At 39.2% G+C, this 144,179-nt stretch overlaps 1 protein-coding gene across 5 annotated transcripts; it reads left to right on the top strand.

Moving 5' to 3' along the window:
* The first annotated feature begins 25,882 nt into the window (after nucleotides 1-25,882).
* Nucleotides 25,883-129,740, top strand: nfasca (neurofascin homolog (chicken) a). Of its 5 annotated transcripts, XM_040115840.1 has the most exons (34): nucleotides 25,883-26,130; nucleotides 50,589-50,652; nucleotides 58,438-58,609; nucleotides 64,632-64,649; nucleotides 68,273-68,378; nucleotides 76,827-77,023; nucleotides 77,523-77,645; nucleotides 81,294-81,464; nucleotides 82,085-82,132; nucleotides 87,745-87,856; nucleotides 88,398-88,582; nucleotides 88,675-88,806; nucleotides 89,446-89,589; nucleotides 89,994-90,105; nucleotides 90,212-90,378; nucleotides 91,181-91,328; nucleotides 92,772-92,896; nucleotides 94,226-94,270; nucleotides 94,899-95,000; nucleotides 96,292-96,489; nucleotides 96,926-96,996; nucleotides 99,895-100,117; nucleotides 100,406-100,521; nucleotides 100,700-100,910; nucleotides 101,458-101,580; nucleotides 103,240-103,413; nucleotides 106,002-106,028; nucleotides 110,018-110,140; nucleotides 114,736-114,885; nucleotides 116,383-116,511; nucleotides 118,811-118,846; nucleotides 119,476-119,545; nucleotides 121,542-121,583; nucleotides 129,051-129,740. In XM_040115840.1, the coding sequence occupies exons 3-34, from the start codon at nucleotides 58,519-58,521 to the stop codon at nucleotides 129,277-129,279; spliced, it is 3,948 nt and encodes a 1,315-aa protein (XP_039971774.1). In that variant the 5' UTR covers nucleotides 25,883-26,130; nucleotides 50,589-50,652; nucleotides 58,438-58,518; the 3' UTR covers nucleotides 129,280-129,740. The 5 variants fall into 5 exon arrangements, with proteins under 5 accessions (XP_039971774.1, XP_039971770.1, XP_039971771.1 ...); XM_040115836.1 differs by lacking the exons at nucleotides 118,811-118,846; nucleotides 121,542-121,583; nucleotides 129,051-129,740 and adding an exon at nucleotides 120,656-121,292; XM_040115837.1 differs by lacking the exons at nucleotides 106,002-106,028; nucleotides 118,811-118,846; nucleotides 121,542-121,583; nucleotides 129,051-129,740 and adding an exon at nucleotides 120,656-121,292.
* The last annotated feature ends 14,439 nt before the right edge of the window (nucleotides 129,741-144,179 follow it).

Genomic DNA, 144,179 nt, shown 5'->3' with positions numbered 1-144,179 from the left:
TGCACACACATCTCTGCAGTCCTCATTAGCTGTTAGCGTGTTTTTGAGGCTGAATGCCTTTTCACCACAGACCTGATATGTCTGCCTGATTTCCCTTTCATTTAACTCTAGCACCACTGTGAATATATAAGTGTGTGTGTGTGTGTGTGTGTGTGTGTGTGTCTGTGTATCCCGTGCCCTAGTTTTGTTCAGGCTGTATGATACAACACTTAACCAAACCAAATGACACCTCTGTCTGCTTTGATTTGAAGTGTAAATTACCCATTATTGTAGAGTCAGTGTAATTTCTGGTCAGAAAATGACATCCATTGGTTTGTCTAATAGTCTTTTGCATTTTTGTCAACCTGCTTTTCAGCTGTTCCACGACTAATGTCAAGGTTGGTTTATAGAAAAGGGGCTTCACTGCTGCTCACATTACTTTGTGCTCAACTGTGGAGTTTCATACTAGAGTATCTTTTAAAATAGGTGTGTGTGAAAATTGTATTGATTTTCTGGTTAGTGTTGAACTGTTACAAGCTGTTCACTCTCAGCAACATTTCTCATTTTAAAATAACAAAACAAAACAAATGATAAAAAGGCAACTGATGAAGGGTGATGTTGTTAAGTGCTAACACTGGAGCCATAGGTTTAGTTCTTTCCTCTCAAAGAGGGTAATAATTTCCCACACAGGATTTTTTTTTTTTGTAGAAAATAAGACTGGGGAAGACTGTAGTAGTTTACTTTGCCCCAACAAATCCAAACATCCCTCTAATGTAATGTTCAATTGTCATGGAATTTGTTGTAGTAGTTGGTAGCAGTTAACTTAATGTGACTATGGCACAGCGTTTTGTTCTTTGAAATTTTTTTTTTGTATGAAACTCAATTCCAACTTCCACTGAAAAATTGCTAAAAGTGGGGGACAATGGGGCATTAACCTAACCCCTGACATTTAGGAAAAACAGAGGATTATCCAACATGACACCACAAATATTTAATTTTAATCATTCAATACAATGCTGGAAACAGTGAACAGAAATATCTTTAAATACAGTTTGAGCCAAACTTTTGAAATTCTGCTTCATTTCTACTTGGTAAAGTAGCTAGCTCATTGGAATTGGCAAGTAATGATGAACGATACATACTAGGGATGCACCAATCCGATTTTTTAGTCCCGATACCGATACTGACACCTGGGCTTTGGGAAAAACGTCCGATACCAAATACCGATCCCATACCAATGTATATATACATACATTTACTGAAGTTTTATGTATCATTAATATAATAAATAATCGTGCATCAGCAACTTTGAAATTGGTCAGGAATTAAACATAGAATAACACTGAATTGAATTAAATAGATCGGCCCCATAGATTGGCCCTATTGTCACCGATACCCACTATACCCGGCCCAGCCATTTGAGGCAGTATTGGACCAATGTCCGATATCAGTATCGAATCAGTGCATCCGTAATACATACTACTGCTACTACTAATTCTACTACATACATACTGATACGCGTCATCTTTTACCAGTAGATAACTATTTTGTACTATCAAAAAAAGAACTGCACGACTGATACTGGATTGTTAAGGCTGATATCAATATTTAAGAGTTTGAAAACTCATCACAAAAGATATATTTTTGCTGAAACACATAAACACATAACATATGCAAAAAGATTTGATAAAGATCCCTCCGATTTGGTTATTGAAGAACTGCGACAAGGTATGTGACATTTTACAGTTTGCATTTACAAAAATAAGTAATGGGAACATTACTTCTAAACTACCTCAAACCGATCTTTGGCATTTCTGCACTGCAACTTCTTTTTACCTTACCTTGTGATGAGCAGAAAACATCACATCTGCCCACCCAATGTGTCTGACGGGCTCTAATGAATGCATTTCTCATTAGTTTTCGTTGCTATGGCTAGACTCCTCTTAGTCCAAGCCTAAAAGGTTTTTCTATGGAGAACTTAGTTTACGGTTCAGCGGAGAACTGTGGCGCTGGGCTGTTATTTTGATTACTGCTACTGAACACACCTTTACCAGAAAGCCTTAATCTAGGTCTGCATGGAGTCCAACAAATAAATCTATGATTAATTAAGGTCTTAATCCTGGTTTAAGCTTTGTGCATAATTACTGAAGTGCCTCATACACAGTAAAGAGGTCATCGAGCTAATTTGGAGTGTAGTTGATTCATTCTCTCAGCAACTAATCTGATGACTAATCTGTACCCTACTCTATCAGTGGTGATTTGTTGTCAGTCACAAGGGACTGCAGTGGGTGTGCGTGTGCCTGTGAATCCATTTAGTTGGGATTCACGTAGTCTTCATTATCTATTCATATGTGCACAGGGAGTGTATCAGTGCTGTGAGTGACAGACGTTCAGTCTGGCCTCAGGCAGTGAGTTGTCATGGCAGTCTGTGTGAATGGACTCTGGGTTACATGCTCAAATTGGAAACCTTCGTGTTCCTCTGATTTGATTTGATCTCCTTTACTGCTAAATGGTTGTTGGATTGTGTTGTATATATATTTTTATCTCAAATTTATGTGGTAAACATTGTTTTGTTGCGCTGTATTAGTACACTTTCTGGGGATTACTGAATTTTTTGCATGTGACACTCTATCTGTTTAGGCATGGTGACTATTGCTGCTCAGACTATCTTTATTTTTCCCCTAACAAAACTAAGAATTAGGACATTTAAAACTATTAGAATGATTTTTAACTTATATTGGCAAGCCTACATAAAAATGCAAACGCAAGACTGGTGGTGTAGCAGATGTTAGTCCCATAAGCGATTCTGACAAGAGAAATTAGTTTCAACAATACTGTTTTTTTAGTTGCTATCTGTACCCACTTGATGGGAGGGAAATTTATCTAGACTCTGAAATACCATTAATCTTGTGTAATAGAGTTAATTATATGAAACGGAAATATAAACACATCTCCAGTTTGCTCAAAATCAACTACAACAATCTATAAATATCAGACTAATCTGTAAAACTTGATCAAGTCTTTGTATCACTGTAACAATTTTCTACAAATGCCAAAAGGAGGCTTTGAGAGTTTGGCTTAAATTTAATGAAAATTTTCATTTCAGAGTCAGTACAGCTGCTAGAAGTTAAAGGGGTGTGTGCCAGTTTTACACATCAAAATCTCTTTATCCATTTTGGGGAGTAATACTTTATATGTGAAAAAAGTTGTATAAATTCTTTCGTGTCTCCAGACAGAGCAGTGTGAAGTCTGTGATGTTGCTTCAGGTGGATTTTTCAGGACAAAATTGCTCTTAGAGAAACTGTTCAAAATGAAAAAATCAATCATAATCCACTTTTCCCTAGGCTGACCATCAGGGTGAATCAGAGCCACGTGGTGAGTCCTCATCCTTTACTGTTTTCCAGAAAGCATTCAGAAAACCAATTGCTAGGTCTGAACTTCCTCTGTTGGACAATACTTGATGGTAAGCAGTCTAATTGCTCTCCCTTCTCTAGTCCCATCTCCCAAAAAACTGGCATAAGTGGAGTCTGGCCAAAATGCATAAAAAGGCCTTGCCTTTCTCCTACAAGGTTTGTTCAGCATACAAAATTTTTGCACCCAGGTAATTACACATTAAATCCAAAAAGCAGAAGTGGAACTTTTTAGGCTGTATGAACATTTCTACTTTTCATGGATTAAAGGGTGGTTGATATGGACAGAATTTTTATTTGTGATGGAAAGTCCGTAAATTTGTTTGAAAAAAGCATTTAAATTTTCTTCAAAGGTATTTAACTTTTAGTCACCCTGTACTACCCAAAAATCAATCTACCGTATGCTAAATGCTCACATTCCTATTTCTTTTTACTCTTTCAATGTACAGAGACAAGCTGAAAATGTAATGTGACAAATGAATGGCAGAATAAAGTGATAGATAGAGGGAAGACAAGAGAAGACAGTGGAAGATGAATGTAGGAAGAGATGAGAGATGAAAGCAGATGAGTTTTCCAGAGGTCATCTGTCTGTTCCCGTGGTCCTTGCCCACCAATTATCCCATGGACCTTGTTATCTCAATGCGCTTAATTAGACCAGCCCAGGACATCAACTAATTTGATTGGACAGGGCCCCAGCCTTAGTCAGAGTGGATGGCCAATCAGGTCGAAGTTCGTACCCCTGAGGAAAATGGGTACCCCAAATTGTTTTTGGTTGAATGATGATTGGGATGTTAGAACACATAGACAGGAATGGAAATAAGATGAGCTGAGGTGATAGCATGCACGAACTCACATACTAATTGATGTGTGATTGTAGCTGTTTATAAGAGCTTGGTGGAGAGTCGTATCATTGTAAACCCTGCTAAAATTCATGCCATACTGACGTTGAAGGTCAGTGGCTCTAGATTAAAGATTAATATTGCAGTGTCCCACAGGTTAAGAGTGGTTCCAGCTAGTACAATTAGTCACCAGTTTGCATATACTATACAGTACTTTTCAGTATAGAATCAATGTAGTGATTCTGACCAGTAGGTCCAATATGAATACCAATTATTAGGAATTCAAATTTCACATAATTGATATACAAAAAGGTGGTGAATTACAGGAAAAAACAGAATACATGAGTGCAGAAACATTACAAATGTAGACTGAATGCTTTAATGAGTTTGAAAGTGAATCATATGCTATGGCTGTCACAGTCACCATATCTCAACCCAACTGAATGGTTTGAAAAATGGGAAATTTTTCAGCAACGTGTTCAACAGCACTCTCCACCAGTTCCACGCACTTGGAGAATCTATGACAAGGAATCAGGTCTGGAGGCTCTTGTCGGAACAACACCTTACTGAGATGTTTGTAATCAAAATTTTACTTTTTTGTGGTTATGAAATTACCTTGAGCAAGTCAATGAACCCCAATTGCTCCAAATGGTTAGACCAGTGCCTTAGATGGTACTGGCCTTGGTGTGTTAGTGTGAATGAGAGGCAAACTTTACAGTGCTATGAAAACATCCATTTAATATATTGTTGATTTACTAAAGAATGTTCATCAGGAAAAAAGAAAAAAAAAATTTAAATGTATAAAATATAAAATGTACAAATATATATATAAAAATACCCCCCCCCAAAACAAACAAACAAACAAACAAACAAACAAACAAACAAACAAACAGCAAACAAAAAACTATGACATTTAGACTCTTTGTCTTCATCAGGTAATACTCAAATACTCAGAATTTGATCCAGCAGCTCTGGATCAAATTTATTTACCTAAGCAAGTTATCTCTTTAGTCAGAGTGCATATGAAATTTGTATCTAAAACTGATTGAAGAAATTGTATTTTCTGTCTCTGACTACATTGACAACATTTCTCTCTACTGTACACACACTGCTTGCTAAGGAAAGTAAGATACATGCATACAGTATACACTTGACTACACTTTTAATATATGGACAAGGTAATCTGTTTCAAACTTCACAGAATGTGTGTATGTGTGTGCGCTCACAGTGCTGTGGGCCTGTGTGCAGAGTAATCTGAAGCCAATGGAGCATGGCAGGTCATACTTGAATGCCGAGGTAGGGATTAGAGAGGAGTTATGGACATTAAACCATACAACTTCAGCTTGTGACCTTCAACACACATACACAGCCATGGCTCGGTGTTGACATGTTAACAGTGTGTGAGTGATGGAGGTCAGCCCTAATAGACTGATCTTTCACCTAATGCCATTCAGAGCAATACATGTAATAGAATTCTGTGTTGTGCTGTCTTCTGGTGACCACAGTTCATTCGAGTGTGCAGAAGGAACATTTGATTGGATCTCAAATGTGTCGTCATTGCGTCTTGGTGCATTCACACCTATACTTAGAGCTGTCCACTTGTGATTAGTTCACCTTAGATGTATGTAAATGCCAGGTATGAACAGGGTGAAGGACAATCGATGACATCTTGGAGGAAGCAGATGATAAAACCGGATTAACAAGTAACTGCTAATGGCCCTGGAGAACTGTGGCTGTAGAAGTCACACAGGTTCTGCGAGCAACAAGGGGCTGCACCCTGCTGTGGCCCTTGGTTAACCTCTACAATATTCCTTTAGCCTCCGTATAGAAGAATGGATTATCCTTCAAGATGGGATTTAAAAGAAAAGGAAACCCAACTTCGCTTTTGGACCAACAGACCAGATTATGGAACTACCACACTGAAGTGTGGGTCTGAACACAAAACTTTACAGCCACTCAACAGACACTTCCCCCGGACATTTCAAAGGCCCCCTTCTTTCTGATTGTCTCTCACATGTCTCTCACCTGTGCTCCTAAAATGCTATACTTTATTGCTTTTCTTATTGTTTGAATGTGCACATTTGTATTCTCACTTAAATTAGAGATTTACTACCATTTATAGCCAAATTCTGCAGGTAGTATGTCTGTTAAACTCATATATTAATATTTCTATAACCATCAGAGATAAACGTGATGTTTGATTTTTATTCAGTATAGTGCAAATACAGTTATTTAGGAAATTGTCTTAAAATTAAGACAAGTAGGCATGTGACATCTATACTCTACTGGACAACATGCCCAGAGGGGGTTTGAAAAATTGACACTGACTCTGGGAGGGATGAGTGCATCTGGGGATTGGTCAGTTGCCTCTCTGAATCTCTGTCCCCAACTTTCCCTACAAAAGATCGTCACTAGAATGCAACATTGGATTTCCTTTCTTACCGATACTATAGGTGTCACTTCAACAGCAAGAACTCTTAATCTCCACACTGGCAGCTGCATCATTGTCTTCCTCACTCCTGATGCGGCCACACCGAGCTGCTACTATCCTACAGGCACGCAAGTAACACTTCTTTTCTGCTAGTCGGCTGAACTGAGAAAGTACATTTGGCTTCTCTATCCTGAACTAAATGTGATTCTAAATTTACCACTATTTTACTAGCTGCTTCCAGTGACGATAATATTTTGGTTTATACACCTGTTGCATATTTTCCCTGCCAAGCTCTGGTATTAAATTCTTCTTAAATTCTTCTATTCTTTCATTGTATGTGTATGTTAACATTTGTTGTGTATGTTGTGTGATCCTTTGTTAGTAGTGGTTAGTAATAAATGTTTTAAGTATATACTTTTTGCCTTTGTTTTCTTGCCTTTGTTAACTTACTTTCAGTCACTTTACATATCCGATTCCTTTGATGCTAAGTTCAAGTTAAATCTCTCTTAAAGTTAATTTGTGCGATATAGATACTCTTAACTGATCACCAAGAGAAACGGTTATTAGTTTTATTTCTGATTAATAATTTCCACAAATTTAGCTAATTTTCCCTACATTCACCACAGGTATAGATTGACCGGTGTTGCTGTTGATGGACAGGATATTACTGGTTAACCAACTTTGCAGCTGTCCTGGTTTGAAAGGTACCGTGAATACAATGTATGTGTATTCCCAGCTACAGTTCAAAAGTTGATGGAAAATGACACCTACAGGGGACTGCTGAACAACACCAAGGAAGCTGGATCTAGGAATGGACAATATTTAAGCTCATAGTTAAAACTTTGCTTTGACACTCCACATTCCTAGTATATATAAAATAGTAACAATGTTACTATTCCTGTGATACAGTCAACATGATTTTGTGGTGAGTGATTACGATTATTAATGGGTTTCCATGGTTGTAGATAGTAAAGTAAGGCATTATTCTTTAAACATGTAGTCTTCCTCCTTTCTATATTTGATAAGTTAAATTTAGTGGAGGGCTAACCAGTATAAATTCCTAGACCCGATTTCCAGAACAACTGCAGTGTTTTTAAAATTTGAAGATCTGAAGTAAAGACGAATGACTGGGGACCATGTCTTTGTTCTGTCAGGCACAGGAAGGGTCCACCTTGCTGTTAACGAGAATTCTGCAAGTCATTTCTTATAGATAGGGTTCTCATGTGTCCTTCAAAACACATGAAAAATGAGATCAATAGTACAATGTTCTGAAAAACACTGTATCGTCTTGGAAAATAATTTCGACATTCTTGTCTCGTTCTTTTGCTAGAACTACATGTCAGATCTCTGGACCTGCTGTCAGCTGAAGTTTGGTCTATGTTCAGCGAGCAAGAAGTTACATCTTAAATTGTTACTCATTTGGCAGACACTTGTATCCAAAGCAACTTACATGTGAGGCAAGTTACGGTTCAGTGTCGTGCCCAAGAACACTTCGGCACACAGACAGGAGGAGCTGGGTTTCAAACTACCAACCCTGTGATCAGTGGACAACCCACTGTGCCACCTGAGCCACATCTGCTTTCTGTGTTAGAATGGTAAGGGTGAGAGTATATGAGGTGCGCTTTGCTCTTTGATAATTTTTTGAAACAATCTGAACGCCCCACAAAGTTTTGGGCTTTTGAATCCACCTCAAATCACATCAGGTTGGTGAAGACAGCTTGCGCTTTGTGAATTAAAAAAAAAAAGTTGGATAAAATCACTATTGAATTGTAGCCAGACAACCAAGAAATGTTAGTGAACTGATCCTTCAAATGCAAACATTAGTAACTGTTGGCGGGTTACTTCTAAACACATTTATAATGTAACTTTGCCACTTGCAGGACTGTTTGTCTCACAACTAATGCTAATTGTCTAAAAAAAAAACGTACTGATAATTTTAAGTTGGCGAGGTAGCTAATTTTATGGGTTTGGTTAGGATGATATGCATGTTAGCTTGTTTTGCGTCCATATGATTGAGATTTGAACAGTTTGTGTGTGCTGCGCATTGTTACTGAGAGTTGGAGCTAGCTATTAGTTTCTGGTAATCCCCTGACCTCAACCCTAAGGCACCATCCTAACTAGAATTATGTTTTTTTTTGAAGAGATCATTAAGCTCCCAATTTTGCTATTGTCGTTCTACTACAGCTTGATGATAAAAATTACTTAATAATATAATTCATGCTAAATCACAGGATTATAGTCATGTTTAACATCACCATGCATTTCACATGTCAAAAGTATTTTCCAAAAACCAGCTGTATTGCTTCTTAAATGTTTTTCTGTGCCTCTCAGCTGCCTCGTGTCGATCTGTTAATTAAATCCTGATGAATAGAGTGAGACTCGGGACCTGAGGTTCAGACGCATGTGGTTTTGTTTAAGTAGATAAGAAGTATCTAAGGAGGTTTGTGTGTGTGTGTGTGTGTGTGTGTGTGTGTGTGTGTGTGTGTGTGTGTGTGTGTGTGTGTGTGTGTGTGTGTGTGTGTGTGTGTGTGCGTGTTTGGGCGCGCGCACGTGTGTGTGTGTGTGAACAGTCTCTAGTCTAAGTGGTTAGGGGATGTGTGAACTGTGTTCAAGCACATGTGGTCCTTTCCCCATAATTACAAGCATGGCTGCAGGTGTTTCCCAGAAGTGGGGGATGTGTGTGTGTGTGTGTAATCCAGTTCCTCTTCATCAAATCCTGATGTCTTTATAAGCAGCAGCACACTTACAGATAACTTCCCTGAGTGTGTGATTGCTGATCATATGTGTAGTTCTACCATATTTGTTGATTTCAATGTAACAATGACAAGACAATGTGAGGAAATGAAAATTATTTACAGTATATTCACAGTGTTTTTTATAAAGTCAGGCTTCTACCGCATTAAACTGTAATGCAAGATCTGCCAGAGGAAATATGACTAGCATTTTCTTTAAAGACAGATATTGTATGCATTTGTTTTACTGGTGATAGGTTGTTACTGTCACTATGCCATACTAATACTCTTAAAATGTTTGTAATCCTGCTGTACTTGAGTCTTATCATAACTGACTTTAGTACAAAAATATTTTTAATAAAAAATATTTTTTTTATTATTAATCCTTTGACAAATGTTAAGTGGCAAAGATAATAAAGTGTTGTTAAAGGAGCAAAATCTTGAATATATCCAAGTCTCCATTGAAAATCAAAAAATAAATACAGATTAAATACAGTCCAAGGGGTTCATTTAGATAGCCTGACTAATGGTTTCTTTGCGAATCCACCCTTTGTGCGTTAATGTATGTTGATCAGCCATTCTTATCAATTTCACATCTACATTTAGTGCATCCTGGTCATACCTGACCACCTCACCTTGACTACTTCTCTCTGCGACGCATCTGATGTGTGTATAAGTTGTTGCACGTCAAATGGCATGACTCTGTGTGACACAGCCAATGTACAGTGTGTCCTATGTAAGGCTATGCAGTGGTATCTGTGCGGGCAACCGATTGCTGTCAAAGCTTGCTTAGACAGTGTTCATTGCAGCATCACAACTATATGGAAAAGTGTCAAGGGGCATTTGATAACCTAAAGACATTGATATAAAGGAATGTATTTAATATTTTTAGACAGCTCAGAACCAAATCACATCTGCTTGCCTGCTGCTAAAACTTGCTAAATGACCAGGGTAGACACTACAATCTGTACATTAAGTTCTGTTCCTTTTTTTATGATAAACTGACATTCATTTGTGAGCCTGAATAACCAATCTATTTGCAAAAATGAAAAAAAAAAAACTGAAAAAAAACCCCAAAATGAAAATGTTATATTTTATTCCACCTTCTTCACCCATTTAAATTAAACTGGGAATAGATGCACAAATAATTCTGCAAAGCACTTTATTTTTCTTTTAAGGACAGTAAACCTAGCAAATTCACCATTTTTATGTGTCAGTAGTAGTTTTGAGTACACATAGAGTAGACTTACAGTATATTCCTTTGTGAATATACATACATGCCTGGTTAACATGTTTACTTAGGCATGCTTCTGTGTGTAAATGTGTGTGAGAGTGAGGGTGTTATTCATTTGCGCAGATGTTCCACATGGCCTTCATGCCACAGATGGCTAGCCAAGTCGTCTTCTCTTGTTCTTATGTCATCTTGGCACGTCATTAGACATGCAGGGGCTTGTACATGTTGCATGTTTGCATGTGTGTGTGTGTGTGTGTTTGTGTGTGTGTGTGTGTGTGTGTGTGTGTGCGTGTGTGTATGTGACTCCTCTGGCTACTGCTGACCAGCTGCTACCAGAAGCTATTGTGTCACCAGACGCCAGGACTATATGGCCATGTGTATGTGTATGTGTGTGTATGAGTGTGTGTGTGTGTGTGTGTGTGTGTGTGTGTGTGTGTGTGTGTGTGTGTGTGTGTGTGTGTGTGTGTGCGTATATGCATTTTTGTGGATGCGTGGATGTTTGTTTGTGTGCATGAAGACAGAGTTCTAGCTCAAGTGTGTGTTTTGTTTTCAGAAAGTGAAATGTGAGAAATGTGTTTTTCATTTGTAAATTATAAATTTTGTGTGTTTTCACCTTTACAGCAATATTACTGTATCCCTATGCTATGGTGTATGTAATTTGTGTGTGTGTGCAAGGGGGAAGTGGGCTAAGGAGGCTTAAAGGGCTAAATGAATGAATGACCCGTGCCTCTGCTTGGACCTTGTAGCCCCGCCAACTCATTAACTGTAGAAAAACGACCACACCTCCTGTTGCTGGAGACAGAGACGTGGGGGATTGAAGCTTGTGTGCGTGTGTGTGTGTGTGTGTGTGTGTGTGTGTGTGTGTGTGTGTTTGTGTGTGTGTGTGTGTGTGTGTGGGGGTCAGAGCATGGACAATGGGCTTGGCGCGCGACAACCTTTATTTGACTTGACAATAAGGGAAGAAGTGCTTTACGCCTGCTGGAGACACACACACACACACACACACACACACACACACACACACACACACACACACTCACCACTGCTGCCATGTCCTGCTGTCACTGTGTCTAGTTGACTGCGGGCTCAGTTGTCTCCCTGCCCCCTCATCATTTTACTTCTCAGCCCTTTTCATGATTTTCTACGTTGTGTGGATTCAAACTCTCTGATACTTTTCACCTATTTTATTTGATACGATACACACAGCAGAGAGATAGCCTCTATTACTTTTATTTTATTAACAAAATAAGAGGGCCTGCAGCCTTCAGGCATTGTACAAAAGAGCATTCTTTCTATCATTTTATCATATCATTTCCAGATCTGTTTTTATTATACATAATATTTAGAAATGTGTAATTTGCCTCTGAATTTAGACACTACATGCATCTTGGGTTGACTGGATGATCTGAGCTGTTTTCAAGTGTTCATGAATCTAAGAATAATTCAAAATGAACTGGATCTCCTAGAAATTCCATTTCTGTGTAACTAAACTGCAACAGCAAATGCGTTTTGTAGGAAACTAAATTGCAATCAGATTCAATTTTCTATTAACGTAATGAGGTTTTTAATTTATGTATTTGACAAGTCATGAATGTGTTGATACTGAACAAATCAGAAAAATGTTCACATATCTTTTACTTGTTATATTTGTTTATATTTGTTTTCCACCAAAATATCTGATTTTGCAGTGACTACAGCATTACCCATTTTTTTACGGTTCAGTTTAGGCACTCACGGCACAGCAGCAATATCAACGTATTTGTGACTTGCCAAATATCGAAATTAACATTTCCTCGTTAACAGAAAATGTAATTTGGTCAAAATTATGTTTCTTACAAAAGATATTTGTTGTTGCAATTTAGTCGTATAGAAACATCATTTCCAAGAGATGGGATTGACAAAATGGATTGAAATCTGATTGCTCACACCTACTCCAGAGGTTGACAGAGGTGCACCCTGTATTGCTCAAGGTGCACTGAGCTGCTGTAGTGTTTATCTGATCCCTGATCAGTCCAACCACTGAATGATCTGTGCAGGTGAAAGAGCATTGCTCTGTATGGGTGATGGAGCACTATGCATTAGAGCCACAATGATAATAAAACTTTTATCTTACATGTAGTTCATAAATATGATTCATCATTTACTTGTGTTAGCTTATGGACAGTTGCTAGCTAACACAAGTGAAACTGTTACTGTTGTAACTAAACTGCTAAGTGCTTAAGTTTTTTTTCTTCTGGTGTTTTTGTCAGCTACTAAAAAGCTTCAGGTGCATTATCTTCTTCTTGTGTGCTGGAGAGCTGACCCTGATTTGCATGTAGCTGGGAAAACACAGATTTGTGATCTGACCGACACAGACACTTACAGTACTGTGCAAAAGTTTTACGTGCTTTAGATGTTTAGATTCTTCTCCATCACACAGTTCGATCTGGAGGTGTCTGATCATCCCAGGTTCATTCTGCAGCAGGACAAAGAGCCCAAACACACAGCCAGAGTCCTAAAGAACTGTCTTCAGAGACAAGAAGAGCAAGGAGTCCTGCAACAGATGGTCTGTCCCCCACAGATCCCTGATCTCGACCTCATGGAGCCAGTCTGGGATTACATGAAGAGACAGAAGACACTGAGACAGCCTAAATATACAGAAGAACTGCGGCAGGTTCTCCGAGATGCTTGGAACAAAAGGTTACGTGCCAAGTACCTGAATAACTGTGTGCATGTGTACTGAGGAGAACTGGTGCTTCTTTAAAAGCAAAGGGGGGTTGCACAGTACTGTATACGTGGCAAAGTGCAAATGAAAGTATCTTATTACAAGGTAGGTTTGATTTTCGTAGTGGTGACCATCATTTCTATTGGTCCTGTTAAAATGGTGCTCACCAAAGTATCTTCTGAGATCTGGGAACATGGCGACATCCCCACAACAAAGTCAGACAGGGCAAGAAACATGAGCAGCCAGTTGATCAGACAAGTTCTGAGCAAACCCCTGGGTTAGTCAACCTTATCCAAAAGAGAAAAAATCATTACCCAAACTGTCCAGTTTACAGACCAGCTTCCCCCTTCGCTTTCACCTACTGTGCTTACTGTAGTTCTGTCAACGGTTTCATGTGCAGAGGTATTATTATTGTTATACAGATAATACACTAATTAATACAAAATTTTGCAAAGCATGTTAACAATTTACATAATACTTGTATGTAGAAATAACATTCAGACTCCAGCTACATTGCCTCTAAGAAGATTCAAGCCACCAGGTATGAAGTTGAATACCTCTGTTTATTAGCATTAATTAGTATTCATTAGAATGTTTTGAATTATTCATGGCTGTGAAAGTGTGTCGCTCAGCCATTGCAGAATATTCAAATCATCTTACAAGGAGTGATGAGATAAATCTTCAATAGAACTTCTGTAAATGTAATGGATTTGTAGATAGAAATCATCTCTTTGTTGGCTTTCATACGCAGTCATTTTGCTGCAGTATCACTAGATTGCTTAGCTTAAAATTCTTTTCAATGCTCTATTCATAAACAGTTTCTTCTGCCTCTTCTTCTTCCCCTGTATGTTGGAGACTGTTCTGTCCTGATGGTTACTGTACTTGTTCAGAGTCTTGGTGAGATAACTGAATAGATTAGTATTTTAAATGAAAAGGAAATGCTCATATGAGGGCTGTTTTCAGTGCTAAGACCTTTCTACCACTGAGTTGTTTTTACTTGTGTCCCCCTTCTGTTAAAGTGCAGGATTAACCTAAATGTTGCTGTTGCGTGTGTGCGTGTGTCTGTGTGTGTCTGTGTCTGTGTGTGTGTGTGTGTGTGTGTGTGTGTGTGTGTGTGTGTGTGTGTGTGTGTGTGTGTTTGGTTGTGTTTTGGTGTGTAGGGTTGGATATAGGCTGATATTCATTATCAGTGTAGCCATGGCAACGGTTGCTCAATTACCGGTGTGTGGCTTGTTTATCTCCAGACAAGCGAGCCTCTCTCTCTTCCTTACTGTCTGGAACAGCTGCGTCCTCACCACTCCCTTTCTCTCACTCTTTCCCCTCTCACTGCCTTTTCTAACTATTTTTTATCCCTATTTACCTTGTTCTATCAGAATCTGTTTTTCTGGTCCTAATTTTGTATCTGACAAAACACCAAACGCATTCAAGATTTAGTCAGTCTGCAGATCAGGAACAGATTCATATGTCAAATATTTAATTTTTTTTTGTTCGTTTGTCTGTTTGTTTTCCAGTTAGCCTTTATGTGATATTTTAAGCACTTGATAATGTGTGAGGCCATTTAGCAACTACTTGGCTGAATTGTTTGAGCAGAACACACCAATATCTTGCTGGTGGCATCATGCCTTATTCACAGTTTTGTTATGCAAGTGAGAGGGCTGACTGCTCAGTTGATAGCACATTGCTGGCAAGAAGCCATATATTACTTACAAAGTTTAATCTACTGCTACTTTTCCACCAGATAGTTGCAGGAATTAAGGAGATACAGGAACTAAACTCAGATACCCAACTAGGAACTTTTAAGCATTCCTGTTTTCATAGCCTCTGAAGAACTATAAAAATTCAACCCTGTCTCCTTAGAAATTCTGTTTCTCAATAACTAAACTGCATAAGTATGACTGTCACATCAGAAAGGGTCCGGTCTATGGTTTTGGCAACAAAAGCACTTTGGTTAAGGATCAAGAAAAATGGTTGTTTTGGTTAAATATAATTAAACAGGTGGTGTCTGAAGTCACTGTGAAATTTTTCTGAATTAAACCAGAGACCATTTTCCTATGGGGTCACAGGAGCTGTGACAGCTGTCAACCTGTTAACGTTCAGACCCATGAGTACTCAGTGGTCAGTACTGCATTATAACATAAGTACTAAGTAGTCATTACTACATCGTTACATTAGTACTCAGTAGTCACTACTACATTATTATATGAGTACTCAGTAATCAGTACTGCATTATTACATGAGTACTCAGTAGTCGTTACTACATTATTACATGAGTACTCAGTAGTAAGTACTGCATTATTACATGAGTACTAAGTAGTCATTTCTACATTATTACATGAGTACTCAGTACTCATTACTACATTATTACATGAGTACTCAGTAGTCACTACTACATTATTACATGAGTACTCAGTAGTGATTACTACATTAATACATGGGTACTCAGTACTCATGGGTCGGACCACACCCATCTTTGAACTCAGCCTTCTTTCTGATCTCAACTACACACCTGTAAAGTTTTGTGACTGTATCTTGCAAAGTTGTGACCCTGTCACAGTGACAAAATCTATCCAGAGACAGACAAACAGACAGACAGACAGACACCTGTAAAAGTACTCAAAATCACCTCGTTCCCGTTACAGTACTTATCTCTAGCACCACATTTTGCCACGATGACACACACACACACACACACACACACACACACACACACACACACACACACACACACACACACACACACACACACACACACACACACACACACACACACACACACACACACACACAGACTCACAAGATGAAAACAATACCAGCCACGCTGTCACGGCTGGTAACTAGAGTACCATCTTTCCCTGACCTTAACCAAGTGCTGTGTAATGATGATGTTGTCACTACTAGTCCGTATTGTTCTAATCGGATATTTTGGCAGCAAACAAATATGTTTTCTATGAACATTCAGTATCGATATATTTACAGCTTGCCAAATACCTAAATTAACAACATTTCCTTGTTAACAGGAAATGTAATCTGGTCGCAATTCTGTTTCCAGCAAAGCGTTTATGCTGGTGCAGTTTAGTTGGATAGAAACCTAAATTTTAGGAGATGGGGTTGGAATATTAGACGAATTATTGCGATAACAGATTAAAGAACCACAGCTGTGTTTGAGATGTCATTTTGACACATGAAGAAATAACACGGAGCCATGCTGTTCTTCGTATCTACTGTGGCACAATCCTAATGGATGAATGGGTGTCAGCAGAGGGAGATTGAAAAGACTAGAGTGCTTGTCTCCAAAGTGGAGAATCTGGTGTGATTTATGGTTATTTTTTTCTCCCTTAGTATGTTACCAGGATGAAACAAATAGAAAATTAAAATACATTTCTCTCATTTATGAATGACTTTGCTTTTAATGTCAATATACATGACAATAAAAGTCTGTCCTTGGTCCTAAACAGTAACTCTACTGGCAGTAACTAATGTTTACTGTGTGAGAGAAGCTATAAACAGGTTGTAGCAGACCTAAGTTTTACATTTCATGATGAAGCATACAATGAGCAACACTGTAAAATGCTATCCATGAAGCAATGATTTTTGTGGCCCCAGGAACAATGGCTGAAACCAGGTAAGGCTCCTGAGTTCCCCAAAATGGCTGCTGGGTTTTTTCTAAAGCGCTGCTGCGCTGCGGTGTAAACAAGCTTTACGAGGGTAATGCTTAATTCCTACATTAAATCCATGCAAAGGATACAAACTGACAAAAGTAAGAGCCAGCAACTATAAAGATAAAAAGCAAATGAAGCTCTTCTGCTTGCTCAAATTTAGAGACACATTCCCTCTGGATGTTCAAAGCATCGATCACACGCACGTGCATACAGACACACACACACAATCAACACACATACATCAAAAAACATTTTTTGCTCCCATCCTAAACTCTGTGTTTGTTCTAATGAAGCAGCTCTCTGGCTACTTGATTTGAGTGAAATAAACAACGGAGAATTGTGGGGAAGGTTCAGGGTGTCCTCACTCCAGGGAACAGTACAGCATTTGGTTAAAGAACTCTCTGTTTTCATTTTCTCTCAGTAGTCAACGTGTGTGTTTATGTCTATGAATATTAAAGCGACCCCTCTGACGAGTATTTTTAAGCTCATGCCCCCGTTGTCCTTCTTCTCCCACCCTCTCTCCCTTTATCTCTGTCACTGTAAATTTTTAAACAGCTCAATGAGTTGGGCTACCTGATACTGGTGAAGGGGGCTGTTCATGTGTGACCATGCATTTGTGTGTGTGTTTGTGTGTGTGTCTAGGAGGTATTGTCATTCTGGTTTAAATATCTGTACCGCCACATCTGGTGGCCTTTTAAATGTCAAAAATGATGATACTTCAGACAAAAACAGGCTTTACAGGTACTGCATATAAGTAAACAACAATTAAACTGAATAAATAAATGTCCCTCTTGCCTCTTTGAAACTCTGAACCCCACTGATGCAATTTGCATCAAAAAACACATACCTTCTTTTCCGAGTCATAACTCAGTCAAATTGAAACACACACATATCGTGCACAAACTTCTGGAATCAGTGCATCTAACTCTTTTCAGCGATAATGCTGATGTCCTTTTTGGATAAATGGCCATACATCCACTTACAAATAAAATTAAAAATCTTCCTTATAACTACAGATTCTTACAGCACCCTTTTGCTGCCACCATGACAAAATACAATTGCTGTTATTTCTTGTAATTACAGATTTTTTTGTTTTAATGAGATCATTTTCATGTTATACTAAAACATTTGTTGCATTACTAAATTCCAAATTATTCAGTTTTAACAAGGAAACTTTCGTGTCATAACATCTTATCACCTTATCTTGTCATTACACAAAACTGATGAATCTTATTTAAAGAACAAATGTTTCTTTTTAAAACAACACCAATTCATCTCATTAAAGCAAGAAACTTATAACATGATAAGCTGGTATGCTGTTATATATAGTATCTTCACGTTATAACGTGAAAGTGATCTTGTAAAAAATAATGGTTTTTATATCTCTCGAACACTGACAATCTCCTCTATCCATTCATATTCTGATATAGTATTTGTGGTGCGCTGAAAACCTGTGGACATACAGGCAAAAAACCCAAATTAAGTAAAACTTTTTCAAAAAGAAACTTGCCAACAACAGCTATTTCATAGTACTACTCATATGCCAATTGATGGCATTTATGAACAGTCTAACTCATTCTGAAAATAAGAAATATACAATATTCCTAGCTAAGACAGGTACTGATTATGCTATAAGCCTGTAAATAAAATGAGTGAAAACAGCTGAGGGTTCAAAGGGATAATTGTGCTGAAATACCTTTGTGTGGAAACAGGATGTTCTTGGCAGAGATGTATTGTCTAAAGTCTGAAATGTTGTTTGAAGCAGGAGTTTATGTATATAAGAGCTTGTTAGGGAAGCTATTTGTTTTTCCAGTTTTCCAGGAAAGAGATTGGATTTTTTTGCATCTATCGTTGAATATGGGCTTGAGACCGAGTTTCACCACACCTAGTGGAAGGATGGGCACAGTGGGTCTGACTGATGTGGAGAATAACCCCACTGAGGCTAGCATTCACGCTAGTAGGATTAGCAACAGAACCACTTCTCATGCTCATATTGGGCCATTGCAGACAGCGGCAACAGTGATCTAGGCGCGAGAAGCCCAACAGATCAATCCTGTACAACTTTCCTGCACGCCTTTTCTCAGGCAACAAAAGATGATGCAACAGCTCCTGGTATGGAAGCTGAGATTGAATACTTGATTCAGGCAGATGCTGCATCTTGCTATCCATGCAGCACGTTCCGAGTAGTCGGACCCTCATCTGATACAGACACGGTCTTCACCATTGCCAGATTTCATGCCTGGAAGCATGCGGTGGAAACTGGTAAAGGACTTAATGAATGTTCGGCCTCAAAGGAACACCCGCCTTGTGAAGTTATGTGGAGGGACAAGGAGACACACATTCAGATGGGTAAAGAAATCTCAACATTAATCAATACAGAGCAGATGCAACGCAATTGATATTACCTGTCATCAATCACTGATGTTGTTGAGTTCCTTGTGGTGAACCAAGTGCCTCTTAGAGGTGACCAGGATGCTTTCAATTGTATGGCTGAAGATTCCATGATCAACACTAGTGAAGCGAAAGTTACATTGAAAAATCATTTTGCCCCCCTCAGGAAAATTTAATGCCCATCCACAAATTTGTTTCTCCCAAGGGTCTGAGTTTCCCCCAAATCGAGTCCTGCCTGCTGTTTATCCACTATTCAGATCTTAACTTTAAAATAAGTTCATTTCACTTGTTGGAGTCATTCCAGTCTGTAAAATTCATGTCTGGTGGCAATGTAACATGCCCTAATATAAGAACACCCTCTTGTGATGCACCGGAGGATTTCTCGTGGGCCTCGTCCTTTGTGCTACCGTGTGGTGTTACTATGTGTTATTTGAAAAGGGAAGGAGAGGGACACTGTTTGTACAATAGTTGCAGTCTGTTCCTCCTGTTTGACTCAGTCTACAATCCTCCATCCACTAGACAAAGCCTCATTTATAGTAGCCCACATACTGTATCTGCTTAGCATGGACCAGCCCTGGACAAATACACACTCACACACATATACACAAAAATCCTGACGTGAGAATGGGATGTATCAGAATTTTTTTGTATATGTGGGAAAAGAAAACACAGTCGACATTCGGACACCCATACAGACCTAACAAAGAGTGTATTTGTGTGTTTAGATTTGTCACATTTCATTTTGAAAGTAAGGTTATTGTTATGAGTTTGTTGTGTGCATGCACAGGACACGCACACATTAAACACACACTCTGACACTAATTTTAGATAGTCTACTGACTAAAGAGTGTTTCTCCATCTACATGACTTGTGTGACCCTGCAACCACTGGTATTAACAGAGTGATACAGCAGTGTGTTCTACAGTTAGTTACTGTTTGCGTGTGTGTGTGTGTGTGCATGTGTGTGTGTGTGTCTGCTCTATTTTGTTGTCATTTGATTAGAAAACCAAACTTTGTCATCTGCCCAAGGTCAGATCTGTCCCACACCCGGTTCAATACCCACAGGACATGGCTGTACTCTGTGTGTGTGTGTGTGTGTGTGTGTGTGTGTGTGTGTGTGTGTGTGTGTGTGTGTGTGTGTGTGTGTGTGTGTGTGCAGGGGTCAATGACAGAGTTAATTAATGCATGTAGCCTACGCTGTAACGAGTCCAGTTATCGTCTAGTTGTCTTCACTTCTTTTATTTTTACTTTCTCTTTTTCCACTTCCCTTAGTTCCTCATTCACCACTCTGTATTGTTTATTTTACAATATGAGTTCCAATATGATACCAAATAGTTTTCAGATATCTTTCTTGAACATATTTTCCCACTAAACATTTTTTTTTTCATTTAAGATCCCCATATGCTAAGATAGGAAAACATTTGATAAGTAAATACAATTTTTTAGATGAATTAATCTAGGTCATTTCAGCGCATATGAGTAATACTTAAATATTCCAGGTTTGTGGCCATGTAAGGCTTGCCCTTTGCTCGTTCCATGATTTTACTAGGTCAAAACTTGGGATTGAATATTTTTACATGTTGGAGTTCCTTTACACAGTATGTTACTAGTATTTAAAAGGGTAGTGTTTACTATTATTATATTACTGTATTTGCTGCAACACACATCCTTGTATAGAGCTTTGGTCACGTGATAATAAGGGTCATATATCGGGACAGGTGGAGGGTCCTCACCACTGAACCTTTAGGTTGTAAGTAGCTGTTGGAGTTAACATTGTGATCATCTCAGGTCAAATCAGTTCCAACAGCAGTCAAGGCCAAGTCAGGTGTCCAGTCGTCAGTTTTGTGACTTCAGTCTGACTCAAACTGAATTGTCACGTATCAGGTCTACAACTCTGTTAGCTTCTAAATAAAGACCCTTGTTCATCAAAATATCAAAACTCTTTGATCTGAATGAACTATGTTCTTATCCAAAAAAAAAATAAAGGGGAAATTGAGTGTTTTTAGCTCATGTCCTAGTTTTGTCTTTTCATTTCTGGAGTCAATATATGATTGACATATGTATAACCCCTTATGATAACTTGTATGTTGACCTCAGTCTTTATCATTTAAATTCAGTATGAATCATAGTAAACGATATTAAACTGGTGGAAGTTATTTCACACAAATCCAAGCAAGCTTTAGGCCTGAGGTAGGAGCTATTTTCCTTGTGTTTGTTTGTGTGTGTGTGTGTGTGTGTGTGTGTGGTGTGTGAGGGGGGCTCAAGTGCACTTCTCTCGATGTCTGTTTGCCTGTTTCCTTGTCTGTTGCAGATCTGAGCAGAGGTCAACTGACTGGACTCCATCTGGGCACGAACTGATGTTGTCTTTTCTTTCATTTGTGTACTCTTTGTGTGTGAGTGTGTGTGTGTGAGTGGATGTCTTGCTTGGCGCATGTCTTAAGGGGATGTTGGGGGGGGGTGTTGAGTGTATCCTATTGTTGTCAGGGCATATGTTTTAATGATATGCATCGGTCATTTGCATGTCACAGCTAGCGGCAGTGGGTGGGGGGCAGGTGGGTGGTTAGGTTATTGATTGTTTGGGGGTGTGGCTGGAGAGAGAAGGGATTTGCTGGCCGAGGTCAACCCTAGATACACTCACACACACACACACACACACACACACACAAACACACACACACACACACACAAACACATGCACAGTGAGCAGTGCACAGTACACATACACTGATCGCCATTGGCTGAATGGTTTATATATATATATATATATATATATATATAAATCATACCCTGAAGGCCCCAAATCCTCCTCCTCCAATCCCCTTTCTCCTACTGACCTTCTCTATCCTCCTCTGCAGATTTCTTGCTCTGTCTTGCTCTTTTTGCACATTCTCTCCCATTAGGTAAATTCCAACAGTTTTCTTTCATAATTTAATGTTTGACTGGGATGTAAAAGTTGGCGTACTGACAAAGAGATTGTGCTTGATTGACAACCCCCCTCTTCACCTGTTAGTTTGTTGGACCTGTTTGTGCAGGAAGGCTTACACCTTATCATCATTATTATGCATGGTGTTTAGGGACCTCACATAACTCCCAGTATTGCTCCACCCAGTTTTCAACCCTGTGTAGAGGTGCGATGCGACATTCATGTCATGTGTGATGAAAGGTAGAGAAAGGAAAGATTCCACTGTCAACAACAACTGACGTTGGTTGTGTGAGGGTTAAAAGTAATGTGCATTGAAAATATATGATTGTAACCATTGAATCTGAGTTTAATAACCTTGAATGATGGACTTTGGCTGACAGGAGGCATTCGTATTGGTTTTCAAATTAATCACCACTGATGTTAACAACATCAATGGAAATGTGCTGGGGCCAGCTCAACAGCTGATTTAGACCCATAGCGCAAATTACTAAAAATGACAAATGATAAAATGCATTTTCCACACAGGAAAGTTAAAATGAAAGAGAGAGATAAGAAAACAGAGAAATGTAACACAACACTTTGTCTTAAAAATACAATAAAACACAACAAGCAAGTTAATCTATCAAAAACATCAGGTCATTCATTAGAACATATATGAGTTGGCAGAGTATTCCAAAGTCTTGCTGATCTCGCAGAAGAGGCTGACTGTCCAATTTTGCTGCAATAACTAAGGTGTGAGAGACTCAATGCCTTATAAGTCCAAAGTTAGACAGGGAAAACGTAACCATTTTAGTAGACCTTTTAATTTGTCTCTCAAAGGTCAAATTTGAATCTAAAGCAACTTCAAGATATATAGAATGATCAACTATTTTAAGTTTTATTCTATTTACTTATAAATGTTCTTGTAAAGGAAATAATGAAGTTATTAAGCACTATCAATAGTGTTGAACTAGCGGTTACTTTAAAGGAACACTCGAACATTGTGATAAGTATATTTATTTGCTGTCTTACTCATAGTTAGACAAGAAAATTACTATTAATTTAATTTCTAAGTAATAGCTCCATAAAGTGTTTAGTCTAATTCTGCACAAATGCAGTTTATAATATTATACAGTTCTTTTTTCTTAATATGTGTATTTATTTTTGGAATTACTAGCTAGGAACTATTTCTTTGTTTTCATGATCATTCTTTACTCAGTAATACGGTCAAGAGGCAGGCATGTAATGTGCAACCAAGGTCCACTGCCAGATTCAAACTGGGGATGTTGCTGTTTAAGATGTTCACATTAGCCCCTAGGCCACCGTCTTGATCAGCAGCTGGATGCAGTGACATAGGTCCTGTCCTCATAGTGGGGTTGCCAGACTTGCACTCCGCCCCAAATCTAGACAAAACCCAACTGACTTCAGACTTGAACTGACTGATGACCAGTTTGGTATCTAACAAGATATAAATCTTCTCATCTGTCTCTGGGTAAGACAGCAAATAACAGTATTCAGCAACATGTTGGAGTGTTCCTTTACACAGTATGTTACTAGTATTTAAAAGGGTAGTGTTTACTATTATTATATTACTGTATTTGTTGGTTTTTGCCCCCCCCCACAGACACACACACACACACATCCTTGTTTTAGGATGGGGACCCGTCATTGACAAAATGCATTCCCTAGCTCCTTACCCTAAACTGAACCATTACAACTAAGTTTAGGCAGATTTCCTTTTTTAGAACATTGCATTGACTTCAACTGTGGGCAGCTTAACCCTGACCATAACCTAAGCTCAATTCAAACCTTCCCCCTACCTCAGAGATGATGTTTTACCTCATTAGGACCAGGCTTTGGTCCTGATGAGGACTACTGGTCCCGACAAGGTTGGTGTTAATGCCTGAAAAGGTCCTAAAGAGGTAACAAAAATACATACACACACACACACAGACACACAAACACACAGACACATGCACACACACACACACACACACACACACACACACACACACACACACACACACACACACACACACACACACACAGAGTCTTTTCTGATTGACCTTCCTTCCAGCCACATCTCGTCCATGAGAAAGCTCAGATACCCTCGAGCTGAAGGGGAGCTTCCTTTTCTGCACTACATGCATGGGCAACTCTGTGTTTGTGTGTGTGTGACAATTTTGTGTGTGTGCAAATACACTCTGCATTCATGCACGATCGGCCCTGTCTCCTCTGTGACCTGTGTGTTTTTTGCGTGTGAATGTGTTCATGCATGGCTGACGTGTATGTTTGAGCTTTTATGTGTTACATGTACATGTGAGGAGAATGTGGGAGGAATGCATGTTTTTATTTCATTGGACAGACTCACTGAGAACTGTATCGTGAGTGTGTCTGAGTCTTAAATACAGTAAATCAAAGACAACACAAAAAACTGTGCAATTCTGGCCACAAGGGAAGACAGTCTGCACCGCATTTACTGTATCATATAACAGAGAAAGGCTTTAGAACTCTCATGTTTGTGAAGCTGTATGTGACTTTTGGTGATCAATGACATCGTTTCTGAAATTATCACTGATTCATTTTCTGTTGCTTGCTCCACTACTACATATTGTACTTCACTATACTATTCCTAGTATAACATGCTGTCCACACTCAATTTTCTGCTATCAGGAATTGATGCAAATGATACAGCACTGGACACTGAGCACTGACATTGGAATATTTCTAACTACTTTACATTTGGCCAAATAACTACAAAAGAATGAATAACAATGAAATGTTCAAAATTTTTAGCTGTCATTTGAGCTGCTTGAAACTGAGACTGAAATTGACATTTTTATCAGTCTGTAAACAATTACACAAACAATTTGGGAAAAAAAATACAAACAACAAGAATGAAAATTACTCCCAACAAGTCAAGTCAAGTCAAATTTATTTATAAGGCACATAAAAACAACAGTTGACCAAAGTGCTGTACAATCAAAATAGAAAAAAAACATAGAACAATACAGTAAAAACACAAACACCACCTTAATAGACAAGAAGACAATGAAATAATAAAAGCATCTTTGTGACAATAATCTAAAATACTATCAGAAAAATATGTTGTCTTTTCAGCTTTGACAATTTTCTGATATCTGCACCAGCTTTCCTTTAAAATGTCAAAATACACCTGCAACTTGTTTTTTTTTCCCACTTTACAAGAGAAAAACATCCTCGTTGAGCCTAAAAAAATAGCAATGAAGTTCTTCTCAGATCAAGCAGAAACCTTCCTCTGTGATCTCTTACAGACTTAACAGTAGATTGTGCAGTGCTTTTCCATAGTGTTTAACTTGCATTTGTGTGTGGGACAGTTGTGCATAGCTTGTAATTTGTGTACGTGAGTGTGTTTGACAGCAGTGGAGCCGGCAGTGTGTGTGTGTGTGTGTGTGTGTGTGTGTGTGTGTGTGTGTGTGTGTGTGAGGCTCATTAATAATGTATGAGGTGGGAGGGGTGAAGGAGAGGGGGTGGTGACAGATGGAGAATCAGTGTATGTGTGAGAGACAGAGAGAGTGTACGCTCTGAGAAACAGCCAGAGAACACAGAGAGAGAAAGGGACAGAGAGTGAGGAGGAAAAAATTCAATTGAATGAAAGAGAAGGGTAGAGGGTAGTGTTTTCTTACATTTTGAAAGTTGTGTCATTTGTTGTCTTTGTGTCTCTGGTGGATTTGACTGACAGTTGCTCAGTCTTTGTGTTTGCTATTTACTCTTTGGTTTCTTGGATGCTGAAGGATTGATGGAGATGGAGATACAACAAAGTCACCCAGCACTGCTGCACACCTGGACACGAGAGCTACACTGACAGAGGTACCGATATACATATGGCTGTACAATTATGTGTGTGTGTTTGTGTTTGTGTAGGGGAGAATAAATCAACCTCCTTTCAGATTTCCACTTTCAGTTTCTGTACAGGAGTACAGTTGAGAGTTCTCATTTTTTCAAGCCTAAGAGAATGACACAAGACATGAGAATGTCACATCCACAGCAAATACCATTTTTTAAATAGCACTGAGATCTAGTAGCTGTGATATATTTTCTTTAATTTCTCAAATACAGTATAAGTGATTTTAAGCCTTTTTGTTCAGATCTGTAATTCAGTTTCAAAGACAGCATTGTACTGTCCACATGGATCAAACAGAATCAATGTACTGTACTTTACCATAGGTTTGAATCCCTCACAAATTCACAGCCTTTGTCCCTCGTTTTGTCCACATATTTCTGTCAATGCTCTCATCTCTTCACTAATTGAAAAGGGAAACCACTGCAAAATGTACTAAAAATGTGTAATTCAGGCTAGCACTGCTTCCTGCATGTGAGTGAACACAAACACATACACAGAGAGAGAAAGAGAGAGTGAGAGAGAGAGAGAAAGAGTGAGAGATTAGTCTGTCTGCCACAGTTGATTGGACAAATATCTTTTATGTCTTGTGTGCATGTCACCTCATTGGCCACCAATACTCTCAAGCTGCCTGCTGCTTTGGGCCCTTTCTGTCTTTGTTTTTGAATGTTATCCTTTATTTATTTACATATCTAGCTACACAAAATATAATGTGATGCGGCTGCTGTCGGCTATACTGGAAGTGCCCAGTTCTCATCACAGTGGCTCTGTGGCTGATAATAGTTCATTGTTTCTCAAGCTACAACTTTGCTGTACAGACTGGAGGAAGCAACTAGAGCCTGGAGTTTTCTGTGTCATCTCTCTATGCTATGTGGCAGACCATTTACGTTTGATTTACCGTACCTTAACTGAAAGACTTTCATTCAGACATGAACACACATTCTCCCTACATTTGGTTGAACACACTACTCACTGGGCTGTAATTTTCAGACTGGAAAAACGTGCCAGCTATTCTGCACATGTTGTCAAATTTCTCCTAAACTGGTCCCCAAAACTGTAAAATGGGCTGGTTCAGGAGCTATGTGGGTTGATGAGTCATGTCGCCCAAACGCTCTCCATAGCTCTTTGATTGATCTGATACTGACTGGTATGGACTCAGTCAGATCTCAGATCATGTTTATATGATCTATAAACTTGTATCCAAGACCAAACTTACAAGTTGTAATCATGCTTTGTAAATTTCAGCATTCTGATCTACTCTGAATGTTATTTATTATCTATGTTACATGATATTTTTTGTGCACTGCCAAAATATTATTTATATCTATTAAAGACTTTCCCACTTAACTAATTTCCACAAAAATAAATGAGAATCAAACGATTGATACACCACTGTTTGAACATTTCCACTTCTTGACATCCAGTGGAAACCAATAAGATGATCAAGCACAGAACATGTACATTTTCTGAAGAATAAATGGTAATTCTATTGCTGTGAAGATTTGATTTGCATTAGTGCATATCAACAAAGAACCTCTTGGAATGTGTCCTTCAGCATCATTCAGTGTCAAGTCTGTGCTTATAGTTAAAAACAAGCATTAAAAAGTCAAACATCATTCATTCGTATCTGCTGTGGACATTAGAAAATGTATGGAGAGTAAACTGTGTCACTTTCTTGTATGAACGTCTAATTCTTGTTATCAGTGGTTAGCTGTAATAGAATGACACTATTTACCTTGCTCTTCTCCAACAGTGGCACTAGGAGAGCATTTCTTTGAACTTTGACTTTTTCTGAGGTCAAAGTCACATCAAAAAGAATGGTTTTGTTCTATTTATTGGAAACGATTCAGTTCATGTTACGCTGTTGATCTCCAGTATAACTTTTCTTTACTTCATGGTCTGATTATAACCATACTACGTGCACTGTGTGTAACTGTGTGTGTGCGAGTGTGAGTACGTGTGTGTGTGTGTTACTGAGGCCTAAATGGCGGTGGTGACGCAGGGCTGTTTGAACATGCTGTGTGTTTGTCACGTAGGATGATTTGGACACTGAACACATTACACACATTCACCAGACAGCTCTCTCACAGATCTTTATTTTGTATGGGGGTGTGTTTTTGTGCAAATGGGAAGATTATTTCATTAATATATTTAAAGTGTTTTTTTGTATGTGCAGGTGTGTGTCTGTTTTATGTGAATAAGTGTTTGTTAAGGGATGCAAGAGGGTGGACAGTAGTGGGGGTGCCAGAACACACACACACACACACACACACACACACACACACACACACACACACACACACACACACACACACACACACACACTCGATGCACAGACACACACACACACACACACACAGACCGACACACAGGCATGCGTGCGCACACACACACACACACACACACACACACACACACACACACACACACACACACACACACACACACACACACAAAGACACACACACGTTGGCATACACAAATACAGTCCCTCCTTTGTTTGGAAGCATTGTGAAGAAAAGGTTAATGCAGCCAGAAAACAGCACTGGAGAGAAAGAGAAAGCGAGAGACCCTAATGGACAACGACGGGCCTTTCACTGCAAATATTTGGTCAAGAGGTCTCATACTAACCATCCCATCCCCCTTTCTCTCTCTCCTCCCCCTCTCTCATGGCCAAAGGGAAAAGATCAGAACAAATTGTCACTATGTGATCTGCCCATGTTAAAATGGCTTTTTTTTCTCCCAGAATGAACAATGCTCAAGGCTATGTATCTGATGCCAATCATGTTGTTGTTAGGAAGCAAATATGGGAAGACATGCAGCTTCCACCAGAAGTCTCAACTGCATGGTTCAGGTTTCATACTACATTCAGTGCCAAAGAAGTTTAGTAGTGTTACCTTCATTTAGTGAAGGGCAGAGTCAGGGTGGTTGATAGGCGCATAAGCATTTCACTTTCTTACACTAGTGCATAGATGTTTAGAAGTTTAGTGTACCATGACATACCACATAAATTTCACACGCACGTATATATGTGTATAAGTACCGGTTCCCATACCTTGACTTTGATACTGGCTCCTGAACGATACTTTTTTTCGATACTAATTTTATAAAATCCGGTAAAAATCTTTAGTTTTATTTTTCAGCTCATTGGCAGTTTTACACACTCAAAGCAGTTTTGCAACATAAAAAATAAATCTATTTGTTGTCTGTTAACATAATATCAATGAATAGAAATGGAATCGAAATGGGAACCAATTCAAACCTTCTGAATCGAACTGGGAACCTTCTGATTACCAGACAACTGCTGTACCTCATGGGCTGCAGAGGTTCAGCAGGTACAGGTAAATTTATTTTAAAAACCATATACAAGTTAGCCCATTTTTTATGTTTGCTAAATTTTACCTGCTAAAGTCAAGTCATAGCGCCGTCCTCAGTAATCTCGGTTGAGGGGGAATCCCTTGGTGGAGATTTTGAAGGAGGCTCTGTAACAATAGGCAGACTTGAATGCTGAGAGGAAGATGGCTCGGTCTGGTCTTCTTGCTGTCGAACACAGAGCAACTTTCTGCTCTTAAATTTATTTCATGCATGTTCAAGTGTTTCATTCAATTCGTTGTGTTGCAAGTTTTGGCAGCAGACCTTTCTGCATATATCGCATCGAACGCAATTGGTATCAAGCCTGAGAAAATGGAGCTATGCTTTTGATTTCTTAGACACAGTGATGAGTTTTTTCCTTCCAAATTAGGTACTGAATGACAAGGCATTTTTTGATACTTGATAGTATATTTTATTAGTATATTAGAATATTTTTATACATAGAATAATATAATAGTATATCTATATATACAGTATAGAATAACATCTTACAAGACTTATACTTGGAATATAGTTTTACAGATTTGCTCGATACATTTATCTAGAAATCCTTGTTTTTTCTGGTTTTTCAGTTTTTCTTTTTTTTTAGCATAAAATAAGATATATATTAGATAAAATCACTGACGTATGAAACCTAAGAAAGTTGAATATAAATAAGCATAAGATTACAAAAGCAGATTTTTTCATCAGTCCTCAGTCCATTCCTCCTCTGTTATTCTTCTCCATTGCTGCTGCTTGGACTGTTATATTTTATGTAATCATAGAGATTTAGCTCTGATGACTCCTCTTCTGCCATGTCCACTTAATCTGTCGGCTCAAAGTGTGTGTGTGTGTGTGTGTGTGTGTGTGTGTGTGTGTGTGTGTGTGTGTGTGTGTGTGTGTGTGTGTGTGTGTGTGTTTGTGTGTGTGTGTGTGTATCCCACACGTGTGTGGAGCCAGATAGCACCGAATAAGCCCTCATCAGCAGAGTACTCAAATAAAAACAACATTGCATGCAGCAGAAACCAAGTTCCTGTCATGAAACACTCCATCTGAAAGCTGTGTTAAGTTTAACAGGAACCAGAGAGCTGAGGTTTATCTTCGCTGCTGACGCTCCTTCTCACATGAACAGAACAGAAGATGCTTTGGATTACATACATGTTTTACCCATTGCAAGTACATGTACATTTCAAGTAAGGCTGGGCGAAATGGCCTATAAATAATAGTACTATATTTTTAGTTTATATCACGATACATGATATATTGTATATCTTGTTTTTTTTAAATCTCCTCTAAAGCAGTTCATAAATGCTTGATTTAACCCTTTGATGCATACAATCACACCAGTATGATGATTCTATTAGTCCCCGCAACATGGAGTACGTCTGCATTCAAACATTCTTGTTTATATTCGTTAGTGGTTTCTATCAGAACAATTTTAAACTTGCATGCAAAAAAGGGGCAAATCACAGCCAAGTTAAATTTAATAAAACAGTATTTATTCAACCCAGGCAACTACACACAACCAGCTTAACAGCTGTTATATGAAAATAAGTATATGCATGATGTAGGCCTACATACTGTAACCTAGTTCTATAAAGCTCAAGCTCAACATATATATATATATATATATATATATATATATATATATATATATATATATATATACACTATATATACACTATGGTTTTCTTCCTCTCACAGATACCAAAAAAGGAAAACTCATCTACATACAGTACGTCACACACTCTTGCCCCGGAGAATGGTGGATGAGAGAGAAAGAGAAGCAAAATGCCAAAGCGAGTCTCATGCCGATGGCTTAAAAAAAAAAAACTTGTGAAGATTGCCACTCGATGTTTGCGATGCAGTCATTTATTACATCCCATGCAGAACAAGCTGCAATACATCAAATATTTTTGGCACATCACCCGCCTCACAAGATTTGTTTTCCTGTGATCACCATCAAAACAGAGCTCGTTACGTCATGATAAGGAAATCAATATACAGCCAACAGGAGAAAACCATGCAAAAATGTACTGCTCCCTCGAGATGGAAGTGAGAAATGTGAAACACAATTTGTGTGATTTGATGATCAGAATGGTAATATCTCTGACATACAAGTTGCGCCAGATCTTCATTGTCATGGTAACAATAATAAACACTTGGTTACGGTTGTGGACCGGTCATAGTTTGGTTAGGGTTAAGCACAAAAACTACTTGGTGAGGTTTAGGTTGAGATCATGGTTTGGGTTGAAATATCTACTTCCTTAAGGCTAGAAACCTTTGTCATCATGGGAACATTAACAAAGACAGGTTGTGGAACGCTGATGGATAAAACAAAAACAACGCTGATTATTGATCCACCCCAACCTCCTCCTAATTTAATAATAAGCTGCTGCACAGACGACCTATGGGCATGTTTTTTTTTTTTTACAGGAGGACAGTCTATTTCTGGCAATGCGACACTTCTCTTGTGTTGCATTGACTGTCTCATGAAATGTGTTTTAACAAATCTGCATTTCGCCGTGAGGAAAGTCTGCACGCTAATATGCAGCGAAATCTAGTCAGTGACTGTAAAAAAAAAAGAGAGGGGAAATAGGGGGGTTAAATGAGTGAGAAGTGTGATGAGGAGAATGAAGGTAAAGAAGGTCAAGACCCAGACTTGCCTGATTCCAGGTGGGAATACAGATGTTGCGCCCGTGAGCCAGGAACTTAACCTACATTTCTGCACAGGCATCCATCTGTGTGTGTGTGTGTGTGTGTGTGTATAACCCTATCTCCTTGGAATTATGTTCATATACAACTAAACTTCTTTCCCAATTACTTTGTGATGGAAACATAATCTCTTGCTGGATTGTGTCCAGAGGCAACGTATTTTTGAATGAATGAAGTGACACCTTTATTAACAGCAGCTGAGTCACTAGGAGGTGGTTCGGGTGGATGGAGGACATATAAAGGACAGAACTGTGACATCGGAGACCAGGTTCACATCCAGAGTCCCGTCTGTGGTTCAGACAACAAAAGACAGTAGTTTTAGTTCAATGTAAATAAACAGGCTGTGTCTGAGGTCACTGTGAGCTTTCTCTGTATTAAACCGGACCAGGATCTTTCCCGAACCTGAACCAAGTGCTGTGAGAGTCTGAACAGAACCATAAAACAGTTTAATCATGCTGGAGTCACTACTTGTTGTCTGTGAACATTTTACTGATACTATCAGTATCAACATATTTGCAACTCGCTAAATATGTAAATTATCAATACTTCCTCATTATGTTATGTTTGCCACAAAACATATTTGCTTTTGTAAATTAGTTGTGCATAAATGTAATTTATAGGATACAGGGTTGGTGAGTGTGTAAGTCCACCATGGTAATGAGATTGTTTTGGAGTGTGTGTCCTGTCAGGTCAGAGCTGTGTGCTACTTTTTCTGTTTCACAGCAACATTGGAGTCCTCAGTATTTCTTCCTGTCTTCTCCATATTTTAGCCATTTCCTCTCATCTCTTCAATTATTTGTGAAAGACAAGTGACATTCTGCAAAGTTTAATTATTAAGCTGAATTTCATGGATTTAGATATTAGTGAATGTGTTTTGACTATATTAATCAAACCCATTATTTATGCAAATGAGTAGAGGGCAGTTGCCTCAGGAACTAAAGGATAATTAGAATGCCAGTTCTGATTACAGCTGAGAAGCTACATGAATAAATACCTTTATATACATGAATTAATGAAAAAATGTGATAGTTTTGGAAAGATAGGCTGTTTATATCAGTGATCAAAGGCAGTACCATGAAGATAATCTTAACTGTCTGCTCCGAACTTGACAGGTATGCATCCAGTCATACAAACTGAATGGACACACACAGGCCTGAATGGTTATCATGAGCCGTTATAGTCACCATGACTAAAAAGACACACTGACAGCTGATCTCAGCCACATGATAGAAAACCAGTCTGGTAGAGAGAGCTAGCAACCAAAGATTGAAACACAGTGATAATAAGGAACTTGAAGATCACCACTGTAAATAATGAAACACAGTTAATGAGCTCTGTCTACAAGTGTATGTGCCTCTTTTTAAAATGTGTCATAAATCCAGAATAGTAAATGGGGTGATGGCTGCCCTCAATCTGAACACTCAGATTGAGGGCAGCCATCAGCTATGTGGGGGTGACTTGTTCTCATGTATTTTTCCACACACACTCTCTTGATTGGTCAGGACTTGGGGCTCAGCTTGCCATTGGCCATTGCTCCACTCACTCGTGAAATGGTTCCTTTAATTTGTGACCAATGCTGCTGCTGGAGAAGGCTGTATTTTTTCCTCTAACATTTGAATTTACCCAGTTAACGAGATATGACATATGGATCAGGATTATATACACTATGCATCAGCATTAGATTATTTATCCATGTGTTCGTCATCTTGATGTCAGCTTTTCATTTTTGTTGTTACACAGAGAATACCTAAGATAACAAAGCAGATTAGTAAGAGTAAGAGTGTATGTACGAGTGCTGGCCCTATAAACGCAAATGTCCGTGACTGACTGATTGACTGACTGAGCGTGTGATAAAGTTACACCATTGATCAGCTGAATGCCTTATGACCGAGTGCTGACATTAAATCGACTTTTTGGACAAACCTTAGCTACTTTCTGTAGAAGAGAGTCGCCAGTACTGCGCAAGGCCAGGCTTTCCCTCTGCAGGCACACCTCTCTATGCGTCTCATTCAATTGACCACACGGCAGCTGACACAGACGTGAATGAGCTTCTAACTTTCTCTCTGAGTGACCATTTTACAGGTAAATAGAGCTAAAATCACAGCACAGGTGTTGTCTTTAGGTTATATATATATGCTGATTCTGTCAGACTACGTCGTGGTTATATAACCATGATTTTAGCATTAGAGCAGCAGCTTGGAAATGGCTTGGCAGTGACTGCTGGTTAACATGTAGCCTTAATGGGCCTCGTTTCAGTCACTATTTCATACTTTTTCTGTTGTCTGACAACAGAAACAGAAAAGCATGTGAATGAACAGCTTTATTGGGAATTCAGCTGCATTAAATTACTGTATATGTGAGCACAGGGAGTGGGAGAAAAGCAAAAAGATAAAGGTCGATATACTCGGTTTTTACCTAGCCTCATTGAACTTCATTTGAAGTAACAGGCTCAGTGTAGCTTGATAATCAAATAAACATCACAATAATCAGACCTTTACTTTAATCTTAGGTTTTGGGTAAGGTTACCCATGCTTTATGTCATAACAAATAACATAACAGCTTAGCTCCACCTGGTCAAGAATCTAAAGGAGAGAAATGTAATGAAAAACAAGAAAGAGACCACACACTACTTACATCTCAGTTTTAGACATCCACATTGGCCAAAAAACACAGGAGATTTTTATACCCCAAAACAGAGCTTTTCAAAAAAATCTTCAGCAGAGTTAATAAATCCGGTCACCAGTTGGATGTACATTTTAGTGTGATGAGGAGAAGGAAAACTCATGTAAATCTGGTCAGACACCATCAGGGTTGTGGGGTGGTTCAGATGGTGGCTCTCTGCTCTTGCACTAACCCGCTGCTGATTCTTCAGTATAGCTGTTGTCAATAACCTTTATTTATGTTTGTTTTGTCAGACAATGTTAACATCATAATATAGAGATTTGACTGACATCTCACTGATGCACAATTTTCTAGTTTGCCCACCTAAAACGGCATTTTCCTGTTCGTTTGATGTTTCAGTCATGATGTAGATCTGGCCAGACATCAGTTTGGATGTAGTCTTAGCCTCTTTTCACTGACCTGTTCTTAAATTTAGGATTGGCTTAAAACTGATATTCTTGCTTCTTGATTTTTGAACAGCCTTTCTCAAAATCTCAGACATAAAATCAGGGTATTTTTGAAAACCACCTTTTTATCTCTATATTATAATTTCATTGTGTCAGTCTTTCTTTTTTTCCTGTTTGTTGAATGCTTTGTAACTATAAATGTAGTTATTTATTTAATGAATTCTGTATTTAATAGAGAATTCATTAATATGCTTTGTTTATAAAATGCATTCTGTGCAACAGCCCAGTGTCTCCTCTAAAGGAGGGATGTGTGTGTGTGTGTGTGTGTGTGTGTGTGTGTGTGTGTGTGTGTGTGTGTGTGTAGATTTTTCAGCAGCACTAAACACTCAGCCAGCACTCATGCTATTTTATAAGCACACACCAACACTTACTCTCACAGACTCAACAAAAAACCCCAAAACACCCACTCTTAAAAAGACATGTACCCACACGCGCGTACAGACACATACACTATCATCCTGCCTAATCCCCTTCAAAGTGTGTCCAGACGCAAACACCCTCACTGACATAGAGAGACACACTTTATCACACTTTTTAATGGTGAGTGAGTGCAGTGATTAGCCATGTCCAAAGCAGTTCTTTTCAGTGTACTGAATCAATACAATCAGGTCGTTAAAATGATTTGTTCGGAGCTCCAACTGTAGAGTCCCATTCACTGAACTGAAAGACGTCTGAACGGTGTGTATTACTCATGATCCCCAGCTTCCAGAACCGGAAGTGCTGTTGCGTTCGACAAACACGCCGAACTCCATTTATAATTCTTGATCATTTAAAAGGTCCTTCACTGGATTTTGGAGATGAACGCTGGTCTTTAATGACTTTACGTTTCTTTAACTGATCTACGGGTCGTCCTTACTCTTGAACTTGCTGGGCCCGATTCTGGCAGTTTGAGCCGCTGACCATCACTCAGAACTCACCTTCACTGTGTAGTACGTTCAGTGAAAGAACCACTGAACATGCACCACTGAATCACTCACTCAGTGAGTGTGTGTATCACTGCACTTTCTTTTGCAGCTGACTGAGATCTTAACTGAACTAAGAAATGAACGGATCCTTTAGTTCATTCACCCAAAAATTTGTTCTGTTGAAAGAATCATTTGCAAAAGACATAAGACTAGTATTGATCACTACACACACACTCGCACTTTTACATGTCAGTCATTTCAACAACATGGTCCCTGTGGGAGGGAGGTGAGCTTTCCTCACAATACTCACTTGTGTATACGCACACATACACTTCATCTCATAACACACGCAGTTGTCCTTACCAGTTTCTCAGCAATAATTACACTATTACCAGATTCCATATTCTCAGATTGCTCTTTGTCTCCAGTCTTTTTCTCCTCCTTTTTCTTGTAGGAAATGGATCTCAGACTTTTTGACCCGACTGTACGATCTGTAAAATGACATTAAGTCCATTATCAAGTGTGAGTGTCCACCTATAGACACAGCGAAACTTCCCCTTCCTCCATCTCTTTTTCTATTCATTCATTATGTAGGATGATATTACATCTATCCCTCCCACCTCTTGTTCATCACATGTCCTCTTTGTTTCAGTCCCTCTCAGCTCCTCATGTCCTTGTCTGGCGTTTTCTTGACACAACAACTGTTCAGTTTGTGAGTATCTGTGTGTGTGTCTGTGTGTGTGTGTGTGTTTGTGTGTGTGTGTATATGTGTATGTGTTGGCGTTTGTGTGTGTGTGTGTGTGTGTGTGTGTGTGTGTGTGTGTGTGTGTGTGTGTGTGTGTGTGTGTGTGTGTCTGCTGTTTTGGAAGCATGGCTACCAGGCCTAATTTGCCATCATGGCCCCATCTGCCTTGAGGTTACCACTGTGATTAAAGTCATTCTGCCACTGGCTGGTCTGTTCTGCAGTCTCACACCAAACTAACACACACACACACACACACACACACACACACACACACACACACACACACACACACACACACACACACACACACACAGTTGTCATTTCCAATTTCTCTGGAATAATTACACAATAAGCAAATTTCATTTCCTTGGAACTCTCACTCTTTCACCAGTCTTTTCCTCCTTGTTTCTCTTGCACACACAATCTGTAAAATGATATTAAGTCCATTATCAAGTGTATGTGTCCACCTATAGGGACCCAGTGAAACCTCCCTGTCCTCCATCTCCTTCTCTATTCATTCATTATGTAGGATGATATGTAGGTGTGTCTCACACAGACATGTGAGGAAGAGGCAGATTTAAGGGACTATTTCAGTGTGATTCAAGCTCTTGCTTATTATTATTTTTTTACAGTCTCACCTCCTATGTTAATATACAGCTCTGAAGATAACTCAATCCCACGTGCACTGGTATAAAATAATGACACTTAAGTAAAATCTGAATTCTTAAGATCAAACAATACAAAAAATGCCGTACAGTAAAAGTAACAGTAAATCCGAAGGGCTTGATGACCAATATCATGATGCATTGTATTGTGGGTACAGTTATCAAAAGCAAAATATAAAACAAAGCAATACAAAATTCCGACTGACAGGGTGCAAAATGAGCCTCATCTTAGTATGGTCACATTCAAAAGCACTTAACACTAATCAATAGGACACAGTCAATAAATACCTTACTGCTGAAAAGACAATATCCGACATACAGTACAAAGACCTCTGGAATTGTTTAATTCAACCCCTTCATTCAGAATGAGACATTTATGCGAAGTTGCATTACACTAAATTGTATAATTATATAAACAAAAACAGTCACAAAAAAACAAATTTATCATTGCTGGTGCAATGACAACTGTCGTTTAGACATTTCAGTTTTTGAATGGATTCAAAAAGGTGTTAATTTGCAAGCTTTAGAGCTGCCGGTAGGTGGATTTTGTTTCCTTTGAACAGAACCGGACTAGCTGTTTCCACTTGTTTACAGTCTCAAGCTAAGCTAAACTAAGCGGCTGTGGCCTTATATTAAACTGACAGAAATGAGAATCTCATCAGGATTGTCATCTAACTGTCATCAAAAGAGTGAGTCAGCATATTTCCTAAAAATGTATTCCCTAAATTTGGCATGAGAGATATTGTAGGTTAATGAAATTCTTAAGTTATCCATCTTTGTCTTTACAGAAACCAGAAAAACGTAATTTGGACAAAGGGAGAGGAGCCTGGGTGTGGCTGAGGTGGGATAAAAAGCAGAACCTGCTAAGGCTGTTTCTGATAGGCTGAGACAACTGTCTGTAAGCCTTAATATTGCTGTAATAAAACAATTCCATCCATCCGTCCATTTTCTGCTTATCTGAGACTGGGTCCTGGTGAGACAATTCAAATTGCCAAATCTCAGATACTTGAGTTACGTATTTGAGGCTCCCATCCAAAATGACTTATTGTGAATATCTAACATGAATCTTTCCTTTGTTAACTTCTCCAATCTGAGTGAAAGGCTTAGGTCAGTAAAAGGACCTACTTATATCACACGCCTGTTATGAGTGTCTGTCCTAAACAACACGATGCTAGATTCATGTTTATTCATTCACTATCTCAATATGTCACTTGGGAGCTTACAACGCAGTCTGCTTGTTTTTCATACGCATCCCTGACTTTGCTATTAGGCTGTTTTTCTTCTTTGAATTAGTCTGAATATAAAGTAGAAACACTGGCTATTTATTGAGAAGGGTGTTGTTTTTGTGTGTACAGAGAGATGAAGACAGAGAGTGTTAGCCAGGCGATGATTTATGACTATGGGGTATTATTATTGGGTGCACCTTGTTCCTTAAATCATGTCTAGGATCCGTGCATACACACACACACACACACACACACACACACACACACACACACACACACACACACACACACACACACACACACACACACACACTATCCATCTGGTGGCCAGACTTTGAAATGATGCCTTCTGGATTATATATATACTGTACAGCCTTTTCGTCCTGTGAATTCAGCTTTTGTTGCATTCAAACACACACACACACACACACACACACACACACACACACACACACACGCACGTAGGCACACACACACACACACACACACACTGAGATAAAACACAGTGATTGCACTTTTGCTCCATCCATATCAGGTCTGTATGTTCTTCCTCTCTCTCTTCCACACACACAAACACTCACACGCTTGTACACAGACACACACACTCCTCAGATGCAAGGCTTTGATAATGGCAAACACACCTACAGCCTCACACTCCCGCTGAGGCTGGTCTCCCCATTCACCTCCTCCTCCTTCTCTCCCCCCTAATCATATCTCCTTCCTAGTTCCTCCCCCCACCTCCATCCCTCCTTCCCTTGCGGGGCTGTTGCTAAGGAGCCCTGGTGACCAGGGAGTTTTCTCATTGGATGAGGACCAATGGAGGTGAAAGAGAGGAGAAAAGAGGAGGGATGGAGGAAAGGGGGAGTTTGGGTGGGAATATGGGGGGGGGGTCCAGATGTATTAATGAGGTGGCAGGCTGGACTGACATCACCACAGGCATAGAGGAAAAGAAGACAGGATTGATGGATGAATGGATAGAAAAATCAGGAGAGATAACAGGTTAGAAGTGAAATGAGTGAAAGAAGGGAAGGAGTGATAAGCTGAGTAGAAAGGACGTAGACCAGAGTGATGGAAATGATTAATAAGATGGCTTGATGAAATGAATTAAAAAGAGAAAGTGAAGTGAACAAGTTTTGCTTTAGAAGAGAAACAACAATCAAATACGATGAGGTCATGTTAGCAAAGAAAACAAACGGTTGACAGAGATGAGTATAAAGGACAGGAGGAGGAGGATAAAGGAAGAGAGAGGGAGAGGTAATTTAAAACAAGATGGGGAGTGTGAGTGCTGGTGTGGGGCGAGAGAGATAGATAAGAAGAGATAGCTGGAGAGAGAGAGGGGGCCAGACTGCACCCTTTTATTTATTTTTACTGGCACAAAGGAACATTACCCTGGACACAAATGCGCACACACACATTCTTGTATTACTATACAAGTGAGGGCTTGCCATTGATGGCTCATTTCTTACATTTAAACTAAGAATAACCTTGAACCTAGAAAACCATACATCTGTTTCTCAGTGTTTATTCCCGTTCCTGTTTCACATTTCACAGATGCTTTCGTCTAAAGCAACGTACCTTTTTCCCATACACATACACTGGCAGCACCTGCTCTAACTGGCCAACCTGCTCTACAGGCTCTATTTTTTCACCTTAAGAAAATCTTTCCCTTAACGAAGTATCAGTTTCCCAATCTTAGTCATAGAATAACCATACCTAGAGCAGAGTCTGTTTGCTATAACCACGGTCTTTTCCTAGCGTTATATCAACCATAGTTGCTATGCATGAATTTTTGAACGAATGCACACACATTCACACACACACACACACACACACACACACACACACACACACACACACACACACACACACACACACACACACACACACACACACACACACACACACACACACAGAAACCCACATATACAGGTAGGCAAGCTGGAGTCAGGATTCAGCCTTAATAAGCCATTTCCAGTGGAGCCGAGCTGCAGTAGTCTGGTCATTAGCCTCTGGCTGAGCCCTCAGAACCGACCTTACATTAATTTAACCTCCAGCTGGCCGCAGCGCTCTCATCTGTTACTGTGCACGCTCACTGAGTCACTAGTACTGCTGTCCGATGGTCTGGTCATGTGGATTCCAAGCTAAATACTTGAGAGTGTAATGAACATTATTTCATGTCGACAAAATATGGTAATGGTCACACTGAAATAACACAAAATACGACTTTGATGACTGGAGAACCATTAATAGATTTGAAAATATTTGGGTGGTTGCCAGCTCCCAGTGGGTGGGTGTGGTTTTTGACTGTGAACAGTGTGCCTGCAGGGATCACTAAATGGCCTCTTTGTATGTCATGAATTCATGATGTCATGATGGAGGTGAGAGGGGATGTCTCTAGTGTGATTTGAGTCTCAGTAGGAGGTCTTCAATATTTCAAATGAAGAACATTGAAGGGTTGTTTGTTACAAAACAAGAAAACTGTCAGGAAACATTACTGCAAAAAAAGGTCCAGATTGTTTTTGGGTTTTTTTGTATTGCTTTTGAGTTGCTAATATGCAGAAAGTCTTACATGAATAGATATTACTCTGTTAAATATTGTAAGAATTTCTATATAGCATGTCCTGGGTTATCAGGAGGAAAATCACTGATACCAGTTAATTGGGGGAAATCAAATATTGGTGAAACTCCAAAGGTAAACCAACTGCTCCTACATTTGAGATTCTATACTGATGTGAACTTAATTCATTTTCATGACTGTTGACTTATACCTTATTCAGCAGGGGTTGGAGAGAGAGTCAGCGGGAAAAGATGAAGATCCAGTACATACATATCTTGACTTTTGTCAATGCTCGTACAGCCAATGTGGTATGAACAAAACATTCATTTATTTTGTAGAAATAATTTCAGGGCTCAACCACTCTTTCTCTATACTTGATATACAATAAGCCCGGTCTGATAAATTGGCCTATAGAGAAATTGTGTCAGGGATCTCCATTCACATATGTATTCATCTGTCTTAACACATGGCTGTGTATGTATAAGTGTATCAGGCATTTTATGCCCCTCCTGCCTTCTTTCCACTTTTTCTTTTCTTTTCTTTTTTTTCTTTCAATCCAATCTATTTATGTTCAACCCCTTTACTCTCTCTTTACTGCTGTTTCACTCCTCATTCTGCCTGGCTGTCACTGGTATTTCCAAATTCACAAATCCAATTTTTTTCACTTTTCCTCAGTTCAAATGGAAAAGCCAATATTAGGAACCTTTTAAAAATACCCTAAATGCACCTGGAAGATGACCCTTATGTTGTTTTAATTGTTGATTCACTGGTATTCAACTACTGCAATAAATGATCACCAGTCAGGACCACATCTTTTTATTTCTTTCTCTTTCAACTCTCCTCTTCCTCTCCTCCCTAAAACCACACTGTCTCTTTCTCTGTCTCTTGTTTTTGTATTCTCTGGTCTTGTCCGCTGATAGCTTTCTTTCTGCATCTGTAACTGCTTTCCCTCTTGCCTCTCCTCCCCCAGCCTCCCTCTCTGTCTGCCTGCCTCCATCCTTTCCCTGTGGGTTTGATGGCTAGAAAAACTGACAGTGGGTAACGAACTGATCGGGGTTCCCCCACCTCTTGAATTTCCTGTTCAGACAATATGGACTCACTTTGGTTCAAAGTTCTGGAAGAGCTGCAGAGGATTTGGATGGCTTGATGTGATGTGGTCTTGTTTTCTGCTCTGCTTGTTTTTCTTGTGTGAGGTGCTTTTGTGGACATGGTCAGTCCAGTTAGCATTGTAGGAAATACATATTGCTGATAACGGTTAGCTTGATACAGAGTTCATGGCTGATACTGGTCTTTTATTAATAACTGGAATCTGATACGATGGATATGATGTAGTTTGACTGATTTGATATTTATCATTCCAACAGTTATGTTGGTTCATTTCCTGCTGTTCTTTAATGCCTGGAATCATCACTTACAAAGTGTGATAGACCATTTTAATGGGGGACATTTTGACTTGTCATTGCATGGTAAGCAAAGGTATAACTAATAACATTAATGACAGCCCTGTCTGATGTAGGTGTACCAGTAAGCAGTGAAAGTGCCCCAGTATACCACACCTACATGTGAAACACCTGACTCGAATGCAGCTTTGATAAAGGTTAATAATTACACCTGTGTTTAACAGGTGAAAATGTCTGCTGTGAGAGAGATTGCTTGTTGCTAGTTGTTTTTCCCAATTCATTTTACAGACTGTAACTGGAGTTTTGTCTGCTGCTGTTTCTGACTGTTACAGTTGGATTTGTCTTCTGTTTTCTTTGAGAATAAAGATTTTTGAAAAGTATAAAAAAGGATAAATTGTGGCTTAAAGGTATACTATGCAGGATTTGTTGGATGCTGTTTGTAAACACACCCTTTTAAAGTTGGCCCCTCCTCTCCAGCTCAAGAAGCACGAGCAAGAGGGAGTGAGTGAGAGAGAGCAGCAGCGGTTGAGGGAGCTAGAGAGTGAAAGAAGAGAGGGAGTGGCAGCGAGGACAAAGCAGGTAATCAGATAATTAAAACGTTATTTTCTGACAGTTTCTTCTAAATGCCAAAATACACACACCCACACCCTTGCACAAGCTGCGGGAGGGTGCCGCATTGCTGATTTTGTGTGAATGCAGCCAAAGTGCATGCTTCTTCCTGTCCTTCCCGTGTGGCCTCTCTGCTCTGCCTGTGTGTCTGTGTGGCTCAGCCACACCCTTGGTCAAAACAGACACACAGCTCTTTATACATCCATGACACATAATGAGAGCAGTGGAGAGAGACGGAGACAGCGATGTAACCTGGTCGCTACGTTTTTCCAGAATTCCGCCCTCTCACCCCGCGTGCTGTTATTGGCTGGGGGCTACACACCCACGGCCCAAAAGTTGACGCCAGAAACGTCCCGTACACCAAAAAATAAAAATAAAATAAGAAAATACAGGCAGAGGGCAAGATCTCTGCAGATAAAGACACTGCCACACACTTCTAGTGGGTCATAAGTGATCACTGAGAGGAATTACTTTTTTATGAGGAAGATTCTACATAATATACTCTTAAAGAAAATTAAAAGTGCAGCAATTGTAGTGGTAACAATAGAACTGTCTGTAATAACACTCAATAAGCGAGGTAATAGCTGTAGTATTAGTAGTAGAAGTAGTCACTGCTTGAATTACAGCCCTCCAAATTAAACAACAAAGTACATCATTTGTAACTGCAACAGTCAGTCAAGCCGGGCTGATGACACGTCTTACAGGCAGCGCTGCAGGTGTGTTTTCTATGTGTGTGTGTGTGTGTGTGTGTGTGTGTGTGTGTGTGTATTCCCATTGCTGCAGGTGGCAGTCATCATTCATTAAGAAGTCTCGTAAAAGAGGCTGTGTGGAAAAAGGAAATGTTTCAACTCACATCACTCCGGGAACTCTGGGATTGATTTATCTGGAATTGAGCTGAAGGGCACTTCCCCTCAGGGCTGTGAACACTCACACACAATCACGCACACTCAGACACACGCAGACACACGCACACACACACACACACACACACACTCACACACACACACACACACACACACACACACACACACACACACACACACACACACACTCAGACACGCGCACACACACAAACACACACACACACACACCTCTTTCCTGTTTCTTTTTTCATCCCTCTCCTCCTTCCATCTCTTTTTATCTTTTTATGAAATGAAACCTGCTCTTCTCCCCACTGCATCCCTACTTTGTTTTCTGTCCTCTCCCACTCTCTCTTTCCATTCGCTCTTTCTCACTCTTTAGATTAAAAGTAGGTCATTCTGCAACATTGAGCCGCAGCTCCTGCCAAACATGACATACACATACACACATGTATTGCCTAGCAACCATGCGTTCACCCTGCACCCTCTTCATCCTCAATCCTTGTTCTCTCCATCTTACCTTCCCTGGAGGTAGGTGCAGAGGACTGGGTTTGCAATCTGACACTGCTTTGTTTTATCCCTGCTCTTCTGCCATAGAGGGGCTGAGGGCTTTGTTGAGGAGAGGAGGGTTTATTTCACCCATACGTATATAATGTCTGCAGATGTACAATTCTGCATCTAATCTAAACATTGGTGCTGCAAAGGTATTAAGCTATTTGTATTATGGGTGAGATGCAAAAATTAGGCCTTGACTGATATGATTGTATGGCTGATATTGACACCTTTTGCAAAATTACAATAACACTAAGATTATTGTGCCAACAAATTCTAAAAAGTACAAAACATATTTAGAATTTAGTGTTGTACACAGACTTTTAATCTTCTCAAGGTGGTAAAGCCGCAGTAGCAGTATTTAGACTAAGTGTGAAACGAAACAAAAGAAAAGAAAACAACAAACAAAAGAAAACAAAAGAAAACAAAACAAGCTCAATCTAATTAGCTTCTGCTAAGCACCTCATGATCTTCCTCAGCAGGTGTAGATTGATGGTGAATTTTACTTCTGTGGTCTGCCTCAGTCTCTTCCTTAGTAGATGGATATTTTATCTCTATTCACCGAGGAAGACAATGAGAGGCATCTGAAAGCTCCAGAAAAAGTTAGTTGGGGGAACTTGAGTTATTTTTTCAATTTGTTGTCAATTATTTAGAAATGACCTTGGCTGTACTACTAACAACTACCAACTAAGCAACTACTAAAAACAAATTGTTATATTATTACTTCCATTCATTGGCCAATTTATTAGGTACACCTGTACAATCTACTGCAATCCAATACAACAGCTGTACCTGAAAACTGAACTGTCAGAGTGCATGTTTGCTTATTGTGTGTGTTCTTGATTTGATTTGCCCTCCTGAACACAGAGCTGTTCAGCAGATAACTCTTATATCTCAGATTTCAGAGCTCCTCACCAGCACACAAATGCATCACAAGACAAGTCATAGTTCATGCTTTTAGCTGCATTACCACGCTAGGATAATGTTGTCACAGATGTCTTCCATATTCACCGTGATGGATTATCTAGCATAAGCAAGTTGTACGTTACTGTTTGTGGATTTTCACAAATGAACTGAAGTGAATGGCTGCTATTAAGGTGGGAGAGACAGATTTGACAATCTATAGCACTGCTGTACTGTATGCTTTAGAAAATCTTGGATAATAAAGAAAAGTTATCGTTAAAACATAAAAAACAAGACAAACAAAAAAAACCCCAAAACAATCTGGTGAGGGAACTGAAAGCTAATTACTTCTTGGTTATGGTTTGACAAATTCTCGGGATACAAATAATTACAATACAATTACTAAATACAAATTTAGAAAAAGCATAGTCACAATGCTGTAATTCTGTGCTTTACTGAAATCACAAATACTTATTATGTCATTAGACACAAACATGAACCTAACACCTCCCACACACCTTCCCAATTATCCCATCAGTTTCTGAGAGTAGTTGTCATGATGTCATTTATACCAAGGAAATGATGTCACTGTTATTTAGGCATTTCCCCCACAACATCTTCAGCATGTGACCTGTGACCTTTATGAGCCATTGATTGCCATGTCCTCTCAGTCTGTGTGTGTGTTTGTGTGTGTGTGTGTGTTTGGGGGGGGCACAGTAATGCACAGGGTTCAAAGGCCATAGCTGGAGGATGAAAAGGAGGAAGTGGATGTATGGGGTTGTGAGGTAATACGCATATATGGAGATGCACACACACACACACACACACACACACACACACACACACACACACACACACACACACACACACACACACACACACACACACACACACACACACACACACACACACACACACACCTCAGGGACAGTCATTAGTGCATTGTAGCATGCTAGACCCGTGATAAATCAGCAGGGCATAGCAGGTGATAGACTGGACATCTAAGTGCCCAAACACACACACACACACACACACACACACACACACACACACACACACACACACACACACACACACACACACACACACACACACACACACATTTTAGCTTATGTGTCCGTGATGTGCTTAAAAACATTTCTCCACTTTTCTTTACATTTTCTTAATTCAAACATTTACATAAAAAAAGCAGAATCAGCAGGCAAACATTAGAAAATTAATTTCTCATTGTATCAATAACTACACATTTAACCTTCAAAGTATGTGAAATATTCAACCACACATATATATTATTGCATATATTTTTGAACACTTTTTTATTCTTTCACTGTCCAATATATCACTTATGGAAATGTGAAAATCATGGACCCACTATTAAAAAGAGTGCCAGTGGTAGTTTTAGGCAAAAGTGTGTACAGAAAATGCTGGGATATTACAAATATAATAAAATGTTGTAATACCAAAAATTTTCCAAAAATCTTTTCTTGGAAAACTGACTGGAAAATAAATTTACCAGGGCACAATTTAAAAAAAGTATTCCTTAATGAGTAGAGATGACTAAGTAGAGTAGAAAACACAATCCAGAATGTCAGTATTTCACTTGTGTTATTCAGCATTGTGCAAGTCAATACATGCAGTACTAAATGCATTTAATAGCATTCTAATGTTAAGCTGGCAATCTGTATAGTAAATTTAGGTTGTAGTAAGATCATCTCTAATTCTGCAGGCTAATTTGAGACCTGGGGATAAACTTACAGAGCATGACTAATGTGCTGTAAGCATATTAAGACCAAATGTTATTCAGTACTTTCAGCTTCAGTGCACCAGATTCACTGTGAGTCACTGTTTCACAGTTAAAACTTTCCTCATGATGATTGTGTCTACTCTATGTTTATCAGAAAATACAGTTAGTTAAATCAGCTGACTGATTGCAGAAGTGAATTGTTTTCCGAGAACTACTTACATTTATTTAACAAACTCCATGATGACACTGTAGCATAGGCTTTGTTGAGTGAAAGCAGTGATGGCTCCATGCTAACATTTTACTGATATAGCAGGTTGACAATCAAAAAGCATCTCACACATCATAGATAACATAAAAAACATGGTAGGTGAAAACAGTTCACTGCTAAAACGATAGATAGTACAAAATGGAGACACTCAACCAAAACTCAAAGTAAAGAACTAAAAGTAGAAGTAGACTATCTGAAATTTTATCTAATACCTACTTTCCACTTCTGGTATGAACCTTGCTTTTATGTGAGAAGCCACATGGTGAGCTCATTAGTGACCCTATCATACCAAACCATACCATTGGGAGAAACTGAATCAACAGATTCAGACACGCATACAAACACAAACAGTGGTTTTAGAACATTGCACATGAATTCCTTGGAGCTTTCAAGCCTAATTCATGATTGGCATATGGCACCATTTCTGGCCAACCATGACATGATCATTATGGTACGAATTTGAATGAGACCATTTACACAGGCTATAATCAAAATGTGGAACACGCAGACGCTGACGTTGTAGTAAGATGGATTGTACACTAAATGGAGATTTTAACCATAACCACTGCATGCCTTACCCAGTCATTCCTCTAACTAATCTACAGTAGCCTTAAACCACTGGGCCAAAACATCCTTTTTGAAATATTTGCAATTTTTGGATGGTGTGCTGCTGCACGGGTTAGGTACGTTTGGGTTTAAAGACTTTGTTTTTGGGATGAAGCTGGGTCAGTTTCAGAACTTCAGGCCTGATTCTTTGGTACCTAGCACAGCTAAGACTGAGCTGCGTCTAACCAAGAAGGCAAGGAGAGACTGCATATACAGCACTGCAGCCTTACTCACATAAACATTCCCCTCAAGTAGGGCACACTACTAACATGCCCTTTGGCAAAGCACTTAACCTAGTTAAATAATTCTCCCCCAGATGTTCAATATGTTCCATTCTATATTCAGGGGGGGGTATACTGTATAGCTTCAACACATATTGGATGAACGCTTTAGTCATCAGATTGTGTTAAAGTTACCGTATGCAAGTTCTGGTAATCAAATGTCTTCTAGCAGCTAATAATAGCTTGAAGCCTGGGTGCGACAGCAGGAGTAGATCAGAAGCACGTTCACATATTGACTGACATCTGACTTTGACCTTCTCTGATTGGTTAGAAGGGCAAGGCTACCTCAAAAACTTTAGCAGGGAAAATCTCTGCACTGCTGCCGAGCTCACAGAAGCCTCTGATAACATCTCTCCTCATTAAGATATGTTTTGGAGGATGTTTCAACTAAAGCAGGAACAGAAACTAGGACAATATGTTGCACTGGATTTCACCATGGACAACTGAAGTTGTTGTTGGATTTTGGTGCAGAGGAAGCCAATCAGCAAAGAGTCTGTGATGCAGTTAAATCAATTAGTCTGAAAGTGTATCAAAACAAGCTGAAAATCTTTTTCACAGGAATTATTAGGGACATTTACAGAAGTTAGTAAAGAACACAATTTTCTAAAGTGTGTTTGCTAAATGTATGTATAATTTTTATATCCAGTGGATGTGCAGTGTAGTTGAATTTTCTCTTATCTGTCATGTGTTCATTTTCACTTTGGTCTTATATTCTGCTTTCGTGGCACAAAACAGAGAATAATGTATTAGGGTATACCAAGGAAAAAAAAGATTAAACCATAATGGTTGGCCAACTACAAATACCTCATTAGCTGAGATTTACAAAAAACTGTCATTTAAAAAAGAATGAAAAGCCTGAATGAAAAATTTGCTTCTCTGGAAATATTCTGGATTCAGTGTTTAAAAATACCCCCAACTGCTTATTAGCTTATCCGGCAATGCCTTGTTTTCAAAAAATACCAGTATTGATGATGTTTCAAATCTAAACCATGAACTGTGTTAAGTTTGAGTTTGCTGTGATAAAATCAGGAAGTGTTGCTTTAGTGACTTTGGACATTAGCCATTATTTTTTCCAAATGGTAGATTTTTCATTTTTGAGCAAATCCTTAAGAACAAGCCTCTAACAATATGTAACATACAACAGATGATCAATACCGTGTGTGCTGAAACTGACTTCGATGAGTATGTGCGTAAAGGGGCAGTTGTGTGTATAGTTTGCACAGTATGGATGGTTTTATTGTACTGACTGAAGCATTTTGTCACTGTAGCTGCAGCTGTATTGGAGATACAGATTGTGTTTGTGTGGGTTTTATATTTCCATAGATCTTCCGGATTCCTCCAGGCAGACTGTGCGTTAGTGTGTACATGAGTGTGCAGCAGCAGAGGCAACACAGGCAAGAAGTACACAAAGAAAGAGGGAAAGAGCATCCTGTGATCCTAAGGGCAGTGGCTGGCGCACAGACAAGCTCTTTGAAAGCACAAACACACAGTTGTAGAAACAACACTGATGCAGACAGTCCTGAGGCGTGTGTGTGTGCTGCTGTCTGCTCGACTGTATCTTCTGCCACTTCCTGCACTCAGGCTAACAAAGACTAATGAGCATTCGGCACATCTGACTAAAGTCTTCCCTTCAGACTTATTTTATTGCATTGTCTCTCTGAAACCATTTAGCTATAAATATATTCATTATTTACCATGGCCTGTAAAGTGTTCCAGCCTGCGTAACCTACAACCTCTGATACACGTAGTGCTTGTTTGGAATAATGTAATCGTGGGAGGTGATTCCAGATCTGTTGAACTCTGGTGTCAAGCTTTCTGTTTAAACTGATAATTGAACTGTACTATGTTATTTATTTACTAAACACAATTCAAGAGGTTATATCATTTATTTCTTCTCTTTGTGTCTCATCAGGTCTGCCAAGTGGTCACGAGAGAGTGGGTGGACAGAGAGAATATAGGTGTCCACATCAGTGTACGTAAGTCAGTTTAATGTACATTTACAGCAATCTCCCCTACCCCCTAATTGTTCACCTATTCTTCAAGCTTATGTCTATGGGAAAACAGATTTCAATATCATTCTGTAAAAGTTGCTTCACTGGTGATCCACCTCAGTAATTCAGTCATAAAAATAAGATTGAAGTTCTGGAAATGTTTCTGACATTTAACTGGGGAAATGTTCTGTTCCACTAGAAACATGTTGTCACAAGCAACAGGTTACCTGAGAACAGTTGTGAATATCAGAATTCAGGCCATCTTAACAACTCGCTTGTCTGTCAGTGCTGCTTAGTTCTCTTGTGCGTACATTGTTGACACAGCTCTAGGAGAAACTAGGTGACTGATTGAGCCTTTTACCTTCCAGATTTCCTGAGTATAAAAACCTCAGAAAGGCTCTATCGCTGCAACATTGCCGCTTTATTGAGGTGGGGGGATTAGGGGTTGCTCTAATCAAAAGGCTTACATGTGTCTTCAGTGTTTTTTTCGTTGGAGCGTATCCATGTTTTTGGTTTTGGTGAAAGTGATTGCAGTAGCTGCAGATGCTGGCTCACTTGTACCTGCAGTATTTTTTTATGTGTGTGTGTGTGTGTGTTCAGTACTCTTGGTAGCCATGCCTTTACCGTGGTGGAGTGCTAGAGGTAATTGTGTATGATGGATGGAGGACTATTTTTGGGATGTTAGATGAAGGTTTGGGTATATATAGAAGTCATATGAATGGTTGAGGGGGCAGTTAATGTGTTAGGGCCTGCAATTCCACTGACTCAGAGAGATGAAAAAAAATGTCCAGAGAAATGACCAGGGTTTGTATTTAAAAGAAGCAGTGAGAGAATTCGATTCTTCACAGACTATTGTTGCCCACTGGAAGTATTTTATATATACATTTTTCAGATAATGGATGTATAAAATGCTAAGAGGAATTAAGAAATGAAAAACAAATGGTTAATTATGACTTTTCTCCAAACCTGCAGTTTCCATCTGGTTTGCACTGTCTGCTGCTTATCCTCTGAGAATGGTTTTCTGATAAAACATCTGAACAAAACACAATACACAATAAAACACTGTCTAGCTCTCGACTTCACAGTTAAACCTTCCCACCAGCGGATGCATGTTTCATAACATTTATTGAGAGAAAACTAAAATCGTGTGTCCAGTGGTGAGAATCTTAGGTCCAAATCACCAGAAAAAATGAACTGATCCTAGAGCCAAGTATTCAGCCTTGACAGAGAAAGTTTTTATAACAGTATAGCATTCTTTTAGAGATGAATGAGGGTCCTGTGGGAGTAAAATAACACATCATCTGCATAAAGACTGATTTTGTGGATATCTGTATACCCTTAATGTTCACAGTTTGCTGAATTGCCGCTAATAGCAGTTTCAATGAATATAGCAGAGAGTAAAGGAGAGATAGGACATCCTTGTCTGGTTCCCCAGTGTAAAGTAAAGCAATCCATATACTGGTGATGATCGTGGCCATTGGTGACATAGGTGATGTGTAAAGTGCTCTCATTCAATAAATAAATGATTCACAAAACCCACAGTTTTGTTGGTGAGGTTACAAATACGAATTTTGTAATTGACTCTGTTGAATGTTTTGTCTGCATTAAGTGAAAGAATCAAGGCATTTCATTTTTGGAGAGTTGAGAGCGTCATTTGAGACATAGAGGTGGCAAAGCTGAAGCTTTAGCTAATACAAAGCAGAACAAGTCGAGGCAAAAAAACTTAAGCATCCATGCACACACAAGGACATTAAAATTCATTTGTACTCTACATGTGAAATGAGAGATTTTCTAGTTTTGGGACATGTTTACACACACATAGACACACTAAAAACGCACAATCAAAATCTACATGAAAAATAGTGTCATTTCACCTCTGACTCTGGGACTCTGCACTGTCCCCTCTGTGTTTGTCCCACAGGTGCACCATTAGCACTCAGCACCATCCAGAGAGACTCTAGTGGAATCTCCCAGTGCTGGGAACAATGAATTAGTTGCAGCTTGTACAAATACTGTGTGAGTGTGCACTGTGTTGGGGATGGGCACAACTGAATATGAAAGTGCTTTCTGCAAGGACAAAGAAGGAGGCACAACAATGAACTTTGTGTAATTGCAAAAAGATGAAGAAAAAGATGACAATAATAGTCAAAAATAAGACAAAAAAACAAGACCCATCTTTACAATTGTTTTCGAGGAAATTCTTCATATTGTATTGTAGTGTCTGCAATATGCAATCTCCTGTCAAAAACCAGATCCTTTTTGGCCAAATCTAATTTTAAAACCAGTTATTATAAATGGTTAATTCCTTGTGAGTCTTTGAAACCATGAAAATAATCCTAAAATAAGCCCAAATGAAAACCTTCAGCAGCTGATTAGGCATTGTGTTTGCAGCTGTAATAATGATGCTTCAATCATACTGTTCATTCGTGCCTTAACAGTTCATTTGACGGTGAGGAATTTTTCAAGCTTTTGCATTTTAAGTGGCCTCTCTTAAGAAATATGAAACCTTTGAGAGGCTCTCCAGATTAATGGATTTATTCTACATTTGGCCTGACAAGACTGGGAAATGTAATTGACTCCAATACACTTTAGGGTGCCAAGATATTAGTTATAAAAATATCTGTAGTCTATAAGTGCCTTTTAATGACGGGGTTTTCTTATAGAAAATATTCTCATCTTAAGTAATGGAAGAAAGCACATGATATTTAAAGACCAGTTTTCCTAACAGTCTCATTTAGCAAATATATGCAAATTCCCTGCAGTTTCTAGAAGTAGGTTAACATTTTTATCTTTCTGTGTGCATGTTTGTGTGTGTGTGATGATAATGTGTGCCTAAGGTTGTGAACCTTAGGCTAAACTAAGATAACTCTGACCTAGCTATGTTTTGGCAAGTCTATTACGTCACTTTGTGTTCCAGCAGAAGTAAACTAAAGTATGTAAGCTAGGTCAACTAGAACTGTGAAACAACATACAGTTGAGTACACTACCACAGTGTTAGAGGAGCCAGCTAAACCAAACCTGCCAACTCGGTGTGACTACCCAGACACTGAGCACAACAATTTGTCATTTTATCCTGTGAAGATTGTCATAGAAAAAGACAACTGATTTTGAGTTTAGGATGCCTTTTGAGACCCTAATGGAAAGACTAGGATGCAAGAGTTTGCCAATTCTTACCTAGTTTGACAACATTTTGACATGCTCTGTGAAGCTTTGGATTTTATGTATTTGATGTCCCTGATCCTTTTGGTGAGCTGGTTGGTTGCACCCAAAGAACTTGAAATCCCTGTTTCAACAGTTCGTAATGTCATCAACAAGTTTCACAGTCATTAAACTGTTGAGATGCTTCCAGGATATGATGCTAAGAAGAAAGTCAGTGAGAGAAATCTGTAAAGGTTGATGTGGATTGTAGAGAAAACACCACGCATCTAAGACATCTAAAGAGCTTCAGGCTGACCTGGATCAGTCTGGAGTGGAGGTTTCTGCCCGTACCATACAACGTACACTAAACAAGGTAGGGCTCCATAGGTGAAGGCCAGGGAGGACACCACTACTGAAGAAAGGCACAAAAAGGCAAGACTGATATTTGCAAAAAGTTTCACAGATAAGCCCCATTCTTTCTGGGATAATGTTCTATGGACAGATGAAACCAAAGTAGAGTTCTTTGGGAATGCAGTGCATTTTAGGCGACAAAACTAAGCCCATAAGGAAAAGACAACCCTACCTGCAGTAAAACATGGCGGAAATAAAAATGGTTGAAAAGGAAAAGATGAACTGTTTTAAACTGGCCAGCAGTGAGTCCTGATCTAAATCTTATTGAAAACCTTTGGAGAGGGCTGAAGTCTGCCATTGCAAAAAATGACTCCTGCAAACTTAAAAGAGCTTGAACACATAGCAATGGAAGAGTGGCAGAAACTACCAGTAGACAAGTGCAAGAAGTTTCTAGATGGCTACAAGAAACGTTTAGAGGCTGTCATTGTTTCCAAAGGTTCTGCAACCGAAAAATAATCAAGGGTGCCAATAACCATGCCTGGGGTATACTTTGTGTGTGTATTATTTCCCTATTATGCAAGCTTTTTAAAAATTTTCTTTTGTTCAGTAACCTTGGACATTTTATTAAATATTCTAATTATACAGAATTGGATAATTTTCATTTATTTCTAAAGATATTCTAAATTCTGTACTTAAAATTCAGTGGTGCCAATAATTTCAATCAGAAATGTACGTTTCAAATGATAAGCCATGTTTGAGGTTGATGAATGATAAGCGAATGTTTGCCTGCAGAGTTTGCATGTCACCTTCTTTACTCTCTCAAAAATGGTGCCACAACTTGGATTTTCTGCCCGACGTATATAATTACTATACAATAACCGCCGGTACCAGCTGTGTGAATCATGTCTGTCCATGACTGACTGAGAGACTAAGTCTCGCCACTTCCCCTGGAGTGATTATTTTTTCTTACCAATCAAAACTTGGTCAACCAAGACTCTTCTCATCAACTAACGTTTGGTCGACTATTAGGTGGGAGCCCTAATAACATTAGAATATCCTCTCAAATCTTAATTTAATCCATTAGAAAAACCATAAATAATTTCAGCTTTAAAAATGACCAGAGTTGAGCTAAACCTCTATAGCAAACCATCAACAACTACTGATCATTTTATCCATTTTATCCACCATATTTGTTGCAGGGCTGCTGTATTTTTGTTGCATTAGATTGTGAAATTGTACCTAACAAATCAGTTACTCAGTGTAAATGTACCTCATATACCATTACTTCCCTTTATAGATGAACAGAACTTTTCCCCAGGCTTCCAATCACTGTCTGCTCCATATGCTGGGATGTCTTTAGCATGACTCCTTGACATCCTTGTAAGTCTCTGTCATTTCTAGTGCTGGGTAAAAATCTTTTGACACTAGTGCTGATGTGATACTTGAGTTTCATATTTGGGGAAATACAATTATACGCTTTCTTGCGGAGAGTTAGATGAGACAGCTGATGCCACTCTTATATACCATTCTCTAAAGATTCTAAATGTTCTGAAACTAAATGACAAGTTGAGGTTTTACAGAGAGGTTTTGTGGGGGACTGTTTCTTTCAATGACCTACCTGAGTCTCTGCTGGTTGCTTGGCAACCTCATGGTGACAACAAGACACCACAAAATCCCTGCTCCTGGGAAGAAATAGTCCCTCTCTTAAGGACCCCAAAGTGAGTAAGTGTATTTCCCAAATTATCAAACTATTCCTTTAAGACAAATGTGTAAGCATGTAAGACCGAGCTAGGGCTTGAAAATGTATCTGCAGTTTTCATGTGATAAACATTTGTGGGAGGACTCTGCCCACATTTGTGAACAGACTGTAAAAACAGTTGGAGATCAGTTTTGTAAAATTGGCCCCAGGTTGGTACAAACAGCTGTGTACCTACTTTTCACCGCCATGTGCGGTAATTTGTGATACGTAGCATGTGACGTTCACTGACCCTTTTTCTCCCCTACCGGTGCTCCCAGCCTTAGTGTATCACTGTGTGCTATAATGCACTGCAGGGTGTAGAGAGGGTTTCACATGAGGAGAGAAGCACTGACCTATTTCAGAGCTTTCACTGCTTTCACTCTTCTCTGCTGATCTCTATCTATGTTTCCTCCCTATCTTGATTTCTCTTTGTCTCTCTGATCTGCAAGTTAAAGCAGATTTCTCTCTTAAGGCTATTATTGGACTGTGTGGCCTCTATTGTTCCTCTCTGTTGTGTGTGTATGTGTGTGTACTGACAAGAACTCAGTAATTAACAGAGGTAGGGCGAAACCGGACATGTTTCACAACAGCTGGGCTGTAGAGATATGTGTGGATTTATGTGCGTATGTGTTTTTGCTGAGTGGGATGAGGGTGTGTCGGGATGTGTCTCCATCCATGTGTAACCATTTACTGTACCTCCCTGTACATCTGCATCCATGCATGTTGTGGGTGTGTGTATGTATGTGCGTGTGCGTGTGTGTGTGTGTGTGTGTGTGTGTGTGTGTGTGTGTGTGTGTGTGTGTGTGTGTGTGTGTGTGAATAATTGGCTCCAATTGCTATCCCATGCTGAGGTCTTAGCTCCCCAGGGGCAGATTAGCTTTTTAGTTGAATACTGTAGGATTGACATACCGCCAGATGGTTTATGCATAACGTGTTTGTGTGGTAGGTGTTTGCAGGTTTTTGGGAAAAATCTGACAACCGCCCCCAGGCCAAAAGGCTGTTGTGTTCCGTCCGTTGTGAAATCAGTCTGTTAGTTCACTGCTCATAGTTTAAAGAGATCCAGGATATTAAACAGTGTGTTTTTGGTTCATTTGTTTCAATGCTTGCTGGTACAATGTGAGCGAAAACATTTCGCATCATCGGGAAATAGCATTGTAAACGTTATCCTAATAGAATTCCATAATGCCAATATGCTTCGTGTCATTCATTATAGAGTACAGTGTTAGTAAATAGTAATACTCAAAACATTTTTTGTTGAGAAAGGTTTATTGTTTACTTCTTAATCTTTTTAATCTTTTTTTTTTCTTTTTTAAGGGAGCCTATGTAATGTTTGCTGAACAGCAGAAAGTTGGATTGGTTTATTTTATTTATTTTTTCAGAAAAAAAAATATTGTAAATGAGCCAGTTATTTTAAAAGACCATTCTTTATATTTCTGGCCAGATGTTAAAAGGACCACCCAAAAATGCCATAAAAATGGCAAATGCTAAAACTGTCCAAAACACAGTGTAGGAGTAGCACCAGTAGAGAAAAGTCACAGTCATTTGTAAGAGGAAGAATGTATTGTTTTCTTCTCCCAAAAGTTGCATAGTCTTGCTTTAATTAATAATAAGTTAATAATATGAATATATTATTTTTGGAATCATACATAAAATAACAGCTGTGGTAATTGTTACCACATTTAACATTTTGAAAGATTAAAAACATTGAAGAATATGAGTCCAGTTTTCACTCGAAAGAATTATTTTATTTATTTTATCTGTAATACAACTGTGAAATTCTTCAGTCATTTTAAATGACAAATATCAGAGTATCATCTTGATAATCACAACATGACTATATTAAATCAAGTATTCAACAGTAAATGATGAAAACTCTTTTATGGTTATTACATTTGTTCAATGATGATTTTGTTTTTGGAGAATTACATCTACCTATATTTAAAAAAAAAACTAACTCTATACTCCAATTTATTAATTTACATGGAGATGAGACCTGTGAGCCAGAATTTTGTCACTATGTTAAGATGATAATTGGTAATATAAAATTATTTGCCAGACCTATAAAGTCTCATAGTTCTATAAAAAGAACCAAATGGTTTTAAATAGAAAACATTCATTTGTAACTTCAAGTGTAAGAAATGTGAAAAATACATTGTTGCAAAGACATTGGTGAGATGACAATGATGAACTGATCCCAATAATAAATTCTCCATCACAGTTTCTGCGCAAATAATTTAAAGGGTTCTACCTTTTGCTTTGAAAGTCTCTCTTTTCCTTTAAAGCAGCCTGTGATTGGAGCCTGATCCCACTTTAAGAATCAATGCCACAGAGCTACTCCTCGGCTTTGTTTCTAGGCTGCTCTCTCTAGGGAGCCACACAGGGACTCAGCTGTGAATGTAGGCCAGAGTCGAAACACTCTCGGGCCAGAATACATATACAAAGCTACACACTCACGCTCACAAGCAAACAGTTTATACTGTATACTGTACGTTCTACTATGCTGTCTTCATCCTAACCATCTGTCTCTGTCTCTGTACTCACAGGTCCTTGGTGCGGCTGTCAGGAGAACCTTCTGGCCAATCAGGAGAGGTGAGACGCGAGGCGACCCGATCGTAGAGGGAGAGATGTTGGGGCAGGGCGGGCATGCAGCCCTGGCTCTCATGTCATTACTGCTGCTGTGGCGTGAAGCAACACCCATCGAAGTCCCACAAGACCGTAAGTTACACAGCAATCATCAGATCCGCTTTAACTCAGTATGTTTTCATTTTTAATACACAAATGCCTTTTAGTCAGAGGGCAGAAAACTTTAGAATTCATCACAAGTGAGACATGTTTTGCAAGTCCATTAGATCATTATTGTTGGCATTGTGAGCTTACAGTGAATGTACAGACAGGAAACATTGTGGAGAGAGTGTTGTGTGACATACAACAAAGGTCCCTTGCCTGACTGGAGCAGGGGACCATGACGGTGTAGTGTCCAGGGTGTCCTGGACTGCTAGACCGTCAGCATACCCTGACGTTCACAACTTGTTAGCATTTCTGCAAATTTTTTTGAACATTGGTCTTGACCTCTATTTTTACAAGGCCAAGTGGTGAATGAATCCTCGTTCTGTAGCAGCTTTTTCTGCCTGCGTAAAGTTAAGCAACTGTAATCCTTTAAAATGTGGGCTAAAAATGGTTTGATGAATCCGACACCATGTGAAATAAAGAGAATTTGCAACACAGTAAACAGTGGAGGTCCACAGAAACGACAGAAAACCCAAACCACAACCAGTATCTGTACTCTCAATTTATAAAATGTCCGTCACCTGATCATCAGCTCTGCAAATGATTGAAGTGTATATATTGTGCACATTGTATTTATTCTATCACAGTGGACATGAGCATTGACAATCTATATTTTCGACTACAGCTCTTATGTTAAACAGGGACAGCATTACCAAGAGCAGATGTGCACTAGATTTTCCTGGAAGCTCAGTTTCTTTCTTTTTAGTGGGGGTGGAGGAAGTGAAGACTGGATGGAGTGTTTGAGCTTTTTGGAAGTAATGTTTTAAAACTGAAAAGTTTTCATCCATCACCTCCTGTGTCAACCTTATCAACACCAACACTAACCAACCCGAAGCTTTGCGGTTAAGGACAGTGGAAGCCTTTAAAGGGGCATGAGGAGTACCACTCAGCATGTCTTCTGTGGCTCTGAAGAGAGCTTTGCCAACTCTGAGAAAATTACCCTGATGACATCACCATCACAAACCTCATCATCTCAGTTTGACACATACTAGGGGCTAAAAGTCAAGATATCTCGATGTCTCCTTCAACAATGTTGACAATTCTTTTTTAAATCTGTCTTTTGCAAGCCTCCAACTTTTTGCCAGGGCAATACTAAATGGCTGGAGCAACTGTTAAAGATCCGTTAAGTTTCAAATTACACATTTAGGTAAATGTGTCCTTAACCTTAGAATCCGAATCTTAACATTCCAACCTATCGGCTGTTAAATATTGTTTGCGTTGGCTCTTTTGAAAATGAACCGTAGGTAGGACCTCATTCAGAGGCTAAACATTTCTCATTTCAATTTAAAGTAAATAAAAAATAAATTTAATTTTAAACCACTTTTAAACTTCTTTTTGCACAGCAAAAAGCCAATGCACAGGTTTCAAAGCAATTTAAGCTTTTATTTTTAATAATGGAACCATAAGTGTGTTGCTGGAACTGTAGTGGTGATCACACTGGTGTCACATTTATCCATGGGAATAAACAGCTTCATATCTCTGGATAATACTGTGTCACTTTGGGTGGCTCCCTCTCTGCAAAATCAAAGATGATAGATCCTCATTGATTCATGCACATATTAATAAATGATATAGCTATATAGCCCCAACACGCACACACACACACACACACACAACACACACTTGCAACAGTCAGCTGTCAGCTGCTCTGTCCTCTGTCTCTCTGCCCCCCATGGCGCCGTCTCTCTTGCTCTGTCTTTTTATAAGCCTGACCTTTCAACCCTGGACCTATGATGCTCTATTGATCTAAAACACACACACACACACACATACACACACCCTGCCTAGCAGAGACCATTTGGAGGATACCCTTGTAACCCAGTGACCTCTCCTTGACGTATTCGCCACACAGATTCTATTCTATTCTATTCTATTCTATTCTAGTTTGGTCACTTCTATAAAGATCGACTCATAGTTCGGTAGGACACACAGACCAGTATATGGTTCACCTTTGCTGCATGATTGAATGTATGATATTACATGCAAGAATTTGACCAAACCTTAGAAATAAACACACTCAGTCAAAGCTGAAATAAATTAGAGAATCTCTTAAATGAAAACACAGAATAAACAGAGGAATTCCCCATCAGCTCAGATACCAAATTTTTGAATCTGGAGGGATGATGTCTGGAGCACAAGGTCATAACAAAAGCTTTTAGTAGCATGCTGCACCTAATATATTTTACAAACTGCATGTTTTCAGTGCTGTTGTTCCAAATGTAAGTTGCCGTACCTTATTAAAAGTTTTATTTATAATGTTCTGCTCCATATCCCATCTCTTTGTCCTGTCTGTAAAGGCAGCAGTTCTAATCTCCAAATTAGTTGATGAATCAATGATTCAATCAATCAATCAAGGTTTATTTGTATAGCACCTTTTGTACAGGTTAGTGCAATTCAAAGTCCTTTACTGATGAATGACAGAGACCGTCTTTCCATAAAAAAACCCCCTGCAGGTCACTTGTGCAGCAGCTTAGTTACATTTTATTGTTAGGTGACCACTAGTGGTTGTAGTAATTATGATTGGAGTAAGAGAGGAGGTCCATTGATGTTGTATATAGAGCGACAAAGTCTGCTTGGAGCAGGGGTCAGGGTGTACGGGTGGGTTGACAAGATATTGGATTTTGATGGACCATGAGGTGGAAGGTCCTATAATCTTAACAAAGACATTAATTTGAGCTTTCCCTAAACCTTGTTGTGCCTCAACCTAACCAACTGTGACTGTTCAGTAACGTCAACCATGACGATGACCGTACGACTGCTGCCGGTACGCACCTATTATCGTATCAGAGGGCAGAGATAAACAGCCTATATGGTTTTTTAGGTTTGAGGACTTGTTGGATTTAATAGCTGAAAATAAGACCAATAAAACAACTTGAGAGTAATGCACACAAGACATGATGAAAATATTAATAAAAGTAATATATAATACAGTGATAATAGATCAATAAAATAGATTAAAAAAATTAGACAAATAAAAAAAATAAAATGGGTGGAAATTCCCTTGCCAAAATCTTTGAAATTGATTGGAGTAACATTTTCCAAAATACTTCAGTTCAAAGTTTATTTAGGAAATGGATTTTAAATTTCTGGTCAACATTTTCAAGCATCAAAATCACAATCACAATCAGACCAAATATTTTAAAAAATTACAAGGCATTTGACTCCGGTTTCCAGGAGTTTTCAACGTACTTGCACCCAGTTCCAAGAACAATGTTAATTTATGTTTTTTAATTGCACCGTTTGGTAAAAAGTGCATATTGAGAAGACACCAGTGCTCTTTTGGTAGAGGAATAAATCTTATTTAGTTGATAATGATCCATTCCTCGGTTTTGCAATGCACATTATCACATTTTTGTGTCACAAAATTATGCTATATGACATGTTAAACCCCTAAAGACTCCTCCCCCCTTGTAGCCCTGCTAACAAAGGCACCACATTCTCCACAGCTGATCGTTTATTTCAGTAGACAGAAAGAGAAACCCCATCCCCCTCTTTTCCTTGTGTCTACTTTTCTGCTTAACAGCAAACTGCACTCTTGACCTTTATCGATGAGTGCTTTCCACACATCCCCAAAGAATACACTCACCCCCCACACACACACACACACACACACACACACTCACACACTCACACACACTCCATCTCTAAATAATAATATCTAAAGGGCACATGGTGAATACTATTTAAATGCCGTAGTATGCAATAGGTCTATGGAGTTGTAACGGACAAAACACAATCAGCCTTACTGGATATGCATGGATGTAAGCGTGCATACATGTGCACACACAGCACACGCCTTTTATCAAGGCTAACCAGTAACTGCCACACAAGCACAAGGTCTAGCTCCTGACACAGGGTAGCTTCATAATGCATGTGTGTGTTCTTGTGTGTCAGTAGGGAGGGGTTTTAAATCACAAACAGTGTGGCAGGTCCAAATTACTTCTAAATATATATGCATACACTGATCAGCCACCACATTAAAACCCGTAATTGGTTTTAATGTGCGGCTGATCAGAGTACAGGTACAGTATTCAGTACATTTACAGGGCAGAATTTGTAAGGTAGGACAAGAAATAAAGAACAAGAAATAAATGAGAGTGGTTACTAGTACTTGAATTTCAGTACAGTAAACTACTAAACAGTAAAACCAACAATTTGGTTTGGTCAGATGTTCTTTTCAAATTACAATAAAGTTGTATAATTTTTTGTTAGTGTTGCATACATCCAACTGAAAAAATGTGTCACCTTACACACTTCATTGCCAGATCCCCGTCTTTTTATTCAGGCCGTTGTTGTCGGTCAGCACAACACTTGATTTCAGATTGTGATGTAAAACAATAAAAGCCTGTCTAATCATATGGAGCATGCATTAAAGGATGACTGGGCAAATATAGACAAGGACTATTCAGTAATCATGTGTGTCCCAAATGGGACCAGAAGTCTTTTCTGACACACATTTAATCAACTCACTATACGACAGTTGCCATCTCAGACTATACTGTACTCCTCACTTAAAAATGCCCCCACAATCGTATTTCCTTTGGCATTGCTGAAAGCAAAAAACACATCTGAATGGATTGCAGAATCTGGCTGCCAAAGAAAACTGTGAGACAACCAAACCTACTGAGATGAAAAAAAATAAAGTCTAGTTAATCTCAACAATGATCTGAAATACTGTCCACATGGGAAGGAAATATAAACTCCTCTCCAGCAGTGAGCTTCACTCCATCCAGAAAGGCTGAACTCATCAACACTGGATCTTTAGTCTGTCTTGTATCTTTTATTTTGTGAGGGATGTCATGGGTTGGCCAGGTCCGTAAACACTACGTACAGTATGCAGGCCTTTGGAAACTTCATGTGCTGGCCTCCCAAACACAGCCATGCATGGGAAGCTTTAAAAGCAATTATGGTTATGCTTCCCCTCTGTTACTAATTGATTATTTTCAAAAAAAATAAACAGTGTGATGTTGTAATACAGTCTTTGATGTACAATTTAATGCATAACTTTCGTTGTCTTTCTCTGCTCTCACTGTTCATCATTTGCTGATATGGGAACTCCTTATAGGTGAGTCCTCAGTCATTGTTTCTCTGTTTCATTCTATAGATCACAGCTGTCCCTTTCATTTCTATAACAACTAACATAGACATTTTATCACATAAACTCTATACAACATAACTGTAAGCTACAACAGTGGTCCCCAACTGGTCCAGCCTCAGAGTCCAGATTTCCCTTACACATCAAGTCAAGGTCGACACAAAGACCAACATAATACCCATTCAGTTGTTTTTCCATTCATCCATTCTGAATGTAGGAATGTTAGGAGACACTGTAACCACTGTGCTGCCCCTTCAGTTTGATTTCACAAAATGAAAACTAAAATGACCTAAGCACAATTGGGGCTTAAACTCAATGAAATAGGAAACACTGCAGCAGGAGAGTGCAATCAAAGCTTAAAACTAGCATTTAGAGAAACATTAGAAACATTGCAATTGTACTTATGACTAATTCATGGCTATTAAGAGCACTAAAACTGTTTTTACAATATAACGTGAATAGGTCTAATAAAGTAAGAGCGCAATACTGCTGCAGTGCTGTAAATGATAATGAGAAGAACAGTTGTTTTCAAGTCAGGTTTCAACCCAGGCCAGTTGAATGTACTTCTCCAGGAAGACAGAGAAACGGGACCTCAACAGCAGTGCTCTAGAAATTAATTACGTTTCAAAAGAGGTGGGGGGTTTTTTGGACAAAGTTGGACAACGTGCCTGCGACCCATTCAAAATGGACCCCACCAGTTGTGAAACGCTGAGCTATAACATGATAACTTGATGAATAGGCAAAGTTCTAATATAGTGCTATAAATGTTTTTATGTCTTTAATATAATTAACAATCACATTACAATTTGTCCATCTGTCTCTTTGTCTCTCTTTGGCTTAACGTTGGACTAACAGCAAAGATCCAGCAAGACCGTAAGTGTTTCTTTTTAACATGTCACTGCTAATGTTTCTGTCCCACCTACTCGTTTTATATCTTATAGCTCATAGCTTGTAATGCTGCAGTAACACAGGCTAATCTGACTGAAAAGGACCAGACATTACACACTTCACAACTGGTATTTACAGTTTAATTCTCCTTTGCGCCACAGAGGTTAAACCCGCTCTTACAACAGATTTAGGAAACATTCTGCTGAGGACCAGATGACTGTGTGGGGCACACATTACCTCACCAGTTTGTTTTAGGCAACACACACTTTGCAATCTGTGAATTTTTGAAACATAACCTTGTATAAAATCGCCAACATTCATTAATGAATGACAGTTTCAATGATAGATTGTTTTATTATGCTCTTACGGATTGTTGGTTCTAAGAAACCGTAATTAATGTGTATATGTCAAGAATATCACAGATGCATTCATAACTCAGAGGAGGGTTAAAGAATGTCAGTCTTTGAGGATGTGCTATAAGCTGAAATGTTAGAGTATTTTCCATAGCATATCTCTCATAGCCTGGCTTTTGTCACAACCAAGCATACTATAAAAATACTCCTATGGTTGCCATAGCAACATGAGGGATATGTATAATACAGTTCTATTTCAGTTGGGGATAAGATTAGCTGGAAGAGCTTCAATTACAGAGGGAAAATGCTCTTTCATCTCTGTCCTCTCTGTTAGACTGGAATTCATTCTCACAGTCCGGACACAGAGCTTTCATTTAGAGCACAGACTTTCTCCTTTATTCTAGCATGCGGCTGGTCCACTGAAGCGCTTGTTATCTTGTGTTTTGTGTAAAGTATGTGTGGGCTCAGTGAGCTAGAAATGCAAAAGGGGCAGAGAAATGTGTTCTGTGTGCTGCGTCTTGCTGTGTTGAGGGGGTTTGGCTTAAGTGAGCAATTAAATATGTATAGTAGACTGAGCACAGCTGGGGAGTTGGAAATTATGATCTATTTATTTCTTTCATCAGGATGCAAGGCAGGTTTAGGCTAATATATAAAGCTGACTTTCCCCTTCCATTTAAACAAAAGACAAAAGCAGGATAAATCATTGGAAATGGTTTAAAGAATATCTCTGGTGATATGTTACATTTTCTTATTATTGACAAATCCCAAGAGAAGGCAAAAACCAACAATGAATGTATCTAACTAACAAGTAGTATGTGTGTAACAAAAGCCTGATATATCTTATGTCTCTGGGCCATAGAGCTCAACTGTAATCCAAAAATTATGAACAAGGCTAGATCCAAACCTAGTCTATGACTGGACCGCCCTTTATCTGTCTGCTTCTCTCCTACTGTCTGTGCTCACATATACAGTAATTTAATGCAGCTGAATTCCCAACAAAGCTGTTCTCATTTACTGTACATGTTTTCTGTGTCTGTTGTCAGACAATGGAACAAGTATGAAAAACCGACTGAAACGTGGCCCATTAAGGCTACATGTTAACCAGCAGTCACTGTCAAGCCATTTCCAAGCTGCTGCTCTGTAATGCTAAAATCCTGATTTTAAAATCACCAGTCACAGATGTTAAAGACAACACCTGTGCTGTGATTTCAGCTTTATTTACCTGTAAAATGATCAATCAGAGAGAAAGTTAGAAGCTCATTCATGTCTGTGTCAGCTGCCATGTGGTGGATTGAATGAGATGCATAGAGAGGTGTGCCTGCAGAGGGAAAGCCTGGCCTTGTTCTCATGGGGCAACACTGGTGACTCTCTTCTATGGAAAATAGCCAAGGTTTGTCCAAAAAGTCGAATTGTTGCTAGTTGCTTTGGTGAAGAAAGGTCGCTAAAGGGTCTGAAAACTTGGTTAATCTAGTGACGAAGTCACTAAGTTGGCAAAACTGCCTGTAAACGCCCCTGATGACGTAATAGAAACTGTCTGTGCCAATTCATTTTGAAAGAGCAATGACCAATGCTGTAACTTTATCACTCAGTCAGTCAGTCAGTCACTCAGTCACTCATTCAGTCAATCACGGACATTCGCGCTTATAGGGCTGGCCCTGTTGCGGTCCAGCCAAAAACACATCCGTGAGCCACACTGTTGCACTGGGTGACATGTTCCTTCTTTATCATGAAGACACACACACTGTAGTTTATTTTGACTTAATCCCGCACACACCATCCTGCTGCCCCAAATACACACTAGAGAATTAAATGTGGATTAATCCACTGCTGAAAAGAAAATAGTCCCTAAAAAATGCACTATTTCCTCCTGTTTGAGTAAAATTTTGACCAGCTATTGTTTTTACTGGGGCTTATACAAAATGTTACTTTATAAACACACACACATATATATAAATGAGTGGAGAAACAGTGATAATAATAGTTTGGGTCCACATGTCCCCTTAGAGGGAAGGGTCACTGCAAATCAGTACAAAGTTGTTCTGAGTGATCACCTTTATCCTGTGATGAAGCATTTCCATCCTGATGGGAGGGGTCTCTTCCAGGATGTCAATGCCCCAGACCACAGGGCAGGAGGGGTCACTGAATGGTTCGATGAGTATGAAAATAATGTGACTCATATGCTGTGGCCTTCACAGTCACCACATCTCAACCCAATCTAACATCATCACATGAGAGATTCTGGAATATCATGTTTGACAGTGCTCTCCACATCCTCAAAACACCAAATGAGGGAATATTTTTTGGAAGAATGGTGTCCATTCCTCCAGTAGTTCCAAAGACTTGGAGAATCAATACCAAGGCACACTGAAGCTGTTCTGGAGCCTCATGGTGGCCCAACACCTTACTAAGAAACTTTTTGTTGGTTTTATATATATATATATATATATATATATATATATATATATATATATATATATATATATATGGGTTTTTCTTTTAATTTGTCAGATGGGTGACAACTTAAGAGGTCAAAGGTTATGGTCACTGTGACTTCACAAATCACTTTTTTGACCATAACTCAAGAATTCACATGCTAATTGTGACAAAATACACTTAATACCTTTTATTAAATTCCTCAAAGTCTTCACTTTATATATTAATTGAATCTGGACAGACATGGATGTAAACTGTAACTTGACTGGTTGTCAGAGGCATAGAACCACAAGGCGGTTAATCTAGTTCTCGCTTCTAAATGAGTCGGACTTGTATTTGTATTACTGTACTTGTTGTGTTGTGTTCTTGCCCTGTTGAAAGTGATCTATTTGTCATCATGTTCTTAGATCTCAGTGAATACTTTGCTGAGTAAGATCAGTATTTAATACTGTTGACAAGACGTACTGTAGGACCTACTGTACTGTTCAAAGCTTGGCAGCTTAAAATAAGGTGATCTGTGAGTGTGAAGAGGTTCCTTACGACCAATTGCTGACCAAATGTATCCTAATTGTTGACAACCAGTTTAGCTTAGGGAACATCCACTTGAACACTTGATTTGATGACCAGTGGCATCCCTCTTCCCTTCTAACACAGAAACTGATCTTTAGGAAATCTTCATATAAATCACTGTATTGAGCTATTGAAAATCCATGTTGTCTAGAGTACTGAAAAGGCATGCAAAGCAGCACTGTGTTTGTGTTCATTATCTGTACACAGCCTCATTTCTGTAACCTTCTCTTTGTCTCCCCCCTCCTCCCACAGTGAAGCAGCCCCCCACTATAGTCAAACAGTCAGTGAAGGACTACATTGTCGACCCCAGAGATAACATCATCATTGAATGTGAGGCCAAGGGCAACCCGGTGCCAACGTAAGCAGTCCACATGCGCGCGCACACACACACACACACACACACACACACACACACACACACACACACACACACACACACACACACACACACATACAGACACACACTTGTACTTCTATCTTTCATTGACATAATGCATTCCCTAACCCCTTACGCTAACCGTCACAAATAAATGCTACCCCAACCCCTACCCCAACCCTAACCTAAACCTAACCTGTACCCTAAAACCAAGTCTCAAGTCTCAAACAGCCCCTTAAAGCTGTGATGAAATAAAATATCCTGACTTTCCCTGACTTTTCTCCAATTTGTCCTCATCAAGATAGAAATACAAGCAGTACTCACAATGCACTTATCTGTCCTTTGCTCAATACTTTGAGTTTAAGGAATAGATCCATTTCAGGGAAAAAATGAAATGACAAATTATCCAGAGTAAAGGGAACTTGGATAATTATAACCAAAAAAAAAAGTAAGAAAAATAATTATCATAACTAATTTGTGTAAATCAACCCTTTGAAGTCAAAATTGATGCTGACATATCCTGACTTTTAAACTCCAATATGGTTGAAGCTCTAATGTATTGGATACTACATTTCTTTGTAATGCTACTTGAAAGCATCTTTTTGACTACACCTGCCTGGGAAATGCACAACTTTTAAACAACATGCCTTTAATTTGTAACACAGGCTTTCTACTAAAAATTGCAGTCTCCAAACCGACACTGAGATAACCCTAACGACATCATCAGGGTTATTTTCACAGACATGACAAAGCTACTTTAGAGTAACAGAAAACATTTTATGACTGTTTTCGCAGACTGAGTTGTACTCCTTATGATGATTAAACTGACCTTGTGTACATTTTGTGCCGTGCACCTTTAATGGAAATTAAATGACAATAGTTGAGTGGCTGAGGTGAACAAAATAGAAAACAAAATAGCTTGACACTTAATGAGAGTCTGAAAAATCCTGCAGATCATTCAAAAAACAGCCTTAAAACTCACAGTAAGACTGGTGTGACTACTTGACAAACTGACAGGATGCAGATTGTCTTAGCTCAATCAGATGCAGCTGGACTGTAATCAGAGAAATGTAGCACAGCTGAGGGCAAAGATTCATGTAATGCAGATCGGGGGTCTCTCATGACACATTTTTCTACACGCCTCTTCTCCTCCTTCCCACAGTCTATCATTCATTCTTTTCACTAAAGCCCATTGCATTTCTCTGTTTTATTTCTCTCCTCTGCTGCCTTTTGTCACCCTGGTCTGTCAGTCCTTGGTGTCCCTTGCCATCCCCTCTCTATCTCCATCCACCCCTGTCTCTCTGTGGCAGTGAGAGTTATGAGGAGTGACATTGCCACTCAGATGTGCTCTCCTGCCACTCTACCCTCCTCTGTCTGTCTTTCTCACACACACAATAACACATTTTTATCTTAGCCCCCCTTCCTTTTTTAGTAACCCCCTTCCCCTTCAGATGAATGGTGTCTTGCCCAAAGCTCCTGTGCTGCCCTCTAACAAACCTGTAAACTCAGTGTGACACCTGTCTGCCTGCCCTCTACAGCCTCAGTCTGACAAGTGGTCTGCTGTGCTTTTTACCGCTCTCTCTCTCTCTGTTACCCTCTATATTGCCCTTCCATTACACAGGCAAGGCAGGCCTGTTTTATTTATTTATATAGCACATTGCAAACACAGTGTTTTACATAGGCATTAGAAAAGATAAGAAAAGCATTAAAATTACATTAAAGAACAATAAGCAATAAAAACCAGAAGAAAATAAGTTGAGACAGTATAAAAGTAGATTTTTAAGAAATAGATAATATGAAATACATCAGATTAAAATAAAATATAGATAGACAAAGGTAACAGTAGACCAGAAATAAAGTTATAGCACAATTACAGTGCAGTAATAAGTTGTGACTTGCCCAAATGCAACAAAGGAAATAAAGGTTTAGTAGAGAAACCAATCAATCAAAGACACAGGAAGAACAGCAGAGATTTTGATTTAGATATGAAAGTAGCTAAGAGTTGGGGCACATATAAGATCACCAAGAAGTTGGTACCATCTGTGTGGAGCAGTAGCTGAAAGCAGCTTCGCCATGGTTGGTTCTGACTTTGAGGTTCTACCAGCTGTCTGCTTCCTAAAGATCTTAGAGCCGTACTGGGTTTCTCTTATTCAAGATTATAAATGTGTTTTGGCCCCATATTACTGAGTGATAAACTATAAACTAGAAGTATCGACTTTGCAGGTTACTGGTAGCCAGTGTAAATATTTAATAACAGAAGTAATGTGCCCAGTTCTCCTGGTCTCTCTGGTAGCAGCGTTCTGTATGAGCTGATCTTTTTGGGAAGACCAGAAACAAGACAGTTTGCTAAATCTTCTGCATCTTCTGCAAATTTCAGGAGTTTAATAGACAGTTCTCCTGAGGTGCAGTTGTTAGTGTAAAGTGAGAAGAGCAGAGGGGAGAGCATACATCCCTGGGGGTATCCAGTGGTGACTGGGAGCTGGGGACTTCTCACAGCTCCAGAGATCTGTTGAAGATCTGAGTGAAGATGGGGGCCAGACAGGAGGTTGACACGCCGTCTGGGCCTGGAGCCATCCTGAACCTCTGTCTCTGAAAGAGCCAACACACATCCTCTTTGCAGATCCTGAGTGCAGGTGGGGGGGTCAGTGGGGAGGGGTGAGATAATTGCAGGAGGTGCCGTTGGTCGTGTCTGAGATGAAGCGGGTCAGGGTTGTGAATGCTGGTTTATCAAACCTAGAGTAAAACACATTCAGATCAGATAAGACACAGTGATTTCCTACTTGGGATTTTTGTCTGTATAGCTCTGGAATCAGGCTGAGCAATAGCTTTTATTCTTTCCTTCTTGTTGGTAAATACGATGATTTCTGTCTTTATTTGATTGAAGGTAAATTAATTGCATCCAGCTATTTAGCAATGCAAGAGTGAGTCTAAAGACCATAGTCACTTGGTGAAAGAGCTAAGTAAACATTATTGTAACATTCTTGTCATGTATGATTTGGCCTAGAGGGAGCATGTACAGGTTGAATAACAGCAGCCAAGAAACACACTCTGGGGGACTCCACGTGTCATGGTGATCCACTCAGAGTTATGATCACCAATGGCTACAACATAGCCCCTGTTTGTGGTTATTCCCGGAATACAATTGCCCTGTAAAACCTGTAAATCCTGTGCTTTGTTTTCTCTCTTTTCTCTTTCCTAAAGACTAAAAGGTCATGGTTAACACCTGAAACCCTCACAATAAAGCTGTAGTGTATGTGAAGGATTCTGCTTTTTAATTGCTTTTGTCCAGCTTTTGCCTAGAAATATATCCTGTAAAACCCGCTAAAAGGTTTTTTGATTTTTTTGTTTTAATGTATTTGCTCATTTAGTTTGGTGATGGTACAGGCATGTAACACAAAATAGACAAAATGCAATCATACAGTGAACACAGAATATGTTATCAACATCACTGTCTCAGGTCTTAACAATATTGAAATGGCAAAAAAAAAAAAGGCCCACACCCACCTACCTCTTATGGCCTATACTTAGACTCCTTGGCTGCAGAAGTGAAAGAATAAATAAGTAAACAATGAAAATGAGAAAGTAAAAAAACCCCACATTATTGTTATTACACATTCACGTTCAATTATTAGCGTGTGATAAGGGAGTTTTTTGGAACTACTAAACCTACTAAAAGTTAAAATATATCTCTTCAAATGCAGTCTCAAGTAGGGTTGGGCTGGTGTTAACATTTTGGTTTGATATTAAGCCAAACACTGGGCTGAAACCAGCACCGCACTTGACTCAGCAGATGCTCCCGAGTTGAACATAATGAGACTGAGAGAGCCCATGAATTTTTGAAACGGAGGAGCACTGGCATGACGTAACTTGAAGGTCCTTTTGCTGCAGCCTGCAATATTTACTGGCACTGCTCATTTCAAGTTACGTCATGCTGTTGCTACTCTGCATCGAGAGGAGCCAGTTGAGGTGGTTCAGGTATCTGTGCAGGATGCCTCCAGGACACCTCCGCCTCCTAGGTGAAGTGTTTCGGGCATGCCCAACTGGGGGAGATCCAGGGGCAGACCCAGGACAAGCTGGAGACATTATGTCTCTCGGCTTACTTGGGAACACCTTGGAATCCCCCTGAAAGATCTGGAGGAGGTGGCGGGCGAGAGGGACGTTTGGGCAGCCTTGCTTGGACTGCTGCCCCTGCGACCTGGATGGATGGCAAATGATAGTGTACCACATTAAATTGACACATCTTATGATATTTTATGTGCAGTGGTGGCAATTATTCATGAAATCATAGAGAAATAGGCTTAAAATAGAAATTTTCGTCCCCTTGTGTGCAGCTCACCAGCTGCCCAAAATACATATAATGGTAAGATTCTTTTGCATGTAGTGATCCCAGAGTGACAAGTCGTGGTTTTATTTCTTACAACAGCCATTCAACTTAACTGTTCTTCTTCTAAACATCAAAATATTAAATAAAATAAGACTTCGGCCAAGTTTTCGTTGAAACCTAAGTCTGCCATGTCTCCTCCTGTCGTCACCCCAAAAAGCTCATGAACTTTGTAGTAAACATACACTGTGTGCATCTTCTCGCCTCTACTGAAATTTGATCTCCTTCATGTTGCCGGCCTCAGCTCAGGGTGAATTGCGCACGGCTCATCAAACACTAGTAGCTCTGTTAGTCCGTTTATAAATAAACATAATATTAAGTTAAACATGTTGTCATATTGCTTATTACTAATGCAATAAGATGGGGGCTGTGACGCTGTTGGCACAGGTTGCTGATGTTGGCTACTTTTTAATTTGCCAGAACCTGTCATAATGACAAATGCCTGTTCAGCCGGTTTAAGCTCCTGCTCTGGGCCAAGCCGGACCAGCAAAACTGGAAATGGACCCAACTCTAGTCTAGAGATCTCAGTTTAGTCTCAAATATATTTTCTTCTATCATCTTGGACTTCAACACATTTAACATAACTTGGCATTAATATGCAATTTTGTATTGGGATATCCCATCTGGATAATAAAACAACCTATTAATATCAAGCGTAAATGCAAAGGCTCATAGATGGGATGTCATTATCCAGTAAATAGAGTTGTAGTCTTTCCTGGATGCTCTCATAACAGAACGGAGAGGCTGCTCTGCTGTCAATCAGCTGACACTAACCTGTCAAATTTGAAACTTGTATGAATTGTTCTGAGGGACTGAAGTTAGATCTATCTCTCACTATGAACAACAGAAATACAGCAGTATTAGGAATGGAAGCTTGACTGGACACTGTTGTGTAAAATCACTGGGAGGAAAACCACAAACCTGAAGAGACACCTTAAGGTGCACGACACAGGAACTCAGCTGACCTAACGTTGAGGTGTTCAATATCGTCACTTTACTTTTAAAGCCATATGAAGCCAACTACTAAAGGCAGCGGTGTAACATTATCTATTATCATTTCATAACAACGGCTGCATTTAGTCTCGTTGAAAGTCAGTAGCCCAGTCAGCTACGATGGCACACCTTTTGTTTGGTTTGGTGTATTAAACATTAAACGATTCTGAATGGGTCCGTGAAGGCTAAATGTGGTCTATTTGAGACCTCTGCTGATTTATAAAATGCTCAGCATATAATGTAGGGGATTGTTTTGGGCTAGAACAAAGTCTGTTAGGCAGTAGTTAGCTGTCTAGTACTGAGCTTGATTTGACACAAAATCACCAAAATCCATGTGAAAACAACAGAAAACATTTTAGGTTTTTATTAAATGGTGTTTGTCATGTGATTACAAGCAAAAAAAGAGTTTAGAAGTTTGTTAATTTATCATAAACAAATTCTGAAGAGTACAAATGTGGTATGTTAATTAAAATTTTTTCTACCAAACCAATTGGAGTAGGGGGTAACTGAAGAATGTGATCAATCCAGATGTCCATGTTTTCAGTGTCAGTGAAACTGATCAGTTCAACTCTGCCACAGCCGTAATGGAGCCATTACTAGAGCATAAATCGGCTGGTGGATTAGTTTATACCTTCAGTTTCTATTTCCTTCTTTTTTATATGTCTCTCCCTCTCACCTTTCCCATTTGCATCACATTTTTTCCCTCCCTCCTCTTTCTCCTTTTTTGTTCTTTTCTCCACACACAAGAATGTATGCACACGCAACAGCACACTCAAAACCTGCTGTAAACTCAATCACATGTACATGCATATACTTCATCTGCATCGAAACATTCACGTAATTCACACTCAGGAGCAGGACTTCACACAGACACACACACACACACACACACACACACACACACACACACACACACACACACACACACACACACACACACACACACACACACACACACGGGGTCTCCAGTGGTTACATCAGTGGGGGTATGACCAGCTCAGGACAGTGGTACATTGTTTATTTGGAGACAGAATGGCTTTATGTAAGACACATACACATGCACGCTCACCCAGATTCTTCTACCCACACACACACACACACACACACATACACACACAGACACACACAGACACACACACACACACACACACACATATGCACGCTTACAAAACATCACAATAAGGCACTCATGGCCACTCTCATGCACACATACTGGCTCTTCCCTTCCCAGGACAGGCATTGTGCTGGGAAGCACTCAGATGACTATTCATGCTCATGAAAACGTTCAGCAAAAAGGATCGTTCACTTATTCACTTGCAATCAGCCTCTCACTACGCAACACCCACCACAACAACGCTCTGGTCTCCAGTGCTTCAATAGTGGCCCATTGCTCAAGCTCAGTGCTGTGCTGCACCTCAAACACTCCCAAATCAACTGTAACTTGCCTAAAAATGTAAGGAGGGATCTTTTGTAAATCCACCCTCCACACTAAAAATAGAGGCAGGTTATGTAAGCATATTCGGTGTTCTTCACTAATCAGGGAGCCCTCTGGAAGCAGCACATGGAACAGGATTAAGCTACAGCCCTAATACATACAGAGCATGTGGTGTGACAGTTTTTTGAGATGCTGTCATATGCCAGTTGAGTAATATAAGATAGCAACCACATGACAAGCAAAGGAGTTTCACATTTTACAGTTGCTGAAACAATTAAGAGTCCGTGTTAATGTGGTGACAGCCCAGTGGCCATTCCCTCATGCCAAGATAACGTTTGCCATGCTTCTCTTACTTTCATTGTCTACTCTTAAACAATCCTGCTGGTGTTTTTTCTTATGTATAAGCCCATCAACACAGATCCAGATATAGTTTGTACTATTGCTGACTGTTTTGAAGCATGCAACAGGTTTTCAGACTCATTTTCTACTTCGCAAGCCACTGCTTTTTGTTTGATTTTTTAAGAAAGTCACCCTGCAGCGATTGGACATTTGCTGAGAAAGATACTGCAAAGTCTCAAATGTACGAACAAATAAAGCCTGGTTGCCTAGAAAGAAGAGGAGTGATGGAATTACTTGTATTCTAACGGCTCACAATTTCAAGATGATGTACATTTCCACAGCATTATTCCATCAGTACAACAGAGTCATGTCACAATCACCACTCTGCCACGGAGTTTCTCTTTTAATTACAAAGACTCTTTTCATTCACTAATTTATTCCAGTCACTTGTGCTCTGCTTTTTTTCAAGTGTTGTTACTTTACCGTCAGTAAGACATTTCCTGCAGATATTTCAAATTAAAATCTTTCCAGGAATGGGAAGAATTTAGCTGCTGGGAGGGTTTTAATGTGAAATAACTGAACATAAATTGCTGAGTTTCATTGACGGTAGCTTAGCAGTGCTTGAAAAAAGGCAAAATGGAAGCAACGGGAGATCATTAGTGAATGAGAACTATGTTCCTGGAGAAAGAAGAGAAGCCTGGAACTGTCAAGGTTTGGTTTGTTCTAAACCCAAAGGCAGACACAAAGGCAGGCTGAAGTAGTCAGGTTGCTTTTAATAACAGATAATAGGGTAACAGGTGACTGGTGAGCAATCAGGTGAGCAGGTAGATACAGGCGACGGGATTCCACAATGCAGGAAGCAGACATACAGGGAAAGACTGAAACAGAAACTGATGAACTGTCAAGGAACAAAGGAAGCAAACTGGTAAATATAGTCCAAGGCTGATTATTGAATGAGGTGCAGATGGGGAGAGACCAGGTGACTGCAGGGCTGATTGGGGAAGTGGGACATCTGGTGGAAAACTAGGGGAAGGCAGGTCTGGGGAGATGAACAGTCATCAGAGGGTGGAGACAACGGGCAAGGAGAACAGAAGAGTGGTGAGAATGGAGTATGCCCGAACTCTGGCATCATGTAAATATGGAGAAGTTTTGAGTTTGCGTTTAACAGCACAAAGCATCAACAGCAAATTAAATCAGGAGAAGGTCAGGAAGCAGGAAGAATGTATAAGTAGGACGGACTTGTTATAATGGTAACTCTCTGTCTCTTTGTTTTGTGGCTAAGGTTCTCATGGCGAAGGAACGGGAAGTTTTTCAACATTGGGAAAGATCCCAGGGTGACGATGCGAAAACGCTCAGGAACCCTGGAGATCGGTTTCCGTAGTGGAGGACGACCAGAGGACTACGAAGGAGAGTACCAGTGTTTTGCCAGCAATGACTTTGGAGTAGCTCTGTCCAACAGAATCCTGCTCCGAGTCTCAAGTAAGAACATACAGACACATTACGAGACAGCATTTCTGCACATATTCAAATGTCATCATAAGCCACAAAGAAATTGGTCTGAGCGTATTATGACTTCTTACACTAGAAGAGACAGACAGACAGAAGAAAAAAAAAAACCCCAGCAAATTCTAATGAAATTTCAACATATCTATATAAATATAAGGGTTTGTTGCGAAAAATTTTAAACATTACTAGTTCTACAGTGCTGACGACAACTGCATGTGGCAGAAATACTTTACATTTTGTCGATATGACCAATCAGCTGTAAAGAACAATAATGACTAAATCAATACTAAATCAATACTGATCAGCTCATGAGAGCTTTTTTTTTGGCATTTTGTCAAATGGGCAAACTCTTCCTTCACCTGTGTCTGACTAAAATTCTTGTCATATGTCATTTCCCTATTTCTTTCTCTCTTTCCTGCTTCTCTTCCTCTTTTCCTTCCCTCCTACTTGCCTCCCTCTCTCCATTCTCCAGAGGCTCCTCTGTGGCCTAAGGAGGTGCTGGAGCCAATGGTGGTGACTGAAGGCTCCCCGCTGGTTCTACCATGCAACCCCCCACCAGGTCTTCCTCCTCCCTTGACCTTCTGGATGAACAGTGGTGAGCACCAGTTACACACACAGTGTATTTCTCCTTCTTAATGGAGTGTGTTTTATCCATGTGTCCTGCTGACTTTTGGTGTATTAGCGGTGTCAGCCATTATCGGGGGCAGTTTTATAGCTTAAGGTGAACAGAGACATTTGAACAATATTTTTATGGTGGTGCAGCAGTGGGTAACAATGTGTACTGGTTTTTACACCAAGAGGTTTTTGCATTCCATATACCTCAAAAACAACTTTGTTTAAAGGAATTTTGCCTCTTATAACTGGGCATCTAATTAGCTCGGAGCCAGACTGCATCATTCTTGATGATATGGTTATGGTTGTTGAGTTTTAACACAACCACCTCAAGTCAATCGGCTTGAGGTGGTCCAAACAGTCCGGGGGCTGCAAAGTGCATTTTATTTGTCTTTAGACCCTTTACATTGTAATTGGCCAGAAGTCCTTTGGATCATCTGGAGACAGCCTTTCTTTTCCTCTGTTCATCGTAGATTGTCTCCAGGGACGTCTAAATGTAATGCTTTAATTTAGAGTTTTATCCCTCATGATCTTTTCTCTCTCTCAGCATTTTGAAGGAGACTTTTCAGTCTCAAACCACGCTGGCATCCTTTCTTCCACTCTCTCCTAGGCACTATTTTGTCATTCTCACAAGTAGGTTATGTGCCAATACTACTGAGACAGTGTGTGTGCATGGTTGTACGTGTATTTATCAATCAGCCACAAAACCAGTCTCTATCTAAAACCAGTCTCTCTCTCTCTATCTATCTATGGAGACATCTATCTATCTATCCATATATCTACATATAGATATGCATATATAACAAACACAATTTAGAGTTGCCAGTTAACCTAACCTGGATGTCACTGGACTGTGGGAGCAAGACCCAGACCAAACCCACAAAGGCACAGGGAAAACATGCAAACTCCACACAGAAAGGCCCCGGGGTTCAAACCCATTACCTTCTCAGGCAGCAATGCTAACCACTGCAACACTGCGCCGCCCTGTACAACATTAAAACCGGTAACTGGTTTTAATGTAGCGATGTTGTGGCGGATTGGTTAATGTTTATGTGTGTTGAAAAGATCTGCAAGGGCAGACCTCATGTCCAGCCAGAAGACAGTTTACAGTCATGGAAAGACACTGTAAAACAAACTTTAGTTAAATAACCCTGATTTAAACTTGAATATTGCGTATTAAAAAACTTTGCTTAGTACCTGAGAAATGGCCAGTGTGAGATGAAAATTTCAGCTATTTTCATTACAAGATTTTCTTCCCAATTAGAAAGATAGTTAGAATAGCGATATGGTCCTATCACCTTATGCAAAGTTTCCCACTCAGTGAACAGCCTGTATGACACACAATCATATACTCTCAGATCAACCCCAATACATTATGTCAGCTTGTCATATAGCCCAGACGCTGTAACACAGCAACGCATGATTAGGGCTGTTGACTTGCTGCTGATTGGTCCTGGGGCACTGTCTTGATGACCCATATGGCTCTTGTCAGTTTGTGCAGTTACAGAGTGTGGATGACGATCTGTCTTGACGTCCATGTGGGTGTACTGCAAGTTAACATTAGCCTGTAGTGACGGTATGATGACACGTCAGCAGGGTTACCAGAGCTAACTTGAACATTTGTATGTGAAAATATACACAATCTACAAGCTGGTGGTTGGCATTAAAGGGATCTTCGCTTCTACATTTTTATATAATATTTTAAGCCTTTGATACAAGATGAGTTAAATTGGTGGTGGTAGCGTGCAATTTCTTGTTTCAGACAAGAACATGGCGGCCAACTAAAATCAAGATACAGTACACTATCACTGCAGAGGATGTGTGTGATTGGAATCCTAGAAACATATAATCTATGACCAGGCTAAAATACACTTAATGAGCACTTTACTAGGAACACATGTACACCTGTTTATTCATGTAATTCATCCAATCAGCCAATCATGTGGCAGCAGTGCAATGCATGGTATCCTGAAGATCCAGGTCAGGAGCTTCAGTTAATGTTCACATCAAACATCAGAATGGGGAAGAAATGTGATCTCAGTGACTTTGACCATGACATGATTGTTGGTGCCAGATGGTCTGGTTTGAGTCTTTCTGAAACTGCTGATCTCCTGGGATTTTCACACATAACAGTCTCTAGAGTTTTTACTCAGAATGGTGTCAAAAACAAAAATTATCCAGTGAGCAGCAGTTCTATGGATGAAAAAGCCTTGTTGATAGGAGAGGTCAGAGGGGAATGGCCAGACTGGTTGGAGCTGACAGAAAGGCTACGTTAACTCAGATAATCACTCTTTACAACTGTGGTGAGCAGAATGAACAACATGTCCAACCTTGAGGTGGATGATGTACAACAGCAGGAGACCACGTCAGGTTCCAGTCCTCTCAGCCAAGAACAGAAATCTGAGGCTGCAGCAGGCACAGGCTCACCAACACAGGACTGTTGAAGACTGGAAAAATGTAGCCTGGTCTGATGAATCTGGATTTGTGCTGAGGCAGCAGATGGTAGGGTCAGGATTTGGTGTGGGGAATGTTTTCGTGGCTCACTTTGGGGCCCCTTAATACCAATCAGTCATGGTGTGAATTCCACAGCCTGTCTGAGGATTGTTACTGACCGTGTGCTTCCTTTTATGGCCACAATTTGGCCCCACTTCTAATGGCTACTTCCAGCAGGATAATGCTCCACGTCACAAAGCAAAAGTCTTCTCAAACTGGTTTCATGAACGTGACAATGATTTCAGTGAACTTCAGGTGCCCCCCCCCCAGTCACCAGATCTGAATCCAGTAGAACACCTTTGGAATGTGTTAGAACTGGAGATTGGCAGATGAATGTGCAGCTGACAATATGAACAAAATATAAATATGTAAATATAATTACACACTTGCAAATGATCAAATCCAAAATGTATGGGAAAAACTCGAAACATAACTCAGAAGTATAGAAAAGATGTAATAGAGCATCCAGTCACACTGTAAAACACTGAATACATCTGTCCTGGATGTTGTTCATTATTTTGACCTGCATACAAATACAGAATCCAAACAGGAACCCCCATGGTTCCTTTTGGTTCAATTTATTTGTGATGTAAGAAATGCTTTATTTTATGGGTCCAAAATTTCTGAATAATTTCCTAATAATATTGTTGGAAGTTTCCTGGAAAGAAATATATCAGTGCATCATTTCAGGTAGAGCACTGACATTGCGCTTGTATTAGCTATGGGGCATCAGCTATTACATAGCTCTCCCCTGGAAACTTCCTTGGAAGCTATCAGGGAATTCCAGACGAATGAAATAAAGTGTTACCGTAGCTTCAAATTTTACTAATAATCATAATGTGTGTCCTTCATGTTTCTCTTGAAGTCTTGTTTTATCACTTGTCTAAAGTAAAGGTTCCCAAAAATTTAAGTTTATGTTTAAGTTTTAACATTTAAATTACTAATCCACGTCTTTGGCCAGTGCTTTTAGAAAATTAATGTTCCAGTGGTAACATGTAACTACAAGTCATTAGTGTTGCTAAAGTTTTTAATAGTTTCTGTGCAAATCAGTTATGTTAATGTTGTTTCATTAGCACCTTTCTTTTCCTTTTTCCATTTCCCTCTTTTCTCCTCTCTATGCTCCTCCTGTCTCTTCCAGCTATGAATTCGATCCCTCAGGATAAGAGAGTGTCCATGGGTTTGAATGGAAACCTGTTCTTCTCCAACGTTATTGCCCAAGATGCTAACACAGACTACAGCTGCAATGCCCGCTTCTTCTTCACACACACCATCCAGCAGAAGAACCCCTTCACACTCAAAGTTCAGACCAGTGAGTAGACAACACACACAGACACACACACACACACACACACACACACACACACACACACACACACACACACACACACACACACACACACACACACACACACACTTAGACAACCTCACAATAAGCCACTCAAGGCCACTCTCCCATGCACACATACTGGCTCTCCCCTTCTCGGGACAGGGAAGGGGAGAGCCAGTTTACTAGACCTGCAGATGTCATACTGATTTCTGAGTTATGCCCTTAAATATTAACAAGTTAATTAACTAGTCATTAACTCAACATTGAAAATTGAACCCACTGCATTAACAGTGTACAAACTACGTGATCCAGTTCTCTTGTCATGTCTGCTGCGTGTGTTTCGATCACATACTAATCACACTCAAATGGAATATGACATACAGTATGTCCACCTAGAGGTAATGTAATGACATCAAATGATATGCATGAAATCTGTGATATTTACCCCAGGTTGCTGCAGAAAAATGAAGACATGAAATATTGGATTCTCTTGATGTAATGTGAAATCTTTTCTTTCAGCTTTGCTCATGTATCTTCAACATCATGCTCTTTTTATTTGTCTGTGTGGACTGATGATCCACTGTGTGTGCCTGTGTTTTCAGAGGAGCCGTATAATGACACATCTTACAATGCCACTGATCCCTATGGTGGTGAGTGACTTCCTGTCAGGACAGCTCCACTTCCTGTCCACCTGCTTAATCATGTCCCACAGTAACATGGCTAGCACACTAACCTGCTGGCTCAATGCAGCCCAAGCCATCCACTGACCTCAGACTGATCTTGGAAACTAATCAAACCTCCTAACTGCTCTCTGCAGGCGTAGAATTGACGATGTGGTTTCATGTAGAAAAGTGAGAATGGGTCGTTGTGTTTCTTATAAGCCAAAACTGTTTTATTATATGTTTTTGGATTGAAGCTGTCAATATTAAATATTTTTAAACTGGACAGAGAAGCAAAAACACAAAATCTACATGTATTCAGCATGTCTTCGGGAGTTTTAATCTTGTCTGGGCAGAAACTGCATTTAAATCATTAAAAATTGAAAATGTATTTCCCTTATTAAATCTACCACGGATCATAAAACCTAGTCAAGACAAAATACTGCCACATGAGACTTGTGAGCTATAGTATTAGAAAGTGCTTGAATCATTGTATCTTACACACTAATCAAATCCAATGTTCTCAGATCACACGGGGGAACTCCTGAATTGATAGACTATACAAAGCTAAATAAAGCTATTGACCTTATATGCAATGCTTGTATAAACTATTTTTGTACTGAACTGAATGTAACAGCTTAGACCAGCAATAGATTGAACTTACTACAGAACTGTAGACAGAATATGAGCTTATAGTCAGCCCGTATGAACAGTCATGCATTTACCATACAGTTACTGTTGTATGTAATGAAGTGCCGTCGAATGGTGATGCATTCACCGACTGTTGTACGTAGTGAGGTGCTGGGTCATGCTGCTGAGTATCTGCTCTTTGCTTTGGTGACATAAGGATTCAAGGATGCCTTAAAGATGCACTAAGTCAAAGAATTGTGTGTAAAAGTTCCTGATATACACTACTGGTTAAAAGTTTTAGAACACCCCCATTTTTCCAGTTTTTAATGAAAATTTCAGAATCTCAAGTCCAGTGAAAACCCTTAAAAAAATTGAAATTCCATAGCAAACAGGCCTTTTCCAGGGATTGCGAAAACTGGTTAATTTACAGCTTTCCTGCAGCAATGGAAGTAAATGAAGCCTTTAAAGTTAATGCAAACAAAGGAAGACAGACTGGTTGGGTTCATCCTATAGCAAGATAAAGACCCAAAATATTAGAAGAAGAGAACCAGACAGAGGCTTCACATGATAGAAAACAGGCACAGTCTCCAGACATAAACCACACGGAGATGGTTTGGGATGAACTGGACAGAAAGTGAAAGCAAAGCAACCTACAAGTGTGATACATTCGTGGGAACTTTTGCAACAGTGTTGGGACGAACGTTCTGAATAATATTTGATTCATATTGTATAAAAAATGCACAAGTGTGTTCAGCTGCTGAATGAGTCAAAAATTTAGAGTAAATTTAGTTCAAGAAGAAGATTCAATGAATTCTTGTCTTTCAAATCACCAATTGTTTAGTTGTTCTATGCTTTAATGTCAGAAACACTGAGACATTGAATTATGTAAATTTAAAACAGCTGGAAAAATGGAGGTATTGTAAAAAAAATTTCCAGGTAGTGAAACTATTAATTATCTGTAAGACTAGGGGAGCTGGATAAGCAAAGATTACTACTACTGAGCGGGCCATAGCATTCAGATGAAACTGGTTAATCAAGACAGCCTAAGCAGATACAATCCTCTTAAAGGTAAGTTAGGTCAATGCTAGAGAATGGTGTCCCCTGTCATAGGGCCCAGTAGATTTATGATTCCACAGCCTGATACCCAATGCAGGTCCTAATGAGTGGTCAGAAAATCACTTAACATTAATACCGGGCAAACAGTAAACAGGGTCTACAAAAGATTATTTTCAGTTGCATCCTTCCAACATCTTATTTAAAAAAATGCACCAAAAACTGGGCCTACTTTGGTCTTTGTTGAATTTGTCCTTGAACTACAGTATGTACCAAAATCAGTGTCTGAAGAAAGGAGTTTCAGGACTTTCATGAGTTATTGAGTCATCTCATGATCTCAACATTGTCCAACATAATTTGATTGAACCTTGCAGCAGTTGATGTTTCCCAGATTTAAATCTCAAAACTGACTGAGATACATATAGTCCTATATATATACATATAGCCAGCAGTAGTTTAGACTGTTATTTTATGCTGGATTCAGATACATTTTTGATTCACACTTTTTCTCTCCATGTAGTATGTCATATGTAAAATTTGGCTGTTGCTTGTTTTTTTTGTTTGTTTGTTTTTCCTACCAGAATAGAACACAACAACTCTTATCTGAAACTCCTAACATACACTAACAGACACCAACAATTTAATGCATATCCCAATGGAATAAAAATGTTGCAGCTCAATCAAATTTCTCCTAATCAATAAGTGTAGTGTTACTCAGCTATTCATTACACATGGAATCAATCAATTGCCTCATACCTCATAGCTGACATATCAGAGGAGGATGACCAACTGGACCAGATGTGACTTCAAATAAAAGACAAACCAATATCTCTCTGACCCTAATATATCCTCACATAGTATAAATAAAAAAGTATCCATCTAATTTAGTCTATAACTTTTTATTCCACCTTTCAGTCAGTGTTAAATGATCACATGTAATGAATAAACATATGGTAAATTGTGACATGCACCTATTGAATGAGCCCATCGCTGGAGGGAACAGATCAGCTAAAGTAGCATCACATTTGGTAATGGGGGAGCCAGGGTGGGGTGTGAGGTGCTCCCTGAGGGAGCATCTTTTCCCTGAGGGAGACAGACCAGGCTTGCGGTTTGGAGGCCCAGTGGGACTGAAGATACCGATGAGGCTCCAACACTGAGGAGGATTAGGTCACATGATGAATATTCAGTCTGGATTCATGCTGTGATCTTTAATAGTCATATATGAATGGAAATAAGGTTTGCCACCTCCTACTTCTGCTCTCATACACCTTTCTGTGTGAATGTGGGGAAATGATGGGGACAACTGTCAGAATGTTCACACAACAGCACTCAAACATACACTCGTGCAAACATGCTAGCTACTTTGCTGCTAATCTCTTAGGAATGCAGAGAGAGAAGCAAAGACCACAATTCTGTCTTTTTTTGTGGATGGGAGGAGTCTAACACTCCAACATATTCTGAGCCTTGCCAGCATCATCAGCAGGCTGTTCGCCATGTTTGCCATGTTTTCAGGGTGCTCAATGCATTTCTGTAGCTAACAACTATAATGATTGTGTAATTTAGCACTTTGGTGGCATTTGTTTCCACTGACCCTTAATGCCTCCTTCTTCTGTATGTTTCTTCCTCTTGTCATTGTTCTTCTCCTCCCCAGTGTCACTAACAATAATAGATCCTCCTCACCCACTCCTGTCTGTTTACCGGCCACTGGAGAAGCTAACCGCTAACAGATGCTTTAATCCCATACAGATCTGCATCACAAAGGAGGTTTATGCTAATTTAATCCCACGCTCTTTTTTAGCAGGCTGTAGCTCTCCACTGACTGGCTTTGGTGTCCACAGTGTTTGAAATTGTGTTGAGATTGGAGCAGACTGGAAATGTGCTGCCTAGAACTCTGAGTAATGATCAAAGATCCAGAAAAATTACCCTATATAATAGTTAGCAGCCTTTTTTTTTTTAATTGGTTCAGTCAATGGTCAAATTCCAAACAATTACTAGTTATCAGTCAACTACCATTGACAGTGCTGCATGGAATTCAATGTAGTATAAGGTAATCCCGAGCCTTTTTGGAGCTCTTAGCAGAATGTCAACCCACACTCCTCTCAAATGTTTACAAATCGAAGCATAACAATAAACTCTTGCTGTATAAACTAGTATTCCAGTATAGCACTTATAGGGCAATTCTATATTTTTATAGGTTTGGCCATGGTTTCTCTTGTTTATGACAACTTTATATTCCCCAAAGTAATTGCTGAGATCGCAGAAGGCAGTGACATTGCCTAAAAGATACCAACGGGTGGAAGAAACACAAGCAGTCAGACAATGATTTAGTCAGACTTAATGTGAAAGAGAAAATGAGGGTGAGCGACTAAATAATTAACCAAAATTCCATCCATCACATACTTAACATCCTCACAACTTTGAACTACAGTACTCACTGAGTTATGTGCACACAGTTTTCCTGTGCAATGAAGGGATTATTAGCGACATTTCAGGTGCGCTCACTTTCAGTTTGACCTCCAAATAAAATAGTTAATACAATCTGGATAAACTCATCTGACTGCTTCTTCTCTCTAGCAATGTCTTTGTTGTATGGGTCTCACAGTTTAAGTTGAAGCACTTAAAGCAGTTGAAGATTTTGAAGATCATGAAGTGTAAGAGCTGAGAACATTTCACATTATAGCTACAAGTTTAAGCCTGTGGGCAGTCGAATGGTCAGTTTGTATGTAAACACTGAAAGAATTTGAACTACCAAGTGAAGAGTAAAAGCTGAAAGCAGATGAAATCTCAGCTGAAAAATAAGAGAGGAAAGCAGTGGAAATGTCAGTTGAACTGCAAACAATGAAAGCAATTGTAATTTCAGCCAAAGCTCAAGTTGAAATAAATGAACCTGGTCAAACTGGATCAACACTGTATCTATTTGAAAAAGTCTCTCTTTTTTTGTAATATAGAATACCACAATTTAAGTAATGTAATATTTGACACTCTTAATGTTGTCATGACATATGAAACTAAGAAAAGGTGTGTGAGTCTTGTGAAATTACAGTCAACTTCATGCCTGGTTAAAATGTGTTTGGGTGTTGTAGAAACAAAGGCAGCACTTGTCAGTTTGCTCACATTCCAGTCTGATTAGCTGAACTGACTGTTTGATCAATTTATGCTCAAATGTCGATTCACAATTCATGTTCTACCTTATCTTCCAACCAAAGTGAGCATTTTCCAAGTGAAACTAATGCTATACTATCAAAATAAATGTGCTTATAGATATTTCTCTTCCCTCCTTCCTAGTCACTGTATGATGTGCATGGAATATAAAAGGCCTTACAATCTATAAGCCACACCCACAGAAAACCAAGGTTCTGTTCTAAAGGGTCTAGTTTTGGCAACCACTTACATGCTGCTACTGAGGCTTAATGCTTTAGTCAAGCCCTACGGGAAGGTTTAACATGGGGCTGAAGACTAATGCATCAGCTACATGACCCTAAATATACTTCAGTTTGATGTTAAACTAATCTCATTACAGAACAAAAACTGGGCAAGTTTTATTAGCGGCTTATGTAAGCTTTTAATGGCAGTCTTGCCATCTCTTTTCCTTTGGAAAACAAGCGAGATCAATGACCCTGTTGCTGTTTCTGCATCTCTTAATGTCTTCCTTTGAGAGAAGCCAGATAGAGTTAGACCTGTTTAGAGGAAATTTGGCCTGACTACAGACTGCTGAGAGAGCCAAAGCCAGCTGGAGATGGAACACAGCGACAAGGAAATGATCAGAATAATAGTGTTAGATCTATGTAGTAGTGCCCACAAACAGGATGTTTAGCTCCTCGTAGGAAGTGAGTCATACGACAAAGATAAACTGTAGTGCTCTTGGATTCTATTCTGGATGTGTCCGTGAATATTAAACCCTCCTCTTTCCTTATCTGTAGGCCGTAGAGTAGCTGAGTCCACGCCGACCTTCCTCTCACCGGCAGGCAGTGAGAGCTCAAAAATGGTGCTACGAGATGAGCAACTACTGCTGGAGTGTATTGCTGCTGGACTGTGAGCTCACACACGCACACACACACACATACACTGCAAATGATAAGATGATATTTTCGTAGTACTGAACAGTACCAGGATAAGGTCAGCTTAACATTCTTAAGTAAAAAAATCTTCCTTCTCCGGACTAACCCTTTAAGAGAAAACAACTTTGTTATCCCAAGATAATGACATAATTCATGATATTGAGATCACAATATGAAAAAAATGCAACCACAGCCGCTCGTGTTTTTTGTCAAGGAAACAAATGTGAATTCACAGTCTGTGTATGTGATTTTAAAAAAAATTGTAACTAAAGAAGGACATGTTTGTGTCTGGGTCTAGTTTCCAGTTATTTCTTTAACAGTTTACTGTATCTGTAACTGGTCCAAACAAATGTAAGACGTCACTGCAACTCACTAGGATACTGCAGATGTTAATGAAAAATGAGCTGTGATGTGATTTCTCTTTCAGCACATACAGAGGAATGAGATGTGGAAAACAGAACTGTTCAGTATGCCATTTACACCAAACCCACGTATGTGTCACTCCTCCCCTACAGACCGACGCCTACCATCAAGTGGTTCAAGAAGGGCGGGGACCTGCCAGGACAGAAAGTGAAGTTTGAGAACTTCAACAAGACCCTGAAGATTATCAGTGTGTCAGAGGAAGATGCTGGAGAGTATGTATGCATGGCCAACAATCAATTAGGCAGCATACGCCACTCCATCTTTGTCCAGGTGAAAGGTGAGGAGGCCATGTTTATGCGTTTTTACAAATACAGTATATTAACTTGTGAGTGAGTCCATCACGCTAACCTCACTCCCTGTTCTCCACAGCGGCTCCATACTGGCTGGACAAACCTACAGACCTGGTGCTAGCCCCAGATGAGAACGGGCGCCTGGTGTGTCGGGCCAACGGCAACCCTAAACCTAATATTCAGTGGCTGATCAATGGACAGCCTATAGACAGTAGGTGTAGCTGTTTCAGCTTTCTTTCTTTCTTTCTTTCTTTCTTTCTTTCTTTCGTTGTTCTTAACCAAAACGCTGACAGGTTTGTTAGCTAACAATCTTAAAAAACTTAAAATTGTGTTAAGTTATAATTTTATATAATATTATTATTGATTATTGGTCATTTTCCTAGCAAGTTTTAAACATTATCGCAATGGATTATCAAATAACATCAAAATTAAGGTTGTGTATTGCTACACAGTTTTTCTGAAATTTGAGAGTCATTCATTTTATGCTAGTATTATTGTTCCTCAGCTCTGTGTGAGTGTGGCTGGTGAGACTGACATGTTTATTTGAGGAGCTGCCCTATGTGATTACATTACATTGCATTCTTTTAGCCTCTAATTATACACATGACACATAGTCTCTGAGTAGCTTTACTCAGTGATTAGCTAATAGCTACCTATGAACTTATAGTAGGAGACTGATTATACTCACTAGATCAGAGTTTTTATATTATCCAGTAAGCCCCTTTCTTATATTTTTATTGTCTTGGAATTTTTCAGATACAGTGTCCTAAGGCTCCATCATTTCTTCACTTTTGTTATATCCTTTCCACCCCAATATTCTCAATCCTCCTTCATCTTTCCCTGACCCCAGGCTCCCCCCCCAACCCGAGCAGACAAGTGTTGGTTGACACCATCATCTTCCGCTCGGTGCAGATGGGAAGCAGCGCTGTCTATCAGTGCAACGCATCCAACCAGCACGGCTATCTGTTGGCCAATGCCTTCGTCAGTGTTCTCGGTGAGATGCAGAAGGGGTTGATTTGAAAATGTCAACAGAGCAGTTACTCACATTGGCTGGGAGTAACTGCGATTTTGAGTAACTGCTCTGTTACTCACAGGTGACCTTAGCTACCTTAGCTAAGATACACAAATGTACACCTTAGCTTCACTCTTCACAAAGTCTCAAAATCGCTGTGAAAATAAGGACTTGAATGGACGCTCATTGTGTTAGAGAAAAGCAAGCAAGCATATCCTAAAATGTGTTCCTTTAATGTTTATAAATTGCTATTCAACTATTTGATCAAATTGTTTACACCTTTTTGATTTCACATCACTTTAAAAATTTAGAATATTCTGTGATAAGCAGAGTCCCTGTTAGTGATGAAGTGGTAAAGGTGTAATCCACTGTCCCACTCCCTGTAGACATGCCTCCAAGGATGCTGGGCCCTAAAAATCAGCTGATTAAAGTCATTGAGAACAACCGCACCTTCCTGGATTGTCCATTCTTTGGTTCCCCTCTGCCGGAGCTACGCTGGTGAGCATTGACTGTTCATTGTGTACTTGAATCCAGAAATAGAGGTTTTGGCATCATCCTACAGCAATGCTTAAACACATATTTTCATGTGTTTCTCCATGTGTAGGTTTAAGAACGGACAGGGCAGTGGGCTGGATGGCGGTCAGTACCGTGTTTACATCAACGGTACCCTGGAGATCAAAAAGGCCCGAGCAGAGGATGAGGGCACCTACACTTGTGTGGCCAATAGCATTCTTGGCACAACCGAGAACCAGGTCCGCCTGGAGGTCAAAGGTCAGACATTACATCACTGCTGCACTCAAGACTCATATGAAATGTCCTGTTATGACAAAGCATCCAAACCCATTGCATGGCAGAATGTTGTGTTTTCCTTTCTTTGTGCCAAAAAGCCTGCACTGTTGGATTATATGCAAATCTCTTGTGCCTTTTATTAAAGTGCCTCATCCTCTCTTTACTAACAGATACATTTATGTTCAAATTGCATGTACTGCAAACATATCCATTCTAGCATTCAAGGTAGTACTAAACTGAATAAGATTTCAAACTAGTGAACTAATCACGGTGGCAGTTTTTCAAGTCATGTGGCAAGGATCCTTATCTGGATTATGTTCACTGGCAACACTTTTTCCAAGCGTGACTTCTTACACTGCACTGAAGTTGTAGGGAGGAGCTCAGCGCGGGACTTTGACGCTGGTGGCATTACATTTTCTAAAATGGATTTTCGAATGCATATTAGTTGTATATAGATGTCATTTTTAGGAGACTGCACTGAATTTTAAGTCAAGTTCTCTCACCCCAGTGGCAGATTTTGTCTACTTGCGTCAGTAGAAGAAGAAAGATTTTAGGAGCTAAACAGATTTACATGGCCTTACACTCATTTTAGAGTGTATTGGTGTGAATGAGACTTTGTTGGAAAGGACTGTTTTACATCCAGCTCTATGACATCAGTTATCTGACAGAATTTCAACTCCCACCGATATTACTGCATGCATCTACAGTAAATGTATGAGTTAATATAGTATGTGCCTTTGTGTGTATGTGTTTGTCTACACCCTCACCAACTCATCCAACTCAGAGCCAACTCGTATAGTTCGAGCCCCCGAGCACCAGTCAGCCATCAGGGGCTCCATGGCTCGTTTCGACTGTAAGGTGACGTCTGATCCCAGCCTGCCTACCACTGTGGCCTGGGCGAAGGATGACAAGCCTCTGTATCTGGGATGGAGGTAATGGAACTTAAAGGTGGCCTTAATTCTCATCATACATAATTAGCTCCTCTCGTACATTTGTAAAGTCAAAACACCACAACCCGTCAAGGTTTTAAATGAAGAAAAAATCCTTATTTAAGTTAGTTTTAAGGCGAGACGCTACAGGTGAATAGGTCGAAACTTGAAACTTGATTACTTACATTAAGACAATTATTTTTGTATTACAAGTTTTCTGAAATTTTGAGTTTAAATATGAAGATGAGGCATTATCTAATTAAATATGCATTGACATTTCCACAACAGAAATCTAAACAACGGATAACTCCAGGCTCACGTTTTTTGTTTCATTTTGTTGACAGATTAGAGCCAAAGGTTTTCACAGAGATCTCTTTTCATCACTCCACAAATCAGAAAATACTGTCAACAGCCATAAAAAAATCAATTTTCGCCATGTTTGTAGGAATAAAATGTTCTATAATCAGGCTATGAATGATATATGAACAAACCCCCTAGTAAACCCCAGTAAAAGCCTTCAGAATATAGATAAGAATAAAACGGGAAAGTTTGGTGGATGTCAGTGGAGATTTCTGGCTCAAAAACAAAACCTAATTTTGAAGAAAATGGCCTCTAAAGATGTGCATTGTAATTGAAATCTACAGACACAAAAAGACAAAGTGTGGTAAAATAAACATCTAAATGTGCAGGTGTGTTGTCTGTGGTGTCTCACCTTTTTTACCATCAGTACATCATTACCACATTTCTGACTGTAAACTCTTGTCTTTTAAACTCCAGTAGATGGGTAAACACAGTTTTCTCTCAAATGAATTTAAGAGAATCAACATTAAAGATTCAACTGGTCTCTGGTTTGTTTGTGCTTTTGTGAAGTTTTCAGGTTAGATATTTAACGCTATTAATATACAACACCACATTTTTAATACAACCTGGTAACCCAGTTGCTCACTTTAGAGATAAGGAAGAAGCCTGTTGTCCAGCAGTTTGGGTTTGGGTACTCTCTGACAGGCAATAGCCTGTCACACTGATCCAGTTGTAGTTGTACAGATCTGTCCTGTTGGGAAGTAGATTTTCAGTTTCTTACTGAAACTTTCAGTGACATTTCTTTATTTGTCTTCTTGTAGTTATCCTCATTTATCAATCCTTGTGGAATCCTTGTTTCTTGTCATACAGTTATAAGGTCAATACCCTTCAGATATGTTTTACCAAAACAAACAAACAAAACACAACAAAGATCTTCTTCCAGATCAAAATGCTAAATCTTTCAGGGTTTCTGTTGTTATTAAACTGTGGTAAATACAGTGTAGTCTTACTTTTACGTCCCTTATACACTCAGTCTGAGACTCATTTATACAGATATCAGCTTTAAAAGAGACAAAGTATAAACTTGAAAAATACTATATATACTATATGCAGTAACATTCAATCATTTGTCTGTGTGTCTCCCAGGCTGAGGAAGGACGAGGAGTCGCTGACCATCCCCAATGTGAACGAGGGTGATGAAGGAACATACACCTGCACTGTTAAATCTGAGATAGACCAGGACTCAGCCTCAGCCCGCCTGACTGTGTTAGGTACACTCACATACAGAACAGTGCTGGAACAGTGCTGAAATCGTGTGCTTCAGTGTCAACAGTAGATTGGAATATTACCCCATTATAAACATTTTAAATATTACCTGGGAAAAACTGTTGAAGTAGTTGAATTAAAATGTACTAAAGTTTCAGTTGTAAAAAGTCTTTTTTTTGTAAAGAGTGTGTTGTTTCACTGTCTTATAATACTGTTACATTAGCCCCACTGTATTCTAATATTATCCTCATACTCTCCAAATAATCTTCATACTCAAATACAATATGCTGCACGATGGATACAGGGTTTGCCTTCATTAAATAAATAAATAGAGAAATTAATTAATTAAATTCATAGTGATGGAAAAAAGGAAAAGAAAAAGTAGAAAATCTGTCAAAGTTAACATACTGTAAAAAAAGGATCAGCACTACAAAAACTGTTCTTACACACTTTTAAATGTATTGCATGTCTTTCCATATCCGACACGCAGTTAGTCAAACTAAAATGTTTGTAGTGTAGTCTTTAATGTTTGTGCTTTAAATCCTATCCTTTAGAAAGTTTTTTTCTTGACACTGTACTATTTTTCAGCTCTACACCTCAAATGGAAATCATGCATGTTTTATTGTTGATGCAGTTTACTAAATACTTATCTAGCTTAGCTTTAACTCTACTTACTCCCATTGATTTAACAAAATGCATGCAGCGTATTGGGTTGCTGTAGTGCTGTGTGTGAAAGTGCTATAGTGAAACTATGCTGTGCTATTGTGTAGACTCAGTTTGAGCATCCTGTGTGCCCATTGTTTTGACATGTGATACTTTTGCCTTAATGATAGTGAGCCACAGAAATAAGCCACTGTATTTGGTTAAAAAAAAAAAAAAAAAAGATAATTCAGCAGACATTACCAATGAATTAAGTATCGCAATAGTGCAGTACATTTCATTTGGGTCAAGAGATAGTGACACACCTTGAGAAATGGCAGAAATTTTTTTGTCACTGTACACTTGAAGAATTTTTTGAGATGATGGGAACATCTTCAGAAAATGTACCTTTCTGTTAGTTGACCTACTGAGTTTTCCGAGTTTACTTTTTAAAGATTTTTGAGGAAAACTTGCTTACATCTGTGACTCAGATATCGATGTCTCACCTGTCAAAACATTGCTTGCATGATTGTGTCACATTGGAGCTAAGTGTAGCTGACTTTCATTAATACAATGTGTTCTAAATTACATGTTAACGGTAATGGTTATGCTCCCTTGCTGTTGATTGGCTGGTAGACTAACCTGCAAACTGTAACCTTTATACCCACTTCCTGGTCCCTGATCCCGCCCCACAGAGGAAGCCTCCCTCAACCCCTCAGTCTCTAGTGCCTTGCCTCCAGGTAACACACGGCTTGGGTGGAAATCTTTGTTTTTCTTTCCTTTCTCCGTTCTGTTTTTTATTAATGTTTATTTTGGTTTCCTATGGTGTAATTTTTTTCTCTGCCTCTGTCTTAACTTGTGCCTCTGTTGTATTATAAAAATTATATTAAAAAACATTTTTAATGGATATTATTTTATTATGTAGCCAAGAATACATCTCATGTGTGTTTGAGAGGAGAGACTGTTTTTATTACATAATGGATTTTTATATGCATGCACCACAATCTATCCTTTCAAATCATTTAATCTTATATTAAGTGTAAAGATGTCTGTTCATGTTTCATAATGTCCAGTTTGTTACAGTTATTCCAATCATTGTAAGTTGTTTGTTGATGGCATTAGTGGAGTCGATTTCCTAATTTTTCCTAATTTTCAGGAATATTTCCTGAAATATTCCCGGTGAACTGGGAGGAGACTTGTAGAGTTGAAGGCTATTAGGTGTTCTAAATCTAGGATTGTGTTTTAACTTGAGATTGAAGGACTGATCATGAAAATAAATGACATGTATTTTGCAGCATGCAGCATGTATGTGTGTGCTTGTATGTGTGTGGCATTTCCAAGGTCACGTCATTCCCTGTTTCTCTGCAGACCGTCCAGACCCTCCCACGGATCTGGACATGTCGGACGCAGCAGCCCGCAGTGTTCGCCTCACTTGGATCCCCGGAAATGACCACAGGAGCCCCATCACAGGTCAGTGTTCACACACATATACTTGTACACTCTCACCTCTCCGAGACATTCTGGATGGATTAAACTACCATTAATTTTTACAATTCTCAAAAATGTGTCCTGTTTTACATGCATACTCTGAGCTATATTTATGTATGTGGCAGCAGGGCAGCTTTTACTTATCTCATAGTCTTCTTACGTGGAAGTAAAATGCATCCTGTAGGCAGATTATGTGGGTAAAGGTGAACTAAAAATATGTGAAATGGTGGAATTTGTCTCAGCTAATCAAGCTTGGGAAAGAAATGATGTAGGGGTGCTGAAATAGAAATACTGAAGAAATTACACACATTTTAAAGGTGATATATGTAAGTATTTTAGTTTAAAACATTCCAAAAGTACCTAAGATTATCAACATTATATGAAGAAATAATAGTTCTGACGTTACATCAAAGACGTCTGTGTATTGTGTTCCAGAAATATCTACTGAAGTTAGCATGCTAACCAGCTAGCCCTAGCCCATCCCATCCCGAAATACGACTTTAGTGAGTCACTGTAGCGTCCAGTCTGCCCTCAGTCCAACATGAGAGGATGAAGAAGTAGTAAGTGTGAGTAGACTATAAACCCGTGTTGCAGTCGTCCTCTCTCAGCGACATTCCTCCATCTTACCTCAAGCTCAGCTACTTATGCTGCTGCTCCAGCTGCTCTCCCTCTCCCTCGCGTTCCTCCACCTCCCGTTGCTCGTCCTCCACTCCTGCCACCACCACATCTTCCCTGTCTGTCTAAATGGGCAGACTGGATGTGAAATCATCGTCATCAGTCTAACAATGACCAAAAAAAAAAAGCCAACCTACCAGTTTCATAATCAGATTGCAGGGTAAACCCTATGTGGAAAACAGCAGGTTTGGCAATATGTCAACAACTACCCTATGCTGATGTTTGATTTATTCAGGCTAAGGTTAGCTCAGCATGAGGGTGAGGGTTGAAACTTGGTTGTGATTGGCCAGTGAGTCCAGTCCCGGAACACACACTTAGCATGCTCTCATGTGTCAGTATGCCAGATGGGCAGTCTGACTATGGCACAGGGGAAGAGGAAATAAAATGAATGCAATAGGGCCATAAAAAAAAATTGAGAAGATGAGGGGATGAAATGACATGATACAAGAATACATGAAGCTGATGGTCCACAGGAGGGGACCTAGAGATCCTAGACAATCTGCTGAACCCCATCAAGAACCTCCACATACTCCCAGATTACCACTGTTTCAACAGTAAGTGGTCGGCCTTGTCTAAAGCCAGATGTGTGTCTCTGCAGAGTTCTTGGTCCAGTTTGAGGAGGACCGCTGGGAGCCAGGCAGGTGGCAGGACCTGTCCACTTACCCCGGGGACCTCAACTCTGTCATCTTGCAGCTCGCCCCCTATGTCAACTACCAGTTCAGGGTCATCGCCATCAACTCAGTGGGCCAGAGTAAGCCCAGCAGCCCCTCACAACGATACAGGACCAACGGAGCTGGTGAGAAGCACCACACACTCATCTAAAATATAATACATGTGTTTAAAGACTGATAATGAAGTGTTTGGATTGACGCTAATGTTCTTCCATCTTTTAGTTGGTTAAATGTAGTTTACCTGGCTTTTAATCAGGTACAACATATGATCTAATTTACATGAAAAATATGATCTTGTTCATCAAGGCATTTGACTCCTATCTACCTCTAACAATACATTATTTAAAAGCTATGTCATTAAACAGTTTTTAAGAATAGGTACAACCTTTATAAAGTGGTGGATGTTTATTTTTGAATAAAACTCTGTATTCCTGCTTATTATCAAAGACAGAATACAGTACAGATTCTAGAAGATACAAGCCAGAAAGCTTTAGGTCATAAATGTTGAAATGGGGTTTGTTGGAGTGAATGTATGATCTAATTTTGTTATGTCAAAACAAGCCCCAGATGCCATTCCCAAAGGTCTACGGGGATGGGGCTCCAAGAAGGATAATATGGAGATCACTTGGGAGGTAAGACATGTACAAGGCACGAAATTAAATCTTGTAAGTGTATTGAATTCAGTGATTGTTGACTGTAAATAATAGCAATAACACAAAAGAGTGTAGTCTCTATTGTGATCATAGAAATGTGAAAATAAAATTTAGCAATCTGAAAGAAGTAGGGACAATGTACTGAGGACATACGTATAATAATTTCTCACACTTTGTTGTTTTCGGCCAATGTCAAATACAGTAGTTGGCAGCCAGGCTGACTCTGCCATATGTTTTTTTAAATCCATGGTGGAACTGTATCAGAAATATGTTTACAAGACCTATGAATTCCCAATTAAGTTCTTGGGACTCATTCAGACACCTCCTTCAAAAAGCCCTGAATACAATCAATCAATCAATCAATCATCAATCCAAAACTTTATTACAGAGTCACGGTCCAGATAAAAGACAAAACATTACATAGAATAAATTACAAAAATGTATGTGTTTTATGGGTCTTGCATATCAGCATAGCAGAATCAACAGCACCCCCTACAATATTTCAATGGAGTAGCACTCGCAATATGTTTTACCTAAAGGTACAAAATACGGTAGGCACATGAAATATCCCAAGACTTACAAAAAAGCCTCTTGAAGCCATACCTTAAACCAAACAGGAAGTCAGCTATTTTTGAATTTACCGTGCTATTTTGGCACAGTTTTTGCCATTTGCAGGTGTTGTACTTGTGTTGAAATCGTCCTGGAGAATTGATTAGATCGACTTCAAATTCGGTCATTGCAATTTAAAGACGTTCACGATGCTAAATAGCAAAGCTTTTGAGATTTCTTTGAGCAGCGCATCTGTGGCGGCATGGTGAATTTCGATGTCTCACCATAAAACAGGAAGTTGTTGTAACTCAGATATACATTGTCCAATCTGCCCCAAACATCATTTTTGATAAGAGTTCTGGCCTGAAGACATCTACATGCCAATATTCAGTTATAATGATATCACAACCTACTAGCAATGTGTAATGTTGTAATGCAAATCCACATCATCAGAACTTTCCCAAATTTCACGTTTGATACCTGAAGACATCTATAGACCAATATTGAATCATAGTAATTGTGCCACCCACTGGCAACAGGAAGTAATTCTTGTGTGACAATTATCATTTTATGTAGGTAAAACTTTAATGATCTTGTCTACACTAGATATACAACAACATAATGCGTGTTTGGTGCATGTTCTCTAGCGCCACATTCTTGACACAGGAATGAATAAAAATGTGCAGTACATCATGTCCGTTGCCACGCACTCCACGCAAGAAGTGACATCTTACTTGTTCATGCTGTTTCAAAAGGTCACGAAAGTGCACAGCTGCGTCAACCGGCATCCTGCTAGCACCCGCGACGTATTGCTTGGACAGATCATCAGTACAAAGATGAAAAAGAACTGGGGAGAAAATTCCCCCTTGCCTGACACCATTGCCAACCCAAAAGAGGGTTGTGATAATGACCCATTTTACTTGCATAGTCTGGTGGGCATACCAGTAAGCCAGAATTCTCACAATGTATTTGGGCACTTCGCTTTGACTGAATTTAACAAACAACTTTCTATGATTGACATGATCAAAGGCTTTGGAAGCATAAACCACATAAGAACTAACAAGTTTTTATAGTTTTTATATTTGTTTACAATTTCCTTCAAGGCACACTGTATGTACACAAGTCAGTGCCATGTGTAGCTTTAAAACAAAATGGGTTATCTGCGATTCATATAATTATACACACATACATATATATATAATATTAATATAATTACATAATTGCATCTCTAGGTAGATGAGTATTACTTAAGGATTTAAGAATTAAGGATTTATACTTTAACCTCATAAGGATTTTTGAGGATTGCTTTGTATGAGCATAATAGGCTATGATGTCTACCATTGTGAGGGTTGACCAGTGCAGTTTTTCTGTTTTGACATTGTTTCCATTTCATAGCACAGGTATATGTTCAACATTTATTGACACAGAAACAGGTATATGATCAGTCTTTGCTAGCTCATGCAGAATACTCATACACCCAACTAAAGCATGCACATCAGCTGTACTAATACAATGTTCCAGCCAGGATTTAGTGTGCCAGGCCTCAATAATGTAACTTAACTATCTGTTTGCAAAAGCACTTTGCTTGACAATATAAAATTCTTATCTAGACAGAACTGAGCCATATGATTGGCAAATAATGATTGTCTGAGATATCTGCATTCATATCCCAAATTACATAATTATGGTCAATACTTGTATAAAACTACCATTAGAATGTGTAAACCCTTTACATGTCTATCAATCTAATGCCACTTCTATGTAATTGAATAAAAAAATGTAACTTGAGTTTCTAGACCCTCTGCTTTAGGTGTGGCTCAAAGAAGGGCACCTTTCCACATTCATACGCTTATTTATGCCCCAAAGAAAATGCTTTTTGGAATAATGTGTGTAATACAATATGAAAACCAATCACAACAAGACCCTAAAATTTGCCTCTAAGGCTCAGGAAGGGCCCAAAAAAGTATTAGCACTAACACATTCTGCCAAATTGAATGTGAATTGCAGAAATTATTAATTCAGTACCACTAAAAGGCATTACACTACTGGTTGAGAAACAACTAAAACTTTGAGATTTGACCTTTTTAATGAGATTTGACCTATATTGATGACATAGAAGATGTTCCTCCCAATGAAATTAATTGTGACTCTGTGAAAGTCTAATTTAATGCTTTAATTATGTTGTTTAATTCCGAATAATATTTCCAACTGTGATATATGATTTAATATTTATTCATAACAGTATCTCATCAGCATCTAGAATCAGCACGTATTTTTCAGTCAATGTGTACTGACAGTGAGCTTTTTGTTTTTTGTTTTTTTTTCCAGCCCCTGCTTGATCTGGAGAGAAATGGCCCAAACTTGCACTACAACGTGTGGTGGAGACGGAAGGATTTGGGGGAAGAGTGGAGTAATGTGACAACAGTGGGGTCTAAACATATCGTCCACAACACAGAAACCTATGTGCCTTATGAGATCAGAATCCAGGCCAGAAATGAGTATGGACTAGGACCCGAGTCTAATGTGGTCATTGGATACTCCGGAGAGGACAGTAAGTAGATACACAATAGATATCATATTTTTGAAAGACAGACAGCAACAACATATATTTATGGATGAAGACTGGTAGATATTTTCTTTGATGCTTGTTAGGGCTAACGAAAACTCAGATCCTCACAGTTTCATCAGTGGATCATTTCTCTTTGTTTTAAGCCATTGTTACTCCAAGTAGTGCAAAGCAACTAGAGCACCACAGAGGCAATTTGTTGTTCTTCCAGCACATGCAGAACCAAACCTTTCTGACTTTTCACACCTTCTGTGTCCCTTTTTATTTGTTCAGAGCCCACTGATGCTCCCACTGACCTGCGGGTGTCCAGGGTCAACAGCACCAAAGCAAACATCCACTGGAAGCCTGTGGACCCAAACACTATCCAGGGAGAATTCAAAGAGTACAGAGTGAGACTGGCTGAATTTTTGTAATAAGAACCGGCTGCAGAGTTGGTCTAAAAATAGATTGAATATTAATTTCCGCTGAAGTCCCTTTCTCAGTTTCTGACAGTTTCTCTTGAGTAATCTCTTCACCCTCCTCTGCATGTCTACCCATTAATCCCTTTCTTCCTCTTCTCCATCCCAGTTGTATTACTGGCGTGAATCCAGTCTGGTCCCAAGTCTGGTGGTCAGTAAGGAGAAGAAGACCAAAGGTTTCTACAGCACCATGGCCCAGCCTTCTGGCATCCTCAGTGACCTGGTGCCCTATTCTAAATATAAGATGTTTATGGTTGTGGCCAACAGCCGCTTTGAGGGTCCACCCAGCAACACGGTGGAATTCACCACAATGGAGGGAGGTGAGGATGCCAGCCAATCGAACAAAATATTACATTCAAGAGAGACTGACATGTCATGTCTTTTCTAAGCCAGGTAAGAAAATACAGGACAAGTCAGTCCAGTTCTGGCCAGTTTTATGTGGGATTTTAAAAACACACACATAAATTTCGAAAGGGGCATTTTTAATCAGGTATGCGGGTATCCCGCCTACTGCCACCTTTGTGACTTTATTACTGGAGCCCGAAAATCCAAACTTAACATGGCAATGTGTCAGGCTGAGACCCTTTCAATCAAGCAAACACTTGGTGTGTGTTTATCTCTTAGTAAATTTTGGATGTAATAACATCAGATGGTCACACTTGAGAAGTAAAATTTGCTTCTGGGACAATAATGTCTTGTAGGGAAAAAGCATTGGCTTTGCATTTTGAAAGATATTTTGGCATAATTGAAAAGGATGTCTATGAAACTATATCTTTTTGGAGCCAGCATGGCCATTAGTGGCACTGCATTATGAAGCCTCCTGCTTCTTCTCCTTACTTATTTGACCGTGTTTTTGTATGTGTATAGTTCCTGATGCTCCAAGGTTCTTCCGGATCAACCGGAGGAGTTTTGACACCATCTACTTGGAATGGGACAGACCACTGGAGCCAAACGGCATTCTGATTGGATACCAGCTCAAGTATCAGACAGGTGAGCTGCTCTCATTTGGTAAATCCCAAATATTCACATATATACTGTATATACAGACTTTTGAGCATTCAAATATAAATGTTTGGTCATGTTTGGTCAGGGGTCAGGGGGGTCTTCCCTCAAATTTATGTTATTTGACTGTGCTTTTTCACATTATTTTGGACTATTATCATTACATTATTATAAAACCACAACACAGGTTGTTGTTTTTCACAGTAACTCAGACATTAGCAAGGAAAAAAGCAAAGCAAATGTCCTGAAGTAATCCTTCACATGTTTGTGAGTGATCACACTGTGTTTTACAAAATAACACTGGTAAAACAAAACTTATAGTGAATGGTCGTCTGACAATCTAACAGCGTTTGGCTGCCTACTGAAACTTTGGTTTAGTTGGACGTCTGTAGACAGCTCACTCTCCCAGTGGACAATAGTCAGCTATCTGAGTTACTGTTGCAAGTCGATTCCTCTCTCAGAATCATTTTCTCTGGCAGTTAGCATTGTTCAGGCTCAGTCTCCTTGAGCTCATCATCTGTGACAGACCTAATTCTTGGCTGCTTTACAGATTTTCTCCCTGGTTTATTTCTGCAGTAAAGATGGCGGGAGACGCGAAGAGCTCGTTTTCACTTATCATGAAATTATTTAATTCTGTGGCAGCACAACATGTTACACCAGCCATCAGAAATTTGTGCAGGTTAAATTGGACTAACCAAACACTTTTAAGGTTCTTTAACTCTCAAAGGCTCACTATAGACAGACTCCAAAACACTCACTATCCTAGCAATATAGTAAGGGTGCAAATAACCCATAATGCAACACTGTAAAAGACCATTGTTACTCTGGTACTCTCTCCATTCAAAAAGAATATCTGTTGTAATAAATGAACACGTAATTGTCTAGTCCTGAAGTATAAGGCAACCTCGACTTTTTTAAACCTAAGTTTCAGAAAAAAAATACTGTCTTATATTAGGACCAAAATGGTATCCTCTCTCGCCAGAGCAGTAGAACTCTGCATAGTTTTTTTCCCGTTCATTCAGTTTAGGCGTTGCACGAAAATGCTTAGACGCTGCGTCTAAATCTTATAATGGTAGGGAAAACCCTAGTAGCTGTTCATGGGCCTTGGGATTCCGGTATTTTCTTTGTTTTTTTTGAGTAAATTGTATTTGGACCAAAGAATTGATGGAAAATTCTAAATGTTTGTTGTTTTCTTGGTTTTGGGAACTCATCATTTTCTTTGCAGAAGATTGGGGATGAGGTCACACATAGCTTTACTAAACCACTTTAACCCTGTTATCTTAACTGCGTATTTAGAAGTGACAATAAGGTTGAAAGGCTCTCAAAATCAGCCACTGCAATGGAAAAGTGTAGTACATGTGTGCAAAATAGCAGTATGTAAAGTAGGTCAAACGGGACCCAAGAAAGCTGTAAAGGATCTAACAGACCTCAGTAAAAGCTAGGGCAATAACTGGAAGTTTAATAAGGTAATGTTGGTAAAGAGGGATAACTGCATGTCTACTTAAATTCAGCTGCAGAGATAATTTGGGAATTGTCCATTTCTGATAGCAAGCTTACTCATCAGTCCTTTTTTTATCATTTTTCTGTGAATGTATGTGTGTTTGTGTGTGTGTCTGTATGTGTGTGTGTATGTGTGTGTGTATGTAGTTAATGGCTCCAGGGTGGGTCAACCACAGCTGGAGACTTTTCTGCCTAATGCAACAGACTTCAGCCTCCGCCTGCCGGACCGATCTACCCGCTACAAGTTCTACTTGTCAGCACTCACACAGGTGGGAGCAGGGGAGGTCTATGCTGAGGAGTCTCCACACTTCGCCAATGAGGGTGAGTGTTTCTACATTTGACCATTCGTTATCCAAAAAATCTCATATTCAGTGTTTCCATAAAATGACAAGTATAATATGAAATTAATTTGACAATGAAGATACATACTGTATATTGAAAATGTATTAAATCTAATCACAGTTTCTCATGAAAATCAATTCAGGGCTTCTTTATAGGTAACCAGTGTAGAATTAATCAAGACTTAGTAAACTGCAGAGGTCAAGTCACATATGATAAAATACTTAAATAAAATACCAATATATGAGTCTATCAGTGTAATATGTAGTTGACTGATAATATGGCATCATCTGCGTTTAATGGGGTGTTTTGAATTATTTACCTGATTACATGTTTTTTTTTTTTGGGGGGGGGGGGTTCAATGAACACGCAGTTGGCAGTTTATAAGGAATACAGACTAAATTAGTCTAATACAGCAGTCCTGCCACAAATCCTCCTTCGTGAATGTTGCAATGTTCAGTTTGTTTTGAAACTGTTTTAGAGAGGTGTTGATTCACCTTTATGGTCATTTTGGAGGATGTAGGTTGCGGTGCTGTTTATATCAATGAGAAGTATAACAGAAACACCTGTCTGTATAATTCAAAATTCAGTAGATCAACAGCAGCACATCTTTCATCCTCCAAATTAGTCATGCACTTGAATCAGCACCTTTCTAAAACAATTTCAGTAAAAACTCAACATTACCGCCTGCATGAAGGAGGATTTATTGCACGACTGTTTTATTAAACTCTATTAGTTTTAGCAAGGTTTACCTAATAAACTGACAGCTGACTGTATGTAAAGTATATTTCTGAATAGTATACATTGTAGCATTTTTGAGAGGGATAAAGAAATGATCAAACAAAGTACACTTTTCTTATCTCCTAAATTTTACCTCTTTCACATCACTGTACTGCCTAACAGTTGTTTAAAGTTTAAATTATTGCCCACCATTTTTCTTATACAGTATGTTTTAGCTTTTTGTTTTTTAAATGATAAGGATAAGGGAATTTTTCTTAAGGTCAACAAATCCCATAAAAAGACCCATAAACCAACAAGGAATTTATCCTAACAAGTACAGTGTGTGTTTCAAAGCCTGATATACAGTATCTTATTCCTCTGAGCCCCAGAGCTCCATTGTTTCCAAAAACTATTAAAAATACATCAGTAAGCCAAACGGTTGCACTGGGTGACATGTTCCTTCTTTAACATGAAAATATACACTGTAGTTTATTTGACTCAGTCCCACACAAACACCATCCTGATGCCAGTAATACTCACTAGAGCAACAAATATGGGTTAATCTGCCGCCAAAAATAGTCCCAAACAAATATACTATGTCCTCCTATTTGAGAAACATTTGCCAAAAAGTTATGGTTTTTATTTTATTTTTTAAATTAAACTATGTATTTGTAAAGCATTTATAAAGATTTATGTTTTCAGTAGCAATTGTTGGCCTCTGGGCTGAGGGCCACAGACAGGGTTGGGAAGTCAGAACATACTGAGACAATAAAAATAATATTAACATATTTCACTACACTAATCAACTTGTAAAGACTTGAAATTCTCCTGATATAGGTAATCCAAGAGTTTCTAAAGGTTCGACAATTCCTGCTCCAATTTATCATTGGAGTTGCTGGAAGTTTTCCTTACTCACAGTGTGTCAAGCAATCCGTTTCCCAGTAAGGCACAGGACACTGACCCTTCACTCAAAGCACTGTCTTTTACAATGTGTAATTACATAATTTCTAGCCATTCTCCGTAGATAGGAACTAGGTTGGTTCGATAGTGTTCCTGTATTGTGAGTCTGGTTTGTGAATCACTAGAGGCTGAATGTGTGTGAGAGAGAGAGAGACGGGGAGACAGAAAATGAGAGGTTGTAACCCTTTAGTAAACACAGGCTTCTTTGTCAGGGTATCAGATGGAGAAGAAAAGAAACAACCGGTCTTTCTCTGATGGACGACATTATCAGCACACACACACACACACACACACACACACAGACACACACACACATGCGGCTCAGGATCAGCTAGTGACTCTCTAGTGTCGCATGTAATCGACTTTACATTTATGTGTACAATGTAGTTACAGCAATACGCTATAGTTTTGCTGTCAAGAATACAACTTGACCTGATATGGTTGTTTGAAAGGCAAATTAAGAAAAAAAAACTGTTTCACTTACCTCTATAGGTATCTAACTACCCAGATATTTTTGGTTTTTCATATTCATGTCCAAAAGATTGGAAGTGAATAGGACTTATTTGTGGTGCTCACAGCGATGAAAAATACCTTTACAAATTTAGCAGTTGCACTGATTTCTTTTCAGAAACAGTGTCCCTGCTGCTCTGGACAGACTTCACTATGAACACGTTTCATTGGGACTAATTATTTAGTAGAAAGTAGTTCCAGCGAAAGTTTTGACAGAGACTGATATCTAAAGGCAGATTAAAAAGAATTCATGGTTAGATACCATTAGTGGTAAGTGAGAGAATCTGTTGAAGTGACCTTCTAGCTGTTCTTGTTGTCCCTCTCTGTCTCTCTTACACCTCTCCCTTCTCTCCTGTCTCTCTTATTCTTTTTGTTGGCAGAAAACTTTACTAATACAACAGGTCTAGGTAATGGGGAATGAAAAGCACAGCCTGTTTGCCCGTCGCCTTCCCCTCACCCTCATCCTCTGTCTATGGATCTGTCCATCTAAACACTTAGCAGCAGTGCAGTCCTAATCATTATCCCCCTTGTATTGTCCAGTAAAGTGCAGTTCCACCAACCCCTGCAGCTCACACTGGTAGGCAACAGAGGGAGCTGCTAAATTTGTTTGAATATTTCACCCTTTGTAGGGTAGAGAGTGGGCTTCCAGCTAGTAAGTGGACTTGGAGCTGGTATGTCAAACTATTTCTAAGTCAAGAGCAAACTTTTGTTTTTGTAAAAGATTTGCTTACATCAGCAATGTTGCAAACAGATAGGGTCATTCGTAAATACACAGTACTTGTAATTTATAGGATCAATCCAATAAGACTGCAACTAATAGTTGTTGTTTTTTAATTTATTACTGATTTTTTTTTTTTTTCCAATTTAGATGAGTTTAAACTCGTCTTAAAATGTCAAACATAATAATAAATACTAATAACAAGATACTTAGCCCATAAGTAATGTCTTTATTACTCTGTCAAGCAACTGTCAAAACCCCCAGATCTTTACATTTATTTATAATGATATGCCGGACCAGACTATTTCTTTGCTATTGGACTGAACTGCTGTCTATACTGTTTTTCTTTCTTTTCTCATCTGCCTATCTGCCTGTCTGCTTCTCCTCATCTCTTCATCTTTCTCTTTGTGTTAAACTGCTGTTTTGTCTGCTAACGTGTGCTGTCAGGGATTGAATAAGCCCACTCAACGTGCTCAGGCCGTCATTGGCTTTGAATGCTGTAGGTTTCTCTGATTCACACGTCCAGTGAAAGGGATATATACAGTGGCTCAATTATATGGCAATACAACACATCAGATACATTGCATCACACATTCCACACACTGTAAAGTTTTGGTATCATTATCTGGTCTTCATGGTCAGGACACTCACCCTGACAGCTGCTGTAGAATCTTCCTTTGCTTTTGTCTTGACCTCTAACCTTTGATTGCTGAGCCGGTCCCTGATGGTGCACTTTTACAATTAAATCTCCCAGCATCACCTCCTCTTCCGGCCTGCTATGAGACACAAGTTTGTCTTGTGTTGCAACTAATGTGTTATTAACGACTTTTTCACTCACTGTCACCGGATACAATGTCGTGATAATGCTGCTGTTTTAGGAGTGTGTGGGATGGGGGGAGATGCATATCCTTGCATCAGAATGTCAAGACGTCGGACACATTTTGACAAATGATGCAACCTGACGAGTGTGTTGGGAAGGACAAACAAACAAAACTCCATCAGCAGTTGGCTTGCCCGATCACTCACTGGCTTGATCGCCTTGCTTTTGAGCTTTTTCAACACTCATGTCACTCTGCCATCTTTATCCATTGCTTGCTCACTGAGTCAGTGGTACATACTGGGAATTACAGGTAAGATGGCTTGAAAATTTGGACGGATCTGGGATGTAATGGTTCCTGAACATGCTGATGTTTCAATCACCCCATCCCACTTTTTTTTTTTCCCTCTCACAGTGGTTTGAGGGCATGCTTGCCATAGCCTGGTGATATAAGCATGCCGTCTGGGTTGTTGTATGAGGGAAATGTTTGGGGTGGGGCATCAGTAGTTGGACCCTACACTGGCTGGAGATGACCTCAACTTGAAGGTACAGTAAAAATGTACAATATTTAAAGTGGAAATAATTGGAAAAAGATGTGCTGGTTCCCAACCTGAGGAGGTCCATGGTGTCCCAAAAGTCCAAAAACAGATAAAACCAGGGCTGAGTATTTGAACATTTGTTATAGTAGTACCAGTGTAATACCTGAGTTTAACTACAGACACTAAAAATGTGCGAATATCTATTTTGAGGAGTATAAACAACTTTTTCTCTCAAAAGCTTTTGGTTCATTTCACAGAAATGTTAAATCAAGTCCTGTCTAGTTAAACAATAAGTAAAAAAAGACTACAAACCTGAAAATGAATTTAAACAACCGCTCTGACATTTAAAGGAAGGCCTCCAAAAATACTATGAAACAGATAAGAATCTGGCACTCCAAAAATTCAGTCACTTCCATAAAGTTAGGGGACTTGAGAGAGACAGATTTAAAAAAAAAGAGTGGTTGAAATCAAAGCAGCAAAGTTTGAGATCCTCAAATATTTAGTTTCTAGTATGGATCAAGTTGGAAAAATGCTGGATCCTGCATTTCCCATAATGCAACCAACACCGTCATTTTTCTTTGACCCACATATTTCAAACTCCACGGCCCCAGTTTTTAACACAGGATTTTATTATAGACTTATAGTTTTGAATCTAAGCCGGGGTAACCCCAGATGACATCATCATCATCGAGGTAACACCTGATGATCTCATCAGGGCTCATTCCCTCATACTTTACAAAGTCGAGTCAATACAAGTCAATTTTCTGTGGGTCTTCGAGAGCCAACTATTGTCACAGGCTTAGCAGTACTTCCAATGATGCGTAAATTGACTTTATGTGTAAAACCAGAGGAGTGTTCCCTTAAAATGCAACAAAAATACGTAATTAAATAAAATAACATCACTAGTTTGGGGTTTTCTAAGCCTAGCTCTTATAGAATACAGTACCTACTCATTTGCTCCCTATTCAAAAAAAGTGTGACAGACATGTAATATCAGCATTTGTCCTCTTGGTGGCAGTGGCATCTAAGTCTATGCAGCGCAGTGAGGATGAAGTGTGTGTGTAAATCCCTGCAGAGATGAAGTGGAAAACATTCAAGTGAACAGTGTGATCATTTATTGACTGACAGTGACTTCAGTCAGGCGCGTGATGTGCATGGTGATGAATGCTGCTTGTGGAGAATTCCTTGTGTGTTTCAGCTCAGGGCTTCATTGACTTTCTTCTGTGTGTCTGTGTGTGTCTCTGTGTATCTGTTTGATGATCCTTTTGCCTTGTCTAACCCTCTGTTCTCTCCCACCTCCTCCCTTGTAGTCGACCTTACTGATGCCTCTGTGGCCTCACCTTTCACTCCTACTCCTCCTCCTCCTCTTGCTCCTCTTCCTCCTACTACCATCGCTCCTACAACCATTAGTACCTCAACTACTACCACTCCTACAACTACAACTTCTACTACTACTACTACTACTACTACTACTACTACTACTACTACTACTCCTACAACTACAACTTCTACTACTACTACTACTACTACTCCTTCTACTACCGCCACCACTGCAACTGAGGCGACCACTACCACCACACCTCCTCTGCTGGTCACCACCAGGCGTACCGATCAGAATGTGTTGGGTACATGCTGCAGCCCCATTGTGGTTTTTTAGTGTTTGTAGTGTTTTAGTTGACCATGAAAGGCACTTTAATTCATGGATATCAAAAGACGATTACTTTCTCCCACCTGACGAAACAGGAAACTACATCAGGGCTGCATTCCAATAAGCTGTGTTGTACCTGCTGTACAAAAAGTGGGGAATTACTTCAGAATATTGGGATGTAGCCAGCAACTGTCCTCCTGGTCAGGAAGTGAGAATCCAAACTTTTTTTTATTAAATAGACATTGATAACTGTGACGTTCATGGACAGAGTACCCTTTACACTTTGTAGTGATGAAGGCTGCTTATTTCAATTGATGAGGATGGTGATTGAGTTCACCATTTTTTTTCCTAGTTTTTAGGTCTAATTATCTCTGGAGTTCACTCGAAACTGAAAGTAAGCATTGCAACTAAGTCTTTCATGAACTGAAAAATCCTTTGTAATTTTATTGCGGGTGAATTTTCTGTCCATGAACATATTAAATTTACTTCTGGTTTTGAGTGGACCATGATCAGCATCCATCCTGATCAAAACAATCATTCTTGTAGGCAGACCCCCTTAGTGCTAGCGCCATGCATAGGTCTAAATGCAGCCCTGTGTATGGTTGTTGTAACTGTGCCGTCTCTGCGCCTTGCCTCTGACCTTTAACCCTTTACCCTCAACTCCCCATGTGTAGTGGCCCTTGGGCGGAAGATCTGGAATCTGACGGTGGAGCCTAACAGTAACTACGCTAACGTCAGCTGGAGACACAACTTCCCGGCCGGCAGCAGCGAGTTTGTGCTAGAGTTCACACTGGACAGTAAGAAACCAGACCAAGCCCACTTTGAGCTATCAAATCCTAAAGCTAGATTTGAACTTAATCTTTTCTGACTAAAAGCAACTGGAGTAGTGGGATATTAATGGAGTTAGAAGATAATGCTAAGTACAAAGAGTAGGATTATACAAAGGGCATTTTTCAGAGAGCAGGCAAAATAGACGTGTCAAAACAGATCCAAAATTTCTGAAAATTACTGGGACACACTCCAGTTGACTCTACAGTTTTGTCTTGACCTCTAAGGTTTAAGACTCATCCAGCTCTAATTATAAAGTTGCACTAATCAGTATTTTTATATGAGCAATGGGTCAAATAACTACGTATAATGCAAATCTTTGGTTGCAGTGACGAATCCGCAGAGTTATCACCAACTTTGTGGTTTCCATCAGCTATGGCGCATTATACCATCTGTCAATTCAATGTTTCGGTATTCCAGTGCTCGAATTTACTGTTATCAATACTGTTTCCAGGGTGCGTAAAGAGGCAGTTATTTGCAGCACATGTTTTTTCCCCGCAAATCAAAATATTTGTTTAATCTTTTTCACAGGAACCTTAGTTTAGCTAAGGTGTCAGTGCTGGGGATTAGAGAAATGACTGGATGTGAAAGACACCTGATCTTCTACCAGACTCTAGCCCACGCTCTTAAGTTGCCCGATGTGAATACTGTTCAGTATATATTTATTCACAGAAATCCTCATAAGATGGAGATGCAATTTTCAAATTATGGTTTGTATGCATCTCCAATGAAATCCATTTTTTTTAGCAGCAGAATTGTGATTACAATCGCAAGCCCCCTTTAACAGAAATGCTGAAGAATGATTCTTATCATTAAATATTTAATGCCTTGTTTTTTTCATACAGACTTCAATTGAACCTTAGTGGCAGGTTTTTACCCCAAAATTCCTTGCTAAAGGGTTTTTCTGAAATGTGTCCTTGTTCCTGCGTTACTCATTCCCAAAACAGTCTTTTATATAAATAGTCTGATGTTTGAACAAAGCAAGACTGGAGCATAAAGAAGAAACAGCATGAAATGGAAAGATGAGGACATGAGTAAAAAACAAATCGATCTTTTTGGTGAACATTTTTTAAATAAAATGTGTGTTATCACTACTCTTTTATCAAGAGACAACCTTCAACTGTAGTAGCAGCTGCTGCTCCGTTGGCCTGTTTTTTTTTTAATCCATATTTTTACTCAAGGAGGTGATATTCGCACTTAAAAGTTGATTTTTCAATTTGAATTTAGCAGAAGGTAAAACATGCTGTCTGTGTATCTGTCTCTCTCTCTTGCAATCTTTCCATCTCCCTTTGGTCTTTATATGTTGAAAAATGTTGGTCATCATCATGTCACTACTAACTTCCTGTGTAGTCCACCATCACAATGGTTTCTTTTGAACATGCTGCCTGGCTTTGAATGGCTCTTGTTTGACCAACACTGTGAATGGTCTGTTCGCCTTGCTTACTCTGAGTTGTTGTTTGAATGTGTCACCTTTTTGGTCACCACGCTTCCCTAATCACTTAATTTTTCTTTGGATTAGGTGTTAAGCACTCTTGAAGCCTACTTATATAAAACACATCATCCCTCCTTTCCTGGAATCCCAGAGCTTGAGATTGGATAGCCCATCACTTATAGGGTCTCTAGTCCTTTCTACCAATTCAACATTCTATGATCTTTGGTCAAAGACAGAGAGAAGGGAGGATGTCTTTTTCATATACTTGAGGGAGGGAAGAGAGGGGGGTGATGAGCCTGATCTAATGGTGCCCCCACACACACACACACACACACACACACATCTCCTGTTCTCCAAGGTCAAATCTGAAAGCTTCAACCCTAAGGAAGCACACTCTCCACCTCCTATCATCATCCCTTCATTCTCCCTCTGTCTTCCTGACTGTGATTCAAGAGTCTCCGCTTTTCTGTCAGAGGAGGGTTTATGAAGGATTATACTTTGGTGACATGACAGAACGAAAGTGGGACCACCTGTCATGGAAAAGGAAATGAGAGATCTTGTCAAAATGGAAGAAAATTGGAGTAACTGTCAGAATGTGTGCATGAGTACTAAAAATTGAACATGCACGGCTACATATTAATATTCCAACCTTTTCTCACAAAATTATTTTGAAATTAGTGGATGTTTTCAAATAACTTAACTTTTTTCATGAAGTAAAAGTGAGAAGAAGAGCTTCTCAAATTTTAATACCAAGTGTTACCAAATTTGTTCCCAAATTTAACTATTAGCCAGTCGTTTCACATGATGCACAAATGAAAATGGTGTGACCTCTTTTTTAGTTTTATCATATATATTATTTGTGCTTCTAATGATTTGCATTTCAAAATATGGTCATAATATAATCCACAAAACTTTGCAAAATTCTATAAATCTCAAATACTTGCCGCAGCATTTATTTCCCTCAACTATGAAGAGAATCCATCTGTTTATTTTTAATTTCTGCTGTTTTATAAGCCTCCCTGTTTGCTGGTCTACTCTGTTTTTTTTTCTAACAGCATATTAAATTTAGATTTAAATTTAAATTCCTCTATGTTCACTTCCTGTTATCTTGATGAATTCCAGCTTTTCCACAGCACAACAGTCCTGTCATACTTTGCTGTTTTTTTTCTCCAATCCCTGTTAAGCTACCATCAATGAAACTCAATATTTCCTGCACAATTATCGCACATTAAAATCCTACCAGCAGGTCAAAGGGTGCAGTCCTTCCCATTCCTGGTAGGCATTTAATTTGAAACATCTGTAGACAGTGTTGAGCTTTACTGATGGTAGGTTAGCACCAATCAAAAGGATGGCAAAGAGGCGAGTGGCCTTAATTGGTGAATGAAAACAGTATTTGTGCTTAAAACAGAAAGTGAGAGCAGCAGACTGGCGAGTATGACATGACTCTGGTGTTGCACTGAAAGAATTAGTAAGATGCTGGTAAGATGTACATTATGCTGGATTTATCACGTGATTATGTGAGTACAACGTTATTTGAATTCTGGCAATTATTTGAAAATTTACCCTGTTCTCAGTGTACGACGTTTTGAGAAATCCATTTGTTCACAAGGAAATGGAAAGGCAATGGATTTCTTGAAACATGAAGTAGTGCAGTAAAACATAATGAGATGGACTGTAAAATATAATCACCTTCCGGCTTATATCAAAATATTTGCTATTGGGAACATTGGAATGTTTTTACTTTTGAACAAAAGGTTTTTCTTTGCGGGACTATCACCAAACCCCAGATTAATCCTAACCAGGCTATTTTACAAATGATGTAACCTGTATGTTAAAATGGAATTTAAAATGTGTCACAGTAGGATACACACACAGAGGCATGTAAACCCAGCACTTGTTCCCATCCATCCCACTCATTTCTGCCATTTACAATAATGTTGTAAATACTGTATGTGTTAAAAGGACCAGGTGTGTTGGTCACACAAGCTACAGCAAATACTTCGGATTGTAAATCACTGTGCAAAGACAAGTGCTAAATAGCAATAGCTTCGTCTCCAGTAGCGATAAAGCACCATATAGGACTGAACAAAGACCATATCAAGTAAAAGTCTGTGGTCTACAAGTAGGAAGATTTTCAGGAGTCTCAATAATTTCAGGAGATTTGAATCTTTTTTGCATTAACCATAAAACATAAAGATCACCATATTCTATTTATAATAATAAATACCAACCTTGGCCATTCTCATGGCTCTTTATTGACTAATTATGTAAAAAGGAATGGCATGTCTTCTCCTGTGTCTGAAGCAGACATTTTGTTTGGTTGGTTTAAGGACTGGTAGTAAATAGCATGGCTTTGGAATGAATATTGTTGTTAATGTTGTTAAATGGTTGATAGCATGGTGCATGACGTCACCACCTTTTGCTGCCTTCTCCTCTCACTGCCAGCTCAGAGTCATGCCTATAGCTTGGCCACGTCACGACCGACACGTCTTTTTGCAGGAAAGACGCAGGTTGTTGTCGCTGTGTGGGCCTGTGAATAATTGAGACGAACAATGCTTTGCCACCTTAGTCCCTGATGTTACGCAAGAATAAAGGAAGTTGTGCAGTTCTACCTGGTTGAAACATGATGCAGAGCGACCAATTTATATGACAATTCATTTGTGTGAGATTTTGCTGACCAAAGTGTAGTGGTTTTGCCTGAAGGAACATCTGCTACTTACGCCCCTTTTCTCCTTTGCTCCCCATTTTTAGATGAGATTTCTCCGGAGAATTGTACCCTTGAGACTAGCTGTAGTCTCAGAGCCATAAAAGAGGGAAATGAACCAGAATTCGTCAGCTGAATTGAACTTTAAAGAGTTGCACCTCATTCATTACGTATAATGGCTAAAAATATTAAACTTCAACGTACGTATGCTTCTGTACTTTAAATAGGTGAATGAATCTTTATGATGGGGATAGGCACTGCATTGTTATCAGTCTCAATTCACGTAAGTAACCCTGCTTTCACTGAGAAAAAATAGTCTTCCTACAAAGCATTGTGATGCTGTGACCGTTGCTAGTAAGAACAGACCATACTGTGAACAAAGGCCACACACCCTGGAGTGTGATTGGCTCCTTTCTTGTGTCTCCAAGGCGACAAGACGGTGAAAGTTGTACCAGTGAAACAACAGCCCCCCATTACAGTGGCGGATCTGATCGCAGGCGCCAAGTACCATCTGAGGGTTTACTCCCATGAGCTCAACAGCGTCAGCAGCATATCTATCCCCTTTAAGACCAAAGCAGGTGAGACCACACCAGGCTAGGTGGAACCAGGGTTCCAGCCAGGTGGGCTACTCTGGGCGCAGATCTGTTGTTAGTAGTATCTTCAGAAACTCAGTCAAAGCTGGGTGAGTTATTATGGTTTGTTTTTTATCAGCATACATGTTCTTCCCAAGGTATCCTCAAGTCAGTTAGGATAAGACACTTCACCCCTTTGTATTTGGATGCCATCATACTACATTTAGATCTAGGTTCTTTGATTAATTTGATTACTTTGCATGAACATAATAAGTATAAGAAGTATAAGCTATATATAGTGCAACTTAAGAATTTTATTATCTCGAGGCAGCACATACTCTGGCTCTGGTATTCAAGTATCATCATAAACTAGATCTTTCTGTACACAATGGAAGGGTACAGAATACACCGATCAGCCATAACATTAAAACCGGAAACTGATTTTAATGCTATGACCAATGGGTGTATGTTTCCTGTGCTGGCAACTTGGCTGGCCAAAAAACAGTAACATTAGACGAAAGTAAAGCTTATTGTGCTTATTTGCCTTTTAAGTAATGATAAATCTTAGTTTAGCTAATTTGCTTTGTAGATATGCCAGGTCTTATTTCAGGTCCAAGTTAGTTAACAAGAACAAACAGTTGTTTTTTTTGTTTTTTTGTTTTCTTAACTTGTTAAATAGTTGGCAGGCTAACTCAAGCCGCAAATGTTAACATGGAAACAATAGCTGTTACTAGCTACCAGACACCTAATGTTAGATATGATATGTTAACATCAATCATTAATGTTTGGTCTGCAAACATGCATGACTGTCGGACTGTAGGATGACTGTCTTACAGGTTCAAAAATACAAGTAGGCATTAATAGGTACAGTCAACCAAAAGCTATGGCCCTCCAATATGGCCACCACCGCTGCTTAGAAAGTGATATTTTTTATCCAAAGATTAGCTTGCTTCATCTAATCTGACATATGAGACCTCTTATAATTGGAACTACAGCTTTGGCTAGAACTTAATTTTTTGATGGAATTTTAGAAATGTTGCTCTAAATATTATATTCTTTATTTTTTTCAAATTCAGTGCTAATATCTATAAAATTTCAGTTATAATTTCTGGTAGAGGTCAAAGAATTTGTGTTCTTTCAAGTTGTATTGAAACCTTTCCGGGTGTATTGAAAGTAACAGTTATTTTCACACCACAAGCCTCTCTTTCTCCCACACTTTTCTGCTTAAAATTCACACACTGTGTAATGGAAAAGAAGACAAACACCTTATATTTATGGATGGGATCCTTTGTACAACATCATCCTGGATATGAGCTTTGGAGGAAATAATATGATATTGGGTTCTGAGTTGTCGACTTCTGCTGAGGGCTGTGAGATTTGAACAGATTGTCTGGTGTGTTAGGTCTGACTCATCATGGTCCAGAGAAACACTCACTGTGTTTCCACTCTTCTCTCTCTTCTTCTGCCCCACCCTGTGTGTGTGTGTTCTGTGTATGTCTACAGCCTACATAGACCAGGTAGACATAGCCACTCAGGGCTGGTTCATTGGCTTGATGTGTGCCATTGCCCTCATCATACTGATCCTCCTCATCGTCTGCTTCATCAAGAGGAGTCGCGGGGGCAAATACCCAGGTAAGGCCTGACAATGGGCTTTGATACCTCTGAGAGGAGCAGTTTTAGCTCCACAGAGCCATCTGGCAAAGGTTGACAGGCATTTGCTTGGATTGAGACAACATCAATAGAGTAACCAGGTGGATGAGCCACTGGTTTGTAAAAATTTTTTTCCCATTGTAAAATAACGTTATTTAAGAAATAAACTCAATAATCCTCAACACATAAACACAGTCTCATGTGTTTTTAAGTTAAGTTGTAACCACTGGATACAAATACAGTGGCATGAAAAATTTGGGTACCCTTGGTCAAAATTTCTGTTACTGTGAATAGTTAAGTGAGTCAAAGATGAACTGATCTCCAAAAGACACAAGTTAAAGATGACACATTTCTTTAATATTTTTATTTCCATTTTACAATTTCAAAGTAATAAAAAGGAAAAGGGCTGGAAACAAAAGTCTGGGCACCCTGCATGGACAGTACTGAGTAACACCCCTTTCAGTTCTTGTTTGGGATTATTTTCATCCATTCTTTCTTGCAAAGGGCTTCTACTTCTGTGAGATTACTGGGCCGTCTTGCATGTACTGCTCTTTTGAGGTCTACCCACAGATTTTCAATGATGTTTAGGTCGGGGGACTGTAAGGGCCATGGCAAAACCTTCAGTTTACACCTCTTGAGGTAGTCCATTGTGGATTTTGAGGTGAGTTTAGGGTCATTATCCTTTTGTAGAAGCCATCCTCTTTTCATCCTTAACTTTTTTAAAGACAGTGTGATATTTGCCTCCAGAATTTTCTGGTATTTAATTGAATCAATTCTTCCCTCTACGAGTGAAATATTCCCTTTGCTACTGGCTGCAACACAAGCCCAAAGCATGATTGATTCACCCTCGTCCTTAACAGTTGGAGAGGTGTTCTTCTCATGGAATTCTGCACCCTTTTTTCTCCAAACATACTTTTGCTTATTGCAGCCAAAATTTTCTAATTTAACTTCATCAGTCCATTGTACTTGTTTCCAAGATACAACAGGCTTGTTTAGATGTTCCTTTGCAAACTTCTGACACTTGTGACGAATTCTGTGGCGAGGATGTAGGAAAGGTTTCCTCCTGATGACTCTTCCATGAAAGTCATATTTGTGCAGGTTTCACTGCACAGTAAAATGGTGCACCTCAACTTCAGAGTCTGCTAAATCTTCCTGAAGGTCTTCCTATCGGTCATATAGATGGTTTTGATTGGCCTTTCTGGGAATCCTATGAGCAGCTCTCTAAGAAAGTTTTCTTTGTCTTCCAGACACCAACTTGACCTCCACCATTGCTTATAAGTGCCATTTCTTAATTACATTAAGAACTGAGCAAGCGGCTAACTGACATACCTTTGCTATCTTCTTAAAGCCTTCTGCTGCTTTGTGGGCATCAATTATTTTAATTTTCAGAGTGCTGGCCAGCTGCTTAGAGGAGCCCATGGCTGCTGATTGTTGGGACAACGTTTGAGGAGTCAGAGTATTTATAAAGCTTTGAAATTTGCATCACTTGGCCTCTCTTAACAATGACTGTGAACAAGTCATAGCTGTAACAAGCTAATTAAGGTCTGAGACCTCGGTAAAAGTTATATGAGAGCTCAAATCAGAGATATCAGTTCATTTTCTACTCACTCAACTATTCAAAGCAACAGAAATTTTGACCAGGGGTTTCCAAACTTTTTTATGCCACTGTACTGCATTTCAGTTTTGTTTCTGAGAAATGATTTTTTTTTTTTGGCAGTTTATTATGTCAAATGACTGTAGCTCAACCTCTAGTATATTCAGAACACTTTGTGATTAGGACTAAAACATCCCACTCTATTAAATGAACTGTTCAACATTTGTTGCAAAATTTTGAATTTTAATGAATTTATCCAAAATGTTCTACAAAGCTCAAAGCTCTGTTGCCATTTCGATGGCAACAGAATTTGAAATTCTCTGATTGGATGTTTTTTGCCACGCTCAATAGTTTGCTCTGAAGTGATTACTAAATCAACACTTTAATCATCAACATTTTGGTATCAAGGTAGTAAATGGGTAGTGATTCAGGCACAGCTGACTCCTCTCCTAGACTCATGCACACAGTCTTATATCTATACTGTAAGTGGCAGATGTTGTTTATGGCAGTTATTTTTACATATCTGTTACTGCAATTTTGATGTGATATTCAGGTTTTAGTGACTTATTGTGAAGATGTATGTTTCATGGTTTGGTCCTGATCTACAGTATGTGATAATTTAATGGTTTAGAACAACAGAAATTAGAGGGTTTTTTTAAAATGTTTTACAGTTTCTATAATATCTAGGTGGTGGCTGTGTGACTGGTTTCGCAAAATATCTCGGTAGGTGTTGAATTGTGGTGCTGTAAAGGTTAAGAACTAATGGTCAGTGTTTTCACTCCTGACTAAAGCACTGACACACCTTACAAACCCAACCCAATGTTATACAACTAAACAACAACAAGCTTCTAAGTCTCTTGCACTGTGCACTATGTTCCAAATGCATACTACAGTATACATGAATTACTAGGGCAGCAGCTCAGAAAACAGTAAAACATGATAAATACATAGAAACACATTTATAATTATATATGTTTTTCTATTTTCAAATTAGAATTAATGTCTTTCAGCAAACATCTTGTATCATGTAATTTCTTTGCAAAATGGTAGAGTACATGCATTTCTTGTACACAGCCTGCCAAAGTAGTGCACTGTCCACAATTGTTTGCTTTATACTGTAGCATCAGTTTATATGATATAGTAATAGGGAATAAGTATGGATTTGGGACACAGTATTAGTTAACAGTTTAATAAATGAAGGCTGAAACAAATATCTGGAACTAAATCATATGTTCAAATTAACTCAAGGAACTCCTCAAAATTTGGATGGTTTTGTGTATCCAATCTAACCATGACATCCGTGGAACTCTCACAAAATACTGAAAATTCTACTTCTGTTCTTTTTTCTTCAGTGCGTGACAAAAAAGATCTCCCCTTAGACCCAGTGGATCAGAAAGACCAAGATGGATCCTTTGATTACCAGTAAGTATAATTAAACAGACTACTCGCTGCCTGCATTACAGCTGCACCCCCTACATCATCCGTGTTTGAACGCTGGCCTTTGAAATGATTTGAAGTTCATTTTAAAATGTTTAGTGGTCAAGGGAATTTGTGGTAAATGGATTAGGATGGTGTCCACTTCCAGTATCCTCTAGTTATTGTAACGGATATGAGATCTTTTGAGAGGTGGCAAAGAGACGTTTCTCAGACTGTCTGTGTGGAAAGCCCTTTATTATTGGTGCCAGGTGCAGCATTATCAGCAGCAAGTCATGCAAGCAAGGAAGAGGGTTTTCATCCTAGAAATTCCGATCCGATGAGACAGTGCTTTAGTTATGAAGGAGTTCACCTTGATCGATTAGTCCTACGAGTGTGCTTGCAATTGGTAATGAATCACGGTGAATAGGACTCCTGCCATCACTGAGGTTTTCAAAAAGACTCTATAGATACATTTGAAAAAGCCAATTCATGGATGGAACTATTTTGAAAAGTCACAGCCTTTCATTTAATGCTTTAATAATTTAAAGGTTTTAATGCAGCTGCTCAGGAATTGCTGTTAGCCTTAGTTAGCAGGTATCATTTATGACCTGCAGTCAGCTGACTATTTCATACCAGTGGAGTGGCCCGACAACAGAAACAAAAGTATATGTCATTGATAACTCCTGTATTGTGTGATTTGCTGAACTGAAATGAGAAGAAATGGATCACAGAGAAATACGTAGGCAACAGAAGAGAGATATAACCTGTTAAGAGGAGCCATATTTGTCAAAACAGTTCATATAGCCAACATCATCCATCATCTTTAGTACTATTTCAATGCAGTTTTGTTGTTTACCAACACAAACAACAACACTGGACAGAATTGTGTTTGAAATTTGAATCCTGTATTCATATAGGATATCTGCATAAGTATTCACATGGATGAAAGCTTTCTAGCTCAAGAAGCTGAGGCACAATACAGTTCTACTATCTCATGTTTCTAATTGAACATAAGCAGTATGCCATATTTCTGTAATGTGAGGACGTACTTTATATGCTGTAGAACATGTCTGAACAGAATGTGTTGGTAAGTGATGTGTCTTTTGTTCCTTCCAGGTCCAACTGAGCTGTGGCCTCATTCTTCTTACTGTAGAATGAGTCCTTTTCTCTACTTGTCCACTTTGACTAAAAATACGTTGAGTTTAACCTGCTTTCTAAATCTGTAATGTACATGTTCTAACTCTGTGTGAGACTGACACTACAAATTTTATGTTTAATTTTAAACACTCTAGAATGAGAAAAAGCATTTGAATCTTAATACTGACCGGATACTACTGATGGAAAACATTGCAGTATACTGTGAATGCCTACATATCGGTACACAGAAAGTAACAGCAAGGATCCTGTCTTTTATAGTATTCAGACTTTGTATGTTATACATATATGGAATGTACAACATACTGTATCCGTACATAATCATCTACATATATGTATATGATTATGTAGTTCTGCGTTGGTGTAAAATGCTTTTGTAAAAGTATGAAATTACAGTCTTTGATTGACACAGCAGTACTTCTGAAGGCATTGAAATCAAGAGATAGCTCTATATGAGTGTGCAGGATCATTTCAACAGAAGTGCAATTAGCATTTATTACCACATGAGTAGTGCTGTGCTGTTGTGTTTAATACTATGTAATTCATCCATCTCCAGTACGTGAGACACTGTTTTGTTCAATAATCAATAATGAGTCATTAATACTTAATAAATCCTCTCTTACAGTCAAGGTCATTGCTTTACTCTGATTCTGACCCAGAATCCATCCCTGGTGCTAATCCATTAAGTCCACTCATTTCTGTGTCTGTGTTTGTGTGGATGCAAGGATTACCTGTATGTATCATGTGGAGCTTCTCTGTCCTCTATCCCATTTCTTTCTCTGCACTTCCTGTCTCTTGCTGTCTCCCCTGTTTCCTCATATCTCGTCCCTCTCTCTCCCCCACGCTGAAATGGGTCATCTCTCCCTGACAGGAATGAAAACGAAAACAGGTACTTTGGTTTCAGCATGGAATCTCTCGTAGCCTGCGCATGTCGGGTGAAGCAGATGTCTCCCCTGAGCTGGAGAAAGGGGGGTGTGGATAAAGTGTAGCTTGTTCGGGGGAGATCAAACAGGACATTCAGCCTGTCTTCTTGGCTGTTTGGTCAGTCTACAAAGAATGAACAGTTTTCAGTCATGTTGTCAGCAATATCATTCTAGCTGGCCTGCTTTAACTTTTAAAGCATAATTTGAACGATGTGATAGACAGGTAACATCATAGAAAGTAGCTGACACCATAGCGATGAGGTGATTAACAGAGAGATGGACAGGAACCAGCAGAGTGCCAGGCTTTGGTTCCTTTAGGGTGTCAAACTGTCATCTAATATGTAGTATTTGCAACTGGTTTTCCAAAAGACATTTTATTCAAATAAGTCTGTGGTTTCAGTCACAAAACTAAACCCAGAGAGATCACACCCCGGGAAAAAAACTGCTAGAAAAATGTATGGCATCTATTAGTAGTGATTCATTGGTTTCAGTCAGGAGGCTGACACATTGGTTACTATGTAAGACTTGTAATGTCAATAGAGTGAATGAATACATGTGACGTATAAGACCGTAAGCATTAAATTCCTCATGATTCACAATTGACCTCTTCTAGCAATATCCCATAAGGAAGTACTCAGTCTTTCTATCTATCTAGTCTGTGGCAATATAATTTCTACCTGAGATTATAATACAAACCACAGGTATGTTTGTAGTATACAGGTATGTTGGTAACAAACAGCAACCTCACTTTGACAACAAGATTCTGAGAAGCTGCACACAGTCACTGCACCCAGCTGTTGTTCACCAGAAATAATTCCAGATATAATAATTCCATATATATATATATATATATATATATATATATATATATAGGCTGGATGAGATATATAATCTCTCCAGCATGTTCAGGGTCTACCCCAGGGTCTCCTACCAGCTGTATGTGTATGGAATACCTCCAATGGCAGGCGCCCAGGAGGCATCCTAATTAGATGCCCGAACAACCCAAACTGTCTCCTTTTGAGGCGTAGGAGCATTGGCTCTACTCCGAACTCCCTCCGGATGTCAGAGCTCCTTACCCAATCTCTAAGACTGAGCCCAGCCACCTAGCAGAGGAAACTCGTTAACGCCGCATGTATCCGCCATCTAATGAGGGTTGGAACGCAGATCGACTGATAAATCGAAACCTTTGTCATGCAACTCAACTCCCTCTTCACCACAATGGTCAGATACAACGCCTGCTTTACTGCTGATGCTGCACCGATCCACCTGTTAATCTCCCGATTTCTGATGGTTTGCCAGAACTTCCTTGAGACTACCTGAAAGTCCTTCTCCATGGCCTCACAAAACTCCTCCCACACTTGGGTTTATGTGTCCGCAACTGTTGCAGCTGCAGCCCCTCTGGCCTGCTGGTACCTGTCTCCTGTTTCAGAAGACCCCTGGACCAGCCAGGCCCGAAAGGCCTCCTTCTTCAGCTTGACAGCTTCACTCAGCTTGAGTGTTGTCAGTGCCTTCCAACCACAACCCCTACAGCCACGTCCCCAATGGAGGCTTAACATGGCCCACTCGGATTCCATGCCCCCAACCTCCCCCAGGATGCCTGCAAAGATCTTTTGGAGGTGGGAGTTAAAGATGTCACGGACAAGGGTGTATGCCAGACGTTCGCAGTTCACCCTCACTACACGTTTTTATCCAACTCTGATCCAAATTGCCACCAGGTGGTGATCAATTGACAGCTCTGCTCCTCTCTTTACCCAAGTGTCTAAGACATATGGCCGCAGATCCAATGATACCACCATAAAGTTGATCACTGATCTTAGGATAGGAACTCCAACACAGCACTCAGTCGGGGGGCTCCTGAGCATCCTCACACCCACCCTATGCCTCACACCCTTGTCAACTCCAGAAAAGGACAGAGTCCATAACCCCTCTCCAGGAGTTTGGTTCCAGAGTGAGTGCTGTGCATGGAGTTGAGCCCAACTATATCTGGTTGGTACCACTCCACCTCACGCACCAACTCCGGCTCCTTCCCTACCAGAGAGCTCACATTCCTAATCACTAGAGCTAGGATGCCAGGGATTGGCACTCCCAGGCCCCTGGCTTACAATGTACCCCAACTAGATACATGTATCTAGTTGCATGTAGTGAGTCCACAGGGTGGTGGCTCCATGTAATATATAACACTGGTAACTGGTTTTAATGTTGTGGCTGATCAGTGTTAAGATGTACTATCTCCCAGAACACTGGTGAGGCTATTCAGAGCTTTGTAAAGGTTCTGAAATAAATATAAAATGTCTCTGGTTCATCACAGTCTTGGTTCAGTCCATGTTTCTCACCCTTTTAGAGGTTAATTCTGTTGTTTTTCCTCCGTCGGCTGACATTTAAAAAGCATCCGCCACCAGGTGCACAGGGCGAGAGATGGCAAGGAAAATCAATTAGGGTTGTAGTGAGGGCAGGGGGGCATAACAATTTGACACCCTGAAGGAACTGATTCAGGCAAAAAACAACTGGAGAACATTTGGAGGACAAAAGACAGAACACTTCACTTCAAAGATCCAACCAAAAATGTTATGACCTTAAAATCCATCAATCTCGTAACAATACTCCAAAGCAAAAACACCAGGAATTTTATGCAACATAATACTTTTTCTGTGCATAGACTGGCTTTTCCTGTTTTCTCCAGATCACTTTTTATTCTTTCTCTTTTCAGTAGGATCTTAAGTAGTTTTAGTGTGCGGGACAATTATTAAAAATCATGAACTCAACTTATAATAAACTGCTCTGTATAATAACTGCATGAAAATGACATGGGGTTTTTTAGTGTAGTTCTTAAAGGATCAGTCTAAATTATCACTGCCTGGGTTTTTTTGTCATAGTTTGCCATCAGCATTGTACAACCAAGTTAAGTAAGTTAAAAGTCAGATGGGTCAAGAAATGCAAGCACTCAGACATTCATACAGCATTCAAACAAAGATCCAGGTCAGCCAAATTTATTTGGAAGAGAAAACAAAGGATAATGGTAAAATTATTACCAAAAATGTCAGTCGTAGTCATCCGTCACAGTTTAAAGCCCCACCTCCTGCCTCAACTTGCCTTACTTACTGTAGTTGTTTGCCCATAGTTTTCCTCTGTAATGAAGGAATTTCAGTGACATTTCAGATGAGCTCACTTTCAGTTTTTCCTCCAAATAAAGTAGATTAGATAGTATGAATAAACTTCTTTACAACCCAATCCTTTTGCCAAACAAGAACATCAATACTGGACAACTGGATCACATAAACCATTAGGTGTGGTAATCATTGAATGTCTACTAATTACTATACTGGGTTAAAGCCTGTCTGGTTGTCTGACTGCTTGTTTGACGTCAGTGTTGCTATAACTGTTGTAATTGATCAAAGCTCAAACTTCTACTTTATTTGTTTTATGTCATTAGGATTATGGTGATTGAATGTATTTACCTCCACCCTTAGAAAAGATATATAAATGTTAATGTTGTCCCTCATCTACCTACGTCGACATTTTTAGATCTCCTTTTTAATATATGTTTATTTTTCATGTCTGTTTCACGATTGTCTTTCTGTTCTAGCCACCCCCCTAATGTTTGTGTCCTTTGTCTCTTTTTGGATTTATTTTCCTCACTGGTCCAAAGGTCTCTTGAAAGGTATGAAAGATGAGGAGTCTCCTGTATCACTGCCCGAGTCCTCCTAATCCTGCTCTAAGAAAATCTAATTTTCTATTGCTCATTTGCAGTGCATTTTAATCAATTAATGTCTGTTAGAGCCATTCCAACTTGTTAACATCCAAATGAATTTTATCCATCATATGCACTTCTAGGCATGTGAATCAGATATTGGATAATAACAAACTCAACTCATTCCCATTACAAATCTCTCAAGTTAAGATGAAACAAAACACACAAAAAACCCCAAAAACAAAACAATAAAAAAACACAGAGTTGACTTTCTGATTCTAAAGTCATGTTAATCTGTGCTCATATTCAGATTTTATGCACATGAGTGAGTTTCATGTTTTGTTATGAAAGGAAGGTTATCTGAAACTCACTCCCAGTTACGCCAGTTACCTTTGCTCTTCTCCTCAAAAGAAAAAAAAAAATCACCTAATCAGATAATTGAATCATTCCTGATTCTGCCCTATTTCATTCAGAAGACATTTTGAGGTCACTGAAATAAGAGGCTCCCTCTTAAAGCCTTCCGACTCACTAAAGTTGCTGGTGCAGTACAGTCAACAAATGAAAGCACGCTTGGCAGATGCGACCGGGGCAGGTGTTCTGAAAAAGATTTATTTAATTAGCTGTAAAATATGTTATCTTGAAGTGTTTCAGTGGCAGTTGTGCAAAGACAGATGCCCTTGTGATTTACTCCTGGCACTCTCAAAGAATATCGAACCACATTGAGACATGTTCTATCTGCCAGCTGCTGTGTTGCTCTCCTTACTTCTCTCTCCACCTGTACAAATGAGTTATGAAGACAAGCCTTCTTGTTACTTTAATCATTTCTTTACAACTACATGTACTCTATGCTACAGTCCGTAACTATTTGGACAGTGACACATTTTTGCTGTGTTTCATCTGTACACCAGCACATTGGATTTGAGATGAGGTGCTGACTTTTAGCTCTAATTTGAGGGAGTTTCAACAAGTACCGAAGTAACAATCCATAAAAACTATACAGTAAACTAATCAATAGTGCAGTATTTTTGTTAGGGTTACAAAAAAAAATAATTTGAGCATTTAATGAATGGCCACCTCTGTGGGTAAGGTTTGCTCAGATTAATGCGACAAAACCTACTCGGTTAATGTTAGGGAGGATCGAAGTCATGGTTAAAAGAAACCATCTTTGAATGGACGTTTGTTTTTGAGAAACAATAATCATTATTTGCACAACCACAAGAGGTCACTTGTCAGGAAAGTGTAAACACTGGTTGTTTTAAGTGTCAGAGCAAACGACAAAGCTTTCATTTTGCTAGTGAGGACAGTTTTGGGTGTTAACATTTACTTGATGAATGTTGTAGAAATTCCCCTACTTTGTTGGTAATTTGGGTGAACTGACCTTTGAACAAAAAAGCAGCTGAGGTTTCTGACCAAACAGGAGTGCTCTTGACTAGCCAAGTGAGTTACCAGCTCTCAGTGAAACTGATCACGTCTTTCCCTTTTGGAGACAAGAAAGAAGGTGAAAAGTCCCAAAAACCCCTGAAGATGGCTGCAGGAACAGTCAGACAGGATGTGTAGGAGACTTAAGACAGTTATTAACTGCAAGAATTTCACACCTAATATTAAATCTGATGACTTGTTTGATTGCTGTTTGTCCTCGTCACTGTCTTTTAAAAGATCCACGATAGATCTAGGCAGCTAAAATTCAGTACTTTAAAACAATAGTCATTATTGAGTTTACTATCCGACACCAAAGCAATCAATGGCCTCCTACTTTCTGAATTCACAGTATGATTGTGAACTTGATTCTCTCTCACAGGCGGAATACTGTTTTAATCAGTTAAAAGATGACAACCTTTCTCTTGCTTTTATCCACTTTATGTTCAACTCGTACACTCATATTATCTGTAACATCTTTTCATCTCTTCACCTTATCACATGTCAGTATATGTTTTGAAAGCTTCCACTGTTTCACTGTCTCTCCTTCTCTCACTGTCTCTTGCTCTACTCTGAAAGAGGTTTTGTGGATTGATAAAATAAACACTGGATTCTCGTTTCTGTCAGAGTTGATATTGCTGGGCTTGAATTGTGTTGGACCTAGATCATGCTGTATCGGCCTTGGTCCATTTGTACTCTTGATTATTAACACATCTGCTTTCTAAACTGTATCAAGTGATGTGTGTGGTTCCCAAAGTGTTTCAGCATGAAGCATGACGATACTGAGAAGCTACAGAACAGATTCTGTCCTCTCCTAGGTCATCTGAATATATGATGTTTGATAACCTTGAAATGTAATGCACTGACGTGAGCAGAGAAGAGAAAAATGATCTGAATTTTGCATCCTTCAAATGCATTTGCTGCTGTTATGCTGCTGGCTTAATCTGAGACAAGAAAGCTCATGCTACTCTAGATCTCTTTCTCCCTGTGCATGAAGTTCTCTTCCCCGTAAAATAAGAAGTTAGATGACATGCAGCCATGTTCTGAACTGAGATCAAGCCCAACTCCACTAATGAGACACAATTTTTTTAGGCTTAGATCTCATGTCAGAATAAGGCCACCATCTAGCATGTGTATGCAAATGATATTTGAATTTTTGAGGACAGTATTTATCTCTTTTAATCACCCCTGTCTCCTACAAAATACTGTTGGTTTACTTAGTTTCTTTGCCAAATATGTTCTGGAGGTAATTGGTACTTCAATTGTTGTTTTTTTTTCCAGGCAAGAACTGTGAGATTGGAGACCAGAGTTCATGTCCTACGTCCCACATGTAGTTTAGGGCTTGGTTATGGCTAGGAAAAGCCGAAAACAAATAAACATGTTGACAGTGATTGTTCTGCAGATTTGTTCAGTATAAACAGCAGCACAAACTTATTAGCGCAAATTAGTAATATACAAATGTAATTTTTAGGAGACAGGATTCCTGTTAAAACATACAGGCAATTACTGTATGGTGTTCTGTAGATTTACAAGCATCTTTGTTATAAAATGCAAATGCAGCTTTGTTTTAAAGGTTAGGTTTGGATTTTCTCAAGTTTCTCTTGAGTACTCACATGCCATATGTACAATGAGAAAGAAGTAATCATTTCTTTTGTCCGTACTGGTCATGATGTGATGTCATTAACTATACTGTAAGAGATTTGGGACAAAATCTCTCTTTGACCCAAGCAAAAATGCATAAATGCATTATACTGTACATGCATATGTAAAACATATACACCATACATATATATATATATATATATATATATATATATATATATATATATATATATATATATATATATATATACACATATATACACACACATATATATGCACACAAATATTACATAAGGAAGTGACTACACATAGAGTGTACTTGCTCTACAAAGGAATTTGTGGCTTCATGGCCAATATAAGAGGAATCAATACAGAGATCAAAAACTCTTCCTAATGACATACAGTATGTGAGCATAGTATTAATATTATTAGTGAAAATATTCAAACCTATCCTTTAAAAAAAGAAATGGAAAAGAAATGAATCCTAGAAATGAAAACTCTAACAAGGCCTGAGTGACCTAAACATTCAGTCACTTCACAAAGAATTGTCAATAGAAAAGCTGAAAACAGGGAATTAATATCATTTCTTTACCTGCAATCCCAATAACTTTTCACTTCCCCCTTTTAACCTATGCAAAAGACAGGGTTCCGAACTCCTGCTGACACTGTACAACAACACCCTGCTCCCATTTTAACCATGAGCTCTCCTCTTCATTTACCTTTAAAGCAGTGATGAGGACAACAAGCCTCTGCAGGGCAGCCAGACTTCGCTGGATGGCAATGTGAAGGAAAGCGATGACAGCCTGGTGGACTATGGCGAGGGCGGTGATGGCCAGTTCAACGAGGATGGCTCTTTCATTGGCCAGTACACGGTGAAGAAGGACAAGGATGAGACGGAGGGCAACGAGAGCTCCGAGGCCACCTCGCCCGTCAACGCCATCTACTCGCTGGCGTAGCCCTTTGGCAGCACACGGGACTCAGTGGTCCCCTTTGATTTGAGGGTGTTACAACAAACCACAGCACCATACACCAGACACAAACACACACACATGAATATATTACTATATTAAACACCGTAAACACAGAAGAAATGCAGCAGGGCCTGTCTGGAGACTGTGTAGACTTTCCTCTGCAAATAAAGTGGAGAAACACAAGAGTGGAACTAGACCACAAGCCTTTAGTTTATGTTTCCAGCTCGTAGAATAAGGCCCATTTGAGGTGATATTTGGACAAAGTGGACAGTGCTCGGTTTCCTCTGCGCTCTGCCTGCCCTTTTCCCACACAGACTTGAAGTGTGCCTTCGGGGTAGCTTTCAGCATTTGGAGGCCTCAACAAGCATTATTTTGAGATCTTTCTTTGGCTCGTTTCTGCTCTGAACATTTTCAGCCTCACTGCTCTCCTTCCTGATGCACCCGTCATACCTCTGTGTCGCAGCCCAGTAAAGTACACACAGTGGTTACACACACACACTTGCCCATACGGTAACATATCAGCTTCTTACCATCAATCTCAACTGGATGCTGGCAGATATGTTTATCATATTGATATTTACGCAATGAAAGATTTTAGTTTTTCCACAGCTGGTAGACGAGTCATTGAATCTTAATGAATGATGTATATGGTCCTGGCACAAATTTTAGTGCCCCGCAAAACTATGCACTATCGCCTCCTCAGTACCATTTTGGGTTTAATCTGGTTCGTAAAAGTATACATTTTGAGTTCCTTTTTCACCACTTTCAGGCTAAACTTACATGCTATTATTCACTTTGCCTTGTACAATGTGGTAGACATGTTTTTCTTACCTCTAATCGAATGTTGTAGTGCAGATGTTCAAAATGGCTGCCATTAGAGAAGCCATTCCTGCCACAAGCAGCAAACTCTGCTACAGTATGTTGTCAATGAATCCTGTGTTTTAAAAGATGATAAATATTATTTTGGAGCATGGTAGTATCTGAGGCAGGAGAGAGGAAAGTTAGTTTTGCTTGAGAACCACCAGTAGACCACAACTCAGTGAATATCCTACTCAGCATGCAGGCTAATGCTGCATTCATGTCAAATGGGACAGTTAAAATGTTGACAGTTGTACTTCTTTGGAGCTGTAAAGCTTGGATTATACTGTTTTCTTCTGTTGACTTTGGTTTCTCATTTGTTAACCATATGAATAAGTGGGTGCTACTTTGGAAAGCATGTTTCATACCAAACCAAACTATACAATAATGACTCATTATGATTGAAAAAAAAAAAGGGTTTAAAAAGTTAAAAGATATTCTTCTACCAACACTATTTTCTCACTGATGACACCGGAATTCTGAAAGTTTGGTTTAAACCCCAAAGTTCCCCATTTGTTGTTAGCTCCTGTAGGCTGAGGTGTATATGTTGTCAGGTTGGAAGCTCATCTACGTTCTCTCCTGTGGGACATGAATGCAGCATAAGAAGCTTGGATCCTTACAGTGTGTTCAGACTAAATTTTTACATTGTGTCACACGAATTCTTCCACTGGATTGTTGTTACAGTCTGTGTTTATTTGTCCCAAACAGCCAGTATACAGACATTATCTGTGAGCTAGCTAGTACTTGTATGTCCGGTTCTTTCTGCAATTTTCCTCCAGACCCCTCTAATTTGTGAATTAGGTGTTGATCACACTGCCTCTAAAATTCTCTTCGTGTTACGGAGGGATGTGCACCCCTGCCCTTCCCTCTAGTTTTTTACAAATTCAATCAATTTGTTAAGCATTGCAAAAGAAAAAAGACTGCATTAGGTCGTGTAGAATAATTTAAAAATGACAATATTTACAGCATGAAAATATATACATTAAATTCACAGCCAGCTTTGAAACGAAACGTATCAACTTAATTTTTTTTGTAGAGGAAGAAAGAAAAGGGAAGATTGTTTGAGTAACAGATTAAGTTATGCGAATTATGTGCACTCAGTACTTCAGTAGTCCAACCCCATTTGTAGACATTTTCTTAGCAGACTGATTGACTCACATTCAATGTTTTGCTTGTGTTTCTTTAATTTACGCTCTACATTCATTGAGTGCCCAGTGATTTCACCACATCATTTTGGCACTCATACTGTTGTTACTTGCTACTAAACAGCGCTATTAAACCCCCCAGTGCTAAATCCCATAGATCTTAACTGCAGTTAGTGACTATATTTCACATTGTATTTCAAATATTTATTTTATATTTATATTTATCACAATATGTGGATAGTATTAATATATTAGTTCTTCATTTAATAATTGTTATACACACATTTTTGGCCGACTTATTCTGTTGTTTCACACCAGAAATAGCTGAGATGAAGATGTCTCCAGAGTCTGTGATTGCTCGTCATGCGAGGCGTTAAACACAACAGTATGTTCAAGATATTTCTGTCGCAGCTGGCTTTTCTGCTGTAAACACAACAACAAGAAGAAAATACCTGTCATCATATCTGAAAAATGTCATGTTTATCTGTCCATTGTACTGCTCTTCTCGTACTCTGTGTTGTTTTTAACATTTATGTAACATAACATTCCGACCACACAGAAAATTAATATTGTTACTTACTATTTATTTGGCATATACAGTATTCTGAACATGTAGGTCTCTTATATTTGTAAATATTTGATAGTTCATAATTTCCCCTCAAAAATGCTTTATCTGAAAAGAAAACAAAGATTCACAAATTTGCATCCACCGAGCAAATGTGACAGGTGCATCTTTAGTCCGTCATGCACCTCTGTACTGTAGCTCTGACTAAAATTTGCACTCTGAAGAAGTTACAAGAATTATCCTTCACTCTATGTTTCCCTTTGCTTTAACATTGTAATATACTGTATGGTACTGGCTGTCAGTCACTTGCCTAATGATGGTTTGGATTCTATATTGTGAAAGAGGAATATGTTAGATTCTCTATGATGTAAATAAGTCCTGCAATATCCCATTTGTAGCATTTGTCGCACACAAACTGCTACTAGGCCTAAAAAACATGCATTTGGTGAGGTATCAGAAGAAACTCCCCTCCTTTACACCGTTCTTTCTGAGACTGCGTCTACTCCTTCTTCCCATAATGCCTTTCACTTAATATGCTTATTGTTGCATAGCTGTGTCCTATTTCAGGGGCCACCTCAGAGGAATAGAGGTTGAGCCTGCTCCTCCACAAATGAGACTGTCATGCCTCACATAGCCAAAAAGTCAAACGCTGACATTAATTCTTCCATGTCTGTGTAGCCGTGAGTTTCCATGTGACGTCAGTTTAGTCATCTGCCCCCGTCTGCAAGACTCTGTGTGCAGAACTTTATTAGGACCATACATGCTGACTTTGCACATGTGAATATGTCCACCTATGCAGACACCCGGTATAATGTAAACAGAGGTGTGTGCATGTCCACTGTGCACTCTGCTGCCCCCTCCATGTCCATTTTGGGCAACTGTGACACTAATTGCTGCATTTAGGGTTATCAACTTGTAAAATCCACATTTCCAAGATTACCGCGAGGAACTTACTCTCAAATGAAATATTCTAACTCTGTCACTGCAGGACCTTAACAATCTGGGGCTTCCCATATAACTTGCACGTTTGAGAACCTTGTGAGGCTTTGGTTCAAGGTTCTTCTCTGGACGAGTTGGTGGCACTGACTGAATTGTTATCAACTGATGGCCTGAAGTGGCAACCAGTGAATCAAACCAGTTGGCAGTGTTTTCATTTATGCCACCGTGCACTTGATCCCTCAGTAATTTTGGTTAATCTTCCCCCTGTAGTGTCTGGCTGTCTGCACTGCTACTGACCCCTGAAAGTACCTGGAACTTGCAACTGGTATCACCTCCTGAGCAGTACCCAAATTTAGTCCCAGAGCCTCATCCCCAAACCAGGTGGAGAACAGTGGAAACAAAAGCAGAACCTATGACAATGGTTATGTGTTACCTTGTATTGCTTTGAGTTATGTCACGTCAGTGGTAGATACCAGTGATAAACTTGGGTAAGTTCACTTTCATAGAAGAACAAATTGTGGAGTTTATTCCCAGCTGTTATTATTTACATCCTGCAGTTGCCACTCTATCTGATATAATTACAAGTTGACATCACCTGAATGCACAGTTAAACATGTGACTGGCCCTAAATCTGTTGACCAATTCTGGGGAAATTGAGGCTGCAATTCTTGGCTCATTTGGAAGAGTCTTTAAATAAGGAAAGACCTTGTGGATCCATCATGACATTTTCAATCTGCAGACTTCGAAGGAGTGAGCCCCTAAAGTGGAACATAGCATGTATGTCCTGGTGACAGGCAGCCGTTTTGGAAAAACTTCTGGCTTGATATTTCTTACCCCTTCCAAAACAAAGAGAAGTCTGATTCTCTGAAAACACAACCTTTCTGTCACTTATTCCATCTTTCAAAAACTCACGTTCCCTTCTGTATTTCTGCAGAACCTCAAAGAAATATCCTCTGAGTTTTAATCGGTTGGATGTTTTCTCTAATGCCATTGTTTCCCCGGGGTGCTCACTCTATCCTTGATGTGACCACAGGGGCTTGATATTTTGAGCACCGAGCACAGACACCTTGAAAAACAGGAGTGTGGTGCTGAAATAGAAGAAAACAGGAATAAAAGATCATTGGGTTTGAACATAGGTACAAACTTTCTTACTGGACTCATTGGAAGAGTTTTCTTGAAAACCTGGTCTGGAGACCTCCACCCTCCTCTTCCCACATGGCCTTTCTCTTTTTCCCCCAAGTGTATCACAGCGGGAGAATGCTGTAAACTGGCTATATAACAAAGAAAAGAGAATTATGCATATTTGCTGATACACAGTGCTTTTTTTCTTGTCCTTTTGTTTGTGCATATTGATTTGAGGAACATACAGAGCCGAGCGTCACTTTTTACTGTCTGCATCGTCTCAGCTCACCTTTCACGGGGAAAAAGAAAATGTCAGTGTGCAGTTTTACAGCTTTGTGTTTTTTTTTTTATTTCAAAATGCTGCAAAGTCTAGAATTTTACTGGTGCACATACAAGGTTTGCAACTGGATTTTTTAGATGATTGATCACATGCTGTATGGCTTTTCTTAAAAATCAATTCTCAAATTAGCATCTTGTTTTTACCATGTGTATCAGAGCAGCAAAGTCTTGCTTCGACATGCAAAATAACAGCTTTTGTAAGGTACATCTACTCAACAGAAAATGGCATAAATATATTCACCATGTATGCGTGTAATGAGATGTTGCAACTTCTGCTAGCGACGCCTTCTTTATAGTAAAGCTATTTCCTTTTCTCTACCTCCTGATTGCTGGTCTCTCTGTTCATCTCTTTGCTTTTGTCATTTTTTTCCAAAGCAGATGCATGATTTTGCTGTAGATTCAATGACTTCACAAGAAAAGCAAAAAAGAAAAACAAAAACCAAACCTTGTGTTTTCTCTGACCTTGTGTATAGGTGAACGGTGGTGGAAGTAGTAGAAGTCCCTCAGGTGATGCAATGCAGCATAAGCATTACCTTTGGATGTCGCCAGCCTTTGGTTAACAACAAACCTGTGAACAGTGGATTCTGATTCTTAGTGCACAGCTCTCAAAAGAGACTGTTCATTACATCTTCATCAGATTCATCAGATCACTTATCTGTCTCTGGTCTAGACAGACCAGAGACAGATAAGTGATCTGATGAAGAGATAAGATAAGAGATAAGAGATGAAGATGAGCGAATGAATTTGCATTACAAATTCATCATGAGATTGATATTATATTTTATGTGTCATATTGTAATGGTTACATCAGAGGAGAGTTTGGCCAATATTATATTTAAAGACCTCTTTGTATTGAAAAATTATAATGTAAAATCCAAAAAATCCAGACTTTGAGAAGATGGTCCATGCTTTTATAAAATCCAGTACAATTAACAAAATCCTTTTAAATTTGGCCTTAAATTTGGCCTTAAATTGCCTTACTGGCTAGACTCCAGCATCTGCCTATTCACATGAAATCTACTACTTTGCTTTATAATCTACAATATGCAATGATTTGCTAACTTGTGAAATACAGTTGAAAAGTAGATTAGAAGTAGCTGTCTGAGAGGGTTGACCTTAAACAATTTACTCTAATGCATGCGCGACTAACATCTATGGTTGACTCAGATAGTGTGGTGACAACTGAGCGCCTGTGTTGCTAGATTTATCAACTTTTCAGACCCCTTTAGTGATTTAGTGATTTTACAAGTAAATATGGCTGAAATCACAGCAAGGCTGTTGTCCTCAACATCTGTGTGTGGTGATTTTCTCTCATTACGACACAGTTATAAAATCAAGATTTTAGCAGTGCAGAGCAGCAGCAGATTGGAAATGGCTTGGCAGTGACTGCTGGTTAACATGTAGTCTTAGTTTATCAGACTTCACACAGCTCCCTCTAGAGACACAAAAGGCTTCCCACAACTTTTTACACATAGGCAGTAGTATTTCCCAGCAACTGAAATTCGAGATTGCTTATCCACCCACAACCCCACCCAGGTTCCGCTCTCTTTGCACAAGTTAGGATTCATGACCCCCAGTGGCTGAGGACGATTGTAACATAAACCCCAGGCTCAAAACACCCTTTGGAAAACCTACAGATGATTTCATGACTAATATGTTTATCTGCTGTTGGTGGGTCAACCTCCCTCTAGCCCAGATACTATACTGTTACATTATCCATGATCTGCCCACATATCCTCCAGTAGAAATCAAGATAATGCCTCCATGCCCTGCTGTACCAGACGTCCTTGAACATCACATTTAGATAATGGTGAACACTTTCATCTGTCTAGTGCCAAGTACATCTACAAATCCACAACTTTAATCCTTCCATGTAATGTCTAAACGCCTGCATGATAAAACTTGGAATCTTGCACAGGTATTCTGTGTTAAAGCTTTTACACCCTCAGACACCATACTGATTATTTTACAGTCATGTTTCAGCCCACAAAGTAACAAAACCTGAACTTTATGGTCTATTGATTTATCTCCTGTACCTGTGATAAAGTGGATTACACCATTCCCATTAAACTGCCATGACTGCTCAGCTTGTTGTTCATAGACAAAATGCACACAACCAGCTCAAAGATTAATATAACCCAATCTCACTGTAAATCTAGTTGTGGGTATGACAGAGGTAGAGAGAGAGGTAGAGAGTGGTCACTTTGGTGGTGACATGTTTTATTGAAGATGGCCTGATCCATTCTGCCTTGAACCCCTCAAGGCTGGTAAATATTAATGTCTCCACCCTCCATAGATGAACGATTCCGCTGTCTCGTACATCAGTGGGTAAAAAGCCATTAGTAACCCAATAAATGGATGGCAGAGGGGAGTGGACTGAAGCAGTCTTGGCGCAAAGGCTCAGAGGAAGTGTTGGGTAATTATTACATCTTACTCTGCATAAAAGACTCAGGTTTTTGAAGCCAAAGGTTGAGAAAATAAATTAAGATTGCTCCGTGGTCTGAGCTGACAATGGAGAGCAGGGAAATCTGTGTTGCTATATATGTGTGTATGTATGTGTTGAGTGCATGTGTAATAAGTTGGCATATGTTCATTCCTTTAATGAAATTCAGAGTAACTGTCAAAGTGAAATATAAATTTTGCTTTCATATCCTGTATATATAGAACATTATTCATCCTCTGGCTCAGACTTTCCATCCTCTGCATCTGCTGCTGAGTGAAGATTTGATAAACATATCAGCTTGGAGCTGAACTGTCATAATGCGCTCAGCTACGAGTATGAAGCTTAACAGAGCGTTACCAATCTGTCCTACTAAAATGGAGTTTCTTGTCCTCAGATATTAAAGCAAGGCAAGCTAACTTTATCTGCATTGCACCTCTCAAACACAGAGTCAGTTCAAAGACATTTACACAGGGTGAAGAAATGCATTAGCACTACATTCAACAAGACAAAAGGGGCCAGTATACTCCCATCATAACTGCCTGTCTGATGGTCAAATAGCTTCAGAAACCCCTCCTCCTACACTGTATGAGTACATTTTTACCCTAATCCACAATTTTAAATGATATCACAACAGTCTGCTCTATGATGGCAGGCTTTTCACTCTACTCTTCAGTGTGGCCATTTGAAACAAAAACACACACTTTTGATTTCTGATGAGGTTGGACAGCACATCTTACCAACTTGTTCTGATAGAATAGAACCCAACCTACAGCCACGCTAGCAGCTCCATTAGGCTGCACTTAGAAACAGCGGTGGTTTGAGCTAAATACCGATGTTAGCACGCTAAAACGCTCACAACAATAATGCTAACATGTTGATCTTTAGCAAGTAGAAAGTTTACCATGTTGAGCATCTTAGGGTAGCATGCTAAAATGCTAACATTTGCTAATTATTTCTCAACACACAGTTGAGAACTAATTAACAGATTTGGTCATAAAACAGTGTTGAACCGAATTAAATTGTGTCCTGATGATCTATTAGTTGTTGAGATAATCCAATAAAAGGTAAAGTTGTCAACCTTATGGTGGCACTATAAGAAAAGTCAGGTGATCACCAAAATCCATAGAATACATTGTCTGGGAACCATGAATGTCTGTGCAAAAGTTTATGCCAATTCATCAAACATATAATTAATAGATGAGATATTTTATGGAAGTGAAAACTGACAGCTACTGGTGACGAGGAAAGTCATGAGAAGATATTTTCAAGATATTTAGTTCTCAACCACAAATGTCAACCTCTTGGTCGTGCTACAATAAACCAAACCAAAATCATTAAGGATTGATTATTGAGGATAATGAATGTGTGTACAAAATTCATGGCAATATTTGTCTGGACCAAAGTGGTGGACTGACCGACCAATAGACTGACATTGCCATCTCTACACATACAAAAAAACAGCAAAATAAAATAAAGAAAGATAGAATAAATAATAATAATAATAATAATAAATAAAATAAAATGAAATTGGTATTGGAGGAACATGTCACCCAGCGCAACAGTGTTGGTCATAGATTCCTTGTAATAGTTTCAGTGGAGCTCTATGGCACAGAGGAACAAGATACATCAGACTTTGGATACACACACAATACTTGTTAGTAGGATACACTCATTGTTGGAATTTGTTGACAAATTTGTTTAAACGGAATCTTACCAGCCTTACCCTTTAATGGGATTTCCCACCGATGAATCAGACACAGGACATTTGTCTCTGTCCCCATCCTTCTGGCCTCTGCCTTTATTTTACAGGTGTGCAACATTTGCTGGAAATCTAGAAAATAATGTCCCTCATGAGAACTAATGGACTTCTGGTGCACTGTAATGTAACTCAAAGTGTAATGTGAAACAAGGTGTTGGACAAACAGTTTAACTTTTCTCCTTGTGGTCACAGATGCTGTGGCGTCTCCACCAGGAAACGTTTACATAAACACTGACAGATGCTCTGCAGTCAGCACAAGCCTCACGCCACTTACCCAGCTACCTGTCCTGGGACCACAAACACACACACACACACACACACACACACACACACACACACACACACACACACACACACACACACACACACACACACACACACACACACACACACAAATTCACACTAACTCACACAACCAGTGGGACCTCTGATTTAATCTGGTGAAGTGCTAAGGTCGACTCCCCTGTTTCCCTACAGATATGAATCTCTTTAAGACAGAATCTCATTTCAGTCATTGGGTTAGGAGGAGAGGTCATTGCCAAAATCTTCTGCGCCCCATACCCCTGTCCTGAAAGTATTATTTATGCCCTGACCTGATAATTTTGCAAATGCATTGGCCTGGCAAACATTTTCCTGCACTGAGGACCATATCGATAATGAATTGGCTCACACTATCCATTGTCATTGGATTGAATGGACTTTCCATGGGGAGATGAAAAATCACATTTAGGCTTCTTTTTTCCGCAGGCCATTGTCTGGAAGCCAAACAATTTCACTCAGCCAGACAGTCACTAAAAAGAAAAATGGCACGTAGGAATCCTGCGGAGACACTTGATTTATTATGATGCCTAAACCTGCTCTATATATAGTGTAGATTCTGGCTGAGGAGTTGCCAGGCAAAGCATAGAATATATCCTATAGATAAATTCTGCACAAGTTCAACATCTGTCTCTGATTATCACAACATCCTAGTAGTTCCAAACAGACTTACACCGAATTACACTGAATAACCATCAGATAAAATTTAAGTTTCAGTTTCACCTCTCTTTCATTCCATATCAATGCTTTCTCTCTCTTGATTGCCCACGTGTGTGTGCCTTTTATTTTTCTCTCTCCCTCTCTTTTCTGCAACTTGGATAAAAGACATTTAAATGCCAGTGTCAATGAACTAATTCCCATCTCTGATAGCAACAGCCATTCACTGACTGGTCTGGACTACTCGTCCACAAATCTGTTTGCTCAGGACACTTGCTTTGGCACATGTTGCATTTTCCTCTAATTGCGTGTTTGAAATCTTCAGTGCCAATTATTAGCACAACTAACAATGATTAATTCAGCCTTCGTACCACCTATATGCTCATGAGTAACTTTCCATCTTCATCCGCATTCTAATAGAGCATGAGATGCAAATAAAATGGGGAAGATTACCCGAGAGCACCACTAGTGGTCAAAAATTCTACAGGGTACCTTTAACACAACTCAACTATTAACATTATGCCATTCAGCCCCTGGCTGTGGCTAAGCACTGTTTTGAAGCTCTTTTTACAGCCCTGTCTCAACTAAAATACACCAGTCTTTCAGATTTATCTTTTATGAAAAAACATGGATGGAAGGCCAAAACAGGGAGCAACAAATGTTTTCAAATGTAGCAGGGTATAGGTGGATATGGCCTGAATAACACATACGATATTGTCAGGAGGAAGATGCCACTGAAAGGTCAGTCTTCCTGGTGACAGGTTCATTAACAGAGGAATTCTTCCATGTGTGAGGACTCTTGACGTGTCAGGATTTTTCAATCAGTGTTTTCTTTGCTTGTTAAGAAAAAGTCAACATCAGACCTGTAGGTCACTGTGACACATTGTCGCCTCTCTATGGTCTACTGTTCCTCACATTTGTCTTCACATTATAGAATTCTGTTTGGGGAACACATCTTGTGATGTTAGTGATTTTTTTTTTTGCATGATGATCAAGGGTTTGTATATTTATTATGACATGGATATGTCACTGAATTTTAGTGACAATATTGCATGACCAAAGTGTTTTACAGTTTTTCACACGATCACTTTTATTTATTTTTGGCAAAAAGGAAAGCTTATGTCGGTCTGTTAAACGTGATCAGCAGAGTAAAAGTCTCAGTTGTAAAAGCAAGTATTACATCAGTGGCACAAACTGGAGCTACTTATGCTTTTGAACACAGCATGAAGGGTTGAAGCATGAAGAGCAGCTGTTGTCTTTGCTGGTGAGAGATGAGATGGTTTTTAATGTGACTGTGCTCACAGTCTCTGCAGTGAGTCTAAGGAGACTTATGGAGGGGTGACACATTGAGAGACCTGGAATCTGCTGAGCTGTAATGAGGTGCATCACTATGTGTGTGTTCATTTGTGTGTCTTGCAGTAGAGTCTATTTGAATCATTCACAGGCATGTAGCTGAGACTGAGCCCTAACGAATGTAGATTTGTAGAGTCATTATTTCCTAGTTGCTGATCGGTCGCACCATGCAGCAAAACAGTTTTGTATGTGTACTCATTAGGGTCTGTGCAGACTTGCTGATTTAAAGTGTGTTTGTTGTTGGACTGCACCCATTATGTTTATTTTTCTTATACTGTACAGCTACATATATGTGTTATATGCCTTGGCGATACTCCAGTCTGGTATTGACTGTTTAATTGTCAAGCCTATTCATGTAAATGTATTCATGGCGCGCCCACTGTGGTATCAACATTTGTTTAAATGTGTGAGTATTGTGCTATTTTCTAATTGATTATAGTAAGACTATACTGAGGAAGACAGCTGTGTAATTGTAATTGTTAGTATATTGTTTGCATAGACTACTCAGTGCCCATCTATAGAAATTGAATTAGAATTTGGTTTGGACAAAGGGGGCCAATGTTACAGTCTGCACCCAGGCCCAGAGGTATGTAGTTTCACTACCGGTTAGGTAAGAACATTAGTGACTGTAAGTGCAAAAGCTTTACAGAGGGTTTTCTAAAGGGTTTTTTAAAGTGTAACCAATGCCTTTTTTAAATGTTAATAAAGCAAATCTTACGAACTTTATAGATAGGTAATGAGCAATTAATAAGAACAACTTCTGGCTCACTTGGTTGTGGATATGCCTTTCATCAGGAAATTACCTTTTGAGCTTACCTTCTTGGAGAGAACTGCAGAGCATTCTGGACCAAAGTTCCTTAGGTTATTAAAATTTACAACTACAGACTTGATACATTTTTGTTGTTGTGAAAGGGCCCTTTATTAAAGAGGGATATATATATATATATATATAAGAAACCACAAAAAAAAAAAATCTCACTCTCACCCCCCTCCCATGGGGGGTGGTGGTGTGTCTTCCTCAAGCTCAGGTCCTCTACCAGAGGCCTGGCAGTTTGAGGGTTCTGCGCAGTAGTACATCTTTTCTAGCTCCTCTTTGTCTAAGCTGACAAAGAAAACCACATATGTATATATATATATATGTCTGTAAGCATTTGGACAGTGACACAACTTTTGTAGTTTTGATCTTTGGAGGCCCAAAAATTGGACAAACCAACATAATTATAAATATGAGGATTTTTTTTAATATTTGGATGAAAATCCTTTGCAGTCAATGGCTGCCTGATGTCTGGAACCCACTGACATCACCAAATGTAGGGATTCCTCCCTTGAGATGCTTTGCCAGGCCTTTACTGCAATCGCCTTCAGTTGCTGCTTTTTTGTTGGTCTTTCTGTCTTTATATATATATATATATATATATATACACGATTCGGCTTGGGACTTTCTGTGTGGAGTCTACTCTAAATTGCCCGAAGGTATGAATGCAAGCGGTTGTTTGATTCTATGTGTCAGTCCTGTGATAGACTGGTGACCTTTTCAGGTTGTACCCCGCCTCTCGCCAATGTCAGCTAGGATTTGCTCCAGCCCGCATGCGACCCTCAAAGGATTAGCAATGTAGTGTGTAATGGATGGATGTATATATTAATGTATATATACATACATATATACATCTACATATTAATATAGATGTATATATATGTAGATGTATTTGCTGGTCTGTTCTTTTTTATAGACTTTTGGTCCAGTTGATATGTTAGGCGGCAAATTCGAATCAGTACAATTCAGTGGCCTCACCAAAGTCTGAAAACAGATACACTTTGAAATTGAAATGAAAATAACAAAGCGATGCCCAAAAATAGCACAATAAACAAAAATCTGCTGAATTGACTGCCAAATTTTCGAAAATAACATGTATAATTGTAAAGGTAAATCCTGTAAGCCATGATGGATGCAGCCTTTCATAGTTAACAAGTAGGCTAGATGGTTGCTATAGTTTAGACCAGTGGTTCCCAGATTTTTTCTGCCATGCCCTGCTTTCATCACATGATGAAAAAAGTTCACTTTTTATCAATCATTAACAATGACAAGAGAAGCAACTAATAAAAGGGATCGAAGTTGAATTTTAGTGAAAAAAAGGTCAGTATGATAGCATTGTCATTTGTTTATTTTCCCTACATAAATCATATTCATTCAATTTAGTTTCACCCCATATTTTTCCCTCGTTCATCCACGCCCACCCTGCAGTGGCTTTGAGAACCAACAGCTACAGACAGTGTTGGCAAGATGAACAGTTAATTGTGTTTAAGTTATTTCTCTATTATAAAATTTTATTGGTTAGACATATGAAGTTAGTTAGCGTGTATATGCTGAGGTTTTTTTCAGAATCATAATAATTTTTTTATTTTTTATTTTATTAGGTTTTCACATAACATACAGGGAAAAACAGTCATCGATACAGAATATTTCATGAATAAAAAGGCAGTCTACAATCAAAATATATATGTTAACCTGCATCTTGATATAATTTTTCTGAAATGTTATAGCCACAGAGCCACACAGAACCAGTCAGGAAGATTTTGAAGGCAACTGTGTGGTCGACGAGTTTGAATCAGGCCTACTTGATTGTAAAGACAGTGAGTGACAGGAAATGTTTGAAATGATAAGTGTCCTCACTATGAAATATGTTGAAATGTGACTGCTCTGTGCTGCAGGTAAGGGGCAGACTTAGGATTAGCTGACTGTGTGACCATCACTACATCATGGCTACAATTTTCTGCCCTTTAAAGTTCACATTTGAACTTGGCCCTTTGCGTAACCTGAGCATTAGGGATTTGGTGCTTCTCATAGACAATGAATGGGAGCGGGCAGCTCTGCTCAGCATGTCACATTTGGTGTGCTTCCACTGTACCTCTGTCAAGAGGAAGATGGTTTGTTCTGTGGATGGGAACATTTTTGAATTTAAAGCTAAAAGGTTGAATAATCTTTATATGGCCAGTTGTGGTCAAGTCTGTCCCAACTATAGGAGACAGGAAGGACTTGGAAACAGCACTCTATGGTGCACCTATCCATCTCCTTCAATCAACTGACTGACTAAATAACCTTGCCAGTTTTAGGACTCCTAAGAAAATAACTCCATACAAAGCATTGTTACTTGGAAATGTTTCACAGACACAGCCATCAAGAATGTCTTTCAGACAGTACAGATCGCATACAGAGTGGACCTACAATCAGTCTTGTCTTGCTGTCCTGGGAGCAGCTCTGTGGCAGTGCACAATGTTGATGGATTAAAGTAGTTTAAAAAATGGATGCTCTGCCATGCTGCGAAAAACAGCAGCATGGTGACAACATAAAACATGTTTACGTCTCCATTCCAGATTTATCATGATTTA

The sequence above is a fragment of the Xiphias gladius genome, chromosome 21 (assembly GCF_016859285.1).
Source record: "Xiphias gladius isolate SHS-SW01 ecotype Sanya breed wild chromosome 21, ASM1685928v1, whole genome shotgun sequence".
In the NCBI taxonomy this organism is placed as follows: Eukaryota; Metazoa; Chordata; class Actinopteri; order Istiophoriformes; family Xiphiidae; genus Xiphias; species Xiphias gladius.
This window is presented reverse-complemented; position numbering and strand designations above follow the sequence as displayed.

Bases quoted from the DNA above. Each gene is read 5' to 3' on its own strand.
- nfasca (XM_040115840.1), top strand. From the start codon at position 58,519: ATGTTGGGGCAGGGCGGGCATGCAGCCCTGGCTCTCATGTCATTACTG. The intron at 68,379-76,826 runs GTAAGCAGTCCA...TTTGTGGCTAAG, and splicing joins AAGGGCAACCCGGTGCCAAC to GTTCTCATGGCGAAGGAACG. The intron at 88,583-88,674 runs GTGAGGAGGCCA...TGTTCTCCACAG, and splicing joins CATCTTTGTCCAGGTGAAAG to CGGCTCCATACTGGCTGGAC.